General features: G+C 41.4%; 1 long non-coding RNA gene across 3 annotated transcripts; it reads right to left on the reverse strand.

Moving 5' to 3' along the window:
- Window positions 1-52,208: 52,208 nt before the first annotated feature.
- LOC125699335 (uncharacterized) lies at window positions 52,209-121,245 on the reverse strand. 3 transcript variants are annotated; one of them, XR_007379519.1, is made up of 4 exons: window positions 120,952-121,245; window positions 54,527-54,775; window positions 54,108-54,300; window positions 52,209-53,412 (listed from the first exon to the last, which is right to left on the reverse strand). It is a non-coding gene; the product is annotated as an uncharacterized LOC125699335 (long non-coding RNA). The 3 variants fall into 3 exon arrangements; XR_007379518.1 differs by having other exon boundaries at window positions 54,527-54,825; XR_007379520.1 differs by lacking the exon at window positions 120,952-121,245 and adding an exon at window positions 57,404-57,476 and having other exon boundaries at window positions 54,527-54,825.
- Window positions 121,246-133,258: the final 12,013 nt, after the last annotated feature.

Raw genomic sequence — 133,258 nt, forward strand, 5'->3', positions numbered from 1 at the left:
CCTGTTCTCACCAAAAGACACAAAGTAGATCTAGAGGGCAAGTGAGACATTGATTTGAGCGCCCCCATTACAGCATGGAAGGTCCTTTGGCTGGAAGACTGGATTGGGTAGTGGTTTTATGGAGATGAATGGCATGACAAGGTGAGAGAAGTGGGGTGACGGAGTATGGTGTGGAGGAGGATCAAAGCTCCAAGGGGGAGTATCTGCTGAGCACCAGAGGTGTAGGAGGTCTGTGTGTTTCATGTTCAACAGCTTTTCATTTCCCTTTAAAATATGCAAAGGAAAGAAAGAAAGGGAGGTGAACCTGAATCACCTAAAACTGAACAACTTCAAGAGAGCCCAAAGCAGCTGGATCCATGGGTAGTAACACAGTGACTGCAGCTGCAAATCATCCCACAGTCTTGTCTGTGAACAAATGAAGAAGAGTCCAGGTGTGCATCATGACTCTCTGCAGATGCCACTTCTACAGGCATCGTGTTACGGTGCCTCTCTTTTGGGGCTGTGAGCAGTATAAGAAACTTCAGAAGATGCAGAGGCTCCTGGTGTAGGGCAAGTGGTGGGAGAATGTGCCCAGGGTGGGGAGGTATTGCTTGAACATCCAGTAAATCCTCAGATTCCTGATATAGGAGTTATGGAATCTTGTAGAAATTGGAATGATTTCTGCTATTCATTCACATTCATTCTACCCAATTGATTCTAATATGGGATTGATTTAAAATTTTGTTCCAATATAGGACAGGCTTTGAATGTGAGTACCTTTTGAAGGCTGATGGCTGCAGAGAGAACAATCTGCAGGATACATCTTGAACTCCCAGGGGTACTCCAGCTTTATTTATCCAGAAAGAGGAGAGTCTGAAAGAGACATTTCATAGATGGAATCACAGAATGGAAGATTGGAAGGGACCTTAAAGATCACCCACTTCCAGCCCCTGTGCCCTGGGCCCACCCACCAGATCAGGTTGCCTAGGGTCCTATCCAACCAACCATGTGCATAACTCCAGTAATGGGGCACCCACAGCTTTTCTGGGCAACTGAAAACCCTCTAAGAGAGCAGCATAAAGCTACAGCAGATGGTGGCAGCCCCAGAGCAATTCTGTCTCCCACACAGTTGAGTGCACCTCTTCCAACAAGCCAACAGCATTTTGCCTCTTGTGGCAGCAAACTCTTTTTCATGCCAGTGTTTCCCTCTTGCTTTTGAAATCAGAACGACTGGAGGGTCTTCACGTGTGAGAGTCTAAATTAAATACTGACTAAGAGGTTTTATGTGAACTGGGCAGCTTAAAAAAAATAATCTGAATGGATTCCACAGGATGGATTTAGGGCTCTAAAATAGGTCCAAATAGAATGAAGGATGTATGTGTGTGTTAGAGGTACGTAAAAGGCTCAGATGGCAGATGAGTCTGCAAAAAAAGCAGAGACTGAGAAGATGCAGAAATAATAACAGGGATATAGAGGCTGGAAGTAGAGATAATTTTCCTGTACTATAGTAAGGAAAGACAGTGTATCTAATATTCCCTAAATTACTCCTATCCAAATATTTGTTGGTCGATTTGCTTTTCCTTTCCAAAGCCTCAACAGCCTGATTTTATTTTCCTGGCTGCACAGAGAACCAGGAACACCAGCAACATGGATTCCAATGTGAAATCCTACTCAGTGTTTCAAAACCTATACCTGGTGTTGAAGGGGTATAAGCATCAATTTTTATTAGAGCTTTATTTGCTACCGGTATTCAATGAGGAGAATCTGCTGCAAAGTAAAAACATATGTCTCATGAAAAACATTGATGTGCACAGATTATGCTGCACATCCCTTGGGTACCAAGTGGATGAAAAGAGTCAGAAAGTCATTAGCAAGGAGGGATGGAATAATTATAAGACATGTTGAAGTAGACAAATCCCAGCTGCGTGTCTTTAGCTCATGTTTTGCTAATCTGAATTTCTAATAGTCCTTCTGTAACGCTGGTGATGGACTCCAAGCCAAAAGAAGGGAAAACAGAGTGTGCAAAATCTTTCCAACTAATGTATTTATAGCTCATTTATGTGAGCATACTAGATAAACTCTCTGCAATTTATTACACCAAACTGATCTGTCTGGCCGTGAGCACACTGGGTTGATACAGTTATGCACACCTCCACATTTTCACAATATTGGAAGTGGGGAAACAACATCTGAAATATCACAGTAGTACAATTTGAGAGCAGCTGCAGTCTTTTCTTCTGATTGAAATGGAACTTTATTTTGGTACAAAATCTTGCAAAAATATGGAAGAGAAATTTTTACAATTTCTGAGCTCAGCCACAGAGAAAATCCACAACGAACAGGATTTCATATGCTTTCGATTACCTTTTCCAACTCGTTCTTCTCATTCAAAGTTCATTTTGAGGTTTGACTGGTTCTCTTTTCGTCTCTGCTCTTTTGGTCCTCTCTCAAAATTTGGGTGGTTTGGGAAGGCATTTCCTGGGAGCCCTTGGTGCAGGGACACATCCTGGCAGGACTGTAGCATGGCTGAGTAGGGATGAATGGCTGTGTCTCACCTGAGACAAGGGGCCCCACGCCCCAGAAAAGCCAGAGGTGTAGGAGCATGGGAAATAAATATTAACATAACCACGTATTAATGTCAGCTGAAGTTCTAACTCAAAATGCCTTAAAAGTTCTCCTGTGCTTTTTGCTTTTGGTGGTGGTTTTCTCCCCTTTTCCATCTTTCAGACAAACTCTGCTGACAGTCTCCCAAAGCAATTGATGTGGAAGGGAGAAATAGGAAGGGAGGGGGGAGCTTCTTTGGAAGAAAAACTTTTCGAATCACAAAAGCGAGTTTATGTAAGATTTCCACTTCCTTTCAGGTTAAAACCCCCTTTAAACCAAGGGGCTACAATGTCAGTACTGGATCCAAATCCAAACCTCTCCAGGCAGGCCTAATTAAAAAAAAAAATCACCAGGATTGCTGTCGGGGGACCATTCAAAAGTCCAAGGACAGAGCCTATCCCTTCATCAGAAAACAAAGAGAAATCCTGAATATGTATGAAGATGGTTAGGAGCCTGCAAAAGCTCCCACTCCTCTCCTTGGGAAAACCAAAGGTATCAGCTTTAAATCTCATTGGTGAGCTCATGAGACACAGGCTCTCATTGTACGCAAGACCCACAGTATTAATCACTTCTAGATTTCCCTTTCCTCTTTCGAAAGAAGGGATTTTCTTTTCTTTTTTTTTAATGTCCATAAATAGTGCTGCCTGAGATTAGACTGTCAGGGACAGAAAGCCAGGAAAAAAAGATGAAATACCCCAAAACTGAAGGACTCTGACCCGTTTCCAGAGTCGGTGCTCGGGAGGTGAAGGTAACCCTGTGGTTTTGCCCCAAACGCTACAAGCGCTGCTTTATGGCGCGGCTGAAGAGAGTGATGGTCCCACTGGTCTGAATATGCAAACAGCTCCAGATTAAAAGAAGCCAGATCGCTTCCCAAACCAAATATTGAATTAGGTTTGGGATTTTTTTCCGCCCCCTTTTTTTTTTCATCTCACATTTGTGCCGCTCCGGTCTCGGCTGTGTCACTGGCTTCTTTGTCCCCACATCCTGCAAAAAATGCTGAATATCTCATGTCACTCAGATTTCTGGTCTGCTCTAACTGTAACGTTCATTCAGAATGCCAGCAGTAGGGAAGCTTCTGATCGCAGAATGAGTGCTTAGGTGTCTTTTTGACTTAACCTTGCAGCATTCTTTGTTGTGTGCCAGCTTGGGATGTTTTGGCTAAATGTCTCACTGAGAATAAATTTTCTTGCATTGTCTTTTCTCTGCTTCTTTTCTCGTCTGGCCGTAATCATGGATGCATTGCAAAGTGGTTTATCTACACATATATGTGATCCTGCAAGGGTTTTCATTAGAATATTGAACATTTTATGAGTCTAGTCACACTCCTGTGAAACTCACGGCCACCGTTTTTAGTTCCAACCAGAAGGAAAAACTGGGTGACATAAGTTAAAAAAAAAAAAGAGGCATTGCTTCTGAACTTTTCAGAAAGGACTGATCAGCTCAGAATTTGATTTCTGTATAGGTGGGGAGAAGGAAGACTTAATTTTTCTGATAACCAACATTTATCTTGTGAATTCAATAGCCCAATTGTTAAGCACACTCAACCCGGAGCAATTTTCTTTCCACCTCCTCATGTGATTTTTTTTGATGGGATGTAAGGAGAAATTGGCCCTGTGAATGACAGTAGCTTTGCAATGGGACATTTTCTTGCTACTGTACTTTAATATCCTTCTCAACAATGACATCTTCTACTCATTAAAGGTAGGTCAGTGAGTGAATCTAATAACATATTTGTGGAAACATAAGGAGCTGAAGTATGCCCTTGGCTTTTCAGGAAACAGAGGTTTTTCAGAAATGCCAGAGAAATGAGATTTTATTTTTCCAAGGCATCAAATTTTTTAAGGAACCCAAAACGTGCATAATCATATTATAGGTAATCAGGGTGCTATTCAGCTACTATATCAAACAGGCATGTCATTAGCGCGGCAGGCTAATTGCTTGAGCTTGCCTTGACCTGGGACTTCAACATTAAGGCTCTGGGTGGCCAAGCGATTTTCATAATTTTCTCTGTATTCCACAAGTCTAGAGGAAATCAAGGTCTGTGATTGCTTTGGTAATTTTCCTTTCAGAACAGATTGCTTGATTTGACATTTTAAGTACAGTATCTTGTAACTCACAGGCAGGCAAAGTTTTCAAAGAAACTGCCGTGACTGCAGTCTCCTGTTTTCCTTGCTAAAACACTCTTCTGTGTCTTTGGAAGACTTCTCTTTGTGAGAACACAGCAGCAGACCATGAGAATTGAGTTGCCACTGAGATAAGGTCACGTTATGTAGAAATATGAGCTCCTTAACCTCTGATCTTTCCCCCATTTCCAATTTTGTAACCTTCTGCTGTGTGTAGTTCACAGTGAAGTCAAGAGAAATGCTGGATTCCTCTTGCTTTCCCCTTCAAGAACAGGATAAACTTTTTTCCACCTTTGTGTCTCGTTGGAAATCCGTGCTGTGCTGCATTATGTGTTTTCAAGGAATAACTTTCCAACTTCTAGGACAAGGTAATGGAAGCCTGCTAAATTATCTTCAACCCCTAAAACAATATTAAATTAGTCAATTTTGGATTTTTATTTAACCAGAAATCAATGTGAAATCCCAGGTTAACTGAAATAAGTGTAGGAGTTTGCGATCTGTCCTGCATCTCTTGGTGAGAACTGATTTGAACCCACCATAGGACTGAGAGTTTCCACTTCCCATGAAAGTCGCATGGGAAGGACATAAGCCAGAGCCACTTGAACTCCTTGTAATGAGAGCAGAAAGGTGGGAAAATACCCCAGTTGGCTGATATTGGGAAGGTAATTTACAGGAGCGTTCCAGTAGGTATGTCTCTTACTGGTCTCCAAATTGCTTGCTATTTATGAAACTCTGAGCTACTCTTTAGTTTCCTCCTTATTCTCATGTCTATGCTAGCAGGTGATTGACTTAAAATTGTGACAGCAGGCTGTAGGAACTGAAAACATATCTAACAGGTACTCGGCTTACCTTATGCACCTTGGCCAGCAAGTCACCTTCTTCACCATTCTCCTCCTTCAAGCTCTGCTCTTTCTTAGGGAAATGAGGAAGAAAGCTCCAGTTTGGATCTGTGCTGCAAAACCTGAAGTTGGAGTTAAATATGTATAACGTATACAAATCAATTTTCACCTTCTTTCTGTTTGTTAAAGTTCATTACCAGAAGAATAATTTTGGTAGCTGTTATTATCTCTCTTTACTTGGAACGAATAGATTGGAAAGTTAACTATGCAGATGTGTTTTTCAAAGTGATGGCATAGAAGGAGGAAAACTGCTCTCCTGAATCTTTATATAAGTTGATGTCCGTGGAAAGATTGTTTAAGTGTTTAAAGCTGCACGACGAGGTCACACAGATGCTCACTGTACTGAATTAAATCTGAAAATTTGTGTTATAACATTATTTCAAAGCTGAAAATTTGTGTTATAACATTATTTCAAAGGAACATTTCACAATTCCTAATTGTGGTATAACAAATGCTCACTAATCGCTTTTTGAACTGGGGGGGGAAAAAAAAAACACAACTTTCCATGAACTTCTCCAACAACGCTTATCAAACACAGGATGTTTTTTATGCTTTTAATTTCATCAGCATTTTGAAAATATCAGTTTAACCATTAACAACCTGTGCTGCTCCTTGCAGTATGAATTCTCTGCGTTGATTTGTGAGAAGACAAACTAAAAATAATCCCTGAGCATCTTTTTTTTTTTTACATTGACCTAGTCTTTCTGAGTCAAGAGGTAAAATGGCCTTAAGTTGTGCCAATAAAGGCTCAGTTTGCCTATTAGGAAATATTTCTTCTCTGGAAGAGCAGTGATGCAGTGGCACAGCTGCCCAGGGAGTGATGGAGTCACCGTCCATGGAGCTGCCCCAGATCCATGGGGATGTGGCACTGAGGGATGTGGTCAATGAGCCTGGTGGGATGGGTTGATGTTGGTCCTGAGGATCCTGGAGGTATTTTCAAACCTCAGTGATTCTGCGATTGACATTTGAAGTTTTTAGTAGAGATTTGATTTCAGCTGCACTGTTGCCATTCTGTTGTCATTGCTGATCATCTTGAGTATTTCCCTGACATCCGTGTATTCAGCAGGAAGTTGATCCAGACCTGAGATTCCAAATGGACATTTGAGGATGGGTATCACTCTGCAGTTGGCTGTTGCATACATGCACAACCAGAGCAGATGATTGCTTGAACAGACCCAGCACAGATGGAGGCAACAGTCATAGGAGTTGACTTTTTTTTCAGTTTTGCAGTGCTAGAAAGATGCAGAGAGATTTCTACACTGCAATATTCCTGATTCTGCCCCAAAAAAACACTTCAGATATTTAGTTCAATCAGTTCAAATGGGCCATGGCACTATTATTTGGTCTCCAGGTCTCAAACCTTATCCTACAAGAGGCTCACGTTATGCATAGCAGGTCTGAGAACGGTTTATCCTTTGCTCTAACAGGATAATCTTACAGCTTGAGAAGCAGTGTCTCACAATTCTGGATCCAGAGGTGCAAGAGGTCTCCAGCTCTCAACTGGAGCTCTTTTTATGCACAAAAATATAAAACCAAGCACGTGTATGCTGTGCCTTGGCAAGGGGAACACGCTCTTTTCTCCAGGCGACATGTGAGTCTGCTGCTCTTGCCACTATCTTAGACAGTCATCTTCTCTGTAGGAAGAATGGATTTAATTATATCACAGTTTCCAGTTTTATTAATGTTCAAACAATACGAGCATTAAAGTGAAATAATATGCCAAGTACTGTAGAGGCCACTGAAACGTTTCCTGTTATTGTGTTGTAATGGAGATTGCAGTAACGCAGAGCTGTTCCAAATGACCGCAGCAGAAAATGTCTCCAATGCTCTCCAAGATCCACAGCTCTGCAGAACTCTCAGGACTATCACTCATGACAATAGAATTTCTAGGAATTAACATCTGAGGTGGCAAAGAATTTGCCTAGGAGGGGTGGGTACGGCTCAGACACTTCCTTGTGTTCTGCAAGCCTTCCAAATGAGAAGCAGACCTCATCTGGCAGGGCTTGTGATATAAGGCTACAACTTTCCCTAGCCACATAGAAATGGCTGAGCTCGTGAGCAGAAATCATTGGCAAATGTTGGGAGTAGAAAAGTCACTGCTGGTAGGAGACAACTCAGCTGGGTGGCACATAGCTTACAGGAATTGGCATTTGTACCCACTTCCCTGAAGGGGATGTGCTCCTGACATCACAGTGCTGCTTGGAGGAGAATGACATGTAGCAGTGCCTGCAGTTCCTAGCAGTGCTCTTCTTGGAAGAGGAAAGCAGCCATCCATAAAGCATCCCTGTGGGTTTTTGTACCAGCTCGCTGGAATATTTATTTCATGTGAAGTGAACAAATCAAAGCATAACTATTTGAAATCTGCTGGTGGTCAGCTTTGGGTTCCAAACCCTTCTGGAGGATTGTAACCAAGAGTGGGATGCTGTTCAGACCCTCACCTCCAAATCATCTCCAAAGTAGAAGTTGTGCTGAGAGCTGCAGCTGAATTTCACTGGCTTCAGTGACACAACTCCACAAGGACAGGGTTTCCTTCAGTATGATTTAGCCAAATTAACACACACAGCTCCCCCACAGAGAAATATATTTCTTTTAGCTCCATTCTTGTGCTGGACTTTGCTAGGAACATGGTTTAGTGGGCCATACTGGTGGACAGCTGGGCTAGTTGATTTTAGAGGTCTTTTCCTTCTATGATTCTATGATTTAATGTTAACTTTCTCCTCTCTGGCTTGTTTTTCATCATTCACCTTTACCACAATGAAAACGTATCATTCACTAATTTCAGCTCAATATATTACTCTGGAATGCATTCAGGGAGACATCCATGAAGGCTGTTTCCTGCCTTAGATAGCAAGTGGTTTCTATGTGCCTGTTCTCATGATGCCTTTCCAAGGGGTTTTAATGAGTAGAATGAATTGTGGGTCTGATCTACAAGATCACAATTGCTGTGTTCTCATTTATTTACATGGAGGCTCTTTATAAATAATGACCCAGTGGTTGCTCTATCACCAATTGACCGGGTTACCCACAAAGCCTTCATTCTTTTTTCTTCGGATCTGTTATCACTGCCTTAGCTGAGAGTGGCTAAGGATTCCTTAACCCATAATTTCACAGAGTGAAGCTCCTTCTGATGAATGGAAATACACAGAATCATCGAATTAAAGTTGGAAAAGCCCACTGAGCTCATTTAGCCCAACCAAAATCGAGCCAATTAGAAAATGTAGGTGGTTAATAAAATATATATGTATTTTTTTCAAGCATTTTCATTTCACAATAGTTAGTCCTTGACCAAGAAGCAGCTGCTCTCAGGGCTACGCAGGTGAGTTTGATATCAGAGGAAGAAAGACGAAGCAGGCTCAGATAACCAGGTCTGTTTACACAACGTTTTGCAGTAGGAAGGATAAAAAGCAGACTGGTGACATCGCAGGGTCTTTGAACACTTTCAGGACATTAATAATTGATGTTTCAACTCTCCTGGGATGCGATGTGACAGAACTTTTGTGCAAAGTAACAGACTAAAAAGAAATTCTCTCATGATTCACCTCATTGCCCCTCCACAGAAATGCTCTCATTTTAGCTTTTCTCCTCATACCAAAGTACCACATTTTTGGGATGTCTGTGACTGGCAAGGGGAGCATTAGGATTTTTGCAAAGTATGTATATTACAGGAATTATTGCAAAATTTATATGCCTACCGACAATTCAGGCCATACCTTTAGTCTTCAGCTGAAGATTTAAATTACTTGCAAAGAATTTATCTCTCCAAATCCACTTCCAGCTGGACACTTGGTAGGATTATGTAGTCAGTTCTGCACTTCAGGACAGAAAGAACAGGAAGGAAAATCCGCTATAGAAAAAAATGGCAGAAAATGTGGAGATAAATTTGCACATGGGCAATGGAAATCACATTTAAGGAAAAGGGGGAAAAATCACGAGGGAGAGCCAGGCTGCATACAGTAGTCTCAGTGTTTGCACTGGTTAAACCCCTTTTATCTCACATTTATAAACACAGGCTCTCTATATGATATAAAACACATTTAGCTGTCATTGAAATGCTGTGATTTATGGAACAGGGCTGTCCCTAAGAGGGTAACAACGCTTAGTGCTTATTTTGGCAGGTGCACTAATTCAAACTGCTGAACAGCTCAAAGAACAGCTAATGCTAATGACAAAAGGTTAATGATTTTCTTTTCTTTTTCTTTCTTTTTTTAATTGGAAATATTTGTTCAGTTTAGGCACTGCTTCATATGTGACCCCAGCTGCAGCCAAGCAGATGTCAGCCCACTTTGCATTTGGCAAACACAGCATTTGAAGAAAATATCTTCTAACATGACTAAATAGCCATCAACATTGCTGGGCTAATAAAGAGACCTCTACAGACCTTTGTCTGTCCTTTATGTTTGCACATAACAGGAGATAAATAATGAACTATTCCCCTAGTAAATCAGAAATGACATGTCCAATAGAAAAATCAGCATTAAATATAAGCATTTCTCTGTCTATCCACTCTGGGCTACATTTTGCAATTCCATCGTGATTCTCTAATGCCCTTGTTACCTGAGGCTGCTTCTGGCTTAACAGATTCGTAGAGTCATTTGTAACACCTTAAATGAGCTTCACTCTCTGCTGCTTTCCATCTCTCTGTTATTCCAGTACATATTTCATAAATATCTGTGGCTATCTTGAGCAAGATGGAAACTCATAAAGTCCCAAACCTGTTTTAAGAGTACATCAAGACCCCCATTGATTTGAGCAGGATGCACCAAATAGGCTGTCCAAGCCCCAGACAAATGCTGGCTGCAGGAAAGGTCCTTGGTGCCACCTGTCTGAGCCACTGCAGTAAAAGCTGAGGTTATTTTTAACAGGAATAGCAGCATCCTTTACACATAGCATATTTATTTATTTAGGAGATCTGCACAGGGCTTAACTGCAGTGCACAGCACTGGGAAAATTGAATGGAATAAAACAGAATAGAATAGTCCTTAAAGCATTCTGAGATCATCAGTGGATAGATAGCTCAAGGTGCAGTGCTTTGTCACCATCTGCACATGAGCAGTCAGAGATGTCCTGTACTCCAACTCAAGGCCAGCAATCTGCCACAGGACAGAAATCTCATGTACAAATGCAGGAAAAAAGTCCAACAATAACAAGGCAGAAGCAAAATGCTGGCCAGCAGTAAAAAGTAGGTCATTTTGAATGCATCCAAAGCTGTATCTCCACAAGGAAATGGGTAGAGGCCAGGAAGACATTTGTCAAGTTAATCATAGGAGATCAGGTACCTGTCCCCCTTCCCACACAGATTCCTCTGCAGCTCTCCCCTCACTATCCCTTGGCACAAAGCAGGTTTGAGACAGGCTCATAATAAGTGTGATTTTTCCTAGATAGTCCAGCATTAGTTTTATTTTGTAAACCACAGTGTTGCTCACAGCAAGGGCCGTGTTCTCTTGGCTCAGCCAAGTTCTCCCTGATATGGGGAGGGTAGTTGGGGAAATGATTACATCTCTGTCTTTTCTTCTGGCTCTTACCATAGCCCAAAGCCACACAAAACCTCTCCAACAAGCCCATATTGTATCCAAGGACCAGCAAATAGCATGAGAGTGGCTCTTCACATCATGAACACAACCTGTCCCAGGCACTGATTAGGGCTGGAAGTTTGTACAAGTAATTGCAACTTCTTGGTATATCTCTTATACTAGGAAAAACCTGCACTGGAAAAATTGGGTTGGATTATCACATTTTTATGCTCTTCAAATAGGTCTGTTTCTAGAGTGGTTGCATTAGGAAAAAGAAAAGTGAGCAATAAAACCCCAGGATTTGCCCATATTGGTGGTAGATACCCCATCCCTGCAGACACCCAAGGTCAGTCTGGACAGGGCTCTGAGCACATGGTGGAGCTGTGGATGTCCCTGTTCATTGCCTTTGAATGGCCTTTAAGGGTTCCTTCCAACTCAAACCATTCTGTGATCCTCGTTCACTCAGTGGGTGCTTGATCAGAAAGTTCAAGTCCCTTGGCTGTTTACTAGGAAGAAAAAAAGGGTGGAAAGCAATAGGATCAGAGGCCACTGAATGTGAAAAAAAAGTATTTGTAATGCTAAAATTATCAGCAAAAGGAAGGCTTTAACAGTAACATCACAGCATGTTTTGGTAAGTGCAATGTGTACAAATTCAACATAGATTTTTTCCCCACCACTGGTCAATATTTCTCTCCAACAAAAGTCAAGAGCTATTTTGGATTTTGTTCAACTGTTTTGAAGGCCTCCTCTCTGAGAAAGATGAGCGGATGATAAAATATGTGACAAGATGACTGAAGCATTGGATGAAATATATTGTGGGCACTGGGTGGAATAACCAATAGTGCTGGAGAGTGCGGATGCCTAGGAAAGAAGGCAGGTTGGCCATTTTATTCAAGAGCAAAGAGAGGAATGGAAATCTGGAATGCTGTCAGTGAGGCTTGGTCCAGGAATCAAAATCCATAAAACACATTAGCTCTGGGTTGAGCGTAGAAAAGATTCTAGCCCAGGTTAGCCAAATATCTGTGGCTTCGATAGAAGCCTTTAGGAAACTATGCAGCCACTAAACCATTTTAATTCAGCGTCCTCCAAACATAAAATGTTCTCTTAGCTGTTTAAGGATAATTTTCTACTGACCTACCTCACAGAGCCAGGAGCAGATCTCGAAGCAGTGAAAACCATCATCTGCTTTTGTAGCCACCACGATCCCAGTACCAGTTATGCACCAACCACATTTCTTCCAGCTCGTCTGCCTAGGTAAGAAAACCCACAACGCTGAGTTCACTCTACGTTAAAAATAAAAGGAAAAAGAATGGTTTGCAGAGAGCTTTTTGCATGGAAAATCCAGAGGTGAAATACTTGTTGCCTCTTTGAAGGAAGATACAATGCTAAGTCACTGTAACTAATAATCGTGTGATATTGAAAGAGTGCAGAATTTACTGGTGCAGTGGGATTACTTTTGTTAAAGCAATAATGCCTCATTTGTTCTTATGACAGAGTTTTACAACAGTTACACAGGCAAGTCTTTAACATCCATCAACATTACTGTCTGGATTGTATTATCTAGGAAATCCCAGAGTCACTAGCCTACAGGTTGAATTAGCTGCAAATTCATTTCACATTAGAATCTCTTTTGTAAATGCAGCAGTTACTCAGGCAATACCTTGGAGAAAGCAGAGGGATGTTATTTGAATTTTGTGTTAATAATTCTTTCCCAGCCTTTTCATTTATTTATTTATTTTTGTGACCACTGCTTCTTGAAAGGCATTGGGCTGTCTTTAAAATAACAGCAACAAACATGTTTCCAAAAAAAAAAAAAAAAAAAAAAAAAGGGGGGGAAAAAAATGCAGTTTATGGCATGTTTATCCCTTATTTCAGGTGACTGAAGAGTACATTTGGACAGGCTCAGATCCAACCACCCAACAAAAACTGCTCTTTTTTTTATCATTGTGGTTCTTCAATGAGTTTCTCTTGCTGGGTACTGCCTCCCTATGATCACAGCTTGGCTGGACCTCGCTTTGCAAAGCACCAAGCAATCCATCTCTTTCCTGCAAGTGGTATCCCAGTGAAGAAGCTTGCAGGCAGGAAAGAGTGTGTTCGACTCGAATGCCAGAGAACGTTTGAAGAAAATGAAGTTTGAACTCCAGACCACAAATATTCAAAACAGAATCCTGAATCTGAGGATTACAGTGTGCGAACCGCAGGGCAGAGCTGCCACCACATGACTGCTCAGATGTCACTTACAGGGCTTGGGTTTCGGGTGGTTACTGCTGGTCTCCTCCCAGGCAACCCTCAGCCTCAAGTATTTTTGGCAAATAATTCTGAAATAAAGGCTCTATCTGAAAATTCACTTGTTGCCCGCGATTGTCGCATGAATTGTTTGTGTAGCATCGTGTTTTGAGGAGAATGAAGTAATTCAGGTTAAGGGAATCTCAGAGGTTCTTCTTAAAGGATGCCTTCTGCTCAGAGAGACAGAGTTCAGTTCAATGCCAGATTAAATTCTGATGCTAAAATCCAGGATATTGCCATTTTGTTTCCTTATGTTTTTAACCTGCTACATTGACTTTTTTTTTTTTTTTTAATGTAATCTGTACTGTTGCTATCACAGAAAAAAAAACAAAAAAAACTCCCCTCTGCCCTTTTATGAATCAGTTTAAAGCTTTAACAAGACAGCTTTATGTTCTGCTTGGAGAAGTACATACTATTGTGCAAGAAACGATGGAAGCATCTGTTTAACTTTAGAATGAAGCCCCAGCCTGTTTTCTCTTCAGGGCTGTAGACATCATGGGATATGTTGGGGAGAATGTGGGTCTCGTTGCCATTTTTTCCTAACAAAAATCAATTGATTTTAGCAAAGCTCAGAGTTGATTTAATTGACAAGCAATCCGCTGGTTTCCTTCCCCATAGAGCAATTTGCCCTGATTTGTTAAGTGAGTGCTTCAGGTGAAGCTCCCTGTTTTCTGGAGACCACAAAGCCCCAATTCCTGCCCAAAACAGAGCCCTCTGTGACTGCCACCCCCCCCCTCTTGAGACACACACGCTTGCAGACACAGAAATAATGGCTATTTTAGCCTGTCATTCTCTGCAGCCAAAACCTCACCTCTGTTCACCGGGGTCTTTACATAACCTGACCTCCAGAAGCCAATTACATCTGTTTTCTTTGTGCTCATGTGTTTCTAGTATTGACACCAACTTTGCTTTCAACAAAGGGTGGGTTCCCATGAACTCCGTCCTTTATTACCAGCTGGTTCTTATTAGAGATTAACCAATAAAAAATGAGTAATACAGTCAGCAGTGTGTTCCTACATGTAGCCCTTTTCCATGTGTTTCAATTTACCAATCAACCAATAAAGCCCTGCCCTCCAATGAACTGCATTCCATACCTCACATTTTTTGCTTATTTTGATAAATGTAGCTTTTCATAGATAAAAAGGGCAAGAATCTGGCTAACACTGTCTACTGTTAGCTGGAACATTGATGTTGGTTAGATGAATTAGAGAATGCTACTTGATCTTTTCTCTGACAGCTTATTATGCCTTAGTGCCTGGGCTTCTAAAATTTCTCCCGCAAAGCTTCCTGTCACTGTGCTTAGTTAAAACTTGTCAAAAAATTAACGAACCCAATTTCAGGCTTGTTTTGCTTATTTCCTTCAGCACCAAGGAGGAGAGGGAAATTTTGAAAGGAGACACTTTGGTTCCTGTTGTTGCAGAGGTCTCTGCGAGTTAAAATTCCTCATCCAGCATTATGTGAGGTATTAAAGAGTTCAAACCTGAAAAGCACAGTTCATAAAATGGGTCATTTCTAGTCTAAACTGTTGGGAGGGAAAGTACAAAAAGCAAACGGCAGCTTAACGGATTCCTCAACTTGAGAAGCTGTGAGCACACGTGTGGAGTAATTCCTTGCAACCGTATCTTCTGTCCTGAAAACCTTATGTGCAGGTTTTATGCCAAGCATTCAAACTGTTGCGCTCCAACCATTAAGATTGTTCACATGCTTAAAGCTGAGCACGTGCGTAAGTGTTTGCAGGATCTGAATTCCCTCTGCTTAAGACAGATATGTCCAACCAGTGTGAGAGATGGCAGCAGAGGTGCAGTCTGACAAATTGGCATCTGATATGGAAGTGCAAATGAAGCAAAGAAGTGCAATTGAGCTCCTGCATGCAGAAAAAAATGGAACCCATTGACATTAGTTGATGCTTGCTGAATGTTGGTGGAGAGCAAGCAGTGGATGTGGGCACTGTGAGGTGGTTGGTGATGCATTTCAGCACTGGGGACATTGACAGTGGGTCACTTCTGCTGGTGGAGATACTTCTCATTGGTGAAAATGTATAGCTACTGGTGGTGACTATATTGAAAAATAGTGTTTTGTAGCTGAGAATTTTTTCTGTCAAATAGTGCTGTTGTGTTCTTTGTATCTGGCTGTTATTCCAAGGAAATAAATAGGAGGCATTACTTTTGGAGCAAGAGAATGCCTCTTCACTTAGTGTGGTGCAGGCAATCCAAAAGATTGGACAGTAGCTGAGGTCCTGATAGGGTGGTAACTCATTGGCACAATCTGCCCAGGGATGTGATGGAATCACTATCCCTGGATGTGTTCCAGAACTGTGGGGATGTGACCCCTTGCAACATGGTTAATGGGCACAGTGGAGATGAGCTGACCATTGGACTTGATCTCAGAGGTCTTTTTTCAACATTTGTGATCCTCTAGTGACAGTAGAGAAAAATCATGATAGGACTGGGGGGTTGGAGCTTGATGATCCTTGGCGTCCCTTCCAACCCAAGACATTCTATAATTCTATGACTAGGCACAGAATCAATAATGGCTGGGCTACACTGCTGCTTGCAGGCAGAAGAGTTTCTGATATAACAGTGATGGGTTATTAAACCTACAAAGTTTTAGTCTGCCTTCTTTGGTATTCTTCTGATTGACAAGGGATTCGTGCTTTCTTTTAATAAAAAATATGTCATGCTTAAACCAAGCTGCGGTCCATGAAGCACTACCCATGTCTCCCACCCATAAGGCAATCCAGGTGGCAGGAATGTTATTAGACCCTTTAATTCTCCTAAATAGACCTTCTCTTTGACACTGAATTCTGAACTTGGCTTCATTATCACTTTTCAGCAGGAGAATGAAAATACAGTAAATCTTTCCATTAAACCAAGCTGCTGAAAAGGGAACTTTATTGTTTTAAGGTAGTTCAAAGTAGGCTGAAAAACTCCCTGTAAAAACAGGCATGAACTCCTTAAACCTCCCTACGGTATCAACGTGTTAACTCAATGCTGTGGTGCCTCTCACCCCTTCACTACTATTTTCCAATTGCAGGCGGGGAAGGCTCAGCCTGTAGGAGCACACGAAGCAGAAAGTCACTGAAAGTTCACCACAAAAATATGGAAACCTTGATGCCAGGCAGCTATCGGTAAATCTGGGACATGGTGTGTCTCAGGGACATCTTAACTCTGTCCCTGGAGGTGTTCAAGGCCAGGTTGGATGGGGCCCTGGGCAGCCTGGTCTAGTGTTAGATATGGAGGTTGGTGGCCCTGCCCCTGGCAGGGGTTTGGAGCTTCGTGATCCTTGGGTCCCTTCCAACCCAAGCCAATCTATGGTTCTAATTATTCCCGTAATTTGCACAGAAATAACTCCATTCTGCATCTTCATGCAGGTTTAAGAGAAGCCAATGTTGTATACAAAGAGAAGGATATTTCTTGTGTATATATTTGATTTGTTATTACACCTTCACAGAGCAGACAGCATGAAAGATCATATAATAATAAATGCAGTACATTTAATGATGTCTTGAGCTTTTTTCTTCCCTTTGGGTATCTGCAGGGAAAAGGCAAGTTCCACTGGAGTTTGGGGCAAGCCTTTTATTCCTAAGGAAGTCCCAGCAAAACAGGGATTTATGGCCTTCCAGTCATCCTGTGTGAATTGGTGGGTGGACATTCCTTCCAGAATAAGAGTTTTGTCTCTGCTTAAAGCAGTGCCTGAGCTGACCTGGAAGGAGGCAGCAGATGATCCTATCCTAATTTTCACAACCATTGAGTTCCTTGTGCTGCTGATGGAGTTAATCAAATGAGACTGATAGACCTCCTCGGTGCTTTTCAGAAGGATGTAATATGTTCATAGAACCAAATTCTTCATTTCTACTCAGAATCAAAAGATCAAGCACGAGCTATTTCCATCCAATACACCTTCCAAGGCAATCCTTGCTGGTTAATTTACTTCCCATGCCCAAGGCCCCAGAATGCTGCCGCAGTGTTGCATGAGCTGTGGGTTCCTCCATGGCCTCCTCCAACACACAAGAGCAATTTCATTTAAGCTCAACAGTTATTCAGCACATACATTCCTTTTAATAATTGATTAAGTCTTATGTGAAAAATAGAAAGTACTGCAGAAGATTCATTTCCAGAAAGGGAATTTTTTTTAATAATTGGAATTAGATTCTGGGCTGGAGAGAAAGCTGAAGATAGCTGATAACGTTTTGACAATGATGAGTGAGGCTTTGGGAAATAAATACAGCCAGGATTATTGAAGGCTTTTCAGCAGCAGAGCCTCCAGTTCAGTGGAAGCATATGAAAAAATATTTGCCTTTTTCATGTCACCTAATCACTCTAGAAAGCTGGCAACAATTCAAGTGATGTACACTTAAAATGTCAGGCTATGTTATAGATTTCAACCTTCAGAACATGCTGTGTGGAATAATTCATCTTGTGTTTTTTGGTTGGAAAAATTTTGAACCTTAAGCTTCCTTCTGTGCTCATTGTGAGGTTTGTATTGTCCACAGCAAAGAAGCATCAAAATAAGTTGAGAAACAAATAACAAATAAAACAGAGAAGAACATGAAGCAACCGATACATTTTGTGGAGATCAACAAATATGAAGGAAGGAGGAGGAAATACAAAGTAAGAAGGCACCAACTCAGCCTTCCACACTACGGATATTTGTAATAAACCTTCATTAAATCCACAGCACAGCAAAGTCATTGACAGTACTCCCAACTGCCGTCCCACATCTTTTCCATTTCAGTCAATGAAACTGGTGTTGCAGGACATCTGAGGCACATGCAATTCCATCTGAGCTCCCCTCCATGTGGAACTCCCCTTCCTTCCCCACTACTGCAGCCTCTGTTACTGCCTGAATTAAGAAAGAAGCAACATCTCTTGCTGCCACATTCTACAGTGACTGGGAATGTCTGTCATATGGGTTTTCTCTGCAATCCCTGGCCCTGATGAACCACATCATCCAGCATAGCTTTGGTTCCCATTTGCTCCCATTATGCACCCTTGGCTGCAGCAATTGTTTGTTGTCATTGTTATTCAACCTTGTTCTTCCCTACAAAGGGAACAGAATTAAATGAAACGCTTCATTTCCAGTGTGAATTTCTCTGTCTTTTTCCTCCAGCCATTGGAACTCAGCTGTCCTCTCTCGGCTAGATTAAAGGAACCTTTAATATCTATTATTTTTCCCTAGTGAAAATACTTATATGTTCTAATCAAGACTCTGTTTGATCTCTATGATAAGATAAACAACCTGATTTCCTTACGTCTGTTCCTATCAGGCCTCTCTTGCATATTGCACCAATGCTTTTGCAAACGAAAGCTGTTTCCTGCAAAGCAGCCCGCTCTACTTTCAGCATCCATGAAAGACCCTCAATATCATACAACCATAGAATCACTCAGTAACTGTAGTTGGAAGGCACCCTTAAAGGTCATCAAGTCCAACTCCCCTGCAGTGAACAGGGAGACTCACAGCTCAGTCGGGTGCTCAAAGTCCTATCCAGCCTGATCTTGTCTTTCTCCAAGGACATGGCAGCCATCACATCTCTGGGAAAAGAATACACCAAAGAGATTTTCTGAGACTTCACCTCCTTCCTGAGACTTCACCTCACTGTTCTCTGCTCCCTTTACCTTCAAGCTGAAGGGATGCCAGCGGAGTTTTGGGCAACAAAGCTGTGTAGTTTTGCAGGCCTTTTGGAGCTTCATTTGTGAGATGAGGTTGCGGTAGTGTTGTGCATGCAGCTTAAATATTCATTGAGGCCCATGCCCATGGTGGTTGCTGACTTTCCAGCTGCCACACCAGATGTGCCACTAGAGATCAACGTCCTGCACCCCCATCCTAGAAGACACTAGCAGCTGTGGTTGTGATGTTTCCAGCCTGGGCAGCCTGAGGAGAATGCATGGGGGAAGTGGCAAGCTGGTGGAAAATAAATCACAGTACCTTAGTGCTGTCACTCTCTGCCCCAACTGGTTTCAACAAACAAAACTTCACTGTCCACTGACAAGAACAAATAAACTGAGTCAGGAGAGACTGAAATTCACTGGGGATCTGAAATATTTACCTTGATACCTTATAAGGCTAATAACCACTTTGCTGCTTCGCAGCCACTGACAGAATTAAAAAGAAAAAAAGGAGAAAAAAAAAAAAGCAACAACCAAAAAACAACAACAAAAAAACTCTACCTAAAATGTTTGGGGCTTTTGACTAGTCCAACCTGTCCTGGCAAAAGCATCAAAGCAGGATTAGAACAAGGTTTTAATTATACACGCTTCCCTCCACCCCTTTCCCCTTTTCCCCTCCAAAGCTCTTGCGTTTGATTATGGAGATCAGTGGAGTCAGCCAGATATGGAGGCTGATATAAATGATTTCATTCAACCTCCTCCGCCGAAGACACAACGAGCATTTTAAAAGCTGTAGGCAAACCTTTCACTCTTGGACGTGTGTATTCAGTGAGCCGTGCTGCTTTCTTTCATATTCTTGCAAACCACGCTTTTCAAATTGACTTGCCCAAGTCAGAAACCTGTGCGTGCCAGCAGCACTGGGCAAATAAATAACGTACCCTGGAAGGAAACATCTATCATCTACAGGGCATTGAATACATCTTGTTCCCCACCGTTTAGCCAGATTCTGTACTGATTTTGGCCAATGTGCCTCAACAATAAGGTAGTTGTAAATAAATAATCACTTATTTCGGGAGTATGAAGCACAGCAAAATGCAACAGTATGGAATATCTCCATTTCTCTGCATTTATCCTTGGCTGCATAATTACATTAAGGCTTTAAGAAGAGAGTCAGAATAGCTTGAATTGAAGTTCCTTAAGCAGTGCTGTGATAGATTTGCGTCAATTGGACACAGTGGGTTAATTGTAATGCTGACACACCAGGGATTACTTACTCCCGTTGATCAAAGGCAGCTCATCCAAAATGGGTGAGGCTGGAAGGGATTTAAATCATGGATGAGTCTGACAGTTCAGACTGATCTCAACAGAAGGAGTTGGGTGTTTCACTGTGCTGCATGGCAGGCAAATGTTCAAGTTCTGCAGCCTGTAAACTGTTGATCTTTCCAATGGGGTACACATACCATTGCATGATGCTCAAAACTTGTGATTTCTTGGGGCTTCAGATCTGACTGCAAGCTCAAAATTAGCTTTGACAAAAGGCCAATTTAATTCAATCTCCCTCTTCTCCTGAACCTAAGCTAAGGTACTGTGCTCATGAGAACGAGGAAAGGGAAAAACTACATCTGAGTGGTTTTGTCAGCCTTAATGTGACCCTATTTCTTCCAGGCACAAAACTATGAGCCTAATCCTTAAAGGATGAGAAATTTGACAGCTCGAATCACAAGAATAAAATCAGAATTGAATACAGTTTTTTTTTGCTGATGTCAAATCATTCACATATATTATAATGCAGACAGAGCCTCTCCCATTATTTTAGACCACGTATAACTCAGAGTTGTGCCAGACTGCCTGTACTCAGAACATGAAAAAGTGGATTATAGGGCTACAGTGTGTGGATTTATTACTGCAAGTACCAGCTCTTCCTATGTATCCTATTTTCCTTAGCAGCAGAAAAAAAACACCAAAAGGATCAAAAGACTCTAATTTTAGGATAATGCAGGACAAATAACATTATTTTTCTTGTTTTACTGGTCACAGATCTTCTATTACTCTTATTCTTCTACTCTGTGAATACACAGAATTACTGTAGTAAGTGTAAAGACAAGAAGTGAACAAGAGGAGAAGCTGGGTAGGAGTTTGTTTGGGGCAGGAGGTTTTACTAGTCTTGGTAAGCCAGAAACCTGTTCAACACATCAATGGTTCCACACCTACAGGGTGTACAGGAAGAAGTGATGTAAAAAAGAAGCCAGGATGCCTAGGTCTAAAAGTGATGTAAAATATTCTGCTGCATTATTTTATTTTGAAAAGTATTTTTTAGTGAGAGATTGCTTGGGAGGAAACTCCTTTGGGAAAATTTTAAGAAAAACTATTTCCTCTCTTTCTTTGGATTGCCTCTCCAAAGGAAAAAGCTGTCACTGGAAGATGGCATCTGTGCTGTCCCCAAATGTACAGCTGAAAGCTAAAGAATGTGCCTCAAAACCCAGCAAAGGACCTCAGCGAAAAGGAGACGCTTTCATTTCCCCTGAAATTTATAGGGCACATTTTCTCTCCAGCCCACACACCACTTGAGGTCATTCCACAAGCCCATTCTTTAAATTTACAGTCTTCATTTGGTATTTGTGTTGTATGAGGGCTAACAGCACACATTCTAGCTCTGGAGTGTGAGTATCTCCCAAGCAAGGGAATGGCAGCAGCTTCAGGAACACCCATCTGCCATCAGCATTTCCTTTTCCCCACTCATTTCTGTGTAGCCACTGTGGGAAGTGTGTAACGTTTATTGTTGAGGTGGTTGGGAAGGAGCAAAATGTCCTGAAATGAGCTGGGAAAGGGAAAAGTGGGGACAGAGCAGCCCCAACTGTTGTACTAAAGCAATAGGGCCTAAAAATCTTGGGATCTTCAGCAAGATCCCTCTGGAGCAGTGATATCAAACCATGGTTGGTACTGTACATCACACCCAGCACACAGAAACAATGTTGTATTGAATTTGTGGGTTATTTTAGGAGTTCTTATTTATTAAATGCTTAATAATAACAGCTTCTCTTATGCCATTCGTAAATGAATTACTAGGGTAGAACTGCATGCAATAGAAAACCCACAGGTAGATGAGCAGCCTCCCCCCAGCACCACTTTGTTTGTCTACAGAGCAATATTCCACAAGAACAGCTGCTGGGCCAGGTAAAATTACCTCTCTGAGGACTGTAAGACAGACATCAAGGCTGTGTGTGATATTCAGGTGTTTTCAGGTGGTCCCATTAGCTCTCAAAGGGGCCACTTGGCCAGAGAGAAATCAGTATAGAATTTAAGCTACAACGGGTTTAAACTTAAAACTGAGTCCAGGTCTCTTTTGAAGCATGCCCAACCCTCTCCCTTTCATACGTTTGGTTTTTCATTGTCTGGGAGGAGATGAGGTCTCTGCCAGGATCATGGCTCAGTGCTTTGTATACAACGAATCATTCCCATGCTTCAGCTGGGAACCATCTTTCAGTTTTCCCTGACAAGGATCCAAGCATCTTTCTGTGAGCACAAGGAGGGAAAATGTCCAGAGGTGCAATTTGTCCATCAATGGATCCTATTATTAAGTCATCTATTTCACACTGATCCTTTCCCCTTGCTGTCATGTTCATGCTCATTTCCATGCCTCCACTTTGTCATTTTCAAACAGGATTCTAGGGAACAGGGGCTTTTGGATTAGCCTGTCTCTTTGTTGTACCAGAAGATTGGTGGTTGGATATCAGGAAAAAAATTATTCTCTGAAAGATTGCTCATCAGGCTCTGGCACAGCTGCCCAGGGAGTAGGGGACTCACTGTCCCTGGAGGTGTTCCAGCACCATGGAGATATGGCACTGAGAGAAATGGCCAGTGGGCATGATGGGGTGGGTTGCAGTTTGGCTTGGGGATCTTAGTAGTTTTTCCAGACTTCGTGATTCTATGACCTTATGGTTTTCACCCCAAAGCATTTTTGCCATCACATGAAATGAGGTGACACCCCCACCTCATCACAGTCTGGAAAATGAAGCCAGGTCTGGCTTTGCCAGAGCAACCACCGACTCTCCCATAAAGGCATTACCTAGAGGCAAACCATTTTGCTCCAACAGAGAAAGCCAGAAGTGTGCAAAGAGAGAAATTCTGGCTGTCTTTACTCCCCCCGTTTGCTTCCATGAGATTTTGCATCAGATTGCTGCTGAACAAAATCATGTCTCTGTTTCCCCAAAGCTAAAAGAAGAAAATATCACTCTTGCAATTATTTTTCCCTTTGTCTACCTAAGCCTCTTTTTCCCTTTATAGTCTGCTAATGTACCCCATCTACATCCCAACCATTCCCGTCTTATCAGATTCCCCGATTTCCTTTTCCCACAGTTCAGGATGAGAGGTGAATAATTTCACTTTGCAACCCATGCCTCTACTGTTACAGACCCTCATAACACAAACGCTCAAGGGAACTCTAAGCAAGAATTTGAGGGAAGAATTAAAGCAGAAATCAAATGTAGTCTCAATAGCAGCCTTTATCCCTCCTATTTAGCCTAAATCAAGCAGTGAGGTTAAAGGGACTCTAACTGTAAAATGCATTTTCTAAAAGCTCTGCAACACATCACGTTGCAAGTTTGCTTAATAAACTTGAAAAGCAGAGTGGCATTTTATATGGGATTCTTTGGTAACAATACATGGACACTCCTTTGAAATCGTGACACTTGATACATCTTCTTCAGTGATTCTAAGGAACGGCAAATGTCTCATGTCTCAGGATGTGAATAAACTATCTGCATAAATTAAAAACAAAGTGACAATAAAATAGCTGGATCGTATTCTGTATTGATTTCTGAGGCCGAAATCTGTGTCCGAGAAACGGCCCCAGATTCCAGGATTGTTCACCAAATGGCTGGATCTTCAAACATCTGGAATTTAAAACTTTTAACGTCCCTTCTCCATAAATTTTAGCCACCTCAAGGTCTTTCCGCCACAACTACAACTTGCCTGACATGTTTTAGTGCTTGAGGTTAAAAATCACACTTTAGCTCAGCTCTGTCAGGGTCAGATTTGTGGAGGGTAATTCTGTTGGACAAGATATCATTGCGATTGCTTAAAAATCTGTCACTTGGGGGAAGAAATAAGACTTTTCCACAACCCCTTTGAAGAAGAAGCTATTCAAGTGAACAAAAAGGGCTGGCTCGCCTCGCGACAGGGGAAAGAAAAAGTGAAGCTAAATTACCTAAACAGCATCTCAGCCCTTTGCAGTATGGCGTTGTTTTGCAGCCAGATTAAGTGAGTAGATTAGAGTCCTTGCCAGGGTTAAGACCAGTCACATCAAGAATTGAGCAAAAATTAGCGGGTAAGCCAATTTTCCCAGCAATCTCCAAAGACTAGCTTTAGAAATGATGGTTTTTCCATTCTACTTAGAGCTCCACAGCACCGTTTCACAACTCTTTTCAGTCATTCCAACATCCAGCTTTAATGGGTGGTATTTCCTATTTTGACTGGTACAGAACTCATCCATACATCTATGAACGTGTGCATAAGGTCTTTTGCCAAAGCCTCCTTTTCTCTCACCCTCTCTCCTTGAAGTTTAATGGCTAGTAGAAGTGATTTGCTCCCATGTCACTGTCAATGCACCTTCTTTGCTTTTTGCAGCATTTTGTGAGTTTCCCTTGCAAAGCTGCAGCCTGCTTAATTTGAGGCAACAAGGTGAAGAATTGGCATCTCAATTCTCCACTGAAACACCTGAGTTCCTAGCCCCTAAGGAACAGGATTGATCTTAACGTAGCTGAGTTCCAAGAAAAACTTGAGGTGTGGTCTTTCTGGAGAGAAATGCTCAAAAATTAATGCCCCCAGGTCTGGTTTGGGTCAGATTAAGAGCTGCCATAAAATACATTTGCTCTGGTGGATAGACCCAGTAGCTTGTGTTTCTTTCATGTGTTACAGATGGCACATGCCCAGAGATGTTCCTTATGGTTATGGAAACCATTTTTTTTTTGTTAAAGAAGAAACATGGCTATTGCTTGGCTCTGTGGATTTTCTTTAAATTCTCTTTTGTGTTGGTGGTGGTGTGGGATGCTTGCAGGCTGCAGCTCTGTGTGCCTTTTTAACTCTTTACCCTCCTTTGTTTTTTCCTCTCCAAAGGTGAACTATCCTGACCAGATGCATGCTGTTCAGAAGAATGACATCTCCATGGCAGAAGACCAAAAGCCCTGGGCTGAAGAGCAACATCCTCACTGTTTGTTTATTTGGTTCTGGCATGTCAATGAAGATGTATCAGATCTTGCTCTTACCCATTGTGTCCCTCCCTGGCCTTGGCCCAGGCAAAAGCTCACATGCATTGCATGTGATGGCCCAAGCCAGGAGGTTTCAGGGAAGTTCCCCGCATATCTTCTCAACTCAGAGAACCTCAGCTGCTTCTGAAGTCCTTGTGAAGTTGTGATGTTAACCTCGATGTCCTGGCCACCTTCCAATGTAAGTAATTACAAACTGCCTATCTCATTTCAGCCTCTTATGTCAACTGTATGAAGTGTACTTTGGCTCTGATATTTTTTTTTTCTCCATTTTTCTGACCTAAACAGTTGCATAGCTTTCTGCAATTGTCCTTCTTCCACCTACAGTGGTGGCTCTGTGGTGATGCAAACCTTACACCATAAAGTAACAACAGAGAAGTCTCCCCACGTTTTCACAGCATACAATGCTCCCCAGACCTCTTCTATGTACCTCAGCCTGTCGTAGGATACCTGCTTTATCAGGGTGCTTGGACATGATGATCTCTTGAGGTCCCTGCAGTTCTGTGACTGTGTGATTCTGTAACTCTCTCCTGGCAGAGGACGGATAGGACTGCCCAGCTATCTGCTCACTGCAGCAAACGGGCCCATCAATCCGTCTTATCACACCCCGATCACGCAATGCTCTCAAATCCAGATTTCCCCCAGCTCTTAACATCTCTGACCCTCTGCCAGACAGCACAGGAAGCACGTCGTAAAAAAGTTACTAGAAGTGTTCAGCACAGTAAATGCGGGGACATTTGTGCACCCTGAGAAAAACCACAGGCGCAGCTGCCCGAAGCCCAGACATTTACTCACCTTCGGATATTTATTATTCCTTTCTTCCAACCTACTTCCTCGCTGCCATCTGTCTCTTACTCAGGAGGAGTGCATTCCAGATTATCTCTGATGCTTAAAACATGGAAAGACGATGACACAAATGGCAAACTGTCTGCTCAGAGGTCATAGGCTTTTCTGTATATCTCCGCTGGCTACCTCAAACCTCTGCCTCCCATCTACTCCCACTTGTGTAGTGTTGCCGTAAGATTTCTTTAAAAATGAGGGGATGCTATTCCAGGCTTCCTTCTGGAAGGGATAAGCAAAACAAAAAAACCACCACCCTTATCTTTGGTATTATACCAGAAGAAATAGTGGTAGATGATGTGGCATTGTTAGGTATTGCTTGAGTTTTTTGCTGAATGAACACCTCCATAGAATCATTTGAGTTGGAAGGGACCCTTAGAGATCATCTAGTCCTACTCCCCTGCAATGAACATGGACACCTACAGCTCCATCAGGTACTCAGAGCCCTCTTCAGAATCTTTTGTCTAGGTCCTGCTGTGACAATCTCCACCCAAGTACACTGCAGTCTTCAGATTTTTGCTCTCACAGATCTTATTTCTACTTCATTCCTTTCTGCTCGGCATGTATATTTTTTTCTTCCTGATTGATGTGGATCAGGTCATCTGATACCTGAACATACCTAGTTCAGGTGTGAAAATAAGACAAAAACACATGCACAAATGTATGAGTGATGGATATATTGGCTGAGTTTTCCAGTGAGGATGGGCAGCTGTGGTTTTGTTTGGAAATCAAAATTTTCCTCTGATCCACGCTGTCTAATTTTGACCCAAAGTACCTTGACAGCATGATATGATCAGAGCAGGCTGACGTGTTAGTATCTCTGTATCTCCAACACTGAAGGGACAAATCTTCCAGCAATGGCCTCTAATGCACTTGCATATGATTGCTGTGCAAGGCAGTATTTGAAGCAGCAAGTGATTGTGTTTTGTTACAGAGGAAATAAGGAGCCCGAATCTTTCCTCTCCCACATCCAGGCACCCCCACCCCTTCTTCCCATTACACTGTAGAGGCACTAAAGGGCATCCACATGAAATCTTACACTGAACCTGCTTCCTTTTTCCACCACCATGTAATTTGCCACATCAATGCTACTCCCACCCTAGGATCTGGAAATTCTGTATTTCTTTTCAGAGATCACCCTTTGATTTTTCTTGGACTTGGCTGTGTTTTTAAGCCTTTCCAAGATAGCTGCACAGGAGCAGGAAATTCTGTAGACCCCACTCTGTCTCCGGAAGAGGAGAAGGAGCCAAACTCCTATTAGCTCTTCCTTTTCATTTGCTGGCTTTTGAAAGAAAAAAAAATATGTCAGACACAAAGGAGTGTCAGACGTAGGCATTTTCATATAACTTTATTCCTTTTCCCTTTCTTAAAGAGCTCAGCACAAAGGGTTTCCATGTTTCCATGCGTGGTCTGTGCCCGGGTCGATAGCTGCTGATAGGAGGTGGAGGGTTTCTCTGCAGCCTGTGGGAAAGCAGAGCATTTGTTATTTCCAGACAAGTTTTCAGCTTCAATGCAAGAATCAAATACCTGAATCAAATTATTATCTGCAGCTGTGAAAATCGTGATCGTGAAACCTGATTACAACATTTCCACCCTCCCCCCCCCCCCTCCCACGAAAGGTCAGCGACAATATAGAGAAGACCTTCCCTCTTCTAATACAAATATCTCATGGAACAAAGATGACATTTTTTCCCATAAACTTTGCATTTCTCAGGCAAGGAAGCTGGGCAGTGCTGGCAGAGTAGAGAGCTCACAGGAGGTCAGGACAGAGAGGTACAATTTTCTCAGCAACAGACCATTTACTTTTGGAAACAACTTATCCCCATTAGCTGCTCTTCTCTCTCACCTCACTAACTGTTCTGATACAATGGGTGTTAATCCCTAAAGGACCGTGTATTTATTTGTATATTACCTACTTGCTTTTTACCACTCACACTTTTAATTTAACCAAGACCCTCCCTGCATTGATTTTCCATGTTGTGAAAGTCACATCACCCTCTACCTTCAGAGATTCTCACTTGCATGTAAACAAGCACCACTGTTTCCTTACACAAGGTATGTTGCAGTGATATATATACAAAGACTGCCTGCTCTTTGTTATACTATAGTGCATATTTCATCAGTGTAGGTCGAGTTAAACTTTCATGCTCCAGCCAACAAGCCATTAGGGGATACAATCTGAACCAGATGGGCTCAGGTCACAGTACTTAAGGTCCCTGACAGTGAGATCCAATCTTTGGTTGCATCTGAAGTCTTACTTATCTGTTAGAGTCAGTGGATCTACTTTTTAAGGTAGAAGCAACTCAGAGAAGTAAAATGTTAGAGAATTAGCTTTTAAGAAGTGTCTGTAGCTGTAAGTTGCACTGGATGCAAATGTGTTCCGTATGCAGAACATCTGCTGCTGCTGTGCTTTCCAGGCGGTCTTTGCTGACACAATGTCAGCTTGGTCTTCTGGTCAGGCTGCTCTGGGAGGCTGGGGACCTGGCTTCAACCCTCTGCATGGCACAGCCTGCTGAGAGCCTTAGGGAACAGCGAGACATGAGTGGCAGCTGGAAATATGGGAAGCATGGTGGGGTTGGTCCTGCTGGGACACACACAGGGATGTGTTGTGCTGTCACTGCTTGGAGGGGCATTGCATTTCTTTTATCCCATCTGCCTCACAGCTTCCACCACCCATGGGAGTGGGATATGGTGAAAGTGCTGGGTCACAGCAGGAACGCAGACGTCAGCATGGCATAGCCTGTATGGATGCCTGCAGGGCATTAATGGGAAGGCTCTAACATAGAGGCAGCGTGATTAAACAGGGAGGAGCAGTACCACCTCTGTTGCCTTCAGAGCTTTCTCGTTACAGGATGAAAGCCTCAAAGCTGTTTGTGAACTTGGGCCCTCAGATTGGCAATTTGCTGGGCTCTCTGCCAAGCCATGAGGCCAGATGTTCCTGACGTCGTTTGAAAACCACCGTCTCAATCAGTAAATATCACATCAGTCCAAGCTCAAACCTGATTAAAGGAAACTTTGGATTTTCCACTTAATGAAGAAGGGGTGAAAGGTAGGAATGTGTAAGAGATTGCTCTTAGCCAAGAACGAATCAAGAAAGTCAGTGTCTTTATTTGACTGACTACAACTACTGTGTAACTTCAGACTTGGTTCAGCTTCAGCGTAACGCGGTCACCGGCAAATCTGAAATATGTCAGGTTTCAGGCAGAGGATCCTCCCAGGGTTCATTTGGCTCCTGAAGCTCATAAATATTCAAATTTTTTGAGTTAAGAAACCTAGTCTGGAAAATTGCACCAGAAGAAGCTGTCCATGGGAAATTCCAGCTTCTAGTTGGTTCCATTTCTTGTGTTGTCTTCATCTGTCTTCACTGTAGTGCAATATCTACTTGACTCCAAACTCATGACAAAGAAGAGTATTGCAGTATTTCAGAATGTCACAGAGGTTAGCTGCAGCTACTCTTTTGACAACCTATACAAACACACAGAGAGCTCTTGTTGGGTTTTGCCTTCCTCCAAGTCTTCATCCTCTGCTGTGATAGAGTGATAGGGACTAGACATCCCTCCATTGCAGCACTGCTCTGAGATGACATCGTGAAAGTGTTCTCCAAATTGTGGCTTAGATGTGCTTTAGATGGAGCAGCTGAGCTGCAGTTGGATGGAGCACCTTCTTAAAATGTTTCCTGATAAATACATTCCAACCAAGACACCCTCAATTTCTGAAAGATCAGCAGGAAGGCTTACCAACTGTTTATTGGGCTGCCAGCAAGTGGGAGAGAATAGATTGTTAATGCTAATATTATACCTACTTTCTGGATGAGCTTACTGTATGATGAGGCATTGGGCTTGGATGCAAATTTGTGGTAACAGATCTTGAAATGAATCCAGTATGTCCAGCAAATTTAATTCATCTCATCCTTAGGGATCTGCAACAACAGTCAGAAGGGAAGCCGCTTTACATAGCATCTCCCTCTTTCGTGCAGATCCTCTGCATCATCCCAGTACCTCTGTACTGCCTCTTTGAGAAGTTCCCATCCAAATATTTGTATGTTCAGCTCTTGGGGCTGTTACACAAAGAATGCTCTGGAGTTATCCAGCTCAAAAGTGTCTCTTGAACTTGGATCATCCCACTGATATTTCTGCACCAGTTTTTTAGCTGGAGAAATTCTGTGCAGTTCCCCACTTGCAGGCATCTATTGGATTGATTTCATGACGGACTTAAACCATGAAAAATGTCATTGATTTCCAACCACTGTCAGGGTTGGAAAGATGGTCAAAAGCATGTGACTATGGGTTTGCATAGCCGTGCTGGTACTCCAGCACTGTTAGTTACCATGGTGGCGGGAGAAATGCATTTTCCTTTATTATTTACATTCTATGATTTGCTTTCTATGGATGGAAATTTTTCTGATACAATAGAAACAGAAATGGAAACATTGGCTAATTTATTGAGTGATTGAATAATTGCCAATTACTGATTGAGGTGCTGGTAACTTTATCAACTCTTGTATAAGCAACAGGTTTTTCCAGGTCAAGAATTCAAGTCCCTAATGTCAGACAGCCCAGCGTGATATGTGAGTCCATTCTTATGTATACAATCCACTTTAACAGCAGATATAATTTAGTTAACTTTCATTTTATTGCATGCAATGTGGGAGAAAAAAAAAAAAAAAAAAAAGGTTCTGGTCTTTAAATGAAGTAGCAAAGCAGAGAGCTCAGATCAATCACTTGGTTAGAAACGATTGTAGGAACATTGAGAGGCATTCAACAAGCCATTAACTGCTTTTGTTCCTGGCAGCATCGCTGGCCAAACAGATAGCAGAGAAGTAATTTATTGAACTACTTTGCCCTCCACATGCACATGTGTGATGTAAACAGAGAGATAATAAACAGCAGCTGGGGATCCCTTCTTCATGCAAAAGGGAACTTGTTTGAAATTTTTCTTGCTCCCAACTGTAAAAACGTTTACTTTTTTTCAGCTCAGGACAATAGCCTTCGTATCGCAAACCGACGTTAATCATCGTGAGTGATGGCACTGAGCCGGAGAGATGAGAGATGAAAAGAGAGTGGAAGCCCGAGCCATTTGCGATGGTTTAAACCAATCACTTGAAATCAGACAATGTCAGTTCAGTTTACTGCACATTTTTATGTAAGTAGTCAACGCTGCTATTAACAGCTGGACTTCAAAGTTTGGATGGAGCGGGAGTCTTGAGGTCTGTGTAATGTTACTTTTTTTTCTCCCCCTAGTCCGTGTAGTCATTAACAAGAGTTGGTTTACACGAACATCAAGTGCTGATAAGGATGTCTGAGTATTGACACAGAAATTGCTCAGTAAAGAGAACAATTTATAGGAAAGCCAAGTGTAAGACATTAGTCATGCACTATTAGGGGACAGCTACGTTTTACAGAAGGATCTTTTGAACTCAATTGGACTTGAACTTAATAAAAGCAAATTCCAAAGGAGAGGTTTGCTTAATGTTGGCCAAACATATTAAATCAATTTTGCTCTGGAGGTAATAACAGCAATTCAATTAACTTGATTCTACCTTCGTTGGAAATACAGTTATTCTGAACTGGGTTTAATTGCAAGCTTAGAACTATTAACAGGGGTTGAAAGTTGAAAAAGGATTATATGCTAATGTTTTACCTTGTGATTATTGTCATAACAGCAAAATAATTGTAGTATAATGTTATCTAAAGTATTATAAATACATAAAGATTTATAAAAATATATTTATGATATAAATTGTGTACATTAGAAATAGTCTTCTGCTGAGAAAAAGAAAAGCAACAACAACATACAATTAAAGTTGTGTTTAATAGTGAGATTTAAAACAATGGTAATCACTTGTCCTTAATCAGGCTGTTAACTTGTAGAACTCATTGCCACAGCATTTTATGGAGAATAAAAGAAAAACAAAAACAACAAACCATAATTTATAACTGGGAAAAAGTATTCATCGATGGCTATTAAAGTCTTGATACAGCCTCCCGAGCAGGAAACCCCATACATGCCAACTGCCAAAGGCTGAGAAAGTCCAGAAAGGAAAGATCATTTAATACATCTTGCCCACTTCAATATTTTTCTCAAGCGTCTGATGGTCCCTGGTGGAGGCAGCGTGGCAGAACAGAGAGATGTTTATCCAGACCTGGAAAAACGGGTTACACTTTCCTATCACATGATGAGCGTTGGATTTTTCCATGAAGTGAATGATATGCATGGAGTTTGTGCATGAGGTGTGGTAGGTGTGGTACTTAGGCACACGGTTAGTGGGCAGTAGTGTGATAAGTGGACGAATTGATCTTTTCCAGCCATTATGATTCTATGATTAAGGACGTTCAGACTCAATGATCTCTAGAGATCCCTTCCAACCCCTACAGTTCTGTGGTTATTTGGATGCAAGAAGGCTTTCCGGTTTGTGTGATGGAATATATTCATGCAAAGAGCAAAATCCACTGCGGTGAGTGGCTTAAAAAGAACAACATCACCATCACTTTGGCTTCAGGTAGGCTAGTGGGAGCATGAGATGAATTTCAGTGGGAGAGGGACCTTGGTCTTCTACGGGCTGGGTACCATGATGCTGGGATGCAGTTTGCTGGCAGCATCGTGTTGCATACGCTTATGCAGGTTTGGATTTTCAGTGACAGCACCTGTTAATTGTCCAGTTAGGTATTACCTATTAAACATTTACTGCCTATTTCCTGTACATGTCTGGTGAGGCTAGCAGGAAATTTAGAACAAATTAAACAGCAGCTGTAATCCCTCACACTTCTCACAGCCCCTGATATTATAAAATATTAGAAATGGATGTCCTGAGGAACAGGCACTTTTAGGGCAGCAAATTCCTCTCGTGTCCCCAGCCCGGCTGGCCCAGGAGGTGAAATCACTCAGCTGGTATCTCTCCGCTTACGCTGCCTGTCTCTCCACCCACACTTTTGGTATGTTTGATGGGGCTCTTTCATCCCCCCCCCACTGTTCCCACACAATTTCACATGTGGTCTGAGTGGGGCACTTCCTGCCGTTAAAAAAAGCAAAACCAAGACCCCTGCAGAAACAGCCTGCATGCAGAACACCCAAGTTGACAGAGTGTGAGAGAGAAGGCCTAATCCATACCAGATGAGCGCAGCAATAGCCCTACTGAGCCAGGCCAAACACGGAGCAGAAGACAGAACAATCCTTTTCTTCCCCCCCCCTCCCGTCCCCCCGTCCCCTCTTCAAGTGGACACTTCAAAACACTAGGAAAATATTCCGAGGAGCATGCCCCTAACTTTAAACCGATATTGTTTGGGTTAAGTTGCCTACCATGCGATGTTCTTTCTTCACATTCAAAATAAACCGTAGGAAGCATTAATGCAAATACTATATAAACACACATTCATTCCTACATTTTAAAATCTGCCCTAGCGCTCGGGCTTTCGTTGCTGTTTAATTTGATGCGAGAACCAGATGTATCTTGAAATTGCAGATCTTCACAACCTTCTTACATGTAAACAGGAGGAAATCTGATCCATATCTGAGACAGAGACCTCCAGAGAGCAGGCTATGAGCCCTGCCGCTGCTCCCTGCCTTTGGATTATTGGTTTGATTTCATTTTAATTTCAACTTATCGGACTGAAGAAAGGAAGTGCACCGGGGGCAGATTTTTTGGACTCGGCTCGTTAAAAGCTTGTGTTTTTTTTTTTTTTTTCCCCAATTAGTTGGGACACTTTATGTTTTTGTTATCGGAAAAGGAGGGATTAACTTCTATTTTCAGTAAAAGAAGGGAAAAGGAGCAACCTGAAATGTAAAGCAAGTTGTAATGGTTATGTTTGATGAAATAACGCAAAACAAGCTTTGGATAAAGAAAAAAGCAACACATCAAATGAATATATTTATTAATGACTATAAATCTAGTTATTCAAATATCAATTCTTCTTAAAGAATATTTTCAGCTCAACACATTTTTTACTTAATAAGAGACAGTTTATTTTTTCCTTATCAAAACATTCTATTCTGTATGTCAACAGGACGAGAGGGAGTGGCTTCAAGTTGCAACAGGGGAGGTTCAAATTGGATATTAGGAACAATTTTGCCTCTGAAAGAATGGTGATACATTGGCACAGGCTGCCCAGGGAGTGTTGGGGTCACTGTGCCTGAGGGGGTTCAAAAAGCATGAAGATGTGGCACTGAGGGACATGGTCAGTGGGCAACACTGGTGATACTGGCTGAACTAGGAGATCAGAGAGGTTTTTTCCAGCCTTAATATTTCTATAATTCTATTTATATACATATATATATATATAATATTTTGTATATATATATATATATATATATATATATATATATATATATATATATATATATATATATAAAATATTATTTTTTCCCCAAACCTAAATCTTTTCAGCTGTTATAATGTTTTATGACAAAAAGAATTCCCAAATGGAGTGGAAAGGGACGACTGGAAATTACTGGGGAAAAAAAACCATTTTTAATTGAAAGAAATATGAAAAATTCCTTCTGCTTTCTCATGATATTAGACATTGCATGCTTCAAATTTAAATTCCTCATTTGTAGATGAAAGTGCATTGTTCCTCCCTGTATCACACTGCATTGCATCCCTCCTGGACCTCCCCAGGACCTCAGAGGAGCATCTCAGTGTGTTGCCCCGTAAATGAGCTGCAGAGCCCTATGAAACCTTTCCCTCTTTTGAAGCCTCATTTAAAACAGGTTTCTTCATGCTGTGTAAAGAGGTTGTTTTTGAGGGTGCATCGTCCTGTTGTTTTGCTAATTATATACGCTGGGCATGTCTGAAAATAAAACCTGTTCTGTAGACAACAAGCCTGGATTTTCTGCACTGGGTCAGAATTTCACCTCCCTCTCAGGCTTAATCCCAGCCTCCAGATGAGGCACTTAGCATCTCCAGACTCCTTGCAGGCTGAGGGCTGAATCTACACTGATTACTCTTGGATATGCCTGAAGTGATGCATTCCTGCAGTCACCAGAAGGAGCTAAATAAAGCCACTTCCATAAGAAGTGCCTGAATATATATTTACACAACACTATACCCGATGACAGCTCCAGAGCTATTACAGTCTAACAAGCAAACAGCTCACACTGAAGTGCAGCTCCACTCTATGTTCTTCACAACAGATGCAGTAAAGGTCCAAGATTCACTTTCCTTTACCCTTTTGTGCTTATGGCCAAAAGGAGAATGAAAATTCCCCAAAGGAAGATCAGAAGCAGAGGCAAACAACATTAATCATAAGTAATGACACTTGGGAGATGAAGTCAGCGTGCCCCCCCTCCCCCCTACTCCCCAAAGCTTGAGGATGTTGCACAAATTCAACTCTTCGTTGTTGTAGGAACTCACTGAAATGCCCCTGAAGGCCAAGCAGTGATTTATTTCCTGTTCTTGCTGCCCCAGTGCTGCTCCAGTTCTGGCATCACTACATCACCTCTTCTTTCTGCCATACAGACCCTCCCTCCTTCCTCCAAACCTTTTAGATAGGAGATGTTAAGCCTAACCATGGGAGCACAGCTGCTGGTATTCCCTGGTTCAACCTGCTTACATGCCCATCAAAGTCACATCTACTGAAGAGCAGGGGTTACTGAGGTCTGTCCAAACAGGTGGTCCCTTCGGGTGACTCGGTCATCCAATTCTGGCCCTGCCAGGACCTGGAGGTGATGGCAACAGCTGGGACTGGAAGATTAAACAGAGCAATTGGAGAAGATAGGACTGGCCCTTGTGAGGAAGAAAACAATATATCTTCATTGCTTTCAATTTTGTCCTCACAGAGAAACAGCATGATTCATTTTTTTCCCCCACTGACATGATGGAATAAGAATTAACCTCTTCAATTGAGAAATGTCATGTTAAAAAGTATAGGAATGCAGATATTCGCCTAATGTGCCTTTCCAGTGTAAACTTTCACCTTGGTTGCCCGAGGGAAACTGCATTGGTAGATGCAAAGAGAGATGAGACAGTCCTGCAGGTATTTTCTTTACAGAATTGACTTACATGAAGATAAACCTAGAAGATCTCAATGGATCCTGGTCCTGGAAATGATGTCCCACAAGTGAGGATGACCAAAGTCCTGACATTTCCAAATAGTCATTATCATCAGATTTTTTCCACTTGATATGAAAAAAGCTTCTTTATCTCCTCTTTCATGTCTTTTGTTTTTTTTTTTCCCCCAAAAGTGGACATGCTCTCACTCCTGAAATCTCAAAAGACACAGCTGTGGCCACTGGCATGCTTCGGTACGTGATTCACTCAAACATGAGCCATACACCAGGCCAGATCTTTTACTGCAGACTTTGACACATGAAGGTGCAAGTTTTGATATTATTAAAGACTATTAATCATTCACACAAATGGCAGCAGATTTGTACCCTGAAACTCAGGCACTAAAATCTGGCCAGCTAAATGCTACATATGTGCACGCATACCTTGGGTCCAACTTCTCTTACCATTGTTTATTGTGCTATCCTACTTTTATGTAAAGAAGGAAAAAGTTCACTGGCAGTTGCTCCATCCTATGAACAAAAACCCCTATTCTACATTTTTAAAGCCTGCAGCTGAATAAACGAGAGAACCTGGCTTTTCTTTACAGGCAGGGGCTGTCAATATTATATGATGCTGTAGAAACATGGGGAGAAGTGAGTCAAGGAATGAAACACCAAGATTTTCTGTTTCAAATAGCAAATGTCTGAAGCCAGTGTTAGGCTGTGCCAACGCACTGAGGAATGAGTGAAATGTGAAACATGATCTCCTGAAGACGCTGGAAGACATAGAGCCTGGATTCTCAGAGTTGCTATTAAAAACCCATTTTAAACTCCGGGTTCTCCTCTGGGAGGATGAGAAACAAAAAGTGTTTGCTGGTAAAGATTATATTTAATTCCGTGTTTAGGATGCCTGGGTTGAATATCAGAAACAATAATAGTGCTTGGTGTTTCTCCCTTGTTGGTCTTTCTGCAAGATTTTGTTGATGTTGTTATTGGTTTTGAGGGCAGGGGATTGCACTTCTCCCTTGCGTGCATGAATGGCTGAAATGTCATTAGCTTCGATAATTAATCTTTGCTTCTGTACAGTTTCTAGAAGCAGTGGCTTTATTGAATAGCCTTCTATTTAAATGTAAGCCAGATGCCATTCTCGTAGCCATCACAAACACAAACTATTAGTTTTAGTTCAGGTCATGGCCAGTTTAGTTATTTGAACTTCTCTGAACAGCCTTGCCTCCCAGCTCTCCTACTCAGTGTGGCTGGGGCACTGAGTCTAAATCAGTCAGAGGATGGCAATTTTTTAACTGATATTTAAAACCAGCAGAGAGACACATCATTAAAAACTAAAATGTTCAATTCAACAGCGCTGAGATATCAGCACATTTTGTTTAACTTTTCACGTTTTAGCTCAGGACCAGTGTTTGCAGTGCATTTTGCATTCACAGTCAGGTGGTGCAAGCTGTGTTACAAATAATCCCTCTGAAGTCAGGAGAATATTTCTGGGAGCCAAAAAATAACCTTACAGAGTGAAGGCCATCCACCTTGGTCTCAAGCAGGTGTTTTGCTGTATTTATACCCACATATCCTATAGAGAGAAGTGACAACCTTCCTTGTGGCTCCGTATCTAAGCACTGTTTAATGCAAACACTGTTGTCAATCAAAGACCCACCCCAACAGCTCAGGATGGGGCATGGGTTGTGGAGTTTGGTTGGTTGTACTCTGTCACTTCCGTGAAGCCTTCCATGAGAATGAAACTTGATGATGCTCAGCACATCAGTGCCAACCAGAGGTAAATATATTCTGGAGAATTTCAGAGTGGAAGAAATAATTGCCTCAGCTCAACCTATGTTTTCTGAGTTCAGCTCATAAAACAAGCAGTGCTTACTCCAAACCTGCTGCTTGAGTTGTAGGGTTTTATTTGACGTGGCCCCTGCTGCCCCTCGTAAACAGAATGCAAGAACAAGTGGCTGTCCCCATTCATTTCAGCAAGCTTTCTTTTTTACCCATTTCTTTTCTACTAGACTGAAGGTATCTGTTGGTGTTTTTTTAACAGTGATTTGATAAAGGAGAAAATTCAATGTTACAATGAACTAAGAAGAAAAACTTAGCATGACAAAAGCTTAGAGTCAGGGGTAACATCTTTTATTAGGCAGAATGATAGATGAGGGGAAAACACACATGCTTGGGGACACAAATCTTTCTTCGCATATCTGGATATTGTCATCTAAGGCAGGACATGAAGGAACTTCTTCACATTTGGCCAATTCAGGCTTGCAGCATGCACTGGGGATCTGGAGATAGCAGGACTTGAAGCATGTGCAACATTTTCCAATTTCCTGATGGGTTCCATGCAACGCAAACAGAGTTTAACTTTTTAACTACATTGTGAAAAGTTTTGGCAAGGTGTCTGTCATGTCACTGAGCTGGTTGCTGCAACAGTGTAATTACTATTAATTGATAGCATCTTGGAACTGTTTTGCTCAGCTAATAGGTTCCAAATGGCTTGATGCTGAAAAGAAAGAGATCTCTTTTTCCTTGTCTTCTTTTCACACTTTATATTGTACACTGAAATCTACTCTCTGGATTTTGATATCAGATAATGTGGGTATAATTATGCCTGAGAACGTTTGTCCCCTGCCTTAGTTTTACAAGAAGAAAACCCGATATGCAGATTATTTCTGTTCTTAGAATAAAATAAAATTAAAAAAAAAGAAAGAAAACATATTAAATTTTAAAGTCAATATTTGGTGGAATTGTAGTTACCTGAGTGTCAAATTCTATGGAGAATGGGAAGAGAAGGAAGCCCAGGGACTCCACCCCAAAAGCAGATTAAAACCCAAGTGTTCAAACAGCAACTTAATTACTGTAACCCATTCTTGAGACGAAGTGATTTCATCCTTGCTGTCCCATGAAACAAGACTCCCAGCTACTGAATGGTGAGGAACAGATGGAGGGGTGTCAGGAATGATAAAAAGTTCCTGAGCAGAAATGTAACAAACAGGTTAACAGAAGGGAATGGCGCCATGCATATCATAAAACTCTGCTAGGCTTCTCATGTTCAGATAAATCTTGATTTTGTAATGGAATAACATCAGAGCCCCCTGCTTTGGGTTTCACAGGTGATTAGATCACTGATGGATGTGGCAGGGGAAGGGACATCATAGGAGGCCTTAAATGACCTCTGCTAGCTGCTCTTTGATACTGTGAGAAAAGCCCAGGCAAGTCTTGCAGTATAGCAGTTATTGCATTGCTAACTTTGTCCTTCCAAAATGAGTTTAACTGGAAATAAACCCATCCAAGTTTGTGCAAGGAGACCTGTTGGAGTCCTGGAGGAGAGAAGAGCAGCACTGCTCATCTACTGACTTTTGTCAAAATCTTTCTGTCTGCTTCCAGACATGCCAGAAAGCTCCAGAGACATGCATAAGGCCCACCAGCAGTATGGATGAATCACAGAATGATTTTCCCATCATTTCTGAGCTGTAACGACAGCATACTGCCTTCCCACTTGCCCTAAATAGGGAGCACTGTGGCAGGTTCAGTGCTTGTAATTCATTTTTAAATCCCATTTTCATCCCTCTTTTTATTTCCCATTGCACTGCAGGAGAAAAGCCTTTCCTCAAATGAAAAGTCCCCTGAGAAAATGATGTATAAACAAGCAAAACTCTTACAAGCGAGAAAAACATTAAACTTCATTTCAGGCAACGCACCTACCTATTCATCTTTCCTCGCAGCGTTCCTTTTAGTGCTGAAAATACACCTGAGCTCTTGCAGTCCTCAAGGTATATTGGCAATGCAGAGGTCAGTAACTCGATCTCAGTGCTAAAAAGACACTAACAGTTCTTGAGGGTAAAGGAGAGCTCTTTAATGATTTTAGCAGATGAATCAGTAGAGAGGGGGAGGGGTCAACTGGCAAATCCCATACGACCCTACAGAAGATAACCTTTGACTCCTCCTGACTCTCTGAACTGCAGTGCCAGCAAAATCCTGAGTTCTTGGGGGACCAATAAATCCTTGGGTGTTCATATCAGAGATCTTATATCCCAGCCGTAAAACATGAGAATCCCAACACAGCCCAGTAGTTAAAAGTCATCACCGATAAACCCACTGGGCTTCACTTACCAGCAGACTGTTTTGTAGCAGTGCAAGGGGAGGAAAAAATTCATTTCTGCACTGGAATTGCAAAAGAACCAAAACAACAAATATGTAGGCCAAGCTCTGCCCTCAGATATGCGTCGGCAGCTTGTGGAGAAGTCAGTGAGTGTTGGGAGTGTTTATCTGAGGGCAGGAGCTGGCACCAAGCCCCCGTGCTCCATTTACTTGGGCATGGAGCACACTGCTGAAGGCAACTGGCCCAAGACATGCCCTACAGCCCTCGGAAAATGAACTCTATTGAAAAGAAAATAAAGGCTTGAAGCAAGTGATGTTTGGGTTAGAAAAATCAAAAGATACTGCTATTTTTATTCTGAGGAGCAGGCATCATCAGCAGGGATTATAGGATGTTGCTGTTTGGAAATATGTGTTTAAGATGTGTTTCCTTTTCCAGAATGAATCTGTTATGTGATGCAAGTCTTCCAACCCATAGAGCCTCTGCATCAATAGCAGAACCTTTCTTCTGAGGAGTGGTGAAAGTGCTTCTTCAGTCTCCAGTTGGCTTTCAACTGGGGCTGAAAAGCCAACCTGAGGCAGAGACCTACCACCTAGCCCTGCTCTCCTCCAGGTCTGCCCAAGGTTTTGGGGAAAAACCTCTGCCTTACTTGGCACTCCTTAAAATAAGCCCAATAATCACTTCCCTTTCTCAACTGTGAATATTTATTCTCTGGGATTCAGTGGACAATGTAGGGACATATCAATGTTCACATTTGCAGTGAAGGTTTAGCCCGTGGCTGGCTTGCAGATCTACCCAGAGGAGCTGGGAATGGAGAATCAAGTCCTCAATGAATTCAGGATGATGCTCATTGAAACAGATGTGGCAAACTTTGATAGAAGGCAGCTTGATTCAGCAATGAGAACTCTTCAACCTTATGTCTTTTGCTCACATTTGAGTTTTATGGTCAGTTAATTTGACCAAGCACACACACACATACCCAGTTAAGTATATGGAAGAGAGACAATGTGATGGGTCTTGCAGGTAATACTGCATGAATTAGCCAAGAGTTAATCACTTAGCTAAATTATAATCATTAATATAACTGTGACACAGTTACCACTGTGAGAACTGTTCTATTTATCTGGTAGCTCTTTTCCATCATCTTTTCCAAACAGCGCTAAACCTTCTGCACTCTCCTAAAACTAAGAAAGCACTAAGAGTTACAAAAAAATGTATAGGGCAAAATTAAAAAAAAAAAAAGAGGCCATCAGTGGGAATTTCGAAATTTTGTATCATTATTTATATTCTGATAATTATTTCAGGCCTGGTAAAGCAGCTCACCAAATTAACATTACCAGATCACCATTGGGACTGCTTGTGCAAAAGGGAAAATTAAAATTTCATTTGATGTTATGTTGTTCAGTAATGATGGTAATGGCTAATCCTGTCTTAAATCATGTAAACGTGTCAGATTCTTGTCCAATAAATATTTTCCAGTAGTTTTTCTTTCCATTTGCCTTGATAATCATCAACATATGAATTAAAATGAAGACATTAAAGAAAAAAATAAGTATGAATATCAAGGGTCACGAGTATTTGCTCTTGCACTGAACCTGAAAGGAAATCTTCCATAAAGAAGTTTTTCCTGAAAGGCCAGTGGGAAGCTAACAGGAGCATTAAGATGGAAGATAGGATACCTATAAAAAGTCATGTTTCAAAAGAAGGATGTGGGAAGAAAGGAAAGTAGGGAAGGAAATGGTATTTTAAACCATATTAAAGCAAGTAGCAGGTTTCCTAATTCCGACAGCCTTAATTAGTCCTTTTTAAAAAGTTAAACAAAATGGATTAATCCCAAAACATTGCATTGAATTTGCCACAGTTCCTTCTCTTCTGTTTATGTGGGTAGGAGTTTCACAAAAGACCTCAGCAATAATAATCGTAAAAAAAGGACAGCAGCCCAACACACAGTGAACAACCCATCAGTAATGAACTGGAGTATGCAGCTTAGAGCAACACTCCAATAACAAATTAGTTAGTGTGTGCAGCCCAGAGCTGAAGAATAACCCAACAATAACAAACCAGTGTGTGCAACCCAAAGCACTCAAGAGCAACCCAACAATAACAAACCAGCTTGCATGCCTGATGGGAGAAAAGAAATTCAGCAAGGAAACGGATTTCAGTCTGAATTTTCCAAGGGGTTATTATTATTAACAACAGAGAGTTAAACTATTAATGTTTAAATTAAGAATAATACCTTCTGGAGCCCAATCCTGCTCCCATTGACTTTTATGGGACTAGGAATGGACCCAAAGTGCCCTTAAGGGGTTTAGCCAATGAGGAGAACAAACTTTTACCTGTAACTAATGAGCCCACCATGGCAAATGGAAATTTCGTTCATCTCCGCTGGATAATGTGAGCTGGCCTTTATGGGGAAATGGAAACTGTGTAAGTCCTGGCACCGTGGCTGTGCTTGTGGTAACATGCTCACAGATGCTACTGAGCTGGATCAGGGTTAGATCACCTAAAGTGAGGATGCCTTTTCACCTCACTGTTTTCCTACTGTGATGAAAATCCCAGACGGGTCTTCAGATGGGATAAAAGAAGGCCAAATCCACTGTGCAGCTGACATAAATCATGCCTTATTGCACGAACCTCCTTCCAGCATTCCTTCACGAACACACACACCCCATTATATACGTTTTGGTGTAAATATATTATGGTTACATTTTCAAACCCAAATCCATCATCACGGCCTCCCTGCACAGAAAACCTGCTGAGCAGTATCTGACTCCTGGGGTCCTCAGCACAGCCCCACAAGCTCAGACCAGCCAGCCTCTTCGAACTTCACAGCAGGAGCCCATCTCTGATGCAGTTTATACCTCCCAGATGCAGCCATAGTGAAACAGACATCCATCAGGACTGAATCTTACAGGAGAAGTCATGGTTAATCAAACAGGGTCTGATCCTGCCTGAAATGTGATTTTTAATAAGCGAAGATGAGAGTCATTCCCTTGTAGTCTTTAAGCTTTTCTCATCGCCTAGTTTTCTTAATGAGAATAAGAAGACCAGATCCTTCCCTCATTCTGAGGGACATCACAGAAATAAATGCCATCATCAGATTGGGAAAGATACTGGAGGGAGTCATCCAGAGACACAGGGGCAGATCCAGGGCCCTGTGCCTGAGCTGAGTTCAACACAGCCATTCCCTTCTCTTGATATTCGCTGACCAAAGGGAGCTGGGAGAGCGTGTTCTTAAGGAAGACATTATACCAATGAGTAAGACAGGGAGAGATCTGGATTAGTAAGACAAAGCAAATGCCATAGAAATTATGACAGTACTTTCTTTTTCCCCTTGAAAGACATAATCCCTAATATTATAAACTGTGGTTTGGCTCTCACAGTGATCCTGCCCGGTGATTACTTCAGAGTATGTCTTGATTTGGACAAATTTAACTGCAACCAGAATGCAGCTGAAGGTGTTTGGAAATTATTTTCAATCTTCAACACTCCGGAGACCTGGCTGGGAATGTAGCAAATAGATCGAGGAAATTAAAAGGAACACTGGGGTCACTGCTAGAGGTCAGGTGAGGAAAAGAAGAGTTGACCCTGATTAATCAGAAACAAGATGCTGCTGAGAAGAGAAAATATTTGGGGGTTTAGACTCCTGGCAAACAAGAGCAAAATACCAATAACTGCCATTGGATGGATTTTTTCCTTCCAACCAAACCAGAGGAAATTCCTGAACTGACAATGAACAGGAACAATGAGTGAGTCAGTAACCCTCAATGCCAGAAATTCTCTGGATTTCCTAGCCAGACTGTTTGGAAGGTCACAATGATACAGAGGTACATTTCTGTAAAACTTGGGGGTTGAAGATAAGCCAAGCCAAGATGCAGATAATGAGCACAAATATATTCTAACCACCCATAAAGCATCATACCTCCCAAGAGTGAAAAAACACACTTTCTCCTTCTTTCCTGAGTTATTTGCTCATTTATCACATTATTTTGCTATTGATCTTATGTGAAAGGTGCTTGGATGATATCTCTGATGATAACCTGTGAACCACATAAGGAGAGCTGTGTGAAGGTAATGTTAAGTAATACCAAGAGTTAGTACTTCTAATCTGTCTAGTCTGATTTCAAGAAGACTTTTTTATTTTGGAAAATGAGGTCCTGGAAATACCCAACACCAAAGATGCCTAAGAGCCAGAAATACTGTTAACATTATTTAGTATTTTTTAAGGGTGCTTGTGCCTTGCTGTGCTATGATTTGGGCCTGTTCATTCATGTTCACCTCTAGTACTCAGTGCAGACTGCTAATGGCTTGTGTAGAGCTCAGGGGGAGAAGTTTGCCTTCTGCACCTAAGGACGGCACAGAGGGACGTTGGCTCACCACCACCAGCTCATGCAGTCCTCTGTGAGTGATGTAAGCCCAGGAAGTGAGGCAGAAGTGAGCAGACAGAGGAGAATGTGATGGGAGTTTGCCTGCTGGGGGCAAAAAAAAAAAAAGGGGGCATTTTTACCATACGCTGCTCATCTGTTTACTCACTCTTAATTTAAATGGAAAACTGTGAACATTATTCATGGGACATTTTTTTTCCCCTGGTAAAGTCCCTGAAGCCCCAGATCCTGGTCTTGATCTCACACTGTTAATAACATTATTAAACACACATGATAGAGCGAGGCTCTGAAGATATCCAGACACACGAAGCAGATAGATAATGTGATATTATTATTGGCATGTGACGAATCTTAGAACTTCCAGCAAATATCAATGGTGAAGTGACCTCCGTGCGATGTGAACACAACCAGAAACCACAGCCCCCAGGCTCTTCTTCCAAATCGAAATTTCCTAATCTTGCACTACTGTACCAAACACACAAATATGCAACAATGGATGGAAAGAAAATAAGGCTTCTCTGTATGAGCGTTGGATTAGAAAGGAATGGCTGGAAAACCTAAATTGTAGCACAAGAACATTCCAGCCTGGGGATCTGATGACACTGGAGCTGAGCTCTGCTCCTGTGGTTGCAGTACTGTATATCTTATGAGAACAGCAGCCTTGTGCTGAGCGGCTTCATCTGTGCCCTCTGTGTATTATTTTTCACCGCCACCATCAGAGCCGTTGCTGTTATCATGAGATAAGGATGAAACACCGACCTGTGAAAAACAAGGTGTTTTTATTATTATTATTTGTTTATATCTAAAATATCAAAGGGTAGAGTGGGAACAGAAGATATCCTCTGGAACACGTTGTCAGGAACTGCAAGTTGATACAGATGTATTGATTTAATCAGCCTGTACGACACGTTTTGTTTATACAAAACATCTGTGACAGAAGTGTGAAGGCACAGTAATATGCACCCAGTCTTGTCTTGTCCATTAAAATGTGTGATAAGAGCATCTATATTGCTCAGAAGGGCTGATATTAAGGTGCAACTGATTTCTGCATCACCTATATTCGTGTTAAAGAGCTCAAAGCCCAGGCAGCCTACAGAAGTCTTTCCAAGAAGGGCAGTAAATTTCAGATTTGAGTTCAAATCTGAAATGAGCAAATAAAGTTAAAAGAATAAGTGTGGAAAAAAAATATATATATTTGCCTCTATCTCCGAAAAAAATAACATTTTCTGATATATATTAGATAAGAAATAGAAGAAATAAAGAGCTTTTAATTCACAGAAAGGCAAAACTGGTCCTGCAAATGTAGGAGATGGTTTGAAGAGAACGCAGGATTGCCCACTCTTAATGTTGAGAAAATATTTGCAGTTCATACGTGCACCAGCAAAAGTTTACATGATAAATCAGTAGCTTGAGTGCTTCCAGAATGCTAGTACATATGAATGTGTTGAAACTATTGTTTCTGTTGTCTTTTTAATGCTACTGGGAAGCTTTTTGTGGTAAAGCAATAGAGTTATTGCCAGCTACATTATTACAGTCTAAGTCTAACATCTGCAATTACTATGGGGTAAACGGTTCGCATCCCATATGAAATATAAAAAAAATGAGGAACAGATTTCACTATTATTCTCCCTCTCTGTGAACACTGTGACATTTTTTTTACTGTATAATCGTGCCTGGGCAGTTTGAACGTCTGGAAGAAATGGAAGCCAAAATGCGCATTTATGTGTAGCGATGGCTAAACATTAAAAAAAAAAAAAAAAGATTAAAAAAAGATTAAAAAAAAAAAAAAGGATTTGGTGGTTCAGAAAAAATGCTGGAAGAGGAGTTCAGATGATTGTCAGAAATCAGTGGAAATGTTCTCTAGAAATAAGACTGAGGCGTGAGGAAGTGAGGCCCTCCTATTCTGTTTTCTACAAATGTTTCTGAAAAAGTCCTTTGCTGAACTTCGCCTTATTTTTTAATTTTTTCTTGGGTTTCCCATCCAACTCAAGCTGTTGGTTCTCTTCTTCCACCTCAAGTGCTCACCCCTGCGCCAACCCTTGCATAGCAGAAACTGCCGTCACCCTATCTGCATTTTTTTCTCACACAGCTTTCTCAGAGGAAGCTCTCCTATACGTATCCACCCAACCAGCTTATTTCCTTGCTTCAAAGCTCTCCTTTAACATTTTCTTCAGCTACAATGCCTACAAAGAACAATAAAATCCATAAAATTTGGGCTTCCTGGAGTGAGGAAATAATTTTGCCAATATTTCTGACCAATTCCTGCTTGCTTCTTTCTCTGCATGAGCAGTCTTTGTAGGAAAGCCTTCAGTGTGGTTACTCAGGGAGCAAAGGTCACCAAGAATGCAAAAATTCATTTTTTGACTTATTTTAGATGCTTTTAGTATGGACTGTTTTGAACCAGGTGTCCAAGAAAACCGACCTCATGATGAAGACCTCATCCTTCCTGGGATGCTTTGAGACATTCACTGAGGAGCAAGTTTAATTTGTGAGAAAGCCCTGACCACCTAGGATGGGTCCCAGCCTTTAAAAGAAATATAAGAAAAAAAATTGCTTTTATGGAGCTGCCAAGTTTCTTCTATGCCAGTGTTTCTTCTATGTTGCCATTGCAACCTTGGTTAGGCACTAGACAGAAAGCCCTCTACACAATGCAGCAAACTCTAGTTCCATGCTGGATATTTCTAAAGCCAAAAAACTACTGCAGAAGTTGCCAATGCAGGCCTTAAAATGTGCAAGACTTCCAAAGCACATTCACATCTCCAAAGCAAACAGGAGCTAATTAAACTTTAATTAATGCCTTGACAGGTAAAAGGTTTTTCATTTTGCTTTTAGCTAATGCGCATTCATCTCGAATAGAAATCACCTAAGACCCCAAATAAAATACACCCAAGGAAAACAGAACCTGATTTGCAGCATACATTTAGCTAAGAGCTCTGAACACTTTTTTGTACAAGTATTTACTTATCCTTTTTTTAAAAAAAGAAATGATTTCCTTTTTTCCCTTTTTCTCTGCAGAAAGATAAATAAATAGTGAGCTGGACTGAAACGATAGAATACGTAAAGCAGAGGGGAAAGGTTAAATACCAAAGCAAAATTGGGCATTAAAACAAAACTCCATTTTCAAGGTGTAAACGAAGTGTCCAATCCTTTCATCAAAAGTGTTTACAGCTTATTTTTGCAGTTTGACTCTAAGTGCATAATGTGACACGGGTCTGTGCAAAAACACGTTCCTGTTTGTGACTTTAAAAATCACAACAGTCTTTGAAATATGAAAATCCTGAGTCTTGATGGAATTCATATCACTGAAATGATGCCAGCTTCCAGTATTTATTTGATTGGCTTGCAGCAATGCAGGGATTTGATAAAGACCTGCCTTAAGGGCATAACCTGCATAGGATGGTAATAGGTGACACAAATCAGAGATTCTAAATGGTGCAGTGATTCACAGGAGTTTCGTGTTTCCTTCTTCCCTGCTTCAAGCATCAACAGAAGTGGTCACTCTTCAGGTTATTTGGAAAATCAGGTTATTTTAATTAATAGATCTGAATTTCAGAAGCGATCAGTGACCTAAGAACTCAACATTCTCAAAGTAAATTCTAGATCTTGCTGACATCAGGAAGTAAGGTTTCTGGAGCCTGAGGAAGTGCCAGATCTCATCTGCTCACCTGCAAGTTCAGCATGTTTAATTTATTTGTCATCTCAGCATGAAGAATCTTCATTCAGTTGTTCATGGCCAACATCAGCTCATTGCTCAGCAAGATTTTTAAAGATCTTTGAACTGCTGTGTGGCTCCTTTGAGAAGAGAAATCCCCAAGGACACCAAAATACGATGGTCCCCATCAGATGGCCTTATGTCCTCTGAGGATCACAGCTGTAGTCCGTGCTGCCACGATGATGCCACATAGAGCTACTTGTTGCTTGACTCTTGGAAGTCATTTTTTGGCAGAAATCTGGGTCCCAGTGGCAAACATGAAATCCATGTTACGTTGTCTCCTTACAGCTTCCAGTAAGGGGCCTGATCACATGTAGGCATAACCCTGATCATATAGACTCCACCTGGTTTTTAGGTATACCACAAAGTCAACATGGGAATTGGTGCCCACATTTGGGCACCTCATTGGAAATTGTGGTCAAAAACCTCTTCACGAAATCTGGACATGGACCAGCTTGCCCTACATCACCTCATTTTTGTGCTAGGTCTATAAACCCCGTTGCTTTTCCCTTTTATCACATCCCTCCTGTTCTCCCAGTTACAGAAAACCGGCAGCACATTCTGGCAGGCCTTGCTCAGAAATACTTTCAGATCCTGAAAGGAAGGAGGATGCAGCCATAAGGTCTCAGAAAACCATGTTCATTTGTGAGCGAGAGCCTTTTGGATGCACTCACTACATTTTTAATAACGAGCTCTTTGGCAGAACTTCCTAGAATCGTTGGTCTCCTGCACCAGAAAACAAAGGCAGCCAAATCCTTTCCATTGAGTTTGCAGTTGATTGTTCTTGTTTCTTGCTCTGCTACAGGAAATACTAGAAGCCAATATCTGCAATAACTGAGATTCAAGCAGCTTTCTCACATCTGAATGTTTTGTTCTCACCAATTTATAATAAATACTTCTGAAAACTCTGATCAAGTTTACCATTAAGAACAATTCCTATTATTCATTCATTATTTTCCTTTGTTTGATTTCATCTGATTTCTTCTGTATTTCTTCTTATGCTGCTCAAGAAAATTTTTTTTCTTGTAGCCCTCATACACATGCATACAGTTATCAAACCCTGCCTGAGTCATAATTTGTCTAATTTATTCATAGTTAGATATTTTACTCTCTCTTTTCCCTATGATCGCTCCCCGTGCTTTTGTTAACTTACTGAGGCTCCCAGAATGGAGTGACATTCAAGAAATTAGAGCATCATCATTAGCACACTTAGGGAAAACTGTTATGTCTATGATCACTATGCTCCACCTCACTTAGGAAGCCCTCTTATGTGACAGATTTTCTGCTGTGATAGATACAGCCAGCAGAGATTAAATGTTCTGCCCCGTTGGTAGTCACATATAGTTACCTTTACACGTGTGTCAACTTTTCTGCTGGATATTATTAGGAGTGAGTAATCAAGACCATGCCAGTAACTCTTTTTCAGTGCTCTTTACAAGTGTTTCCCACCCATCTGTGAATGCAACGATCATTTTGTTTGCTTCTTCTTTCAGTTAATGAATGAAGGCATTAAACAAAGTGAGGCGTAACTCCTGCTCCTCTCCCACAAAAACCTCCATCACCTCCTCAAACCCAACAAGTCAAAATTTGTCTTCATTTATGGCTTTTTAGCCATTGCATAGACCACAGTACTTATATCCAGGCCAGTTTGACTCAATCTTTCAAATAAGATTTTATGGTACTATCAAATGCTTCACTAAAATACAGACATATTTGTCCAGAACTTAATGTAGCTATTTTAAACTGCCTGGCCAAGCAATTAAAGTTGGAGTAGCTGGCCATAAGAGAGTCAATACCTTTTATAGAGATCTTCTGCTAGTCTATAGCCAAAAGCAATGTTTTCTAAACTGGTTTTCCTCCCTGCTAAAATACTCTGAACTCCAAAAGCTATATCAGCACATCAGAGCTGTTCAGTAACAGGAGTAAATCTGGGCACATCTCCTTGACCGGACAGATCAAGCCATTGCTCCTGTGATATTCAGATACAAAACCAGAGCCAGACTTCACACCACATCAACCTTGTTCATGCACTGCTCTACATTAGCTAAATCACCTTGTGTCTTGGTTGATCTGCCACACGTACGTGGTGTTGAGAGGAAGCCAATGTCCCCTCATGTGGAAATGTCCTTACAGCTCTTTTTGATTGCTCTGGGTTGTATTAGACCAGTGCAAAGGAGACTAGGAACTAGAAAAAGAGAAGCCCAAGACCTGAGGCCACTACTCATTGGCCTGTCAACACCCGACTTAATAGTTAACGTTACAGCTAGATTTAAGAGAGACCATAAGGAGTGCATTTGTCTGGAATTACTTATCACTTTGATGCCTAGGCTCACAAGAAGAAGATATGAACAACTTTAGCAGGTCAGTATGGAAGTCCATGCCAAATAACCTCCTATCTGCAACAGAAGCAAGAGCCCAGGAAAGAGTACAAATGTAGGTCAGTTATGCAGTGATACTTCCTCAAAACGCTTGCCCAACCTACAGTGGTTTCTGGCTCAGGAGCTTTCTGAACCAGACGTGGCGTCTTTCAATTTAATACAAAACACAGATGGATTTTAAAAAACCTCGGATGGGTTTTTCTTTCCTGAATATATCCAGTAAATTTTTAGCACTCCAAGTATCCTGTGGCAAGGAGTTCCACAAGATGACTAAGCATGGTGTCAGGAAGGATTGCTCCTTCACAGTTTAAACTGCCAGCAACAAGCTTCACTTCATGCTTCTGAGTTTTTGTATTAGAAGAATGAACAGCAGACAGATCCTTGCTGTTCTGTCCTTGTCACTCATAATTCCAGCACCCTCCATCATATCCTCTCAGCCATCTCTTTCCTGGCTCAATAAACCTGGTGCATTTAATCATCCTCAAACTGGGTGGTTTCTAAGTCCCTGTCTATCCTTACTGTCCTCCTCTTCCAGTTTCAACAGTTCCTTTACAAGCTAGTTGATTTCAGGTATTTCAGGTGCAGATGCACTGAGGATTTACAAAATGACACAATGCTTATGCTATATTCCTAAGAATTCCTAACAGTAACTTTCTTTTTGAGAGTTACAGCTACAATCTATTTTATGGGATAATCAGTTTTATAGGAGTCTGTATTGTAGCTCTAATTCTCCACAGTGATTATAGTTTGTTTAGAGCACAGGTACCATCAGAATGCCAGGACTCTCCTCTCCTGTGTATATCACTTGACATTTATCTATCCTGAATTTTATTTGATGTTTTATCATCCAGCCATGCACTTCTGGATGAATTTTTGGCATCTCATCACAGTCAGCCTTCACATTTAGCCACTGAATTATTCAGTACTGTCGGCACAGTGTTCATGCAAGTCTGTCTCCATTCTCATACTATGACTTCTTTTCGGTTTCTCCTAGGGCTGATGTGAGATCCCAATCCATCTGTCGAGTGGACTGAGCCATTCAGACCTACAGCATTAGTGACTGTTGAAATGCCTTGGAAAGTATCTTTCCCTGCTAGGATGAGTGATGTGGGAAGAGGAATAGGAAGAAATTTCCCCTTATTCCTGGAAATAAATCACAATTGTTCTTAAAGTCTGCAGACGTCTGGCTGTTGCATCATCTGAGGTTCGGGTGTTTTTAGCTAACAATCACTAACAATGAGATGCATTTCCTTCAAGGAATTTTACCATTCACACATCTGATGTTAATTCTCATTGGGCCAAAACAAGAATAGGAATAAATGACTCTTTCAGTTTATGTTTACTTTTTCCCAGGCCACAAAATATCCATTGACTATAAAACTTAAATTTACAGCATAACAAATGCACTCTTTCATAATCACTTAAAAACGCTGTCTCATAAATAATGGCACAAGAAGCTGGAGATGGCAATCTAAGAAAAAAACAAAAGCAACGCTTGTTTTCAGTTTGATTCTTTATTAATCATTTATCACTGTATCTGATAACTGAAAATATTAGGTTCTCCCCAGTCCATCATTTGAAGATGTACCACCCATGGGGATGGCATGAGGGACATCTTCTTCCTCCAGGGAGCTATAGATCACATTCTGAGACTGTTGTTTGCTCCTATTTCACTATCTCTAAGGTGGAGAGGATGCTTCTTCACTCAGTGTTTTAGCCATAAATAAAACAACCCAGGAGCAAACCACATGCCATGGGGTGGCAGCACTGTAGTAGCCAGGTCATTGGGATCATACCTGGGGCTGCCCTGTTCAGGCACTGCCTGGGATCATTGCGAGGCCCCGTGTGTGCTTTGGACACGTTGAGTTTTCTGGATGGATGGAAAGAGTGCCTGAGCAAATAGACACATTGGGCCAGGAAAGGGAAGAAAACGCGATGTTGATTACTATCTAAATATTGCCGCCTTTGAAGTGAGCAGGTCTGTGTTTGGGGAGGATCGAATGCGCTTTTCTCACAGTTTGAGGCACATTATGAGCTATTTTGTGTTCTTGCCATTGTGAACATTATTTCATGATGGCAAAAAAGGCTAAACAAGGTAAAGGGCAAGGGGAGCGTTAGGATATGGACGCCCTGTGGTGGATAGCACAACACAGCTCAGCAGCAGATCAGAGGGAGAACAGGAGGGACAGGGTGCTTTGGTTGTTCCCATCTACGCTGCCCTGGCCAAGAAAGAAACAGAGTGCAATAAATGATGGGGAATATCTCTCCGCATGGCATCATCCCTCCTTGCTCCTTCTTTCTGTCTGAGAAGCTGAGGTTTGAGTTTTACTCCTCCCTGGGGAAGATTTGCTCTTTCCCATTCTCCATTCTCCCATTCTCCCATTCTCCCATTCTCCATTCTCCATTCTCCATTCTCCGTTCTCCACTGGGTAAAATATCAAGGAGTAACCTCATGACAAGTGGACTCACATACGTGAGGAACATGGTCAGTTTTGCATTAAATCTTCCCCACACTAATACTATGGTGTCCTGTATTGTAGATCTCAATTTTTTCATATTATTTATTCAAATTTGTTCCTTTCTCCCTAAGTATTTGCTACAGGAAAAAGTCAGAGCTCATCAGGATCATTCAGGATCAGGCCGGGACAAGCAGGGCTCTCTTGCATCAGCACCATTTGGGGCTTCACCACACTTGGAATGCAGTGTTGAGTCAGAGATCTGGGTTGAATTCTTCTCCCCATCTTCTGCTTGTGCCATGTAGAAGTAAAACAGAAAGCATCAGCTTGCAATAAATCCACAGATGTGTTAAGTAAAAAACAACAGAGGTCCTTTCAGCAAATTGTCAAGGAGAAAAGGCTTCACTGAGAGTATGAAAGGGCAAGCTGCTCTCCACTGAATTTGGAGGATTTCATTTTACATTTGCTCTCCAATCTGTTACAGCCTCACTTAACAGCCCCTATTCCATCCCCTGTCCTGGCTCTGCTGCAGGCAGTGGCTGTGCTAAGACAGCACTGTCTTCTCCATCTCTGCCAAGGGACAAGGGTTGTCAGGAGCACTGGGGCTGCAGTAACAACTCCAGCACTGAGGGCGATTTTGGAGAGGTTAAGGGTTTAGGCAGGTGCTACAATTAAAAGGAGGGAAGCTTTCAGCTCGCGCAGGAATCGTTTTCTTAACCACAAATAAATCAGAGATCTGGCATTTTCTGCGTTGCCACTCTTCAGAAATAACAGCATATGACTGACTGGATCAAGGTCAAGTGTAAGGGATAAAGGGAAGAATAAGGTCACATCTATGGCTCCAAGCTGAGGTATGCATTTCGAAGCCATGCTGAAGACTTGGGCTCGTGTGGGTTCTGCAGAGCTACAGAAATAAATGGTGTGTATGGCCGCTGATCATCTTCAGAATATGAAAACCTAAAGGTAAAAAGGTCTCTATTTACCAATGTTGGAGCACAGGGATTGCAAACTGCTTCTCTGAGCCAGCAGAGATTTCTGCAGTGGGATGGGTGCAGAGCTGAAAGTCCATGATGCTGAGTGTGGCTTTGGGAATGGTCCACAACACTTCACACCAACAACTTCAAACTTTTCTGAGCTTTTTGCTGCCTGAAGCATGTGAAATGTGCTTGCATAAGCCTGTAGAAAAGAAAACAAATAAGCAGAATCAGTTGTTTCACTTTTCCCTTCATACGAGCCCATCTGCTTCTAAGACTCAGTGACTCTTTGGCATGGCCTGCCTAGGTTGAGAAGTTATGAGCAGAGGTCAGGTGCTCAGGGAGAGGAGTGCTTGGAATCACAGAATCATGGAATCATTAAGGTTGGAAAAGATCTCTGAGTTAATCTAATCCAACTGTCCACCTACCATCAATATCACACATTAAACCACGTTCCTGAGTGTCACATCTCCATGGATCTTGATCACCTCCAGGGATGGTGACTCCACCACCTCATCAGGCATCCTGTTCCATCCACGTCAGCTTGCACATCAGGAATGAGACCTCCGTTGCACCAATAGCTGTTGCAGAGCCCAGAAGCCTTCTGTATTCATAAGTGACATTATCTTCTGCGTGCACATAAAAGTGCACCCATTGCTTGTCCACAACTTTGCTGCCTGAAGATAAGGACTGTTCAAACCAGAACTGCATTTTTAAATCTTTGTTTCTTAAAAAAAAAAAAAAGAAAGAAAGAAAAAGAAAGAAAAAAAAGAAAAGATCTGAAGAAGGTTTCTTTTACACAACTCCCTAACAGGAGCCGTGCTCCAATTATTCCTCCACACTGAGACAACAAATGTGTCTAGCTGGGAGCCTTGCCACTTCACTTCCTCCCATGAAGAAATAAGGGAAAGGTTGAGAACCGAGGTTGTGAATCCCCGCTGTACCCCTGTAAAGTAATAATAGCAGCATCAGTAATAGCTCTTAAATCAGGAGGACTTGCTGTAGCTCACTCCCACGAGGTTTGCATGACAGCATTTAACGTTCACGGGAATGACATGTTCCCAGCAAGAGCACTCTCATTTGCATTATGGCAGGACACGGAGACCCAAGGCAGATTTTAAGTGTTGAGCAAACCTGGTGTGACAACATAGTCCTTGTTTCCATACTGCATTTAGTCTGAGCAAACCTTTTTCGGACCCTACTCCCTGCTCCAAATGAAAGCTTTGTGAAAGGCATGCACAACCTAACAGCGAGGAATATAAAGTATAAAGGCAAGGGAAATGGAAGCGAAAAGCACTCGGTTCTCCATTGACTCCAGAATTCCTATAAGCACTCACAATGCTCCATTTTCTAAGCAAAGTAAAGAGATTTAAAGCTACTCTGATAATTACCAAAGTGCAGAATGAACTTTTATATGAGTAACGTTGTCTGGTTTTTTAAAATGTTAGAAGTGACTATGGATTAAAAATCCATTATATTCACTACGCAAACACTGTGTCAAAGCAAGTTCTTTGTTAACCCATGGGTGAGAAATAAGCAGACATGTTTTGTCAGACACGGTGCCAGTGATAAATCCACATCATGGAGAGGAAAATATCACTGTCAGACCAAGCCACACTCTTCAGTTATAGTCTAAGCTACTCCATGGGTAACTGCCTGATTTTGCAAACTGATAAAATTAATGTCCTGACAATTTGTAAGGAGTCCAGTGTCAGGATCCAAATCCCTTTACAGCACATAGAAATGACTCGTTAATTTCAGCATGGCTTGGATCCCTCTGCTATCTGGGAAACTCCTTCAAGTAATGGTGAGATTTTGCTTATGTATAATCTACAGAGTTACTCTTTGTCCTTTATTTGTAGAATTGTGTAGGTGAAAGTTGAAATGCAACGGGGCTGAGCTTTAGCCAGAAGATGCAAAAATGATGAGAAAATTGCATCCTAATTAGAAATAAATATTTCTCCCTAGTGGATGAACTCTTCAAATCAGAATAAGGAATTTATACAAAAAATTGCCAATGAACCAATGTGTTTTTAGGAGAATAAACCCCACAGTAGATAATAAAACTTTAATTTAGCTATATACCTTTAAAGTACTTCTCCTAGTTATTAAGTTGCTCTTACAGGCATGAAATATATCTATCAGGTATGCACAGAGGTAGGATATTGTACTATACTCATTAAAACTACTAGAAAATAGAATGTATTTTAAAGGAATAATTGAATGCATTTTCCTTGTATTCTTCTTGAAAGTTACCTAGTAATCATTTTAACGATAGGAAATTATAAATAAGATTGTTTTTTTTTCCTAAAGTAAAATAGAAAATTAAGATATATATCTTTTACTGCAAGCAATATGCCATTGAACACATTAATGCTGTACAAATTACAGAGAAATAAAAGTAGGTTCATAATAAAATATAAAGTAATAACTTTTCTGTATTCATAAATAATATGAAGTAACGTAGAACAAGAATTTCACTATTAATGATGTTTTAAAGTACTCTGTGGAGGTTTAGAAATGGAACTGATATCTGCAGCCTCGGCAGTAACATAATACCTTTCCTCATGTTTGTATCATTGCACGGCATTGGCAGTTATTTTGTACTGAGAAGAGCATTTAATAACGTTCAATTTGTAGATTGTGGCTGTTACTGTGTTCTGTAATTTATGACTGATTTCGTTTTACAGATCCAGCGTCCTGTGCTTCAGAGAAATATTTTGCCAGTGGCGTTATTCAGTGTTTTCAAATCCCAATTCAACATTAATGCATTTTTAAGGAGTCACGGTATAGAACAGAAATAGAACACATTTCTGAAAACCTTTTCATACACTGCATCACATCCATCTCCCCACTGCTTAATAACCACCGCTGCTACTCTTGCTTTATTTTTTTGCTAGGTGTCAACATGGATGAGATACCGCTTCCCTGATTTGTAAAATCTCTCTTGTGTTGCTTGCTCAGCGGATACAACTCGAAAGTCAATAAGTAGTGAGACCACCGCTGAAACTTCATACCCTGCCTTCCAGCTCTGTAAACTCACAAAACAAGCCTCGCATTTCACCCTTCTTCCCTGGTTTTGCTGTAAACTGCATTGAATTTCAGCAGCGGCCACACAAAAATTCTTCCCATCCCGCACGTTTCCCATCAAAGAATCCAATACGTTACAACGGAGGCAGATCACGAAAAGCACAAACAAACAATCCCTACTGTACACCCAGGCAAACTGATTAAACACCAGAGGGGAAAAAAAGGTCTTAGACATCACATTTCCTGAGCTTTTCCCTTCTCAGTGCACTACTTACTTGTAATTACGTCTGGGGCCATTCCTTCCTATTCCACAGGATAAACTGGAATATACTGCTCGGCAGTTTTGTCTCTAGCTCTTTAAACACTAGAGACCTTATAAGCAAACAGCCTTTTTTTTTTTTTTTTTTTCTTTTCTTTTCTTTTTTTTTTTCCCTGCCTGTTATGAAATTTTAATGATCTTCCAAGGCTCTCAGAATCTAACCAACTTTCTTCCCTCTCCCTGCCCCAACAACTTGGCATCTCTAACTTTTGTTTCAGAACTCTACCCAAGTTAAATATACTAAACTGGGAAGGAATTTGAGATTTAAAAAGGGGTTAAAGTGCCCCTTGTTTTCCTGCATCTCTTCCCACTCCTGGTAAACTGTGGGTTTAGGCTTGGGGAGGGCTGAAAATGCAGGTTGGGGATGCAGGCTTTGGATGGAGAGTCCTCAAAAGTTGTTTCACAGAGGGGATGAGAGTGCCAGCACTGAGCAGCCTTGTGATGGATGTGTTTAGCCTTGAAACTAAGCCTCCATTCAAAACTGACCTATCTAGACTTGGGCACTCAGGTGGAGGAGAGGTGTGTGGGATGAAGTTGAGGGGATGTTAAGGAGCCTTGTTCCAGTGCTCACCAGCATGCTAGTGCAATGGTTTATGTTAAAGGTGATCACAATAAAGGATCCTGATGGGGATGGCGAGGCTTTATCTTGCTGCATTCTCCCTGCATCCTTCTCTGCCTTTGGGCACTGCTAGGTCACAGCTGGGCTCAAAAGACAGCAATAGCCAATGGTGGGGCAGAGAGGTGGCGATAGATGCCAAAAAATGAGTAAAATGCCTGGTTAGTCCACATTGCTGGAATGTATTTTCTCTTTTCAGTACTTATCTTTGTCTTAAACTCTGCAAATCTTTACGGTTTTTATTGAGCCCCCTCAGCTGAATACCATACGTTTCATAGTATTTGGAGAGGAGACCTTTAAAACACCTCCTGCTACAAATTCTGCATTGCTTAGATGGAAATTACAACCTATCTGAGCACTTTCCAATTTATGCCAAGCACTCTCAACCAGATGAGATGTTTGGGGAACAAGCTGGGAATCCTTCAAAATGTGGTTTTGCACATCCAAAGCATGGCAATGATGCATGAGGAGAAGGAGAACAAAGGCAGAGACCCAGATGGCTTCTCTTCAAAATCTGACACCTGAGGAGTGCCAACACGAAATATGACCTGAGTGGTAGGAGATGTACTTTGCTCAAAAACATTCAGAGTCCGCCCAACTTCCAAAGCCAGAGATGTGGTAAGAATTTCACTTCTGAGAGCACTTGTTGTCTCAAAATGAGGAGGTTTGGTTTTGCTGTGCGTGATTGAAGAGAAGGAAAACATTTGCTGGCCATCCCATCACCACGTATTTTCTCCATCAGTCTGTCAGTGTAGGGAACGGGGAAGAGGAGAAGAAATGGCTGTAAGAAGTATCAAGAAAAAGACATTTAGAAGAAGAAGAAGAAGAGGAAGAATTAGAGATGGGCTATGAGTTGTATGCAGCATGGGGATTTCGGGGGACTTCAAGGGGCCCTGGCACATCCCTGCTTACAACAGCTCAGGGAAACCCATGTCCCCATGAAGGAGGGAAGAGGTTGCAGTGCCAAATTGCCCCCAACCCCCTCATTTCACATTTACCATGCTGCATGGGGCTGCACAGCTGAGTATCGCCGAGCGCTGGCCTGGGAACGGGGTCCGGGTTAGGATTCGCACACATCACTTGCTCACTCCCACGGCCCTGGGCAGCATTGTTCTCTAAAAGCAGACATGTTTCCTTCCAAGTAGCAGACATGGAAAGAAAAACACACACAAAAACAAATCATCTCGTCCTTCCTTCTCCGGATGGCGAGCAGCCCGTGTGTCACTGAGGCTTGAGGTGGATGCAATCCCAGTCTGACAGAGGAGCTGGAGGGCTGAAGAAGTCTCCCAATGCCCTTTTCCCCTGCAAAATCCACTCCAGAGGATGGCTGGCACTAAAAAATTCATCTCTTCTTTGCATGACTTCTTGATACCAGCCCTTCTGAGCACATCTCAAAGGCAGCTGAGGGCTACTCTGGATCTTTCTGCTTGTTCAACACTTCTAACCATTAGAAAGGATGTGAATTAGCTCATGGTTCTATTGGGCATCACGAAATCATACAATTATAAGAATTATAGTATCATTTTAGTTGGAAGGGACACTTAAATTTCATCTAGTCCAACACACTTGCAATGAACAGGGAAAAACTACAGTAACTCTAACATTCACCCAGTGCTGCCCCCTGTAAAGCCTGGAACTTCCTAAAGTCTTTCAGGATTTAGGGCTGCAGAGAGAAATCATTGCAGACAGGAGCAGAAATAGCCATGAGATATTGCTCTTGGTTTCATCTGGTTGTCAAGCCATGAAGGTATTCAACATCAGATAAAGTTCCAAAGAAAAGTGGTCCTGGGTATTTTGACGGGGAAAAACACATCCTTCATCATAGAATCTCAGCCACTTGTTGTCCTGGCTCTGTTATCTGACCCAATTTTTTTTTCAAACCTACTTACAAAATAATGGGTAAATCATAACAGGCTGAAAACATGGTTGGGTATCTGTCCTGCTGCTCAAGCTTTTGGCTGCTTTTGGGTCATTAAACAGCCCCGGCTCTACACAACTCAACAAATATGACCTGAACTTTCCCCTGGGGTCTGCCACCTTCATACAACAAGGGCACATATTCCACAGCTGGGGAGCTGTTATTCGATTCGGACTGTACCACAGGTCAGAATTTATGACTTTGTTATTATTCTGTTTGTGAGTTTTACGGCCACACGGGTCCCGCGGGAACCCGGAGCACTTTCGCTTGGCCATGTCAGTCAGACATTCATAACGCACCGCAAAGGAAGTATTGAAAATGCTGGGAATATCCTGTGTAACACTGTCTCTCATCTCTCTGACCCTCAGGTAAGGGCCAGACTTTGTTTGCGCCCGGCAGCGGAGGAAGCCGATAAAGGGCATAAGAGGAACATTGAGGGGGAGTGGATGGCAACGAACACTCGGCAGCGCTGCTGCCAGACACCTCTACTGCCCTGTTTGTTCCCTGTAGCGACACATGTCCCCTATTTCCTGATCAGAACCTCCATCGTGTTGCGCTCAGTGTTTTATTGCCCTCTGATGTTGAGCCAGGAGCTGCACAATGGGAGTTAACCTCATGGTGATGAGTTTAACCACTCCAGTTCATCTGCTGACTCCTCAGAGCGTTAATGGCTTTGGGGCACACAGAGGTAGTTTTTCTCACCTCCAGTGTATAAACAGATTTTACTGCAAACAACCGACAGCAACAGTGACATCCTGAAAACACTGGGTTTTGTCTTGCCAATGGTTTGCCAAGGAGGATGGCCAAGGCTTATCATTCACTCATCTTCACTCTTCTGGAAGTCAAAAGCTTCGCAACACTTCCCTTGCAGGGGCCAGAGGATTTGATGGGGGTGTTGCATTCTTTGTCTGAAATCTCTGCTGAGGAATTTTTCTCTTCAAAGGCAATAGTGGCACTGTGTTTTACAAAGCCCAATGCTTGACACTACTTGCATTTGGAGGCTGAAAATGTTAATATAAGAATTGTTACTCTTATCCTTTCATAGCCAGTCCATCCAGGATGGATGTGAAGATACATGTAATTAACATGTTTCATTTACCAGCATGACACTCAAGCTAAGCTTGCAATTATACTACAAATATAGAAACATTACCTAACAAGAAAGATATAACCCTCTGGTATCCAATGATACAGTTATTCTGTAACAGAGGATGAACTTTCTAAGCACATTTTTTTTTTCTTTTTTTTTTTTTTCTTTCCTTTTTCAGTCTGAAGAAATGATTCAGTTCTCCACCTGTCTACAGAATATATCATCTTAATTCAGCATACCTCAGTGCCTGCTGGGCAAGGGGAATGGGATACCCAAAGCAAAGGCTGAGCTGGGAACCCTATAACCTAATAAGGCAGGCAGCTCTACAAAGGCATCTACAATTCCCCTCAGTTTTTCTCCTGAGGGGCAGTTGCTATTTATCCTCAAGGAGCACAAACATCTGACTGCAGTGTCCACAGCTGCATGCTGAGCACATTGCACATTTCTACATTGTGGCAACTGCTGGCTACTCTCTGTGGATGCTTTGGTAAGCATTACCCAGAGCAGCCACAATGCTGGGGTAGTGAAACCAGCACTTATATCCTTTCTGCAAGATCCGATATCTATTCTTGGCTGCTTGTGTCAAGGCTGACCCTAAAAGCCAAAAATGAGCTCTAGGAAGTCAGAAGTGACCCACTTGCCTCATATCACCACCTCCACATCCCCAGCACCAAGAGCATCATGAGAACAAGAAAGCATCCAAAGAGAGTCAAATTGGATGGGACTCTGAGCACCTGATTGAGCTGTAGGTGTCCCTGCTCATCACAGGGGAGAAGACATTTAAAGGTCCATTCCAGCTCAAATGATTCTGTGATTCTACTCCATGATTCTCTGCAGCCCTATGCAGGAAGGCCACTGCTCAGCAGAGCTGCTGTCCCACATCTATCAGCCAGGAGAGCGGGCATGGGAATGAGGTGAGCAGTGCCATCTTAAGAAACATTACATCTGCTTTGCAAGTTAAAAAATAAAAAAATAAACAAAGAATAATAATAATAAAAAAATGCTTCTCTATGCTAGGAGAATTTTTCTTTCAGAAACTTCCGAATGAGGGAGCCAACAATTTGTAAAGAAAAACAAAATACAGGGAAAATGTGGATAAATTCTGCCTCGCTGCAATGCTGCAGGCAGTGCTTGCACAAATGCAGTCTGCTTTTCTGACACTCAGCAGAAAGTCTGAGTAGCCAGCAGAACAGGAAAAAGAGAAGGAGAACCTGATTTCACATGTTTAATCTTAGTGAGTCCAATATTGCAAATATTCTGTAGCCACTTGAATGCCTGCATCTGGACTTGTGCATATGTGCGACATACAGAAGAATTTCAGGGCAGAGCCTCATTAATGGAGCACAGCTCCCTGTTTGGGCACATAAACTAATCCATGCTGATGCCTAAATTTGCACTTCACACTTTTGGTGCATTGTTATACATTTGTATGGGGGAAAAGGCGTAGAGTTGCCTGGCAGTTTGGGGTGACCTGGCATTATTTCAGGCCTGGCACTCCCCAGACCAACTTGCATTTTTTTTTATTCCTCGTGACATCCTGTAGAAATTCCTTCTGGTCTGAGAGTTTCCATTCTTGATCCCCATCCAAAGGTGAGCATTCGCTGTTGAAGGTTTGCTCTAAATTGATTTAACTATTTTTAAAAGTTACTCATTGCAGAATAAATATGCCTTTCCCCCTGCAAATGTATTTCCATCATTTCCTTCTCCGAAGGGAGCAGGGGGGATATAGTAAAACATTTTAGGAAGAATAGTCTTGTTGATACCGAGGGAGCTAAATGAAAGAGAAACAAAGAGAGCAAACAGGATATTTATGGCAACTCTAGAGAGCTCTCTGCATGTAGCCATTAAAAATAGCCCTCGTACGAACAATATTGGCTTTCTGCTCTATCCTTAAATACAGAGAACAACCTCTGACAGACTCATGTACATCCAAAATGCACATGGGTAACTGTGGATTGGCAGGTGAAATGAAATAGTTCTGAGCATGTTTCTAACCCGTGCAAAAAAAGCAGTTTGACTTGTGCACAGAATGGGTTACACATGCTGCTCAGTTTTAATACGTAGCTTAATTATTTGCTACATATTCCCTTGGAGAAAGCTTATAATTCTTTAGGGGAAAGCAAAACGTAGCAAAGTTAGGCAGCTCGTGTGCCTTTCCCAGCTTCAAACATTAAGTTGCTGCCCTCCCTTTTGAAAAGTGAGAAGCTAAAACAGTCCCAGGGAAAAAAATAAATGCAACGTTTATTTTCTAATTAAACACAGGAGGAAAGGTTTACATGGTTTGCATGTGTCTCTTAAAGAAGGGAAGGGAAGGGTAGGAGAGGGGAGGGAAGGAAAGGAAAGAAATCATAATGTTTTCCCATAATATCTTCCCAGTTTAGATATCACTAATTTACAGTGAATAGATCTGCTAATGCAGTTTTCTTATCCAACAAATGCATCCAAAATTGTCCTGTATTGCCCCAAATGTTCATTTTTCTGAAAAAAAAAAAAAAAGAGAGAGAGAGAGAGAAAACACTGTTTCTCTTTTGGTTTGCAAACATTTGTCACCAATACAACCATAAGGTCTTCCACTGTCCATCAGAAACGTGCTGAAAGAAAGTATTGCCTGAGATACATCTTCCTTAGACAGCTTTGTCCTTCCTGTTCTGTTCTCCAGCAAACATATCAAATACTGCTTTAGAAAGCTGGTTTGAACAAGTAAGCCAGTGTTTCAGCATTCTTTCTATTTTTCCAGCTGAATTTAAATTTTTTTAACATAAATGGCTTCATTAACGTCAATTTGTGGATCTGTTAAAATGTAGGTGGTCTGATGTCTTAAATATGACTGTAAATTTGTTCCACTCCACCACGCTGAAAAACGCTTCAGTGGAATACGATGCACGGGACTCAGCATTACCATCCAACCTCTTTTTTTCTCTCTGTTTACAAAAACAGCTGTGTCACAGATAGCCCTCCCCTCCCTTTGCTCCTCTGACCTCTTATTCTGAAATCCTCTTGGATTGCCTCCAGGGAGGGCAAATATTCCCTCCACCTTCCCCCAGAATTGTGTGTTCCTTTAACCTTGGAACAATCTTTATCCACTAAAAATAGACTCCCAACTCCAAACTTCTTGTGCATTTTGACATTCTGTTCTCCTCAATGGGTCACATGCACTGTCCCAGTCCCCTTGCCAATGGTGACAGGACCACAATGTGTTACCAGAATTTTAGACAGGAGCTGGAATGATCAAACGTTCCTGAAAAAGTGGCTTGAAGAGAAGCTTTTCATATGCAGAGTGGTAGAGAAAAAAAAATCAGAATCATGGAAACTAGAAATGGAAAACTGATGAGGTCACCCAGCACTTTCTTTGCTGTTTCAGGATGTTTCCCTATGACATTGACTGGTTTAAAAGCCCCAAATGAAACATCTGCTGCAAATATTTGAGAACACTATTCATGACCCAAGATATCTCCCAGTATTTCTAACATTTAGACTGAATTCTTGCTTTCAGCATAGCAACCTGTCCCTTCATATCATGAACCACTACTTGTCATTCCATCCCACCTTCATGGAAGGACTTGAGGCAGTACTGACAAATTCTCCATAAGGAATGCTTTTTTTTCTTATCTTCCCTTTGGGTATTTTGGGGATAATATTCCTGCCTGATTCAACAAAAAGTAGGTAATTAGGATACATTAGCTTTTAGATTCTTCTTTGGTTTCAACATCTCTTCTGGTGACTCTTCAAGACCAAGCTGCCTCAAATACCAATCCCACTGATCCCCCATCTGTGACCATGAGCATTTGAAGGATCAACAAATTATCCTTCAACCCAGGATAGGCAGAATCAAATATGCATCTGAACTATTAGGTGAGAGGAAGCTTCCTTAATCAGGAAAACATTAGGGGAGCTGGACTAGATGTCCTTTGAAGGTCCCTTCCAATTCAGATGATTGTATGATTCTACAGCTGCTGTACAGCTAAAAGGTATCCGTAAAACATGCACATACACTGTAGTAGTTTCAGAGAAAATTAAGTTAATGCAGGGATTACCTTTGGATTGTCCAGATTTGAGGCATGTATTGGCACTGAAACTGAGCTTCAGAGGGGTTCCCTTTGGCAGCAGTATTACTGTACCCAATGTCCCCATGTATTTGCTTGAAATTAGTCGCTCAGACACATCATCAATCGCTTGTATTTTTGAGATGGGAAATACTTGTGTTAATTAAGAACAGCACAGTGAAAAAGGGGTTGAAGAAAAGCAAATCTGAAAACTTAAAGCAATGAGGAGCTCCAACAGGTTGGTGGTCTGGCATGGTTATAATGTTCTTTTTTTGGGTTTCCTTGCTGCTAGGAGAAAATCCTCAGGGCCGAAGGCCCACAGCTCCAAGTAAAACTTTTTGCATCAGCGTCCTGGTAGTGCCATATATCACTTTCATTTGAGAACTGTCCTCACAATCCCTGCTTGTTCCTGATCAATACTTCACTATGAATAAAAGTGAACAGAACAAATGGAAAAGATTTATTAACCCTGCTGATATGTTAAAAGCATTCTGTCAAAGAATTTGAGAAATGCTTCTCATATTTAGTGTTCAGAGACAGAAAATCCCTTTTGAGAAAGGCAAGGTATGTAAAATACATCAGTACCTCAGTGTGGAAATCCAGACCTGGCTCGCTATATACATTACTGATGAATAGGTATTATTGAAAACTGCATGTGGTTCTTAGCAAGGAGAGCAGCTCCACGTAAGAATGAGAAAGCAATTGTCAGCACTCAAGGAGAAACACTGGTCACATCTTTAAGGGAGTTGAGAGAATGGGAGGCTTTAAGATGGTAAAACACAAGATTAATGGAATTGGGAGAAGCTGTTGACAGAATTTCTTGAGGGGAATGAAATTGGAAAGTGATACTTGTTGGGACACAGCCCTTGGAAATTTGCAGCAGTCTAAAGCTATATACAGATCTACTCACTGTAATAAAAGTATGGTCTGAAAAGAAATGAGTATTTGAACCGCATGTCAGAAAGTCACTGCTGGAGTGTGATTCCAAAAAGCACGTTGCAATGCAGTGAATGAATCACAGACCACAGGGTACATAACATATGCTAAATGAATCCAACATGATACACTGTAGTACAGGGCAATCATCACCTTCAGCATTATCATCAGAAAGCAATAACCAACTTCAATATGCCACCTTCTTCCAAAGAATTTTTCAAAGGTTAGGACAACATGCAGTGAAATTAGGGATGTCTACACAGGAACAAACCACACCTCCAGCCAAACCATTTTCCAGTTTGTGCCTCCTGGGTTTACTGGACTAGCATAAAAGGAGTAGCTTGTAGTCCAGATCAGACTAATGTGTGGCTATTGGGATGGAGGAAGAAACAGGAAAATGTATCAAAGAACGTATTGGTTTTGCATATAGATTATATTCTGGTATTTTCTTCTCAAAATTTGCACTGAGAAGCAAAGGAGAATGGCAGTGCTAAAACATGCAGCAAATTCATGGCCAGGAGTTTGATGGCAAGTCTTTTTTCTTCTGTGCCTGGCAAGGAGGAAAGGAGTTCTATTGGAAGTAGACATAGTTTCCATGCCTCTGTCAACTCCAAATTAGACTGTACTGTTGGAGAACACCTTTAATCAACTGGAAGCTGGTCAACCCTCTTCATGGGTTGGGCATGTCACTGGAATAATGCAGTAACATCAGAGGGCTGTGAGCTATGCTCCAGTTGGAGTTCTGACTGTTAAAGCTCTAAGTGGATTAAGTGGTGCTTTTTCTTTTTTATTTTTCTTTTTTTTTCTGGATGGAAACAGCCTCAGACGCTGACAGGAGGTTGGAGTGAACAGGCACAGTGCTCATGCAAAGCGATTTGTCTAAGGAGTGGTCAAGATCTTAATAGCATTCAAAGAAAGCAGACACTTCCAAGGGCAGAACACTCTCCTGGGGCACTGACTGAAGGCCTACTTGGACTTAAGAAGCTATTTTTTGTCTGAAGGGACAGCATGCAAAGATGATACTAGGAGGTCTACCCTGTGAGGTCTTCCGAATCCCTCGAGGCCATGTTGATTGTACCCAGATTGTGAAAGTCAAAGCCATTTCAGGCAAAACGAGTACAGCAGTAGGAAAATCAGCTGGAAATCTGCTTTTCAAAACTTCCACAACATGAAATGAATGGAGTTTGGTCACTTCTTCCACACCTCCTCACCACCACATTTAGAAGATGTTGTTCAAATGAAAACAGAACAAATCAAAGTTGTTGTTTTCCCCCCCCTCCCCTTTTTTTTTTGTTTTTTTTTGTCATTTGTTTGTTTTAAACTTAGAGCTAAAATAGATTAAATGAATGACAGGACCTGGAGATGCATCTGATGATCTGGATGCTTGGGTCTGAATCTTACAACAGATCTTGGAGGTGTTCAAGAAAAGGGTAGGTGTCACAGTGAGTGACACAGTTTAGTGGTCATGCTGGTGATGTGTTGATGATTGCACTAGATAATCTTAGAGCTCTCAGTGTATACCAGATAAAGTAAAAAGTGTTGTGGAAGAAGCATCTGTATCCCTTGAAGAGCAGGGATGTGTTTTCTTGAAGGAGCTCATGCTTGATTTTTAATGAGGAAAATAGAATTGCTAAGAGACAGAGATTTTCAAGGGAATCTCAAACATTCAAGTGACACTTCAGTCTTCCTTCACAATCTTGATTGCCAAGACAAAATTTATTGATATCAGCCTTCCAAAATGTTTTGCTAGAGAAAGGTGAACTAATTTCACACAATAAGTTGTTGGAGTTGGGGTGCAAACTCTCTTCTATCTGTTTTTATCTGTTGGTAGGTGCTGCTGTGGTTCCACATAGGGAAATATTAATTACCCGTTCACACTGTCTTTCTTCCACACAATTCCTTGCTTCATTCAAAGCCTCAGATAGAAAGTACAGTGGGAATGAATCCAGGCTGTGCCTCAAAGCAGACTCTTTTGCAAGTCTCTCACCTCTTTTTTCACAGTAGTTGGAAGGGGCATGAACTTGTAGCAATTGGATATTTAAAGGCTTTATAGAATGGGGCCAATTCAAGGGTATTCTGGATCCAAGCACTTCCTAATCTTCCAAGAGATTGACTTTACAACTTACACGTCCCTTATAAATGCAGATTTTAGATGTGCTGCACAGTTAAAAAGAGGCTGGCACTGTAGAAAATTCTAAGTTGGTACTGTATAAAAATGACAAAGAACAATTATTTAGGAAAGCTTACAGGAGTTATGCTGAGTAGTGGCAATTAGCACTGACTGTCTTAACTGTGTTGTTATCTTAAGACCTACGAAAAAAGTGTTCATATAAAGGAGATGAGGCAAATGACCTGAAAGACTTCATTGTATGAAACAGGTCTACAACGATCCCATTAAATGGCAAGGAGAATATGTACCATCTATTTGCTTCCCCTCTCAGATAAATGAGCCTATCCCCTACTTTGATCCCCTTGCTCCTTATGACTTTTTTCCTTCCACATAAAAAATTCCTTTCATAACATGGGCACTGAAAGTCCTACCTCATTCAGAGTGTGAAAAGATGTCAGGAGCTGGCTCTGTAAGGTTTACAGGAGCAATTAATCAATCACCTCTACACTCTTGGTGAGCTGGGCTTGCACCAACATTGCCTGCCAGGTTCAGCCAAACAAGTATTTGATCTAAATATGCTACAGCAAAACCCAACATTTGTGTATGATTACCCAAATTACAAAGCCATTTTGTAATATGCCCATAACAAATTAAATGAAAAAATATGTACAATAATGAGGTCTTTATTTTCCAACTTTTATTTTCTATAGCAAATGAATAAATTGAATGATTTGGGCACCAAAACCTCTGGTCCACCTTGCCCTAAACAAACTCTGGAGTGATTGCAGAAATGAAGAGGTAATTAACTGGGAGTTAGCTCAACCAGCTGCTCTCTGTATTACTGAGGCAGACTAAGCCTTTGGCAACTTGGTTGGGTAACACCCCTCAGCAATTTTCAGCATGTCTTTTCTCGGAGTCTTTAACGTAGCCAAAACCCCAGGAATCCACAGGTTTTAAAATGATCAAATCCACAATTTTGCCCGCCTGTCATGTTCATGCTGCAGACTTAGCGGATCTCTTAGAATAAGGTTTACAGCACGTCTTCTGGATTTGATTAGAAGAAAATCTGTACTTCATCTTAACTCCTCCACTTTTTCTGCCCTAGACCTGAGGAATGCAATATTGGCTTCTCCCTTGGCAACTCCCACGTTTGTAGCAAACGCTTCTGAGCTGGGTTTCTATCTAGATTTTACTTAAACTGTTCTAATTCCCACCTGAACACCGTGGCATCTGTAGCATTCAAAAAAAGAAAGCATTAGTACATATATATAACTACTAATTATCTACATATTTAATACTTTAACTTGGGAACCTATCATGCTCAAAACTATATGGTCTTTCATGCTGCATTTATCAAATTAATTTACTACAGTCAGTAAAGAAGTACCAATGGCAAATTCCCTCCATCCATAACACAAAATACACGTGATTAAATGAAAAGTCTTACTCAATTGAATTTATTTCTAGAGAATACAGAAGAGTTTTCCAGTTTGCTGAAACATGCTCTACGATGGAGTATGTTCACTTTTTTTCATTTCATTTTTTCTGGACCTCATATAACATAATTCAGAAATTGATTTGGAATTGAAAATTAATAGCTTATGGGAAGTTAGTTTCTCCCTCTTGTTATTCCATTTTTGCTATAATATATGCAACCCATTTAGCAACAAATGTCAATTTTCAAGAAAATACTAGCATGGGGCTTTCAACTGATGGCAAGCTTCCTCTTAGCAAGTCAAAGGAAAGCTTTTCCTACTTTCTGTGGCAATATATTTTGGTGGGTCTCATGTAATCAGAGCTTGGACAAGTTATTCCATCCTTCCTCCTAATATTTTACCTGCTACATACTTTATCTTAATTAAACTTCCATAATTAACCCCCATATCTCTAGCCTTTGTAAATCATGTCCTGTGTGAGCAAAGAAGAGAGGTGAGAAGATTTCCCACAAACAAGCTGCAGACACAATGCTTGGGAAGGATTTCTCTGCTGCCTGCTGATAGTAGCTGCTGGAAGTGAGCGGAAGGGGATGAGAGGTGATATTTGCAAAATGCAAACAGATAAGGGAAGAAAAATGGGGTTTGTTTATCGTTTCTGGCAGGGATTCAGTGTTCTGTGCTGTATGAGATGGCTCAGATTCCAGAAAAACTCCTGCATAGGTATAGATTGCTCTGAAAATACAGACCTGTCATCTTCGATTTCAGTTTGCAGTGTATCCAAAATATCAGTTTCATTTCTTCACTGCAGATGAACTATAAAACAGGGGTTCCTGGAGTCCACTGAGCTCTGGTACCTCACTGTTCCTTCACATCAAAATTAGGAGAACTTTAAATCGACTCACACACATCTGTAACTGAATTTTGCCTGGAGATGGATCTTGTTCTATTGCTCAACTATTTTAGTGGACCTAATTTGTATCATCTAATGCTCATAGTAAGTCCTTTGTTTAAAATAGGGATTAACCACTCAAAATGATGCTAGCAGAAAGGAGAAAAAGGAGACTACTCGAGGAATTTTCTGAAGCTGTAAGTCTGGAAAAAAGAAGTAGACATCCCCTTTTATTCTTCTTCTAAATCTGAAAGGTGTTTAAGCTAAGCTTCATCAAAGCAGTTCATCAAAGAACTGCCATTCACTGTGAAATATTGATCAGCTTGTACTTGGGAGGAAGATTCAGAAGGTTTTAAATGAGATAATTGCTTTAGAAAATAGTATTGCTTATATCACATCGAGAGGAAGCATTCAACCACTGGAGTAAGTTAAGGTAGATTCTAATTCCCAATTAAATCAATGACCAAACAAATGACCATAATACAACCCCAGTTTCATTTCTGTGTAGGCTGACTTTTTAAATATTTTTTTTATGTTGGGGCTGCCTTTAGCCAAAATCTCAGTTTGTTTTTGGTCCAATTGCCAATGTACCTCAGAATTTCAGATTTGTCTGCACAAGTGAAAGTGAAACTGAGCTGAGTCCACACGGGTTAATCTGACCTTTATAAGTAGGTCTAATTTCCCTCGAGGCAGTTTTCTAGAAGTTCAAAACCCGTTGTGATGAACCTTGGTCGACTTTTCAGTCTTAAAAAAAAAAAAAAAAAAAAAAAAAAAAAAAGGAAGAAAAAAGAAAGACCAGATCAGGGCAATTTTTACCTGGTTTCCAGTTTCATAGCTATGGCTGGCCAAAACAGTTGGCTTTTCTCTAAGTACTTGTATTTTTTTTCATGCACAAAAAGCCATATTTAGACCTCACTACCTTCTTTGGAAAAAATAATAAAAAAAAATTTCTCTGAGATCAAAATGGAAAAAAATAAGGGCCTTCTCCTTGGCCTACAAAATACATGTTTAATTTACTTCTAAGAATTTTTTGCTTTTTTGTAAACTGGTCACCTAGGACTGTTGTGTGCTTTAAATTTCCTCCCATTCATAGCTGAAACACTTGGAGTATGATTTCCCAATTACGAAGCCAAGAAAATTTTACTTCTGAACATCATCTCCTGGGTTTTCTGGGGAAATAAAAACTGATTTATCATAAAACCAAACAGGCTGAAAAACTTTATCGTTCTTGTAAATGTCCCAGTAAATATGTAAACTTCGCTTTTCACCCTCTGCTTTTAAGCAAACCTTTTTGAAATATAAGTCAAGGAGGTCACAGCATATCATCGTACATGGCTTAGGCAAAGATTAGCTTCCCCTTCTTGAAGAGCTCATTTTAATCAGGCATTCAGGTTATGTAACAGATGCTGCTGAAAATCCAAAAGGTGCAATAAATCCCTCGGTCTGACACAAGAGAAAATAAGTTGAGTGACCACAGAACGTGGAGTGAAAGGTCTCTGTGTTGCTCAGCTCCCCGACTCGAGCCTGGTGGTGACTGCGTATTGTCAGGAACAACCTCTCCTCCCATGAAACCATTCCTCCTCCTCCCTCCATGAAGACTGCAATCTGCAGATTTTACGAGCCAGTGCCCAGACCCCCCAACATGGGACTTGATCTATCCTTCAGGGTCCAGTTGGAACATTTTTCAATTAATGGATCCTTCATAGACGGTTGACACCTCAGCGAGTAAGTTCTGGAGCCGCTTTTAGCCAGAGACACACAGCTTAAGCTTTTCAACAGCTGCTTTATCTCTGCTTCTCACCCCTACCCCCATCCCAATTTAAGTTTAAGATGAGCCTCCACCCCTGAAACCCACGATATCTCACTCCAAAGTCCTGTCAGAGCCACAACCAAGGCCATAAATTTCCCAGCTGGGTCACAGTACTCCCTATTCATTTACTGAAACATTATAAATGTGTCCAGGCTCTGAGTGAAACCTAATCCTGACATTCCCCGCATGGCAATTCCTGCGACTGATGGCAGGGTCATCTGGAATTACCATCGCCTTATCTGATTACAAACTTATCACCTGCATTTCAACACCGAGTGCTCGGTGATGCTGGGTAAAATCAAGCCCTCTGCTATTCGAATGGCATCAGCCATTCACAGATACGGGTTGCTTGGACGTGCTTTGCCAGGGAGCAAAATAAATGAGCTGGATGAGTACTCTAAAGACATCCAAAGGTGGACCACAGTGGGGAAGGAATAGGAAATGAAGACAAAGAAATTTTGCAGACTGAGGCTTGGCAAAGCCAGAGCTCTCAAGGAGGGGGGAATCTGTAGCTGTTGTGAAACAGAATCTCTTCACTGAAACTAATAATCTCTGTTTGATTATAGTTTATGTAGGACCTTTACCATGTCATATTTGAACATATTTTGGTAGTGGTTATATGACATCATGCATATGTCCTTCTTTTCTCTTATCTTGTGCTTGAGGGGAATTGAATTTGAAGTGCACTGCTTTTTTTTTTGGCCTGGCAGGAGAAAGGCTCAGATATTTTTTCTAGGCTTTCATTTCTGTTTCACCCAGAGAAAATGAAAAGCCATCAGGAATCACACCTTGGACTTCACAGTGAGAGTGCAGAAGCCTCCAGGGCAATCATATCTTGAGCTATTTGACTTAAACCCACAGTTGAACGCTTTAAATGTTTTAAACACAACCCCAGGTCCCATGCAGGTACAGAAATTTGCTCCAGGTAACAGCAGACTGAGTTGCAACCCTTCCGTCTTTCCGTGCAGTGCTATCTGCACTGCTTCCATGGGTAGATATGAAACAGCAAGTGCCTCCGAGCTGTATGCTAAATAAACACAATCCAGGAAAAGCTCAAACCAAAAAGCTTCACTTTCAGCCAACATTCCTTCCCCAGTGCCAGCCATTCATTCCTGTAATATTTAGTGGATTGCAAAGAGATTTTGGATTTCCTGTCAGGTTTCTGTCCTTCAGGGAGTTAATTATGACCTGGGACTCAGGGAACAGTCTCCGCTGCACTGCCACACTTGTGGCTAGGTTTGTACACGTGTTGCTGGTCTGATTTATCATCGTGCCCTTGCTTCTCTGAAAGATCCTGTTCAAACCTCCGAGGAAAATCAATGAATTCACTGAGCTTGATTGATTGACTGGGAGACCAGAGTGGACAGGTGATTTCATGACTTGGTCTGGTCTGGTGGATGATTCTTACACAACTACAGGGGAAAGAGAGGCAAGAATGTAAAAACACAGAGCTTTTAGTGCCCTTTAATACATTCGCTTCATACCCAGTTCTCCTCACATAATTCAGTGATCTCAATCAGCGAGTCACTGGAACAGATTTTGGCCACAGAGGCAGATCAGCTCCTGAGACTGCCCCAGACTCCCTGCATCACCTCGAGTGAGTTGTTCAAGCCCTTTCTACCCTGCAGAGAGTGCAAGTAGATGCACTTAAACCTGTTTTCAATGAATTAGCGTGGGTACTCCTGGCATTGACCGCCAAGCGACTTGCCCAAGTATTTACCCAGCTTCTCAGGTGGGTTTTCCAGCCATGCTGAATTCCGTTCTACTCAGTGACTGCCATGAATACATACACTTAAGTCTCTCCATGAGTAACTTCCCCAGCTGTAAAATAGGGACAGTGTATCTCTACGTTGCAGGGGTGAAAGGAAAATAAATATGCTAAGGCTTCTAAGGGGGTTAGGTATTAAGAAAATGAGATACATCTGTGACTAAAATTTACAGATCAACTGTTTGGATACAATCTGATTAGATTTATCCTGTAGTAAAGTATTGCGATTTCTCTAAGTTCAAGAATGTTACTTCTGTCCCAGTGAAGCAAATCCTTGCCAGTTCCTAGGCTTAGGCTATGTCAGCTCCCAGCGAGGCATCTGAAGGAAGCAGCTGATGCAGGCAGCCTCCTGCACTTGTTTTCCACCACTGTTCATGCCTAACTTCATCTGCAGAAATGATTTCTCCATAGGGTTGCTGAGTGCTGATGGCTCACCACGGGTCTGCATGCTGCAGATGCCTTCAGCCCTCAAATAGTGGCACCTCCATATGGTGCTCCCCAGGATGCCACTCACACATTGACATACTGCAGCCTTATGGCATATGGAAGAGCAAGGTGGGCTACCAAATGAGCCACAATCACCTCCAAGGACTGTGTTGCTGAACTGAAAGCAACAAGTTCCTGGAAAAAAATTCAGGCAGCATTGGAAGGACATAGCCTGTTTGACTGAATTTGTTGGCCATTGCTGGCATGCTGCTGTTTCCTTGCATGTAACCATTTTTATGAGCTCTCGAACAGCACTTCCTAAAACACTTCAGAATCTATCACCTAAAGGCTTCAATCTAGTTGAAAATATATTGTAAATGTTATTTTTAGACCATTAACAAAGGAACTATCATCTCTTTAGGGAAAGCAAGGTGCAGTAAGACAAGAATTTTAGCCACGTTCACTAGGACTCGTTGTCAACACTGAAAATTAAACTTCCAAGGTTGAAGAATGCCTCCTTTTCCACGAGGCCATGTAGAAAGATAGAAACAGATTTTAGCTGGAACTGGGTGTGTAATCAGAGTCTGTACCTTCAGTTAGACATGTCCTTAAATCATCCCAACTACTGAAAAAGACTCTGGAGAGCTAAACTTCAGCAGCAGCAGTAGAAGGATTGAATCACCTGTATGTAACCAAGCCACACTCCATCAAGTAAGATTAGTCCTTAATTGTTTTGCCTTTACACAAAAGCCAAAGCCTCAGCCAAAGTTTCAGACTGATTAACATTATAAATTTAAACTTGAAATGATAATTTTTGCACCAAAAATTGCCTGAATTTTTTTGGTTATGACCCAGAAAACGTCTGGTCTGCCTCATATATATCGTTCACATCCACATCAACCACATTAATAGTATATATTGCCTCTTGCTAAAGCCTCTTGCCTCTTGCCTTTGTCTTGCTCCCATTACAACAGAAAGATGCCAAAGTTTCACATGTCACTAAATAAACTCATAATCCAAAGCTTCTTTGCTTGAGAAAGTGGTTGATCAGATAAAGCCCTGCCAATCTTCAGATGCACCTGATACACCAGGTGAGCAGCCACAGCAAAGAACTGCAGCTATTGCCATTATGCACAAGCAGAGAGGTTTTGCCAGTTGTTTTTCACTTTCTTGCCCTGTAACTCATCCACAGCAATGCAAGACATGCAACTCTACCCACAGCATGCTTTGCTTTGGGATCACCACATGTAGCCCTGCCATTGTATTACCTTTGTTTTGACACATCAAATTAATTCATTTGGAGGAGAGCAGGGAAAAGTCCGAAGGACTCATTTGGGTTTTCTCAGTACCAAAGATTTCACTGAACTCCCACAGAGCTGAGCACACCATAATATAGGAATTTTTAGCAATGCTACATATAAAATTGGAGCAGGTGCTCTCAATAAAGAAAATTCTTAACCCTGCTCATATTTATTTCAGTTCCTCTCTGTCTGGGCATAAAGCCATCATTTCAGTTTCAAGCTTTTCTGGCTTGCTGGAAAGGGTGAAGGATAACCTCTTTTTTTTTCTTCCTCTCCCCAAGAAAATGTGGAAACAGATTTTAACATCAACCCTGGAAGAAGGTTAGGTGATTCCTCAGCAATACTTCTGAAATGAATGGCTGGGCCACCTAATTAAACAAACTCGTCCCATGTTTTATAAATTCCTCTGTTCCAAAGTGGACAGAAGAACTATTTTGTTCCTTTGAAGGGTGGCATGAGGAAGGGATCTCAAACAGCCTTATCCTACATGTCTCCAGATGTGGATTTATTTAAGCAACAAGTACCACCTGCAGAAATTACTTTAGGATCCAGACACTGCATCCTTGAGTACACGTGTAAGCAGCGTTTGATTTGCTGCTGATGGGGAGGGATTGTGCATTTAGGTTACACTGGAAAATGCGTATATCCATTATCTAATTTTGGCCAATTATTATTCCTGTTGAAGCATATGCAGTGCCTTGAGTCAGGCATATCGCACTACAAATGTTTTCTGTTTTCCTGCCCTCTACCTTTCCACCAAGAATAAATTTTGCAGTGAAAATAAAACCCGACAAAGCAGCAGTACAGGGCAGCTGAGCCATATGCACATTTCCACATTTCCATAATTCATGCAAGCTGCAATATCTGCTAAACTGCTTTGGGCCACTGGACAAGTGTGGGGTGAAAAAGGAAGGGGAAAAAAAAAGAAAACAACCCCAAAACGGGCTGCCAGGGGAGAGGGAGACAAGTGGGCCATTCATAGAGGCATCTCTGCAGTGCTTTAAGGCATACCTCACTGACAGTGAGGACTCACTGGGAGCACGGAAGAAGCCGTGCGATAACCACAGAACAGGTCTTGAACTCATCTGCTGCTCAATAATGAATGTCTGCCTCCAGCCTATGGATGGCTTTTTGATATAGACCCCACCAAGAGATGCTCTGGGTGGGCATCAAATGAGAATGTTTTGCTTTTCCAGCTTTGCTGGGCATATTTGCAGTCAAATCATGCTGCTTTTTGATTATCTCGAACTCAGAGAGAAGAAAGAATTAGACACAAAAATAAAAACAATTTCTACTGATCTGAGGTGCTGCATAGGAACACTGAACTATCCTAGCAGAACTTTCCCTTGAATTTCCAATCTCCACACTGGGTGTCTTAAAGGAAAATATTCCTTGCTTGAATTTATTATATTTGAAGGATTCCGCAGATATCCTTTTCTCCCTCTGAAAGGATGGGCAAAATACCAAAGCAGTGCTATCACCTGGGAAAGAGATGAATATCATTTTAGTCAAATCATTTAGTAGAGACACATTGTAAAAATCTGCCAAAAGCATTGTCCAGTGAATTTATCCAACTGACTTCTCACTGGTGGAAATGACGGCAATAAAAATGCTGCAATATCATCTTCTGTCAATATAGCAACTCAGACTTTTAAAACAAAAGATTAAGTGCTACTGAAAATGGGAATCTGCTTATCTGTGCACAGACAAGCTTTATGGATGCATAGGTCCATATTGCTTAAGAAATTTAATAGGAGAAAACCCAAAGTATTCACTCACGGGAAAAGAGAAAAGACAGTAAGATACAGATTCAAGAGCAAAGCAGAATTAAAAGTTTTGTGTGCGTCTCTCAAGTGTGTGCTCTCTACATCTCTTTATATCATTCGGTCTTACAGATTTTTATTTATAGTACTGAGATATAACTCTGAACAGGGACCATTGGCTTGTCTGCTTTGATCAGAGAGGGATGAACCACCAGAATAAGTACCTGTTTGATTTTCCCCTTCCATTTATTCTTTTCTTCCCAAGTTCAGTAAGACTGCACGTTGCTAAAGTGACACTTAGTTTCCTAATTTCATGTGGAGTTTAGATCAAAAGTGTCCTTGTATCTTCTGATATGGAAACTACACTTTCAGGGTATCAAATATTTTGGCCCTGCTTTTTCTACTAAAAAAACAGCACTTGTGAAACCCATAAACATGCAAATAACTGAACGGTGTTGATTTAAAACCTGAAACAAATCTAACTGCCAGCTCCACAGTGATTGCACGCTCCAGTAGGCTTCAACACCCTCCCAAGCTGAAGTCTGTGAAATTCTGTCCTTTTGGATATCAGTTCTGTTCCTGAGAAAAATAAAGCCGAAACTTATTGCTCCTACTGCTGAAAATTCAATATAACCTTTGAATTTCACAGTCTGGTTTTTAATAGCAACCAAAAGCCCTCTCCTGCTAAGCACTGCAGAACTTGTCTCATTTCGGAGTAGGGGCAGCCTGGTCATCTATTTATAGCATTGAGATGAACATTTGCTGACATACACATGGAAACAATTGCGAATGCAAAGTGACTCAAAGGGTCACAGGCTGACACACATTTGTTAATCCCCAGTTTTGCCTTCACCTGAAATTGGAAAGAAATGGTGATCACACTTCAAGCTAAACACCTCCAGCAAGATTTTCAATTAGGGCTGATAAGACACTTGACAGGTTTCAGTTAAATAGCGAAGGCTCTGTAAAAAGAAAACCCTAATGAAGTTTAATTGTTGTGCAATGGCTTAATCAATGTGGTTGGTAATTAAGTGCAAATTATGCACATAATACATTACAGATGTGGAGCCTTACTTTTGAAACATAGAAGCTATTATGGGATGTAGGAGAAGTTTAAGGGAGGGATGACAGTTGTTGCTAGAGTTGCAATAGAGGTTTTTGTTACCCAGGGGTGAGGTTATGTATCTCTGTTCTGTATATCTCTAAATGGCATTGCAGTTTGAGTGTTAGAGCCTATTTTATCAATAATTTTCTTTGTTGTTTGGGTCTGAACCAGCAGAGAGCAAAGAACACTTGAGTTCCTAAAATATAGGATGCTAGTGAGATTTGTGATGGTCATTAGCTTCCTTAGAACTTGAGTAATACTATAAACACAATAAACTCAAATTGAAAGAGTCATCCCCTTCTAGCCCACTGTTTTTATATCTTCCCACATAACTTTCTCAAAAAAATTTCCTTTCTGGCTATAATTTCTCATGTTTAGTCTGAATTCAGAGGTGACTTTTGTTTCCTTTCAAGATGAAATAAAATTGGATCGGCTATGAAAAGATTTAAAACAGGAGGAAGAAGATGGGTGGAATGGACTACCTTGCTCTGTGTATGCTGCTAGCATCAAAAGGGATAAACAGGATAAAAAAGCACTCATGGATTTTCATTCTGAATTCAGCCTAGAAGGTATCAAAAACTGTTTGGAAATGGGACAGCCTGCAGAGAGAAGTTCTGGAGAAACATGATTAAACTCTGAAGAAACATTGATTAAACTCTTATTCACTGTCAGCATTAATGACTGTGAGTATAGATAATGTAATTCATCACATTCCTAAGGCAACAATTCCAAATAGCTCTAGAGTAGTAGGATATAAGAGCCTTCTTTCACTAAAAAGGATTCATTTTCAATTTATTTGAAGAAAAAATGCAATTTACCTCTGTCTGCATGCTCACAGCTCTTGGTGAAAGGGAGGCTTTATAAAGCTCCTTTAGTAGATGGGGAAACTGAGGCAGGAAAAAACACGAGTTGGTCATGGCTTCTCTGGAAGTCTACAGTTGTGTCAGTCTGACTCATCAAACTTCTGCAGCTTCTTACCCTCAACGCCCTTTTTCTTCTTGTATAATTTCATCTTCCTTTTTACCTGAGCTAAGTCAAGCGAGTAGCATACATGCATAATTTTAATTCGACCACTGGACAGACTTGTGATTTTAAGCTTTCTGTCAAGCTCCATCAGATTTCTTTAGCTAGAATATGAGGTGTGAATAAAAAGAACTGTTAAAACAATTGGGGTCAGAACCTGCCCACTGGATATGAGAACTCCTGTGGACTTTAATGGGATTATTTGCGTGAATAAAAAGAGCAGGGATACCCCATGGCTTCCTCATTTATTCTCAGCAAATGGAAACCTGGTGTTATATGACCAGAAGAAAATGAAAACGAGGTGGTTGGAGTGTGGTAGTTTGGCAGTGATTTTTGTAAGCAACTGGAAAACCTCGAATTTCCAAAGAAACTTACTTGTTTACTGACAAAAAAAACCCCAAATTTAACACTTTTCAATTTTTTTAACAACCGTTTTTCAGTTACTTCTAGTTTCTGAAAATTAAAACATCTTCATCTCTATTCATATTTTTTCCCTCTTTTGGTTTTCAACTGCTCCTTTCTGACAGCATCCAATAACTAAATCATCTTAGCAGAAATCTAAATTTTAGCCAAAAAACTCAGTTAGAAAAAACAAAATAAAGTAAAAGGGCCTTTTTTGTTCCAAAGAAATACTGGAAGACAGTTTGACTTGCGATAATAATTGTAATATCAGACAAAGGTTGAAGACAAAATGTCATTTCAGCCCAGCCCAGGTAGAACTGTGCAGATTCCATCAGTAATATGGATAAGCAGTGTACCCTGGGCTGTGTAGGGAAGGGTCAGCAGGAAAGGTATCCTCGTGCCCTCCTGGCTCTGCAGAACAATGAGGTCCATATGTGGTTTGCGCTCCCGAGACCGCTGCGACTGGAAGAAGGTCAGCAATGCAGAATTATGGGGAGGAAAGTGAAAAAGCGAGAATAGGTTTACAGAGGCCAAAAAGCAAGGCTTTCATTTTATATTCAATTTATCTTTTCGCCTCTGAAAAGGGCACAAAGGTTGGAAATTATGATCGAGTTCTTTAATTTTATTAATGGCAGGCTTTGCGGTTGCTAAGGGAACTTGACCCAACCGGGGGAAAAAAATGGCCCAACACAGTATTATCAGGATTAATCTGCTGCCTTGAAATGGTTGGATTTCTCTCCGCTGGCCTCCTGAGCCCTTCCTGCTCTGCCTGGATCTCCACCACCGCCTTGTTGACACGAGCCTCCTGCTTAATCCTTTGGTGGAAACCTAACCCTTGGCCTCAGAGAGATGTCCCCAAGAGAGGGTGAGCAGAGTGCAGCCGTGCAGGGGGTGAAGCCCCCCGGAGATGGCCTCAGGGTGGCCGATCCTCTCAGACCATAAAGCAGTGAGCACGAGCGAGATGTTAATTTAACGGGAGGCTTGATTACACCGTGATAGAGCTCTGCTGGTTGTTTCCAACAGACCCCTTTATAGTATTAGTATTTATTACACCCCATATTATAAAGCAGGGGATTTGCTTCTGTCGGGCAGTTCGGCTGAGCAATGAAACATAATGTTTCTTTTATTGCTCAATAAACACTGTTCTCTCTTTCACTGCCACTCCAGCCGGGCTATTTCAAGCCTGTTAAGCTTCTAACTAACACAATAATCTTACAGCCCAAACTGAGCAATGGCAGCTTCTCACCATTTTTTGCTAGTTCTGAGGCCTCCTAGAGGTGGATTATTCATAGATAATTTGGTTCTTGGGACTTTTGTGATCTGTAGCTGTTGTTTTTTTGAAAGAGTTGGGTTTTCCAGATGTGGAGATTCAACAGATTCTCCTCATTCCTCAGAATGAAGGAAGAAACCTGCAGAAAAGCCATATTCCTCAAATGGCTGTGGAGCATCTAGCTCATATAAACTCACTTGTGGGTTTGCATCCCATGATTTAACACAACCGGCCAGCGCCAGGCTAAGTGCTGACAAGCAACCTACAGGCATCTTCCACACTTCCCTGCCAACAAATCTAAATCTTTTCCTGTAACATGCCCACCTCCGAGCTGCTACTGACCTGGCCTTCTCCTCTGAGCAGCCCAGTGTCTGTAGCAAATTAATTGATAGTGTTATGAAGTGTTCGGTTGTCCCACCACGCTCAAGAACAAGACTTTCCAGTGTCGACTTCCCTTCTGCATTAGTTAATGTTTGGAAACTTGGTACGTCAACACACCTAACTCTTGCGCCAGCCTCTCAGCACCTTGTATGGCTCCTAATGTGCCAGACCATTATCCTTCAAGCTGTAATGGGTTCCAGCCAGGCCAAATACGCCTCCTTGCAATAATATTGTGGGCGGGTAGCATTTACAGCAGTGGAGTCGAGCTGTTTTAGACTTCGGTTGCATTGGGTAAATGATTAAGCACTACAAAAATAAAAAAAAATACTGAACAATTTTTGAGGGAATGACCAAACATCGCAAGCAAGGGCTACAAGACTGATAGAAATGTTTACAGGTTGCTCAGATCAGAGTCATGTTTTTAATGCAAATTTCACTTTTGTTTTTTTTTTTTTAATCTATGGAATCAGAGAACTTTGGGTTAGATTGTGAGGAAATCTTTGCGTGGAACCTGATTTCTTAGGCAGAAGCATGTGCCATTGGAAACCCCGCAGTTAGCTCTTGTTCTGAAGTTCTCCTTTTATTATAACCTTTGGCTTTTCCTTCACTTCGAACCATTCTAATTTTCTCACTATTTATTGTTGTCATCTTAAATAATTACTCCTGAATGCTCTTTTTCACCTGTTTGTAGATCAATTTAATGTCCCTGTAGGTCAATGCCAAGTATGGCTACATTTAGTGGATTCTGTCCTTTCTCGTGGGTTAGTATTTTTCACCCCATGTAGCCATCCCAGCAGGAACCTTAACCAGCTGATAGTGATTTGTGATGCTGTCCCCCTCTTCCATAGTATGATAGGGGGGTTTATTTAATTAAATACCAGAAATGTGAGACAGAATTTTTTTGCCATCCTCAATGAACTTGAAGGCAATTTTCACACCTGGCATCACAATGACAGTACTTCCTACCTCAGAAATTGTCAAGGTAATGGATTTCTCTTTAAATGCACAAACTCACACATTTATGTAAAAGACCACTGCCACATATAACTGTTCAAAATGATTTCAAAGTTCTGATATATCTTAAAACAGGAAGTACACCATCAGCATTAAAATAGTTTAGGTAAAGTAGACGAGATGCATTCCCAGCTACTTGTTTTCTGCAGTGTCCTTGCATCAAAGGGTTAAAAATTGCACTTTTTTCAGAATAATCCCTTTGAATTGTGACACGAGAGGGTGACAGCTCAAATATTTTCTCAATGGATAGTTAGTGGAATTTTCTATAGATCTGGGGTGAAAGAAAAGTCTTTAGAAAGTCTCAGAAGAAAGATCCTTTGAAATGGCCCGGCTTGTGTTATGATAAGCAGTTCGATAAGCCCACCCATGGTAAAGTTATTAGGAATTCATATCATATGGATCCCATTAACCTAAACGTTTGCTTTTAAAGTAAACTTCTCGGTACATGACTACCACTAAGTCCAAGCACTTCAGGTTTGAGGATTGTGTTTTTACAAATGAATCTAGGGTTATCCAATCAATTAGCTGAATTCCCTGTGTAATTGTGCTTTAAATGAATCACCTGGTACTAATGAGGCTGCTTGCCCATTAAAAAACAGAGAAAGGAAAGGAAAAGAGGAAAAGAAAAAACACTACATCTTTTAAGAGACACGCTTTAAAATTTGTTTAGAAAGCATCACACAGCATATAGTTAATCTTTGGCACTTACTACCTTAGGATATAACCAAAGCAGGTAGATTTGAAAGATTAAGCAGAAGGATTTAGGCTATGGAAGTCAAAATATCACTCAAGCTATTTTTAATCAATTATTACAAGAGTATGGAGATAAAGGTCAAAGAATTCAGGTGATAATAAAAACTTATGGTGAGAATAAGGTTATAGCTTATTCTTCACATGCAGGAAGCACATCAGTGCCATCAAGATGACAGACAGAAGAGGAGGAAGGAACTGGGGCTCAGGGGGGCTGAATGTCTCATCCAGCTTATGCAAAAATTAAGCTTTAGAGCTTGGAAGTGAACCCAGTTATTTTAATCACCTTGCCTGCTACACTCCGTTGCACCTTGAAAGAGAATAATACATAAGTTTTGCTATGAAATAATTTATCTCCATGTGATATTACTGCACAATTTGGACATACTACAGCCCTTATAGGAGCATAAAAGATTCCAGACTAAATGGGCTATTTGTCTGTCCCAGTCAGGCAACACTTAGCTATCAGTGGTTTAGTGAAGGATTTTATCATTAACTTATATTGTGTTTCTAAATGAATTCAGTTGAGCAAAAAGAAAGAGAGGGGAAAAAAAAAAGAAAGCAATTAAGGCCACACTATAAACAGTGGAGTCCGCAGGCAGGAGGCTGCAGTGAATTATACGGAGCATACTTCCCCCAACCACAACTTGATTGAAACAATTTACTGGATGTGAGCATTGAACGACAGCGGCTCTGAGTGACTGACGGGTCAGCAATGTCAGCCCTCTTTCCTGCCACCCTACAAACACTTGGTTCTCCCATTGAGGAAAGGTCGCCCCTCCGCTTCATCCTGCTGGTTGGTGAGAAGTGATGCAATGCATCGGATCCAGAAGGGAAGAGCAGCCTCCAGATCAGATATTGAGCATATTGTTGGAATTATTGCATGGGCTATTTTTGGTTCATTCAGAGGTCAGTGCCCTTCTGTGAACAGGGAGCTATTAGATATTCCCCTGGACAAACAAAGAGATAATTGCATGGCAAAACAAAAGAAGGTGCTTGGAAGTTTGCAAGCCAGAGAATATTTCTGTTCTGATTTAGAAAAAGCTCTGATGCCTATAAGTGGGATTTCTGGCATGCAAAAGAAGTCTGCTAGAATGTCTACCCAACTGTTTCCAGTGAAGTGGAAAAAAATGAGAAGCATGCGAGAAGTACCTACGTTTGATCACCAAGGTGTTTTGATCTCATAAATTATGTCTGAAATAAGGCATGGACTGGAAAATGTGAGTGTGTTTTCTCTCGGTCTGGGAGCTTCTGGTTTTGAGAGAAGGAGCACTGTTCCTCTACCTTCATCAAATACCTTTATTTTTCCACCTCTGCTTTCTAACAAGTAGGCTTCTCTTGCCATTTATCAGAGGTGTCATGAGTTTAGGATGGAGAAGAACTGCATACCTCCCTTTCTTTCTCCTCTGGGATTTCCCCAGTCCAAAACTCAAGCTTAGATCCAGAAAGACCTGAAAATGTTCCAGTCTAAAGCGCAGGTTGACCTGCAACCTAATCTCATCCCAACTGTCATAACACTATGCTAGCCATGCACAGCTCATAAATCATAGTAATGCTCACTTAATGGACCAGGCTTTGACAGTGCCAGGATTAGAAGGGCATACAATAAACAAAGAGTTTCAGAGTAGGGAGGTACAGCAGAGCAGTGAAAACCACTTGCATGATGCAACAAATCTTCTGCTGGTATTTCCATGGGCCTCCCTCCATGCAGTGCTGGGGGGAGCTCGGCTCCCTCCCGCTGTCCCTCCTCTCTCCTTCTGCCAGGCACTAAGAAGAGGCGAAGAGGTTTGGTGGAGGAGCTCAGCCAGGTGTAACGTGCAAACAGAGAGATGGGATGGGCTGTGTGGGTTTAGAGGAGGATGGTTGGTGCTCTCGTCTCAAGCAGAGCTTTATGGCACTCACAGCAGGGCTGCTCACCAACAGTGCTGAGAGTCTGCAGTGCTGGGAGAGGAGTGTGGTCCTTCCAGCCAAGATGAAGCACTGCCCTATGCACACAGCCAGCTTAAATAAGGTAGAGATAACGACTAAGGAAGGATAATCCCTTCAGCATAAGATGTCCATTTGCTAAAGGTTTTGGGATGCCTTACCGGATAGATGTAGGTCTAAAGATTTTTCCCTCTAATGTCTACAGCTTCTGAAGTAAATGTACATGTACAGATAGAAAAGCTATAAAGAAACTGTCTATCTATCTATCTGGCATTGAACTGTGCGTCTCTTGGATTCTGAAATAAATTTTAACATTGTTTTCTCAACCCTGTCATGGGAAAGAGAGTGATTTTTTCAACCTTTGTTAAAGATGGACAAGCCTGAAGACTCTTGATGATTTACTTTACAATGGGTAAATAGCCAAAGTTACCTTATCTGAACTAGCCAGGATCACTTGGTCTGAATAAAGAAGCTGAAAGTCTCATGAGAACAGGATTTCTCACAAGATTTCCTTTATTTCCTCTTTCCAGTAGGAAAAGTGACACAAAGAGGATATCCTATCTTTCTGTATTTCAGCACCTCTGCTTCTCCTCAGAGCTGGAACCAAGAAACTGCAAAGTCATGTGAAAGCAGAGATTGGGAATCATTTAGCTGACCCTCTGGAAAAGATTAAATGTGGCTTGTAGGTTTATCTGCACAACCACACAGTGGCAGAGGAAAACAAAACAGAACAAAGCAAAGCAAGGCAAAGCAAAACAAAAAACAACCCAACATTTCTTTGATGTATTTCTTCTGTTAAAGTTTATTAATTTCAGTGGTATTATTTTTTCATCTACATATTATGTTAATGAAAGCATCAGATTGCCCTTTTTCCTTATTCTTAGCAATAATTTTTGCTGGTAGAGATGGAGGGGTTTTTTTTAGCAGAGAAGAAATCTTAACACTATTTGGAGTCACCGCAGGACCTGTAAGAAGGATCTTAGTCTGAATGAGCAAATTGTCAACTCAGAGGAATTGATCTTAATCCCTAGTGAGCAAAGTATGGTGCAGCTTTCAAACACGAACTTTTAGGAGTGCTAGAATCATGCCTTTGCTGCAAATTCTTGGATTTCCATGAGAAAGGTTAGAACAGCCCCAGAGTTACATTTTGCCTCATTAGGCTGCTAATATGGAAACACCATTTGTAAGATGTCTGAGCTAAAAGAATAGAGAACCTGACTTCAATAAAGGTGCATATCTCTAGACAATAATGGGACTTTATGCTTTAACTCAAATGAATAAATAAATAGATAAACAAATGAAATAAAAAAACCCAAAAAACAAACAAGCGAACAAAAAAAGCCCACAAAGAATCTGTTAAACCCAAAGGGTGGAGATGCTAGGAATGAGTGTCTGCAAATCTCCCAGCATCCATGCAATACCTGAGAACCTGATGAGTTCTTTGCCCGTTTTATAAGCTGCCATGTAAAGTAGATATGTGTCTTAAATGAAATTGAGATTTTATTGCTAGAACAGCAGCTTCTATCTATCTGGGCACTGAAACTATCAGTTTCTCAATGTTTTTAATCTTTTCTGTCTATGTATTTGTGTATTTATTGTGATTATGGATCTGATGAGTAAGAAATAGCGGAGGGCTTTATGACTTTTTGACACTTGAAATCCATGTCTATCTGCTTTGTTGGCAACTGAGAAGCCACTTCACACAGATCCACTTACACACAGACAATAGGTAATGGCTCCAAGTTGTGCCAGGAGAGATTCAGATTGGATATTAGGAAAAAAAATTCTTCTCTAAAAGAGCAGTGAAGCACTGGCACAGGCTGCCCAGGGAAGTGGTGGAGTCACCATCCCTGCAGATGTTTGAGAACCTATGAGACATGGCACTGAGTTAGTGGGCATGGTGGGATGGGTTGGGGTTGGGCTTGGTGATCTTAGTGGTTTTAATGATTCTATGATTGTATGATCTGAACCCTTGCAGCCCTTGTCTTTGAGAATGCTGCCACTGAACATTTATCTGGGCTATTACATGAGGTGCTGCAATGCCATTCAAATCCCTCAATTCTTTTCTCAACACGCATTTTTAAGTGATCTTGACCCTTTTGGCTCTCCCTCACTTCCACCTGCAATGTTTCAGATGAATGTGAATGGAGGACTCTTCCCCCGTTGACATTCTGATTTGGGTTGTGAAGAACAATGCTTTTCTGCAAGAGCTGGCAGTTCCACGGGCAACTCATTGAGCTCGTTTATTCCCCCAGAATCTCAGAGCCTGCACTGTCCCATGGCTCCACATCAGGGCCTGACAAAAGGACAGAGGAAAACTCCCTTGAGCAGTGGATGTCACCTCCTTCTCCAGAGGAGCGGCCAACTCCCTCCGCTTCCCAACACTCGCCTGCCAGGCCATGCAATGCTAAGATGGTCAAATAAGATCTTTCCTGGCAGAGCTTGACAACCGCCTATTTTGTGGGAGAAGGAAGTTGGCAGAGTTCTGTCCACAGAAGACTTTGAAATATTGTGATTTTTATCAGAAATGACAACAACAAAAAGAGTATAAGGCAAGCATGCCCCAAAAGCTGCATTTCTCTGCCACTTCCCTCCACCCCCAACCAATGCCATGGAGACAATTTCCTTAGGTTTTCTCCATGATACAATGAAGATTCTGTGCAGATGAGGTCTACCCTGCAGTCATCTTAGGTCCTTAAGTTTCTAAGGGACAATGCACGTGTTGATTAAATTATTTTTAAATTTAAAGTGTGATTCTTCTGAGGTTGTTTAAGTGCATGAGGCTACATTCTTTCTTGCAGAGCTGGTGAAAGTAAACAACATTATTATAGATTTTGGTCATGCCCTGGCATCAGTAAGTATAGTTTCTGTGTTTGCCATATGCTCGCATTGAACTGGAACAGCAACGCGTACACAGGGAAATTGTTTAGAGAGCCAGTTCAACCTCAGTGCTTGCTGTCAAAATTATGATGTACACGATTCATTCTGCTAACCACAAAAAGAGTTTTTGTTTGTCAAGTGAAATAATGTGTAATTTGGTATATTCATTTAGGAAAGCTTTTTTTTCTTCTCCTTCTCAATATCCGACCACAGGGCTGGAGACTGCAGCATCAGATTAGTGGAGAGCATCCTGCAGCTCCCCAGGATGACAGCGGCTCGATGTGAGATAGGAGACAGAAAGAACATAAGCCAAGACTTTAAACTGTGATTGCAGAAGGCGGCTTGCTGAGCCAAATAAAGAGAAGAGGGAAAATTGACACCCCACAAGACATGGACAATTGTTGCCACCGGCTGGGAGGCCTTAAATTACAAACCCATTTTGTATATCCAAAAGCTTACACTTTCTATTTATATTTCCCACTTCTTCTGTGCACCAAAAGTTGGATTTGGCAAATGCAGCTATTCCCTGCAGGCATATGGGTGAGGTTTTCTGCAGAGAAAATAAACTTGATTGTTGAAAACCTGTGTTTGCAATTACTCTGAGTTTCAATCTTCTGAGGTCAAAATAGATCCTTTAAAAATCATAATGCGTTGAAACAGATTTCTTTTTTTTTTTCTGAAATGGTTATTGGACTAAAATGAAATATTAAAACATTTCTGGTAAGAAAGTAATAGCAAAAGCTTTCAATAGAAAATATGAAAATATGGAAAGGAAATATACAAAGTCAAAAGCATAAAACAAAATTTTTTGGGGATAAAGAAGACCACTTCTTTTAAAAATCATTAGTTCTAAAATGACAACCAGATACACTAATCCGTTCAGCTACAATGAGCAGCCCAAACCAGATTTCCAGTATGACCTTTGGGAGATCATTCTATGGTCTGAGAGATCTTTGCTTGGCAAGGGAGCAGACTGAAAGAGCAAGAAGTGTTTTCTTTGGGGACTTTGGTTTGCCGGATGAAAATCTTAGTTCATAAATACTGTCATGGAAAACTATGTGATTGTCTTTAGACAAAAAGGGAAAGGAAAGGAAAGGAAAGGAAAGGAAAGGAAAGGAAAGGAAAGGAAAGGAAAGGAAAGGAAAGGAAAGGAAAGGAAAGGAAAGGAAAGGAAAGGAAAGGAAAGGAAAGGAAAGGAAAGGAAAGGAAAGGAAAGGAAAGGAAAGGAAAGGAAAGGAAAGGAAAGGAAAGGAAAGGAAAGGAAAGGAAAGGAAAGGAAAGGAAAGGAAAGGAAAGGAAAGGAGATTTTGCAAGGTGTTTAATGTGTCTTAATTTCCTTAGGACTGAGGAATACAGCCTAGCTTTTAAAACTAAATGAGAGATCCCAACCAGGGCTGAGTCAGGGAGGTCTTGGATAATGGGAATACTCCTTCAGCTCTGAAGCAATCATTCAAGGGGACAAACTGTTTTTAATCACCTGTTTATACTTCAATGACATCTCTAGAGCATATCGGCACAGCTTTCACCTTGGACCACCAACCCAATGCAACTTTTCATTTCTCCAGCAATAAAGAGTAAGAAATCAGAACCTGATTATTTTTTTTTTTTTAAGAAAGAAAAGATGCAGGAAAAAAAAGCTACAAGTAATTATTTCAGCTCTTCAGGCATACCAGTGCAATGCAAAAGAGCTTCAATAGGGCTGCGAGCTGAAGCCTTTCTCCTCCACCTCGGACCAGAGCTACATCTGGCATTTCCCTGCTGTACGAAAACAGTGAGGGGCTTGTTACAAGGAAGGTGCAAGGCGGGCAGCGAGAGCCTGCTCTGCATGCTCCTTCCCTTGAAATATTCCTTCACTGCATGCCCACTTGAAGGCCCCTTTATGCGAAGGAAACGTAGTGTAAATAAGAATCAGGCTCAAAGAGCCTGAAAGGCAATAGCACGAGAGTTCAAACCTTTTCACTTCAAACCCTTTAGATCAGAGCAGCCCCAAACCTCCACCCAGATTCCACTGCTTGATAGAAAATTGCCATGTGCTCATTAGGGCTAGCTGATGAGCTCTGCTGATTACCTTCTGTTTGGGGCTGCAGTGTTAAGGATAACAAGGATAACACCACGGGCACCTTTTGGGGGGAAAGCCTTATTTTTCTTCAACTTCTTGAAAAGAAGAGGCATTTTTTTTCTTTTTCTTTTTCTTTTTTTCCTTACCTTGAAGTGTTACTTATAAATGGAGGCCAGAATTTAATTTCAGATAGTGTTACTCCACCTTGTGCAAGTGATTTCTCTTGACACTGCACTGACTACTCGTGCACAAAAAGCCCTTTATGACTTGCACGCCAAAGAGCCTGAACTATTTTTTGCCTCTCCGAAAATGACATTTCATTCCCCCCCCCCCCTCCCTTTTTTTTTATCACCTGAACACTGGTCTTAAAACCACAGCACGCAAAGGCCCCATGTGAAGTAGGGAAAGGCATTCAGCATCTGCTTATATCCCCAAACTGAAGCACCAGTGTGCCTAAAAAAGCTTGTATTTAAAGGCATTGCAGCTGCATCAGCTCATATTTCATCCAGCCACCAATTTCCTTTTCCCCCTGACAAACAGGCCTCAGAAAGAACGCAGGCCAGAAATTCTCCACGTTAGCGAAACATTTCCTCTTTCCCGTTCTCCCTTCCATTAACATTATTACGCTGCTCCTGGGAAAAGATGACTTTTCCAATCCAGGCAGCATATTTCTCTCTTTCTTTCCTTTCTTTCTCTCCGTTTTCTCCCTCTCTGGGCTAGACGTGAGGAAGAACTGGGGGTCAAGGTAGTGAGGGATGAAGGAATATGGGGGTGAAAAGTAATGTAATGATTCTGCGGGACACAGACCTTAAAATCTGACTCCCTTTTGCATGCAAACACAGAGGGATGTCCGTTTCAAGGTCTTCCCTCTGCCAACTGTGGGATACAAAGAGGGAAGAAAGCACAATGTTAGTGACAATGTCCACAGACGTTCTCACTCTCTTGTCAACAATGGCTTGAAGCCCATCCAACTGAGCCAAGGTTTAGACACATCAGAGACCAAACTGCAGCCAAATCTACCCAAGACAAGTTGCTACTCAATTCTTGCAGCCCTTGCAATACTATTTCTCTTGCTAGGCATCCAGCAGCCCACAGAAAAAGCTCCATGACTTGATAGCAGCTGAAGGTCTCCATCCTCACAAGGTGGCATCTAACTGCCTAACATATTACAACCATAGCAAATGTGTTCTATCTATGCAAGACCAAAACCAGAACTGATACAAAAATGAGCAATTATATAGGGTAAAGGAATATGCATTCGTATCAGCTCTGATTTTGATGTGTGTGTGTTCACTTCAGCCTGATTCTATTTTTCTTCTCAAAGAACTTGAAGGTAAAGTCCTTGAGGAAGTAAAACATCTCACTGAAATTAATAGCAAAGCCTCTGCTCACTCCAAACACCCTCTGGCAGTATTTTAAAGTCACTTTGCCTTGTTCTAAGGCAACTAGCTAGAGAAATCCATTCTTGAGATAACCCTTATCAGTTCTAATGGGGAACTGTTTCTTCGTTATCATTTTTCCTAAAATTCTTGAAATATTTTAGGATTTGGTTTCTGAAGACATCATCCTGGATGTCAGGTATATTGTCTGAAAAAGTGGATTCAGCTGAAATCAAGGACTGATGCAGAGGGTTGTCAGAAGATACGTGCAGATAACAGTGGCTTAATCATGCAACAATGCCTGAATCATGAGTTTGGGATCAACTAGCTTTCAAAAGCTGTTTTAGAGCAGTGAATCTTTCATAATCAAGGACTAAAGGTAATAAAAACCTGGCAAAAAAAAGAAAGGCGGGGGGGGAGGGGGCAAAAAATCAAAGCTGAAAGCAGTCCACAAACGGTTCGTTTCAAAAGACCAGACTGAGCGAATTTGCATTGTGTTATTCTGCTCTGCTTTGACTCTGTAAATTTGTTCTAAAATCATCATTTCCATAAATTTTTATTTACATGAAGGAAAGTAAGAACCACATTGAGGCAGCCCCCAAATTTTTGCTCAAGGGCTGTTGGGAAGGGGCAGCCTCTCTAATCTCGCTTCGTTCCACCATTTTTTATTTTTTTGTTTTGTTATCCAGCATGCTTTTCTGTTTTGCTTTTCACTCACTCTGACTTGGGAGCTTTGTTCAGACAGACCTTCCCTTGTGAAAGGTTTCAGTTTCAACAAATTGCCATTCTGTGACACCCCGCCAAATGAGTACCTTGGAAAATTCCCAACCACCTTCAATCTCTGTGCTGGAGCACATTTCACATCCAAATCCTCAGTTTGCTATGGACCAAACCATCTGTGGGTGTAACTCCCTTGACTCCAGGGCATCCCCTCTGCAAGGGAGTTTGACCCAGCTTTGTGGGGAGGTATTTTGTGTGGGAGAGGAGTGCAGTCATTTTGGAGGTGAGACACAGACTCAGTTTAAAGCTGGGGAGGATGCTATTCAGCAGTTTTGACAAGAACAGAATAATAATGTCGTGTCTGGTTTTGATTTAGAGCTAGTTGCAATTCCACATATTAAAAATTAAAATTATTCCTGCTTTGCAGAGTTTGGAAAAAAATTACTATTTTTCAAGGTTAAATGAAGTTGATCTTGATTTAACGGACTTACCATTTTCAAATAGAAAATCCTGTTACGTTTATCAGTGTTTGCAGAAAATATGAGATCGTTGATTTCTTTTTTTTTTTTTTTTCAAAAATTAAAAATATTGGTAATGTCAACTTCTTGTACATTTTTTTTTTTCCCCCAGAAAGGCGTGTAGTGTTCTTCAATGAGAAAATGATTACAACAAAAAAAAAGGAAGGAAAGAGAGAAAGGAAGGAAGGAAGGAAGGAAGGAAGGAAGGAAGGAAGGAAGGAAGGAAGGAAGGAAGGAAGGAAGGAAGGAAGGAAGGAAGGAAGGAAGGAAGGAAGGAAGGAAAAGAAAGGAGAAAACATGTATTTAGATCTTTGTTTCATTAGAAGCCAAAATAAATCTGTAAAGTGCAGAAGAGCTGTAATAAATGAATCATTGGATGCAGAAGCTCTGCCATACAACGCAGGTTAATTCCTCAGTTGCACATTATGCACCTCCTGATGACTGATTCAACTCAAATCCTCTGAGCATGATCCTTGGCTTAATTTTATTTTACTTTTTTCTGTTAAAATTTACACTGGAAAAGCTCACAAAAAAATCATGAATGGTGTTTTGACTTTCTTTATTTTATTTTTGTTTTTGGTCTTCCCTCACATGGTTTCTAAAGCTTTCAAATAAAATAAGAATAATAAAAGTCATAAAGATGAAGTTAAAGATATGCCTGGAGCAGCTTTACTTCAGCAGTCCACCAATGTCAAAATGCCATTTTTAGCAGTCTTCATTCCCTGTCACGTGGTTAAAGATTTTTTGCTTCATGCCTTTCTGGTTAGAGACGTCTTGCTGAAGAATTTTATTTCATGCATGTCATAGAACAAATATGTTTTTTATGACATTTATGAATGTGACCAGTCTGGGAACATGCTGTCTGTCTGGTCGGTATTAAGGCCAAAATTTAAGTCATTGTAACTAGAATTTCCAATTTTGGTGATAGCTGATACATCAGCTGGGGTCAATAAACTGGCAAAGTCATCGTTTACAGTATGAAAAGGTAACTTGTCTTTATCTTTCAAGAACTGTCAGGGCAAGCTTTTAATTAGCTGAGAAACTAATCAGGAAGACTCCTACCTTCCCTGCCTTTTCTTTCCATTAAGAATTAATCTAGTCCTATACAACCAACAAATGTATTAAAAAATAATTTAAAAAAAAAATGATTAAAGAAAAAAAAAAAAGAAAAAAAAAAAGAAAAAGAAAAAGAAAAAAAAAACAGATTCTAGATGGCATAGAAATCAGTTTTATCCTGAAATAATGCTTACACTAAGTCTGTTGCATCGAAGTACAAGTGATTGAAGTTTTATGTTGTATTAAGCTTGCCTGTCTTATTTCAGCTCTTCTAACACTCTGAAATACATGATTGAAAGCTGTAAACTCCCAACGATACGCTCCTGGCAAGCAGACTTGAGGTTTTTTTAATATTTTATTTTAATTATTTTTAGTTTATAGCTCAGCAACTCTTCTGACCCAGGGGAACACTTAAACTAAATTTGATAGATGTCAAGTTAGAAAAAATAAAGACAGCAGTGTTCTTTCTCTCTGTAATTACAAATGTTTGCTGGAGACTTTTCTGACAGTGTTAAGCATAGCAGAGACCTGGGGAGAGTGGAGCAGCATGGCAGAGCCATTCACCAAGGTCAGCTTGGCTGATGTTCTCCAGAACCTGGAAGGGGAGAACTATGAAGGACTCTGACACCGACCAGTAGCAGTTGTTCCTAACTCCAAACTCAACGGATTTACCTTTTTTTTTTCTCTTTTGGGTTTTTTTTTTTTGGTTCTACTTGAGCCCTGATGTGTCTTGCATCAACTGGAGGAGCTAAAAAGAGAGCGCTTGTTTTTTCAGCTGACATTTGGACCTGTGAGATGCACCATCGATGGGCTGAAAAACCCCCAACAACAACAAAAAATGGAGCTTAACGAGCTGCAAAGAAGCAAGGAAGTGCTCCAGGAAACTATGTGAAAGGCTGCTTTTGACAGTCTACCTGAAAAATAAATATCAGAAACATCTAGGAAAAAAAGAAAAAGGTAGACTGTTTTCTAGTTCATTTTTCTACCTTGTAAATCAAAAGATACACTGATGTTGTAAAATATATGGATGCAGTTGGTGAGAAAGGGGTAAAAGCTAATCTTTACAGAGTTCTGTAGGAATTATTCAGACAGGAAAAATGTTACATATCTCCAGTATAATATGCTGGCTAGCTGCATCAGGGAAAAAAAAAGGGCTTTCCAGTCTTTTATCATTAGATCACTGGCTCAAATCTTTTCTAGGGATTTCATCCAAAACTCAGGAAAACCAATAGAAGTCTCGTTGCTCTGAATCAATACTCAGGTACAGAATAAGAAAAGACTGATAAAAAAAATTAGAAAAAAATAATGAATTTTCATGTATTATCTTGAAAATACTCAGAGTAGGAGGAGAATCTGGAAGCCATGCCTTTTTCAGCTACTTTTTATACTAAATTAATCAGAATTATATCTATGGGAGCAGGCCATTTTTCCCATTAAAAGAAAAGTCTGAACAAGAAATGCTGCACAAATTGATATCATATGAAGCTGCTCCATGGTTCATGAGAATTCATCCAATGCTGGCCCAACGTGGTGAATTTTCTGAGTGAGGAACAATCGCCAGAGAAGTGTCCACAGCATAAAACTCAGTGCTAAAAGTGCTCTGAGTCTTACATCTCTGTTAAGCATAAAACCTGAACTACATTCTCCTGCTGGAAATGTCCTTTCCATAGTGGGAACCAAGGGTGGTACTACGCTCATACACAATTTAGTGTTTTCACAGTCTATTTTCTAGACTTGATTTAAAGAAGAGACCTTTGATGAGTGTATAGGTATTTTTCTAACACATTAAATAAATTCTTAAAATGAAATACAAGCTGATTTATTTTTATAATTGTAGAGGATGAGGGTATCCCCTCTGTATTTTTCTTCCCAGATGTCAGACAAATAAATCAACACACCTACATATATATTTTCAATGATTGGTAACAAAAAGAAGTTGAGGTCATCTGAATTATTTTGTAATCTGGCAGGTAAAGTGGCTTAGCAGATTACGAAACGACGCTGCTGCCAAATTGTTCCACGATCGTAATTATTTGCTTCTGTTCTTTTATTCTGGGTGGGCAACACTGCTTTTCCTCTGTCCACTGGAAAAAAAAGCAGGATGGCTCTCCCTATGGTTTTTGGCTTAACTGCTCACATCTGGGTTTCGTATCAGAAGAAATAAATATCAGACCTAATTAATCCTCCGAGGCTGCTGGGTACTGACTCCTGAGCAACGCAGACTTTAATTACGGCTTCAGCCAGGCATAGTGATGGAGGCAGTTCTAGATGGCTGACTGTTGATATAACACAGTATATCATGTCCAAAGGTATCTGGAACAACACTCATTTACATCGGTTGAATATCTGGCTCATTTGAGACTCTCTGGGGAGAGAGGGGTGTACTTATATACATATATACACCCTAGTATGTTCAAAGGTGGAGTATGGTAAACTGCATAGCAAAACACTTCTGAAATCTGGGGAATTTTTATAAACACAGTTCTTAGACAACTTGCTACAATGGATACGTTGAAATTGCCTAATTGGGAGAAATAATGTGATTACATATTCTTTCAAGAAATGCAAGCTACTTGATTGACTATTCCATTATAAAAGATTATTTATAACTGATAACATATGTAACGATTCTACCAGAAGACAAAGTTCTTATCAGACAAAAGACTATCCAGACAGCAGTATTCTGATTAGTTTTACATCTTTTCTAATTCAGCTAATTTAAAGATAGACTTGAGGGATTTAGTTGAACAGCAATAAAACTTGTCGGGAACGGGGTCTGTTATATGTTTTATAATTCTAAAGCTGTCTCTCAGTCTCACTTTTACTCTCTCCTCCCTTTTCTTTCCATTTTTTTCCCCCCAAAGACTTTAAAACCATTTTGATTGCAAATATATGAGTGAATTCAGAGCAAATGGAAGTAAAGAGACTGTTAACACTGGCCCCGGTACAGCCAGGCTTTGTGCAAACTTCCCCTCCCTGCCAATGCACCTCCAGTCTAGTTTGCAGTAACTCTTGTTATTCTAGTCCTGGATTTATCTAGCGGAGGGCTGCCAACGGTACCAAATCATGTGGTCAATTTTTGTAATGAGGACTAATGAGACCACCATACTTATTTTCCCTTCCAACCAGATTTTGAAATGGAACCAGCATCCCCAGAGGTGCAAACCTGGTGTATTAATTCCCCACGAAAGCCCTCCTGCCTCCCCACCATGCCATCTGAAGTCATACCCATGAATCCAGGCTGGCCTTGTTTTGCTAGGCAGACCTGTGTTTACACGACTATCCATCTATTACAGGATATTATTTTTCCAGTGGAGAATATTTCAAATATTTCCAATGAAGATTTTTCCCTGTTTTTTTTTTTTTTTTTTTTTAATTGGCATTATTAAAAATGAAATTTAAAAAGAAAAAAAAAAAAAGGAAAGGAACAAAATCATACCACAGAAATCTACATTAACATAAGAAAGGCAGGGAAAGATGAGAATGTAAAGATCAAGCACTCTCCTTTCTCCTTTACAAGATGGCCCTGGTTGATGCACATACCCTAGCCAGAAGTTATTAATTACATGCAAAGTGTTCTATAATTCCTTGCATTTGCCTTAATTTCACACTCTTTTTTTTTTTTTTTTTTTTTTATTTTCCATGTCATTTGGGGATAAAGCAGGAGGATCTTCTTAGTATAAATAAATAAATAAAATAATGATTATTAGTTTTTAGTATAGTGTTTTGCTTTCTGAGGGCAGTTCATAAACACTGAAGACCACATTCATTGGTGTAACAGAAAGCTGCAGGAACATCAGTACTGGGAAGAACACAAAATGACGTTTCATCTATCAGTCCTCCCCAGCTGAAGAATTTCTCATTAGTCAAATTTCTCTCCCTCTGATACCTTGAAGTGTTCACGTACATGTTTGTGTCCTTCACATCGATCCATAATCCCATTCTATCTCCATGAGGACACCATAACTGTGCTTGCACTCTACTCACACCTGAAAGCTCGTGGACACAAATGCACATGTACTGGACTGCAGTGCTTCATTTGAGATTGTTCAGGTTCTTGTTTCACCACCTACTTGTGGAATCAAGCAACACAATATAAAGATTTTTAAATACTGGGTCCTGCAATAGTTCATTTCACCTACCCTGTCATTCTGCAGAGCTAAATGAAAATCCATTCTATTAATGATTAACTGCATTTAGATTCTTTCAAGCTCCCTATTGCAGAAAATAGTTGTAGTATTATATTAGTATTATATTATATAAAACAAAAAAGTTGGAATACCTCATTGCTTCTAATCATGTACTTGCCCAGCTAGAGAGCTGAAATGGCCCTGTTTACAACTGGCATTGAACATCAAAAGATAATAGAAAGACAGTTAAGCTCAAATGTAATGAAATGTAATGTGTTCAGTTAGCAATGAATGTAGTTAGCAATGCACAGTGCATGTACTATTGCTCACGGACCCATAACTTAAGCAAGTGCTTTGTTTGGTCACCAAAAAATAAATCAAATAATAGCAGAGTTGGAAAACACGTTTTCCTCCACACCACACTGCAGCCTCAACTTCTTGCTCTCTCTGATCCAATATGTAATTTTCAACAACCACACGGTTCAGAAGCGGTACGAATGAAGTCCCCTATTTTTAAAATGTGTTTTGAGCCCTGTTTTCATTTTCTCTTTCTCTTAAACGACAACACTGAAAGGAGAAAACAAATTAACAAGCACTTTCATGCAAAAAAAGGAACAATGCATGTTTGGCTTACTTAGAGGAAAGTTATGTTTAGTGCAAGGAAATATTCATCCAACCCTGTAATGCTCAGAGCTGCTTGAACAGCTCAGAAAACTCCTCCGATTAGGTACTTTGCAAAATGAAAAAAACAAACTGTTTTGTTAAAATAGGCTTTAAATGTCAAAGTAAAGATTTATGACTCCAAATTGAACGCAAATAAATAGCTGGCTGCATACTTGGAACAAATTCTTCTTTTTTTTTTTTTTTTTATTGTGCAATTAATAATGCTGAGACTGCTATTTAAAATGTTGAATGGATTTGTCTTTCTGGTTTGAGCATTATTGGTAGTGAAGCTGAGGGCAGCACTGAAAACTTTTGCTGGGATGTAATTTTGGCAGTGGGCAAACCCTGGGATGCGAGAGGCTGGTTTCATACCCAGCGCCTTTGGAATCAGACTTACGGCACTGAAAGTGTTTGAATCTGCCAGCAGACATGACCGTCAGTCCAATTTCATCCTGTTTATTCAGCTAGCAAATATGTAGTTAAGGTGGGACTGGCTGTGATCTAATTCTTCTGAGAGAGGCTCGCACGGTTTCTGCCAAAAGAAAAAACTGGAGGCATTGTTATCATTAAATGAAGTCCTCTTGATCGTGCAAAGACCATCTTCCTGAGTGAACATATGTGCCAGGTGGATGCTTCCACCAAGGTCCTGTTTTAACAACACCCGTGCACAGATCTGAAGCTCAAGAGCGCGAGGCTGCAAGCTGCATTTAACAATTTGCTTGCATTTAAACACACTTAAATGATTTTCCACACAAAGGCAGCTTGTTGAATTGGAAGCTGGCTGCATTTCCAACACGATTCTGGATAAATTATGCAGGAAATTAATTGATAACGTCTTTGGAATCTGTAGTCTGCAGCTGATGTAAATCAGCATTGCTCCATTGATTTTGAGAGTGGAGAATTTGGCTGTGTCTTTCCACCAGTTTACTCACCAGGGATAACTCAGAAGAAAATGGCAATGCTGTTCAGTTTCTCATGTGTGAACATACATTTTCTTCAGATTATGCCATGTCACTGTAGGGACTTTACATGTCAAAGTGCAACTGCATAATAAGGTTTAGAGCAAATATAGTCTTTCACATTTTCATTTATATTATCTTTATAGAAATTCATCTCAACCAGATGTAATTTGGAGAGTGGAAGAGGGTTTCGTGGTTATTGATTACATCATGCAAATCCATTTGGGAAACTCTTGTGAACGTCAGAGTTTGGCACAGATTTGGAAAATTTCATATCCCGCTGGCAGAGAAAGTTGAATAGAAATATTCAACGATCAGATTTTCAAAGAAGTTGAACCTCTGCAGCTCTTCACATTTTTGTAGCAGTGTTCCAGGTTTTGACACAGTTGAGAATCTGCTCGTTATCATCTACATGTGTCTTTTATGACGCCCTTAGGAAAAAATGAATCCCTGCAAATACATCTCCCAGAGAAGGAAATACTGCCAGCTCTGCCTGTGCCCTTTAGAAGTGCACAAAACTTCATGCTCTTGCAGGCCTATGGTGCCAGCCTGTGAATAATGGAAACCCCAAATCACTACCTGCCTTCATAGCTTGTACCAGTCATAAACTTGCAGATCTTTCTGCTCTCATTTGTATGGCTGTATTTCAAGCATGAGTTTTATGAGAAATGTTAAGGATTTGTGCTGTGAACTAAATTCCTGATGCTGTAGATTCTCTTTTGATTTCTCCAACGTGGACATCCACTGCAGCTTTCTCTTTAAGGAGCACACCTACTAATTCTCTACCTCTAACTATTTAATGGAAGATGTAGGAAGTTAATATTTTGGGAGACTGACTCATTGATCAAATCTGACAGATGGATACACAGATGCAACACAGACACCATGACTGAAAAGGCCTTAAATCTCTGAGGAGACCTGCTAAAAATTACTTTGTGAAGAACAGGCTCGCTTATTCATAAGCAGTTGCAGAATTACAGGTGAGGTTTCAGATGGACTTCATAGTTTCTGCTTCAGCCAGGCGTATTTTGTCTGTACATATGAAAATCAAAATAGAAAACAAAGATTTGCGAAATAGGAAAATCAGAGCTTTCAGTAATTTGTAGTTACCTCAGAAGAGATGATTGCACACATCTAATCTGCCTGCTCAATATGCTACGTGTTCATATTTCATTGACACACAGAGGAAAAAAGCAATGATTACAAACGTCCACTCATACATTTACATTTTTTTTTAAATTTCAATTTCTCATTCATCATAATCAATTCATTCTTTTCTATTATGCCTTGATTGTAAATATGGCAATTTGGCGATAGGCGACAGAAGCACTCTGGGCCAGATGTGTTGGCTGCCTATGAAGGCATTGGCCATAGGATGTTAGTGGTTTAAAGTAACAGGAAACCTGAGGAATATAATAAATCAGGCTTTTCTGACTAGGTTTTTTGTACAGACTATAACAAAATGTATTGAATAACTTAAGTATGTGTGAGCCTCCTGCCTACCAAATTACTGGGGTCTGCCAGTGGAAAGCACACTAATTTGATGTTGGCCTCAAACAGAAAATTGTTAAACAAAAATTAGGCTTCAGCATTTTAACAAAAAATCAACATGGAGCTCAGTGTTAACAGGAGCCTAAGGATTTAACTAACTGTAATGAAAATAAAGAGAGACAGAATTCTTGACTTTCTGAGCCTCAGTCCGGAGAGCAGCTCTCTATTTCTGGATCCAGCAAGAGCATGAAAGACAAAGCATGTACTGAGGGTGGGTTTTCATTCTTCTCTCTCTATGACCATAGATTTCTTCTGATCATAGGTTGACTTTCTGTACTTCTCCTCATTTGTATTGACTTTTATTAACAATAAGCAGAAGGCACAAGGCCAACGTCATCAAATTCATGAGTGTTTATGAAGACAAACTTCCAACAAAGACAACATCAGAAGGGGCTGAGGCCAGTGGTCCTCTCACATGGTGTTCTAGACCTGCCATACCTGGTGTAAGGCTCTTAAGGAGACATTTAGGAACCACATCCCAACTATTCCCTGTTTGGGAGCTTCTTGCTGCCCTAACGTAAGCAATCACATTTCAGCGATACCCCTAGAGATAACCCTGCATATGGCAGTGTAGCTCCTGGCTGAACAAACTTCTTTCTATCCCATAGCTGCCATTTTTTGAGGGAAGATGTGTCTCTAGACTTCTTTCAGCTTCTTCCTTTTGGTTGTTTTGTTAAGAGAAGGGACACGGTGATGTATTCTTGAGGGAAATAGGCCTCTGATATATGAGACCTACATCAGTGCCTTACCACCTACAGCTTCTCAGACACCCATCTCTGTTTTCAGGAACCACTGCAAGGTCACTTTTAATTCCATAAACTGCTGTTTTCGAGGTAAAAGAAAAAAAGGCTCACAGTTTTCCATTTCCTCCATATTTTTGATGAGTTTAGGTCAATCTAAGGTGCTCTCTTTCCTGCTTTTCTTCTTGCTTTCTCCATTGTGTCACTACATGATATACATACTACAGACTTCCTTCTATGCCAACTTGTTATGACCATGAGTGCAGTTAATACTTTAAACATTGTAAAGAGTTCCTACTTGAAATGCACCCACAAACCTTAGTCCTGGGCCATATTTCTTATACATCTCTTAATATATATTTTGGCTTCTAGCAGATCTACAGGGAGTGAGCGCAGTGTGCAGCACGCAGCATTTCCCAGACTGTGTAGCTTGGCACCAGAAAATAATTTCTCCAGATTTCAAAACCTGTCAGGATGCTCTATCGAAATTGCTCTACATTTAAGATGTGCAACGCTAAAATGTCACTTTTGGAGCCCAAAGCAGAGTGTCTTCATCTTTCTGATTGGCAGAAAACTGACAGTTAAGCTCCACGGAATTTCTACGACAGCTGTAAGCTCTCAAAAATACTTTGCTGCAGCAAAAACTATGGAGTGCAGTTTAAATGAACAATATGCCCTCTTCATAACTCATCACAAGAAAGAACATGCTTTCCTCTTAAGCATGAGCAATCCATGGTTTGATTTTTGCTTTTTTCACCCATGCAAAGCAGTGGCTCCTACCTGCCACACAAAGAGGACTGTATCCCAGATGTCTCTGGGAGGAGGAAGAGATGATACAGATGCTTGCGCAGATGTTTGGATCCTGTTCTCTTAATGTTCTATGCAGGATAAATATAACCTCCTTCCATGCATTTCAGAAGACCAGATCACGGCCTTATTCCATCTCTGGGATCTTGGAGAAAGCCAAGTCTCTAGCTAATATACTTATGCGACATTCTGAGCTTGGCTTTCCTCCGCCCTCATGGGCCAAATCCTAATATGACCCAATGCTCTCACATCAACTGGAGTTTTGCCTGAATAAAGTATAAGTCAAAACTGAGCAATGCCTCCAGCTTTCAGTCCAGCACTTCCATTTCAGAAAAACTCATTGTGTTATAAAAAGATACATCAGCTTCAGCCCATTGCATTTTTTTTTCTCTCTCTCTCTTTTTTTTTTTGGCGATGATTTTGTAAAAACTGAAATAGGAGAAGGCAGGTCTCCTCCTTCCACTGCTGGAACTACACCCTTCCCTGAACAAACCCACTCTCAGCAGGACACAAATCCTTTCCCAACCACTCGTGCCTCCTGGTGCAGAGCTGGTTGGCTCCCTGTGCTTTTGCAGTCCATAGAAAGGTATCTTTACTTAGGAACAAACCACAACTTTTACTCCAGACTCATTTTAACACTGACCCTTATACTCTCTCCTTGCACTTCGTTAAACCCAAGAAATGACAACTGGTTTTGTAGGATCAATTCTGACAAACAACATGGGAAGATTTAAATGGTCTTGGAGAAGAAAATGACAGGTCTCCAGCTGAAGAAAAACTACTGGAAAATACATGGCTCAGGAAGAATCCGTGGGAACAGCTTCTTCATAAGGGTTGTACATCTTTGCTTTACCTATTGCTTTTGTGGTTTCCACACTTGCACAGCCATTTCCAGGCATGAATCTCATGAGTCCCAGTACTGAGGCACTCCGAGGTCCCCTTACGGCAGCTGGGGAAGCTGTGAGATATCTGGGCTGTTGATTGTGGGAAAATGCAAGAAAATGCGCTGGAGGACTCTCTACCCATGATTGTCACAGCTTGCATGATCCATCAAACCCATATCAAATTAGCAGTCCCCAAGATTGTACCCATTAGTTGGATGAACTTCTTTAGGATACAAGGGCAAAAAGTGGAGAGGAAATCACCTCTCTGTGCGGACCATGGGCCATTGGGTCAGAAAACATAGAGTGAATGAAAATACCCCTGACACGTTGGGTGTAGTCCTGCTGTATGGCCTCTGTGTGGGTAGATATGCCATACTGCATGAAGGTTGCTCTCCACCAAGGTTGGGTGATGAGCAGTTCTGCTGCTTTCTGAGCTCACTCATCATCAGTATTTAAAATAATGGTGAGCCCTATAAAGACAAGTAGCCAGCCAAATTCATCTCTGATGTCAATCTACTACAGCCACGTTCATCTTTGATGTCTATCTATTACAGCCAAATTCATCCACCATGCCAATCTATTAAATGTATATTTTAGAAGTGCCTTTAGGTCTCTAATCACGATGCTTCAGTGGTTTCTGCTTTTGAAACATATTACAGCCAAATGACTGAGCAATCATCACAACAATCCAATGAATGAGCTGGATAAGTAAGATTACGCATGGAGAAACTGAGAGAAAGAGACCACACAGCAAGCAGTGCGAGCCATGGGATTTGAAGCTGGGATTTCTTTTGCTCTGAGCAAAATCCACAAGGCCCTGCTCCTCTGTATGATCTCATGAAAGAAGCATATTTTCCATCTGCAAGGAACTCCTAATAGTATCAGCTAAGTGCAAATTAGTATGATCATTAGCTGCTCTTTGAATGAGACAGCTGCCAGGAAGCCTGTGTGCATGTTTGAGGAAGAATTCCTAATGTCTGTGTCTGGAGGAGTATAAATACTTCTATTCCCCTCCAGTAGCTTAATTAGATTTTACTCTGTTTATTAGAAGTGTTCAGTTGCCTGCTTAACGTGAAATAAAATCCCCACGATTAAGAAGTCATGAGCAGCAAAGCTTACAGTATGCTTTGAGAAATTTTCCTTTCATATCAGCAACGATGAAATCCTCCGCTGTTAAATAAAGTGAAAGCAGAAGTGTGTTTAGATCCAGCAGTCAGGATCAAAACAGAGAATCGGGGTAGAAGGAGGGTGAGAAGGGGAAATCATGCCATTGCAATGATGCCTCAAATAAGATAATGACTTGGAAATTTGTATTTTTAAGCACATGGCAGGCTGAAGGAAATAACTTTCCTTTCGGATCTTTATTGTGAAACTAAAGGAAAGAGACTCTTCTGTTACAAAGATGCTCTTCAGGTCTCCTCATGTCCTCCTGTAGACATAGTAGTATCTGTGCCCAAGGGTCACATGAAGATGGGCTAACGTCCAGAGAAGTGGTGGATGTTCCACCCCTGGAAACACTCAAGGTCAGGTTGGATGGGGCTCTGAGCACCTGATGGATCTGCAGGTGTCCCTGATCATTGCAGGAGAGTTGCATTAGTTGGTCTTCAAGGGTTCCGTCAGACTCAAATGATTCACTGATTCTATCCCCTAATAATCTGAGAAAGCAGGATGCACAGGTGCTGGGGTACACCCACCAATGCTGAATCCTGACTATCCCATTGCTTAGCAGAAAACTGATGTACAGGCACAGGCACGATGAGGTTCCACTTCTCATGGGTCATTCAGAATGACATTCAAACTTAGTCAGATCTAAGGACAAAGCAGGAAGGTTGGTGCAGAAGGCAAGTTCTGGAGCCTTTAAAAGAAAAAAGAAAGCAGGAGGCTAGAAGTCAAGGGAGGAAAGAGACTGAAAATCTAAAGCTTTCTCTAAAAAGCAAAGGGATTTGTGTAACCTAAGGGACTAAAAGTGCCTTTTGGCCCACAATCTGGTTTTCCTCGGCACGTGCCCAGCCACAAAAGTCCGTGTGGTTCTTCTGTTTTCCCAAGTCTTTTGAAATACAGATGCAAGAGTCTCGAATCCCTGCACATCCCTGCATTCCTCAAGAAATTGGCCCACCAAGTAGTTGTAATTCAGGATACCACCATACACCCACGTGTAAGATTCCTTAACAACTATGCACATATTTAGGCTCAGATATTTTAGAATTGTTTTCACTGTGCCTGAGCTGTAACTGGCTCAGCTTCCTAAGTGTTGGATCATCTAACTAGAGTGATTTTTGACTCGTAGCCCAGGCACCATATCAAAACATTTATCAATTAATCATAAAAAGTAACTAACATTGTTGTCCACCCAAGAAAAACTGTCACTTACAGACTCATGTATGTTATTGCTTATGAAAGAGCTGCTATATAGAAGTTGATTTCCTGCACAGACCAGGTGGAAAATCTGCTAAAGGCAGAGGTCAAATCTAGTTTAATTTTATACCCTTTGTTAAGAATGTTCTCTCTCTCTCTCTTTCTCTCCTTCAAAAAAAAAAAAAAAAGAAAAAAAAGAAAAAAAAAAGAAAGAAAACCACCCTTGTGTTCCTTTCCAAGTTTTCTAAAGTTAATTCATGTGGAAGAAAAAAAAAAAGATTAGGATAAAATTTCAAATATTAAATTCAAATGCAGGATTAATGAGTTTTATTTCAAAACCCAAGAGGTTGTCTGGAATTTAGGACATTTTTTTAGTAGCAGACACGAGACATAGCCAGATGCAGTCGTTTTTTGGACCAGCTCAGCACAAATTTAGCACCTTGAAGGAGAAATTTTATGTCTGTTTTGTAAAGCAAACATTTCAACTTCTCCAAAATCTGTTGTCTAGGAGGTATTACTGTTTCATTGGATGAAAGAATGAATATAAAATAATGCTGACTGGTGGTTCTTGCACGTAGTAATTGCCAACCCCTGTCACCGTCACTGCAGGTGATGTAGATCTCTCTCTCTCTTTCTTTTTTAAATAATGTAAATCAATCCAGCCAAAAAAAAAAAAAAAGAATTAAAACATTTCCTGAAGCCAAACTCAAGACAGCCTTTGCAGCACGTTGCATGAGGGAGCTTTTTGCAACTTGGTTCCTCAACGACCAGCAGGGAACAGCTTGGCAGAGGCACAAATGCAACTCTTCTCACGCCCTTACAGATAGCATGGCGAACCCTTGGATCACGACCTGCTCCACTTCACACCCTGTCCCTAAGGCAAAGGACTTGTAGGCCAAACCCATGCAAAGTTTATTTTATCATCACAAAAATTAACAGCATTCAACTTCCTTCCCAAGCATGGATGTACCAAATAATAGTAATGTTTCAGGTGACCTTTTTCTACTTTGTTCGATAAAGAAAGAATAAATTTTTTTCAGTCAAGACTAAGCGATGAGTCAAGAAAAGCCAGTAATACCTGCAAAACATAGCCTGCAGTTCTAGAGCAGTTTATCCAGACCACAGTGCCTCTTGGACTGCCAAAAGTAGTTAGCATTGGCCTGACAGTGCTCTGCTTGAAATCAAAGAATAAAATCCCCGTTGAGCTCAACAGAAGGAGACCATGCTCTATGCGTCAGCAATGGGCTCTGGATGGGAAAGGACCAAAGCCTTGCAGTGAATACCTTCAAACATTGGATTCTTGTGTTGAAAGATTCCAATTATTGCAAGAAAACACCGGCGTTTCAGTTTCATGTTCTGGTTTTTCTTCAAATTGACATACCACAGTCTGTAAATAGCACCAAAACTGAAAAATCATTCTGTTTAAATTCCTTCATAGGAGTCTGCTTCACCTATGCGGAATTAATGTAATTAGCTGTAATATGAACAGGTAATTAGGATCTGGTGACAGCATGCTTTGGATGAACCATTCCATTTAGAAAAGCACTCACAAATGTTTTTTTCTGATTTCTCTTTGAGCTGGAAATGCTGCAAGAACAGGTTTCTTTTATATTTCTTTTTTTCCTCTGTAGTTCCAGGTAAGTTTCTTGTCAACTGTGACTTCATCCTACCCAACTGCTCAGAATCGCATTCCATCTTTAACAGTGATGGGGATTTGGATTTAAATCTTCCCATTTCTGATGGATGTGTGTAATCTATTTTTGCACAAGTTGGAAGACAACTTGTGCAGTTGTCAGGAATTTTAGACTTTAACTGCTATGAGCTCTAATGGTGAACCATCATCTGATGAAGTGAAAAGCTGTGCAGAGCTACAGTAACTGTAACAAGATTTTATTTAACATGAGACTCATGCCTCTTCCGGGTAGTTCTCATCTCTGAAGTCTTTTTGTTAGCACACTAAAATGGAAAATATCTTTAAAGCCCTAAGCAAAATTTGGTGAAGGCTCAGTATTTCACTCAGTTTAACAGAAAAATCCATGCACTGTGGTATCAGTGGCATGTATATATGTTTCACTCAGGTTATGCTATGGGAAATTTGTTTCCTAGACTCTACTTTGCACATCTATCAATACTGTGCAATTTGACCCAAACCACTCATGTCCAAAAGTTGCCCCCAAATATGTTGCATCACCATGGCTCATTGTTCAAGCACAGCTAAAGAAGGGACTCGGCCAAGAGAAATGCTACCCAAAGAAAGGCAGCAAGAGCAGAAACGTGTCTGATGCACCAACAGGATGTGAACCCTACACAATGTCTTCCTTTTATGAGAATGAGTACTCTTAAAACAATAAAACACTGGGCTGTGATCCCACCTGGACAGTGTGTGTACCTCATAAGGCTGCTTAGATGAATAGGTTTGATAGTTTTCCTTTCTTGGCCTGAACCTCAGTGTGAAATATTCCCACAATCAGATGCTCATTTACGTAGTGAACAAACAATGAGGTCTCCCAGTGACCAGAAAACAGACATGCAAGCCAAAACCAGGACTGGGTGGAAGCCTGCACAGTGACCAGTTGCTCCACACCTGGCCCAGGGGCTTGGGGACTTTTTACATGGTGCTGTGAGTCTTCATGGGCACTCCATCTATCAGTGCACTGATTAAAAAAAAAAAAGAAAAACCCAGCAAAAATTAATAAAGTGAAGATTTTTATGGGCCTAGGAGGAGCTAACCTGGAAATATCATTGGCACAAATAGAGCTGTTCAGCAGACAATAGCACTCTGCTATTGCCATCAGTTTGTTTATCCAAACGCAGCCATCCTCATTGTGAATTCCCCATCCTGTTGGTCCCCAGCGTGGTGAGCATCACCACTGCCCTCCCACTGGTGGAACGCAGCACGGCTGTGATTGTCATGCTGACAGCTTTATTGTCTCCCCGACCTTGCTATTTTTAAAGAAACGGGTTATCTCAGTGATGTAAACAGGTCTTCCTCATCCAGTTATGTCATCCCCATTGCAGGGTGCTGGAACCTTTGCTCCTCATTCACTTATGCTGTCGAGTCAGCTGTTTCAGGTGCCTGGCAACGTAAGGCTCTGGTTGTACTGACATCTGCCTAGAGAGGTGCAATGATTTTTTTTAACTCAATCAGACAATACGCTTTAGATTTCTTCCTCAGACCCGCTGCCTCCAAATGCCAAAATGACATAGTAAAAAATGGCACTGCTGCTCCTATTTGAAGGTATTTGTTTTAAAAAAGAGAGTGGATAGAATGGCCAGACCCTCAGCTTGGGAAAATGATGCATTTTAGATGGTTTAGTGATATAAATTTATTAAAGACTTAGTGCCTATGTCACTTTTCTGGGACAGAGGTGGACATGGTTTCAGAAAAGGTTAAAGTTGTGGTTAACTTAGAAGAGTACTTAATGATCTAGTAACTATCTAGGGTTCACAGTATGTAAAGTGTTTACTCAGCAGGATAAGAATGAAATGGAAAATGTCACTTCTTTGGTAGTAAAATTCCTGCCTTCACTCTTTATTCCATGACCAAAGAAGTGCCCACAGCAACAGTTAGACCAGCTCTGTCAGGAAGCCTTTTCCTAATTCCCATGGAATGTGAACATCTTTTTTAATCTCATCTGGAATGAGGAAATAAAATTAAAAAAATATATATTGAATTCTTCTTGGATTAATGCAGCCCAAACATGGCCAGAAGTGTCTAAGCAAATCACTTCACCAACCTACACTCCTCTTGACCCCCAATGTCAAGTGTGTTATGAGACTATCACAAAATCTCCTGGAAAGCTTCACCGTGGCCCCTAGGCCTACAGGTAGACCTTGAGTGACACTGCTTAAAATAGGCAGTGTTCTCTCCAATTCCTCTACTACTGCTTAGACCCTGGGGAACGGGAAGAGGAGTTTATGGGTCAGTATGTCCTACTGCATTCCCTGTAGATGGATATAGGTGCATCTGGGGGTCTTCAAGGAGTATCCAATGGGTGTAAGCTATGTAGTGATGTTGTTCCCATAACGTCATAGCAGGAAGAAGTGGGTTGGAATGAAATATAACTCAGTCGCTTACCATTCACCCTTCTATTTCAAAGGAGGTCATTACTGCAGATAAGAAAATTGAAAATGATGTCATGGATCCCATAGGACACAGTAATACATCGCCATTTGTCCAGTTGGAGTACAACTCTTATTAGTATGACATAACACAGTAGTTGGGACTCAATAGAAAAAAAAAACAAAGCTGGAATTCATGAAAAAAGACCTATGGCTTTTAACATGTTGCCCTGAACATGCAGAGCTACTGTAAATGAGTGCCTTAACATGAAAACTCTGAAGACCAAAGAATTAAAGAAAATGCAATCAGCAGATTACTAAATACCAATGGGAAATTTAGAGCTACAGAACAAAATCCCAGAGCATTAAAGGATTTAGTGCTTGGCATTGATGAGAAGCAAATCTTTGGATTTCCATTTCTATCCTTAATTAGTAACCAAGGTTTATTTTAGCCTAAACTAAGTCACAAAAGATAACACGCCCTAAAAGAAAATAGAAAGTAGTGTAATAAACTTCATAAAATATCTTATTAAAAAATAAGAAGAAAAAGGAATCATTTCTAATGGAAAATTAATTTCCAGCACTTCCATTTCCTTTTGTTTTCTTGTCTTCCCACCCATACTCAACTCTTTTCTAATAACATTAATCTCTATGCTAGAAAGGTTACCTAGGGTGGTAACAAAGATAGCATTTTAAACCCAAAAGGGAGGCTCCCTTTTTAAAAAAGACATTTTAGGAGTGTTCTTGTTCTTTCACAGCTTGGTTATTGAAAGTTTGCTGTCTCCCTGCCCAGTTCCCAGGGCCCCATGCTGGATGTAGGACCTAATATAGTTGATCTGTACTTCTAGATGGATTCAGTTCTGAAAAGAAAAAAAAACAAAAAAAAAAACCAGCTGTGTCAAATGGGGTATTTTTTTATATAGGCACTTTGGGACAGAGGAAAGATAAGGCCATTCTGGCTAATCAGGAGACTTGCAGCTTGGTTAGCTGATGTCCCTACCAGCATTTTAGCCAGGCTGGAGCTTGCCCCGCTGCACAGATACATGGGGGATTTGGAGTCTGATTTCCTGAGCTGTGATACAGACTCCCACTGCAAATCCTGCAGCGCTTTGAGCACTGCTCTTGCTGTGGCTTCAAGTAATGCTGTGAGATAGAAGATTTATTTCAGAGTGGGGAAAGGAAAGGACACTCTGACTGAATAGTGTGCTAAGAGAGGAATTAGATGCTAAAGCTGTAGAAATGAATTCATGGGTTCACAGCTTCAAAAGCCCGTGAGTAAAAGCTGGAATATGTGGAAAATGAGAAAAGCTGGACATCGAACAAGCAGGGACTTCAATCACCTTACGTGAAGATCCTTCTATAGAAGATAATATGTCAAATAATTCCCATCATAGATTCGCTAAACTCCCCTAGAAAAGGGGATTTAATTATTTGCTCTGACTTACTGCAGCTGCTCCAGAGCCTCATTTCAACATCTTCTGCTGATTTCTACCCACCTGTGGAGTCTTTGTTAAGTAATATGATAGAGACATGTGGAAACCACAGATAAAAAGGATTAAAAATGTGCGGCACAAAAGCCAAGGTCAGCAAGCTTGGTCCAAGAGCTGAAATACTCATAACAGGCTCATATGTTCAACAACATAACCTCTTGATTCAATTTTAACCTCTTGGTTTACCTTGAGATGCATCATGCAGAGTGCCATTGGGGTCACCTCTGTGCTAAGCCCAGTAGATAAAAGATCATCTCTTGCATGGACTCAGCCTATTTAGCTCTGTTGAGCTGTACTTGCTGACTTCCTACCATGGCCATAAGTTTTCTGGGGCTCCAAAAGGACCGCACCATAACTGCAGTCATGGTTTTGAGGACATTTGCCCACATTTGTAGGCTGAAGTGAGGCAGCATGCTCTCTGCCGCTCATGTCCTTCTTTCCATCTCCTGTTCTTCACTTTTGAAGTCCATAGTGGTATGAAGGAAGGAGCAATGTTGGCTCCACCTGAGAAATCACATCTTTGGCCTAGTGTTGAGCCAAAGTTCATTTATTATTTCCAGAGGTCTTGCCTAAAATTCATCTCCACCTTGCACAACGGGGCCATCAGTTTCTGTCTGTTTCCCTTAATCTCCCACATGATTTTGTGCTGAGCTTACCCAAAGCAGAAATTTGCCTAGAGCGTGGGAGTCCCCACTACAAATTTTATGGTGGAGAAGGAAGATTTGATCCCATCTCTTGCATCCACACTGAGGGGTGACAGCTATGTGCAGTGTTCTGTGCCCTCCAACGGCTCTCAGTGCCATGAGAAACCAAGGCCCAATCTCCAGAGTGTCCATCCAGCATCATGTTGCTTCACATGGGGCTCCAAGCAAAATCCGAACCTTAGCTCCTCTAAGCTCACAGAATTGCATTAAGTACAACCAACTCCAAAAGGTTCAAAGTTGTTTTTTAGGCCTCAAAAATTACGGTATATCTTAAAAATGATGAATTAAGAAACAGTTTATTTTGAATTAGTTTTATTTGTCCTGTAGTTTGCAGATGCTTGAATTGATAACTGAGCACTCATTGGACATTTTCAAAGTTTTAATTACAACCTAAAGGAGATGGCATCTAAAAATGAATGCTGAGTTTAATCATGTAATTGCCCATAAATCACCAAATACCATGCAAACTAAAATCACAAGTAAGCTCCCTTTCGACTAGTTCTTACGCTGAACAAAAAAGAAGAATTAACCAAAACCACAAGCTGTTTAACGCATTACTTAAAAACTTGTGAGATTTCAATTATGATTGCTCACTGGATCAGAACATTCAGGGTAAACCTCTGCTTGCTCACTTTGGGGCTTTGATGGATATCTGCCCATCCGAGATAAGCAGCCCTCTGATTTGCAGTGCTTGAGCAGCTCACAGATTTGAACGTGCTTTGCCCTTGTGACATTTCTGCCATTGTGAGAAGGAAAACAGCAATGGGGGAAGGTGATGGGTGAGCATGGCCGAGCCAGGAATTGGGATTTCCATCTCATGGGGTGCCCTGTGCTAGCTCAGAGAAGAGTAAAAGCAACTCCCTCCCTTGTTTTTTTAATTTGTTAAAATAACAGCTCCATATTCCCAGGGGCAAATGTCAGGAATAATTGCATGCAAATTGCACTGGATTCATGCTAACGCACCCATTGCCACCCAAGGGCTCCTGAAGAGTTAATATTGAGGGCTCACAGGAGTTCAGTTAATTTACAACTGGAGACCTTTATCATCTCACACTGACATTGAGGGCTCACATTTCGCACTTAATTACTTGTTCAGCAATCACGCCTGGAAGAGATAGATGTGTTTCTGTGTTTAGCCCATGCAGCTGTGAATTGTTTATTTACTTATCGTCAGGCCGGGAATGACTGTAATTTAAAGGTTCAGATCTCTGCTACCCTGAGCAGTGCAGGCCTTCCTTTAAACACTTCCATATTGCCGTGGTGGAATTTCACTGGAAATGCCCATCCTCTCCTCCTGTTCCGGGTAATGGGCCAGCAGGTGTTACTGGTTACTGGTGACTGTGAGCATTTACGCCAAACAATTGCTGCCAAGTTCACAATCATAACGAAGATCCTCAGAGATAAACTTTGAAAGGTAAAAAGCAGGCCAAGGAGATGAAGTGAGATGAATTCCAGTAACTCGGCTTCTGGGTAATGATTCCTATCTTGGCGCTGAAGGAGCTGAATCCCAGCAGCTTCAAACAGTGGCTCACAGCAATTCATAGGCCAAATGGTGCAATTACAAGTTAAGCTGTCAAATGGTGACCAGATGGCTTTATCTCTCACACCAGAGGCCTGAGAAGTTAGTAGGTGTGACCTTTCTGCACACTCATCCACCTGCATGAGGTCTGCAAACACCCACAGCCCATTGCACCCAACCATGATGCCCACCCTCAGTTTTCATAATTGTGGAGTAAAGCTGTGTGAAATGATCACAGAGTCATAGAACCGTTAAGATTGGAAAAGACCTCGGAGATCACCACAACCAACTCCAATCCACCTCCACCATGCCCACTGACCATGTCCCTCAATGCCATATCTCCATGGTTCTGGAACACCTCCAGGGACCATCCCTGGGCAGCCTGTGCTAATGCACTAGCACTCTTCTGGAGAAGAAATTTTCCAAAGATCCAAACAGGAGAGGAGAGGAGAGGAGAGGAGAGGAGAGGAGAGGAGAGGAGAGGAGAGGAGAGGAGAGGAGAGGAGAGGAGAGGAGAGGAGAGGAGAGGAGAGGAGAGGAGAGGAGAGGAGAGGAGAGGAGAGGAGAGGAGAGGAGAGGAGAGGAGAGGAGAGGAGAGGAGAGGAGAGGAGAGGAGAGGAGAAATAAGATTAAGATGTCAGAAGGGCTGCTTAATAGAACATTCAGCTTTTGGGTGCTTTCAGGCTTGTGCTGGCAGTGCATCCATGTATGCACTGAAGTAAAAACAATGGAAAACAGCAAGCCTCAAAATGCAGTTTTCACAGAGGACCAAAATTAGCAGCTTAGAAATGTTGCAGGATTTATAAATGCATGCTGCAAAGCACAAATAATTGCAAGCAGAAACTGAGTCAGTAACAGGCTGAAGCTAAACAGAAAATTCATGGTGAGGAAAAAGTGATTTACAGGAATCTGGAAGAAGTCCCATACATTCAAGCACACTGTGCAGTATGCATTAGTGCAGGTGGCACTAGAGCAAACTGGACCCAGCCTGGATTTAGGGCAGCCACCTCCTCCTGGCTATAGGAACAGATATCCTTAAATTCTTATTTCTTTCAGAATGTTGCTGTTTTTTTTCCCCCTTTCTTTCAGATGCTCGGTTCTACTGACCCTGGCCCCATGGTTAACAGCAGCGTATATATTTAGGTTTGCAGCCTCAGCTGAGGTAAATGGGAAATTAGCTGAAGAGTAATGGGGTGGGCATGCACCCCTTCTGCTGCTGCTTCAGTGGGGCTTTTCTTTTTCCAAACTTCATGGAAGAAATTCCTTGTCAATGTGAGGTGGGCTGGGAAGGATGTGACACAGTCCTGCAGTAGGATGCTGGATGCAAATAGTACAGGGGGAAAAGGAGAACATTGCCTTCACACCCGTATTATTTTGGTGACATACACACACAGCCATCAACTTGGTGGTGGTAATGTGATACTGAAATGCACTTTCTGCACTCTTGTAGAGGAGCATTGGTACACTTGGGGCAGGGCTCTGCACCCCTACATTTGCTCATCATCACCCCATGTCTCCAAGAGATTTTATCAGCCTGGCATGGGAGAATTCCCAAAATGTTTTCATTAAGAGCAGCTTTTGATGCCAGCAATGAATATTACTATATTACTGAAAGGAATCAAAAGCTGAAGTGCCTGCGTGTACAGTTAATCTATCCAAACAGAAAATGTTTCTTAAAAAATTACAGCGCTATTTTCATAGCAAACCTCAGCCAAACTCAAAACCGAATAAATAGAATATGTTCTTTTAAAGCTAATTTTTTTTTTTTTTTTTAATCGTGGGCAAAAATACTTTCTTTGCTTTCATTCACCAGCTAATACTTCCCCCCCCCTTCCCCCCCCCCCCAACCACTGTCTATGCCGGCTGCGTGTAGGAGCCCAGAGATTTGCACAGATGGGATTTCTACTTTGGGGGTATTCACACTGAAGCACATTCCAGGGCTGGTGGGAAGATAGATATCAAGGTACCATCATGGCCAGGCTGTGGTTTGTTTTAACAGAACCATCAATATGGCAAAAATATTAAAAGGGACAAGAAGTATTAGGAAAGACAGCCCCCCCATTGCCCCAGCCTATTGAGAGCCTAAATAGAGGCAGAATAGATGTTGCCTAGGGAGGCTGTGGATGCCCCATCCCTGCAGGCATTCAAGGCCAGGCTGGATGTGGCTCTGGGCAGCCTGCTCTGCTGGTTGGTGACCTGCACATAGCAGGGGGATTGAAACTAGATGATCGCTGTGATCCTTTTCAACCCAGGCCATTCTATTATGATTCAGAAATGTGTATTTCTATAGGATTGTGCAAGAGAATCTATTTCTATTCATATACAACTAATGCAAGAATGCAGAGCTGCCATTTTCATGTTATTAAACACAGCCTGTGTGGCTATTAATACAGTATAATTTTTATTACATTGGCTTATAGTGGAGTTTGGCCTTTCTATGTATTTGATTCTTTTATTATTATTATCAGTGCTATATTTTCACTAGAAAAGACACGCAGAATTTTCACAGGGGTTTTGAAGCAGTGATTTAGGCTTGCATCACTGCCCAAGACCACAGTTGGAATCTCCCAAGCCTCATCCCACCATCTTTTCCTCCCCCAAACACGGCGCACGCTCCATTCTCTCACTACAAAGTCTCCAACCACACCATACGTGGCGTGTGAGGACCCAAAAACACCTCTAAAAATGACTGGAGGAGAGGATGCTTGAATAGGCAAACATGGTAACCTGACCCCTGGAAGCCTGCAGTCCCCTTTTTGTTTGTTTGTTTGCTCTGTTCTACTTCACAGCTGCAATCCAAACCAGTGCCATGAAAATGCTCTAACGCGTGTCAACACTTTAACTCTTTCTGTAGGTGATTTCCTACAAGGGGGGGCGTCACAGAAAATAGATTTCTGTTTCTCCTACCTGACTTCACTGTATGAAAGGGAAATTGTGTTTGGGTGCCATTCCCCCCACATTTGTGTACTGCTAGTGGTTAGGAACAGGTAATGCCTGAAATTTCCACTGACCGGGGGCAAGCCATACAGCTGTTGGCTTTGATATTTTCTTCCACCCAAGGGGAAAAAAAAAAATCTCTCTCCAGCTTCTCATTGATTTTTCATGGAAATTCACCCATTTCTCCCAGTTTGAGATCTGTTCTCTGATTTCTCCCTCATTATCATATCCCTTTGCACCCAAAATGAAGTCCTGCTTTGTCTCAGTTTGGGACGATGGTTGCATTATTAGAGCAGGGCAAAAGTTCCAGTTTGCTAGAGGTGTCCTTGCGATGAATGACAGAGATTATTTATGGAAAAAAAAAATGTAAAGAAGGGGGAGAATAAATAAAAAAAATAGCGAGAAAATGCATCTTAAGAGAAGGGAAAAAGAAAAAGACAAAAACAATTCACACAAAACATGAAATCTGGCGTTATCAGCCCTGTGTAATGTGACTGTGCCTTTGTGCAGAACGTGCTAATAGGCTCAGGGTTAGAGAATTAGCTGCTGCTAAGGCTTTAGGTTCTCCTTTTGAAAACCACACTTTGCTCCGGCTCTGTTTGTTTTGCTTTCGCTGACTGTCGCTCCCCTCTTTGGTTGCAGCCCTCCTGGGTGCAGCTGCAGATTGATACGGGGGGGGGGGGGGGGGGGGAGAAAAGATTTGCACTTCTGCAGCCGCGGAGAAAACACAGCACGATATGTTGGAATGAGGCATGCAACAATACGGTCTCCCCTGGAATTTGCAAGGGGAAAAAATGGCCTTTAAACAAACAAAGTCTCGGTCATCAGCACGCTCAATCGGCTCAAAACGGGATGAAAGGGCTCCCGTTGGGCTCTGCAGAACCAAAGCCATTTCTCTTTGGGTATCGCGATGGAGATGCTGGGATTAATTCACCTCTATGTGTTCTCGCAGAAGTGTAGAGGAAAAGAATCTCAAGGTTATATTTTAAAACGTGTCTGGAACATAAACGCTCAACAGAGCTCATCTAAGGTGTTGGAGTGATGACTTTTGCATGCCTTCATTGACTCTCAGTGTTAAAAAGAAAGCGTTACGTGCACACTTTTAATTAGAAAAGAAAAGCCTTTGAAAGCTGTAGCTGTCAGAATAGTCACAATATATCCTTGCAAGAGGAGCACAAGCAAGCAGCATTGGTTATCATAAGAAATATCAAAAAATCTGTCAAAATCTGTTCCGATCATTAATTAAATGAAATTGTGGCACCGTGAAAAAGGCAAAAGTGAAAACCGCTTTGCTAAATAAGAAAACTTCAGACCCTACGTGAATAAAATAATTTTCCTAGATAAACCTAATGCAACTCATCAGTTGTAACTGTGACAAAAAACACCCTGCAGCCCTTCACTGCAAATCCAGATGCTTGAAAACCACTTAGGGAAACTCCTTCTTAAATCACATTGGTTTGATATATAAAAGCATATTGAGCTCTTCAGAGCGTTTTCCTTAAGTGAGTGTAAGCGCAAAGTCTGCCCTTCAAATTAAATGAGAGCAAGAAGCCAGAGGAAAAAAGACACAAAACAAACAATAGCAAACAGTTTGAGATTGGTTCTGTGCTTGCTAACTTCACTGTAAATAAGGGACTGGCTCTAATTTAGATAATGAAATTTCACCGGTGTGAATTAAATTAAGCTAATTGTTTTGTGGTCGGATCTGTCCCTGCCTTTGCAAAATAATAATAATAATAATAATAATAATTTAAAAAAAAAAACAACAAAAACACCTCCTCAAGATTTTTTCACTCAAGAATAATAAGAAAAAAATATATTTTTCTTAATATATTCACAACTGTTTCTTCTTGCTTTTGAATTACTGCTTAAACTCTCATCTTCTGCCTCAGATCAAAACCAATGTCTGCCGTATGCATCCAAAATCTGTTGGGTTTCTTCCTTTTTTCGTTGCCATCCTCCCTGTGAGCACTGCATCAATACCCCAGCCTCTAAGTCCATTTGCCAACGTGTGCAGCCTCCTCTCAAGATAAGAGCTGAGGTATCAATGTTTGAACTTTTGGAAAACAGGAAAGGACGGTGTATTATCTGTTGCGTGCTATGCTTGTTATGTTTTCTGAGTGCTCTCTAGTATCCAATTATTTTTATAGTGATTCTAATTGCATGTAAAGTAGAAGCAGCGTGCGCTGCTTAAGGCAAGGGGGTATTAATTTGCTTTCGTGACACAGAAACCCATCCGATAAAATGACGGCGCTGTGTGTTGATAAAGCAAATTGTACCGTGAGCACAGAACAAGTGCTGAAAAGATAAATACGCTTTCAATTGCAATGCAAATACGCGGCCCCAGCAGCAGAGCTGCCCCGTCCCGAGTGCACGGAGCCTTTTTCCCTCCCGCACTGCAAAAGTCGCAATGCCACCTAATGGAGAGAGCCCGCACCTCGCACGCTTTTCCCTGATAGCGATCTTTGCTCAGATTTAGCAGCTTTAAAAAAGATTTACAAAGCGATGGTTTCGATGGAAGAATAACAAAATCCTGCAGCAAAGGCTGGACAAATATTTTGATTTCCTTGCTTAGATGTCAACAAGTGAAATGAACAGCGTTGTCCCGACCCATCCCTGTCTCACAGAGAGATGCACGTGGCCCCTAATGTACGAATCGGGGTTTTCTATGGGGTGTGTGGCTATGGGGCAGTAGCTCAGATTTATTCTCTTCAGAGAAATCCCCCATTCCAGGTTGGCAGAAAACATGGAGACGTGACTTAGTTTGCAGAGAAATGTGAGCATAAGCTCAGCTGCACCACGTCCTGCTGATTGGGGTCTGTTCAGGACACGCTTTCCTTTCCCCACGGCTCACCCCCAGCATCCCAGATGTGCACACAACACTGAGAGTGCCCGTGGAGAAACCCGGAGCAGAGCACAGAGATGGGGGAGAAATATATTCATGCCTTCAGCAGTTCTTGGCATGTTGCAGCTGGGTTGGCTTGCTTTCTTTTTTTCGGCATTATAAAAATCTGTATGCATGCACTCCATGGGAATTAATACTTTTAGTGCATATGCATGGGCAGGCATGCAGCAATGGGTGCATGGAACTTCGTGCATGAAGCTGTAAGCAGAGAGGGAATTTCTTGCACTGAGCAGACCCCACTCAGCTCCTTAAACTCTTCCCAACTCACCCAAATCATGTTGCATTTCCACTGGTGCAACACATAGAGTGTGATCAACTTTTAGGACCGGCTCCTAGTTTGAAGCTGATTTAAGATTTCCTAGCTAAACCCTGTCTGATGTAGGGCTCTAAGAGAGTAGATTGCCTTTTGCTCTTCCCCTTTACACCCGAACAAAGCACCGTTCTCTCTGACTCACTGATATTTTCCTTCACACCCAGGATTTGCCTCTAATTTATTTCTGTAGGGCCTGATCCAAAGCTCCCGCTGATTTTGGGGGTTTGGGATAGGGCCATGGCAATCCTTAGCTCCTGACCTGTTGCAGAATGATAAGCAGAAAACGGTGTAGAAAGGGGAGAAAAAGTTTTGAATCATATTCTATACAAAATGTTCCAAACTTATTGCAAGCATCGCATCCCCCCCCCACGTCCTATTTAAACGTATTCTAATATGGTGAAAGTAAAAATAAACTATTAGAAAATAGCATAAGGCAGCATGGCTGGAAAAACACTAGAAAGAGCACTGCTGCTACTCTCAAGGAAGAAGAATGGGAAAAAAAAATTAAAAAGGGGGGATAATAAAGAAATGAAGTCGGAGAAGCCCAACAACAGAAAACTCGAAGCAAAAGAAAGAGAGTGGAACAGATTTCCGTGTCTATTTTTCTTTCTGTAGTTGGATCCCTGATTGCAGCCGCAAGGACTGCGAGGATAGGATGCGAAGTGGGAAAGAAAGGACGGGAAAAAGAAAAAGAAAACACAACTAAATTAAAAAGCAAAGGCAAAGGAAGCGAAGGTAGAGAGGTGGGGAGTCTGCAGCACAGAGCGGTGCCGCTGCCCCCGTCCCAGGAGCGCTGCGTAACGCGGGGATGGTGCAAAGCCGCGCTCGGAGGGAGGAAGAGGAAGAGGAGGAGGGTTTCGGGATGGGGAGAAGGAAGAGAAAAGTGCGGTACATACAGCTCGATGAGTCCGCCAGCCCCCAGCCTCCGCTCCTCTCCCTCCTCTCTCTCCCTCTTAAGGCAAAAAGGAAATGCGGTTCTTTTCGCAGAATCACAAAACTGAACCATCAGGAAGTTGGCAAAATCTCTAACTAAACAATCAATCGAGGAAATGCAACAAATTTCGAGCGAGCCCGGAGCTTCGCGGGGAGGGGAGCGAGAGGTCGGCGGGAGGCGCGCAGCACAGCGCAAATCCCGCGCAGCGCAGTGCGCTCAGGGTATGGCGGTGCGCGCAGCTTTGCGCGGGATTTGCGCGGGGCTCCGGCCGCGATTCTTTCTCTTTGCGGCGTTGCTTTTTTTTTTTTTTACCCCATGGGAACTCATCTCCGGGGAGAGTCCGGGGGACAGGCTGCGTCTCCGCGGGTGCGCTAGTTGAGATTTGCGCAGCACTTTCCGAGGAACTGTTTTCCCTTCCCACGGGCTGGGATAAGTAGGATGGAGAAAAAAAAAACAAAACCCTGTGCTGGAATTTCTCCCGAAAACGCGCTTTGCACAAGGCTGAATGTATCTAGGAATGAAACTTTTTGCGCAACCCCCGTTTTTTCCTTAATTTTCCACCATTCATCCTTTTCTCCTTTTCTTCGAGGCGATGGGCTCTGCTTGGTGATAAGGACAGAATGGTTTCCCTTCTCACGCCAAACAAACAAATAAAGGAATAAATACGAACTCCGGAAGCGGAGCAGCAGCATCGCCCGGGATGGGGGCGAGGACTCTCCAATGGGTAAAGCCCAGCAAAACCCTGCGAGGGGTTTTCTCTGCTGCAGGGGCTCCTCCAGATGCGCCTAAAGGCGGCTGCATTCCCCCCCCCCCAGACCTCTCCTGCCCCTCCTGGAGGGTGCGGGGCCGGGGGAGCCGCCCTCCCCCAGAAATGCGGGACACGCTCCGGGGTCACTGCTAAAAGCAACACAGGTCCGTATTTTTTAATAAAGAGCGTTCTCTTGCGAGCTGGCTGCCTTCCACCCACCCCACGGATGAGCTGGCTCTGTAAACACTGAATAGAAGATTAACACTGCTGTTATAACCTCATAGAGAGATCTGTGCCTTATGAAAGCTTTTACTGCTGCTGATCTATGGGCTTCATAATAGACCTTTTGTTTTAAGGGTGACAACAGCCCCCAGCCCTGCCATCCTCACGCGGCCCCGGCCCCAATCCTTCCCCTGCCTCGGAGGCACCGGGTGTCCCCATAGCAAAAAATCCGCCGAGCATTTATTACTGTTACTGTTATTATTACTTTGAAGGGTGATGTCTCGAGTTTTGGCAAGGTTTTGCGGCAGATATCGGCCTGTTCGCGTACAGCTCCTTACTGCCCGCCTCTGTCTCGAGGGAGGGGGGGGGACGAAAGCGATGTTATCTGCGAGTGGGAGTGAGGTAATTAATTACCGCTGCTTTGCAGCGATGTTAATTGAGCTCTGCCCCAGCACCGTAGTTGCGAAAAGCGGCGCAGAGCTGGCAAGTTCATTAGCCTACGAATGGCACAAACGCGCACCTGGGGGAGCTGCTTGTTTTTCCCTTTTGCCAAAATAACAGCGGGTTGAATTGCAAATCGGAGGAAGAACCGAGCGCTCCGGGTTGGGTGAGGGCTGAGAGCAGCTGGGATCCACCGCAGTTTTCCCTCCATCCATCCCTCACTGTCACCCTCAGAGCTCCGACGTAGAAACAGAGTTAGCCAAAACGAAGTTGAAGTAAGAACAACCAGGAAAAGAATAAAAAAGGAGAAGAAAAATAAAAGAAGGGAAGAGAGAGAAAAAGGGGAAAAAAAGAGAAAAAAAAGAAAAAAAAAAAAAGGTGAAAAGGGAAAAAGAAGAAAAAAAGAAGAAAAGGGGAAAAGAGGGGGAAAAAAAGAGGAACTAAAAAGGGAAAGTAGGAAAAAAAGGAAAAAAAGGAAAAAAGGAAAAAAAGGAAAAGGGAAAAAAGAAAAAAAAAAAGGAAGAAAAGGGAGATAAAGGAAAATAGGAAAAATAGGGAAAAGTTAGAAAAAGAGGAAAGTAGGAAAAAAAAGAAAAAATAGAGAAGGAAAGAAAAGATAAGGAAAAAAAAGGCAAAAAGAAAAATAGATAAATAAAGAAAAGGTAAGAAAAAAGGAGATGGACAAGAAGAGCAGTTCTGTTTTCCTCCCCGTTTACTTGCAAACATATAAGGCAAACCTTTTCCTTGGGTAAGGACTTGTAAAGCCTTCTTTTAGTGCATAATACCGTTTTTTTCTCATGTACCCACACTGAGGAATACCAGCATGAGCTCGGATGATGATTTGACTTGACTACAACTCCTATGACAGAAAAACTGCGGCACTGGAATAAAATGGGAATAAAACAGAAGATCGGGCTTAGAGAAGCCGGAAAACTGTCAGACAAAATACACCGTAGTCAGAACGGGCTTTACCTTTATGAGACACTACAAATTGCTCCTATAGACACTTTGGAGACCTTTGAAATCCCTTCATTAGCAATTGGATGCATTTGACATTCGAGCTCATTGTATCCCCGAGGCACCCAAAACCTTGAAAATCAAGTTTTATGAAAGCTAATAAAAAACATGCTCCAAAAAAAGGGGCAGGGAGGGGGGGTAAATTCGAGATTTGAGAAAGGATGAGAGAAGAGGAAAGGGGAAAGGAAAGGGGAAAGGAAAGGGGAAAGGAAAGGGGAAAGGAAAGGAAAGGAAAGGAAAGGGGAAAGGAAAGGAAAGGAAAGGAAAGGAAAGGAAAGGAAAGGAAAGGAAAGGAAAGGAAAGGAAAGGAAAGGAAAGGAAAGGAAAGGAAAGGAAAGGAAAGGAAAGGAAAGGAAAGGAAAGGAAAGGAAAGGAAAGGAAAGGAAAGGAGCCACAAATGAAACCCCCCCCCCCAAAACAACAACATTCTGATGTGTTTCTGGAGATTTTTCAAGGTTGGGTTAATAGTGGAGGAGAAGAACTACTTGTTTGTCCAAATAGAATGCTGATAATGATGACGATGATTATTATTATTTACTTAAATGATTAATTTTATAGCGCAATTATTTCATAAAGCAGTCGAGCATTCATTTACACGTATAACTGACAAGCTGCCTTCGGTTCCACCTTGGCGATCTTTTCCCTCGTCCTCGATTCCCGCACTGTGCAATAACTCAGTCACTTTGAGGAACAAAGGGGAAATATAATAAGAAACATGACAGCAGCCGTGTGCGTTTTCTGCCCGCTAGCAGAGCGGCTTTGCGTGTCACACGTTTTGTTTCCAGCCAAACATAGCGAGAGGAACGTCCTGCTTGATGGGGAAGGACGTATTTAGGGCAGGAATGGTGCACACCGGGTGCTGGGACACATCCCTCCTCCAGCACCATTAGGGTGAAAGGGGCCACATGTTTTCCCCTTATTTCGTCTTGTTCTCCTATCGGCTCTGATTTAGGTTCGCAGGGCACGGCGCTCTCCCTGCAAAGAGAACCGGGGCTGTTCTCACCACCACTGAGGCACAAGAGCTATAAAGCCAGTAGCCATTAGCAATGGGTAAATAAGTGTGAGGGCTGTAGAGTTAAGTGTCGCATCCTTCAGATAAGGGCTTATCTACACGGGCATTAAACCCACACTTGCCTCTTTAGCATGTAGAGAGCTGGGGGTGTCAGCTCCTATAGGAAAATATTTATCTATCCCTTTAGGACAGGAGGGTTTAATCCAGTCCAAGCCGACTCACCAGGAGAAACCTGTTTCTTGTTTTTGTTTGGATGGACTCTGTGGATTAAAACCCTTAAAAGGCTTTGGCTTCGCTGTTTGCCCACAAAACAAATGAAAGATTATTTGGGTGGAGTGACATGGGGCTTAATATACGGTGCTTTCCAAGCCTCCCTCCTGTGAAAGATCACTATTTGATCATACATACAGCCTGTTGATAAGGCAAACTTTATGTATACTTTAGAAAATAAAAAGAAAAAGAAAAAGAAGGAAAAAGCAGCAATAACGTAGGACCCAACCCTGCAGCTCTCACTGTTTTGGGGGCACAGGACTGGGGCCATGTGGTCCTGCAGAGCTCACTGTAAATGCCCCTTCTGAGCATCACCCAGATCAGGCCAGGCAGGAGGACATGGCAAGGATTTCTAGATAGGGAAACTGAGGCACTGGGCAGGAAGAATTTTTTCCTCCCAAAGTGCAATCTCAGTGGTAAAGCACAAGATTAAACCACAGCTTATTTGCCTCCCTGTCTGATTTATTTATCCCAAATCCACCGTGACTTTTAGATGAGAGCTTCTGCTTGATTCATACTGAAGTCCACAGAAATCTTAGCACTCCTTTCAAAGAAAAAAGCTGAAAAAAAGTGGTAAATATTCTCCTATTATCAATCCTGCACATTTTTTTAAACGAATCTCACGGTCCCATCTGGGGCCTGGCATTCAGAGAGGGGGGGCTGCAGAGAAACAAGAGGATTGGTATGACTTGGTGCAGCAGAAAGTAAAACAATCGGCCTTCCAAACAGAGGACGGCTGCAATCTGAACCCTTTCTTTCAGTTTAAAGTGCACTTTTTTAGAAAGGCACCCTTTTTTTTGATCGGTCTATAAAACCCTAAAATATGACAAGCTAGCTGGCAGCAGACTGCATAAGAACAGCAGACTGAATGATTCATGTGAAAGCCAAGTCATAACTTTCTGTGAAACTGCACACACAAAGTTCAGGGTTTGGACACGAACAGGAACCTTGCAAGCCTTAACTTAATCCCGGGATAAGGGAGCCAGATTACAAGAAAGCAGATTTTTCTCAGTAGCTGTCAGCTCTGAGGATAAGGTGATGGATATCGTCTCACTATGCTCCCATCCCCATGTAGAAGCTAAAATCCAGAGCCTCAGAAAGTAGGGGGAGTTTTGCCACTGAGTAAAGTGAGGAGAGAGACAAAACCTCTCATTACAATAACAGTATTCCATTACAGTTGGTTTTGGCCAATTACTGCCCTGTGTTTCCATCTGCCTCACTTCAGCAGTGGTCACTTGGGTGCAGGAATATCATCAACTTCATCAGCAATGTCAAGTAAGCCTGAATTGCAGCATCAGGGCACAGTATCTTGCCCTCTGTAGGGCATCTCGCATCCTACTGACAAAAGGGAGATTTGAGGCCTCTCAGTTCTTTTCTGAGAAGGTTTAGGCCAAACCTATGAGGGTCTCCCTTGAGAGCTGTGGGAAATGGGATGCCCAAAGGAGATGGACACAGCCATGTGTGTCTTGCCTTCCATGGAGTCCCATCTGTTATCTCTTGTGTTTACCTAGCACTCTCATTGTGGTAAGCTGGATGTGTGACTAAGATTGAACTACAATAGGTTTTCTTGCCCCAAATGTTATTCCTAAGGGCCTCTAACAGCTCTGGTCTCTGATCCCATAAAAGCCTTCTGCTCTTCTCCTGCATTTGGTCTTGGCAAAGGTGCTAAAAACAAAATGAATGGGACAATTAAGTAGTTTATTGCCATCACTCATTTGGGATCCACAGTGACCCTGAGCACCCCCTGCCTTGTAATCACATTAGGTTGTGTTAGCCCTCAGCCTGCCACAGAAAGGTCTATTTCATATATCTCTGTGCTTTCAAAATAATTTTTAAAATTGCTGAGGTAAGATATAAATTTTCTTGCCACTCAATATTTCAGGCTATAATTGCTGACTTGTTGAGTGCAATGCAAGCCAGAAATAATTCCAAAGGCTCCAGATGATTTTATGCATTTTTCTTTCTTTTTTATTTTTTTTCCTTTCTGCTTTGCAAGAAAAGTGCTCAAAACTAAAACAAAGCCAGGTCTTCATAGCTAATGTTTTAAAAAGGCTGGAGACCTTTATAACCAGACAAAGGAATTAATAAGGAGAAGAAATGGGAACAATCAGAGAGAGCAGATGTTACGATTCACGTGCAAGCAACGTTCTTCCAGGCGTACCTAATCGACAGGAATCAAAGAGCAATAAACTCCTTCATAATTACCTGTTTTGCACTCAGACAAGTTTCCAGGCTGCTCTCTCCCTTCTCCTTTAGCTGCAGGTGGTCTCTGACCTGCACAACAGCAGCATCCAGCGCTGCGCTCCACCTGCCACGCTGCACAGCCACCCAGCGCAGCCGCTGAGCGCAGCTGCACAGTCCCCAGCTGTACCCTCTAGTGGACTCCACGTGCATTTTCTCCTAGCAACAAGTTGGGATAAGAGTTTCAAATGCAACTTTCATCCTTACGAAACATCTTGTTGAAAAGCTCTACAACATCTTCCCTGCTGATCCGGAGCTCCTCGCTCATCTTTCCAATATCTCATCCGCTGTTGAGGCATTATCTTTTTAAAAGTGATTAAAAATGAAACAAAACAAAAAAACCACAGAGGAAGATCCCCTCTGAAGCAAACACCTTTTTCCCTTCAGAAAGCTGCACATCTTTTTCATTTTCCAGGCATGAAAGAATTCCAGCCTCAAGCAAAGGGCTAAAGAAGAGTTAAAACATTGTGATTATATCTTATAAATGCATGGCTCTCATTAAAAGTAATCTTCCCAAAATAATTCCCAGGCTGAGGACTCGGTTTGTGGGGGAATGTATAACGATAAAAGTCTTGTGAGCAGAAGCTGTTCCATTATTCCAGGGTATGAAATTTAAACAAGGAATGAAAAGAAGATGAAACATTGCCAATTTGTTCTTCACAGTCATCATGCTGAATTTTAAGCTAGTCACAATTACAAAAAAACATATATAAAGTTATGAAAATTCTGCCTAGATTTAAAACAGTGCTAGTGACAACATTTGGTTATAAAAAGGAAATCCTGCACTGAGAAATATGTTTATATTTCGCGTTACAATTTCAAACAACTGCTTTTTTTATCCAAAATTGCCCTGAACTTTAATTTTAAAAGTGTAAATTATATGTGTGTCAAACCTAGGGAATAGTCCATAACTGAGCATTTAATAATGTATAGTGAGGAGAAATAAAGTGGAAAAACATGATAATTCATATCCAGGTTTTTAAAAAATTAAACAGTGGTATCCTCTCTCCATCAGCCCCCAGCCAGTCAAAAAGCTGTAAATTCCCCATCTCTTGGGTGTATGTTCAGGTAGCTCAGCTAAAAGTGATGACAGCTCATGAAAATGTCATTGTTAGATTGCTCTGGACAGGAAGACATGAGTTCAACTCAAGAAGATTCATATTTCCCCAGGACTTTGCAAGTACCAAGATCATAGAATCATAACATAGAATCATAAAATCATTTGAGGTGGAAGGGACCTTTAAAGATCATCTAGCCCAACCCTCAAGATCATGTAGAGTTTTAATGTGTTTTGTTTTGTTTTCATAATAATAATTTCTTTTTCTTTTAATTGCACGTACATAAGGTATGCATGGCCACTGATCCTCTGTCTGTGGTGCCACCTTTGGGCTGCCTCCCAGTACCAACTCACCCATCCTACTGTGAGCACATGGGCTTAATTCTATCTCCATGCTCGTATGAGGACCAAATTCCACTTTTTTTGGCAGCTCTGCTGCAGGTGTCATGCCAAGAGACAAAAAGGATCAGTCTGATGGTTCATAATCTGACCTCTAACCATCTTTTTTAGCTGAGGAGTTGATGAAGCAGGAGGCAGCTTGTCTTCCTTCCCAGCTCCATGTTGCTGTCTGGCACCTAAAAACTGAGAGATCCTGTTAAAATAGATGCATCAAACTTGAATTCTATAGGACAGTAAGAACAGGCACAACTATATAACCACATAATCTGGGCTTTGCAAAGGTCTTCAGTCCAAAGCAGTTATCCATCTGTGGCATATTGTTTTTCTTTTTTTTTTTTTTTGCATTAAACATTAATATTAGTTCTGTGTTTTGTTTATTTTATTGTAGGAGTAGGAGATCTATGCACTTCCCCATTATCAGAGGAGAAGAAGCAGTAGCAGGAAGTTAGGTCAATAAAATTGCCCTATAATGAAGAGAAGGGATTTTGTTCCTTAACAAACTTCCACTGGAGAAAACAAATAGCAGAACTGCTTCCTTCGTCTCATCTCAGGCATCCTTCCCAGCTCCTTGCCATGGATCCAATTACCCTGGGAACAAGATGTGGCTCTAAATTAAATCAAACCATTTATTTGTCTGGGGCAGCTTGGCCAAGATACATCATGCGGTTTTTCAGAGCAGTTGCTGCCATCTGAAAGTATGTCTTTGCAGTTGTCAGTCCTCATCAAGAGCAGGAGAGACATGGGTGCTTGTGTCAGATTGACATTTTTATCCAATGGGTTTTTTCTTCCCTCAAGGGAAATGCTCCAACCCAGGATGGGTCTTCTTTCTTTATGGATGCTTTCCTGTCTCCATTCATAGCATGTTTTTTGAAACCACATTTTTCCATGCTGGAGACATACAAATTTCCATATACCCCAAACTCCCCTTTCCCCCAAAGTTTGATTTTTTTTCTAGGCCTCTCTAAACCTGCTCAACGCAGGTAAAAAGCTTAGATGTGTGTTTTGGAGGAAAACCCTGTGAATTCACCTGCTTTTGCTTTGGGAAGCAAAGAAGGAGAGAGACTTCTGTCCCCCTTTAGACTGTAATATGCCAGGGCTCTGAATTTTTCATTCATCTTGCAGATTCTTTGCTCAGCTCCTGGCACAGCTGCTCCAGGAAAGCTTCTTTATCTCACAGCCCCACTGGAAGAAAAATATCTGTTTCTTTGTTGTCTCACCTGAATCACAGATGGGAGAGGCATGGAGAGCTGTCACCGATCCTTTCCACAATGTGTTCTTATTGCTCAGCCCCTCAGTACCTTTCAGTTCTTTCTCCCGCAGGAAACCCTCACTGGGGAGATGTCTCAAAATCAAATGTGTTCTAGGTCTCTAAAACTTCCACTTTTTTCTGTGATATCTATTTATTGGGAACTCTTCCATGAGAGTGTTTGGGACTCACATGACCAGGTTATCTTCTTGTTTTATACATGTATATATATATATATGTATATATATATATATAAGACATTTGTGACATTGAGCTCTGGATATGACCATGGTAGACTTTGGTCCTGGGGGCACAGAATGCTCATTAGACCCTCCTAAAGAGACTGGCTGTAGAAATTCAAGAATGGCAGATAAGTGAAGCCTTTGAAAATTGTAGAAGGAAAAAGGAGAAGAATTTATTAAAGAATGAGATGCAAGGAAATAATGCCAGTTTTTTTGGGTGTGTTACTAGACATACCCAAAGCAAACAAGGCAAACAAACAGTCCTGTGTAAAGACGTTCAAAAGCATTTCTGTCTTTCCACTTCAGAGCTCCCCATGATTTAGTGAAAAAAGATGAATGTCTACAGAATAGATGGAGAGAGAAGACCCAGAGAGCAACTCTTCTTTAAGTAAGAACCACCCTGACAGCAAGCTTATAAATCTAAACAAAATGGAGACTTACAGCTGGAATGTTCAGCACTTTAGGAGGCGATAGAGCAGATACTGATAGACCTGCCCTGTTGGCAGACCTGCCAACACCTGCCCTAGCAATCCAGGTTTGCATTTACACAGCTGATTTCCCCAATGCTAACCCAGGCCTCTATGAACTCATAGAAATGGTCCCCAAAAGGACCCCCTTGCAGAAGGACCTTGACACAGCCCCGCTTTACACAAGACCCATTGTGCTACTGTAAACACTGAGTGATGAGGAATTAGAGACATGATTTGGAAGCAGACTCCTGCTTCTGTGTTAGGTTAATTAGTGGTTTGCTAGTATGTTAACTGCTCTGCACATTGACCTCAGGCTGGCTTGTCTGTAATGAACAAAAGCAGTTCTCCAGCAACAGGTAACCACCAATTGCTCAGGGACTATAACTTAGCTAACAAGCATTCAGTTACTGAGTCTCCCATCTGGCCAAGCAGTGAGAAAATCCTTCTTAGGAAATTCTCTCTCTCCATCCTCTAAGGAAACAGGTTATTAGAAGGATCTCAAGTCTAATTTAATCCCAGTCTAATTTAAAACCCAGAGTCTGTTACTGTTTGAAATCGTCTTCATTTGTCCTCGGCAGCCCCTTGAAGCTGCAGAGATTTTTTGGACCAAGGTCTGATGACGGCCAATTTTGTTTCCATGGTAAAGTTCATCAAGAAAGAATTCACCTTTTGTAGGAAACTCCATTTTGACCAGGAAATGTTTTTTTGCCAATGCTAAGTGCAGCTAGACAGGCTTTGGTCAGGAAGTAGGATAGGGCCAGACTGAAAAATCCAAGACTTTTCCCTTTCCTGTGAGGATGTCCCTGCATTGACAGGTTATAATGTTGAACTACATTCTGAAAAAAAAAAAAAAAGAAAAAGAAAATAAAAGCAAGAACTCCAATACACAGTGGTGGCTCTTGGGTGACCCAATGGCCTGGCTTCTATTTTTTCCATGGGCTTTAGGAAAAATTGCAAAAGCTACAAATCTCTGCAAAAGAAATGCTGCAAGTTGCAAGCCATGCTGACTGCCTTTTCTGCCAGGAGTTTTGAGATGATCCCTGGAAACACATTTGGTTTTAATCAGGCCCCCTGCACTGTGGAACATCCTGTTTGTCTACACTTATTATTACTGACAAATTATCCTCCTCCAAATCTCAGGGAGCATTCACTTTATCCTCACATTAAACCTGATTGGAAACAGTAGGTTTATTGGACTCAGCATGAGGCCCAGTCGTAAACTGCACCAGTTCCCTTTTTTATTGTGGCATTCACTAGATGTGTGAAAATACTATATTTCATATACAGACCCCAGTTCGCTACTGCAAGAGCTGTTAAAGACAATGCACAGATGCCCTGTGCTACATGAACAACCTCTGCCCATTCTTGGTGCACCTATGGCTGGGAAAAGTCTGCTGTTTTCAGCAATGTGCATCTGCAATATGTCTCTCATAGGGAAAAGATCCTGCCCTCATAATCTGAGAGTTTGCTCCCATCATTAACAGAGCCCTGTGGTTTGCAGAATGGGCTGTAAGAGTTGTTCTGTTTCACCTGAAGTCTGAGGTTTTATCAAAATGGAGAAGCTGGAGCAGGATACGGAAGATGCTCGTCCCATCAGCCGTGCAGAAACATGAGCATCTTCCTTCAGCTGGAAGCTTTTTGCCCAGGGAAATCTATTGCAATAAGCAAACTTGAGGGATATTTGAGCAACACTCCGAGATCTTTCCAACATCTTTGATTTTCTCTTGCCAGAGCTGCTTCTCTATGGTGGGCACTGCAGGATGAGTTGGGGGTTTTCCACTCAACAAGTGGAACACACTCAGCTCATGTCCCAAGCCATTGAGAGTTGCTGACAGGAGCTGTGCTATTAAGTAATCATTTGCAAATGTCCTGGGTGTGGAAAACCATGAGACAGCACAATCTGTCTGAGATTTAGAGGAAAAAAAACAATCCAGAGGACAAACAGAGGACACAACGCCTTTGCTATTTGTCTTCATACAGTTTGGATTTATTCATTAGGATCTGCAGCTGGAAAGGAGTGCAAGCTGCAGAAATTAAGCTTTCATGACAATATTCCAAACTGGGTAAAATAGTATCATTCAAGGGATTATCTTGGGCCTAGGAATATTTTAAAGCAGACTGAAATTATGTTTGTATGTGCTGTGCCTGTATATACCTTGCTCTGGAAGCAAAGCCAGAGTGCATTTATGTGTTCTCAGTTTACAAGCTATTGGTCCTGGTACTTGGCCAAAAAATCCCTTGAAAATGACAAAAACACCACATGGGTTGTTGATTAAGGTTTCCTACTGGGAAAAAATACCAACTAAAAACAATAACAAAAAAAGAATTACAAGATAATGAATATGCAGACATGGAGATCAGTCCCAAACTGTGCCAAAGCACAACTTTAAATCTTTTCTTCAAAACTGTCTTCAACAACATTTTACCTCTTGCTGTGTGGTGAATAGCATTCCTGTAATGCTCCATCCAGCACCAAAGTCCTGCAAATCACAGAGTCATTTGAACGGGGTGTGAAAATGAGTCCTAAGCATGGGGGTTTTAGAGGCATCTTGCTATCCAGTTGAGTGGGTAGACTGGAACTCTCTTTTCTAACACCATGGGAAGATCCAGGCTCTTTGTGCATTCGCAGCATGTCTCAGCAATTGCTGGTAGGAGAGGAATTTGGATCTGCCATGCTCCAGCATCCACCTAATCCTTCAGCCAGGGTTATCCTATGCATGTCCCACCAGAGTAGAGCAAACAAACCAAAGATGCGTCCTCCTTCTGCTCTGCACCTCATAACCTGCAGCATTGATTTCCACAACATCTTTTAGTGCATTGTGTTTTGTTTGGCTTCATTTCAGAGTTATGCACCTGGTATGTTGGAGTACTATTTGAACAGCACCACAGACATATCTTAAAGAG

The sequence above is a fragment of the Lagopus muta genome, chromosome 12 (assembly GCF_023343835.1).
Source record: "Lagopus muta isolate bLagMut1 chromosome 12, bLagMut1 primary, whole genome shotgun sequence".
In the NCBI taxonomy this organism is placed as follows: domain Eukaryota; kingdom Metazoa; phylum Chordata; class Aves; order Galliformes; family Phasianidae; genus Lagopus; species Lagopus muta.